Source organism: Diabrotica undecimpunctata, chromosome 4 (assembly GCF_040954645.1).
Source record: "Diabrotica undecimpunctata isolate CICGRU chromosome 4, icDiaUnde3, whole genome shotgun sequence".
Lineage (NCBI taxonomy): Eukaryota > Metazoa > Arthropoda > Insecta > Coleoptera > Chrysomelidae > Diabrotica > Diabrotica undecimpunctata.
In genome coordinates this window covers 63,985,830-64,117,444 of record NC_092806.1, presented here as the reverse complement: position 1 = coordinate 64,117,444, position 131,615 = coordinate 63,985,830, and the positions used below count along the sequence as shown (strand labels likewise).

Here is a 131,615-nt window from a genome sequence, read left to right as displayed (position 1 = left end):
ACGTCGAGAAAAAATATTGGGGCGCTGTTGTTGAAAGATTATCAATTGTAAAATTTTTATCTAAACAATGTTTAGCTTTAAGAGGATCATCCAATAAGTTATTTGAACCAAATAATGGAAATTATTTGCAGTTAGTTGAAATGATTTCTAAGTTTGACGCTGTATTATCAGAGCATCTTTGTCGTGTGGAATCCAAGAGTACAAATAAACCACATTATTTAGGATGGCAACATCAAAATGAATTGATTGTTTTATTGGCAAACTCTGTTCAGAGGACGTTATCCTAAAACAAATTTGGGAATCTAAATATTTTTCATCATATATTTATCATATTAGATTGTACCCCAGATATAACGCACGGAGAACAAATAACAATTGTAGTAAGATGTGTTTCAACTTCAACACCAGTTCAGATATTTGAATACTTCTTGGGCTTTTCTCCTGTAACTGACGTACCTGGACAAGGTCTGTTTGAAATTATAGAAAATAAACTGAATGAATTAAATATAATTGTTCCCTATTCTGCGCATAATTTAAATCTGGTGGTAAATGATGCAGTAAAAATAAGTTTTGAGTCAGTGGAATTTTTTAATACTGTACAGGAACTATATGTATTTTTTTCTTCTTCCAATATTAGATGGAACATTTTATTAAAGCACTTTCCTATTAAAATTGTCATACACGCGATGGGAGAATCGGATCGATGCAATCGTACCATTAAAAACCCAGATTAGTGAAATATATAATGGTTTAGAAGAATTGCAAAATGATAACACAAGAGATATGAATACTAGGACTTTAGCAAAATCCTTTAAAAATAAAATTTGGAAATTCAAATTCATGTGTTCTGTTGTAGTGTGGCAAAATATTTTAAGTAAAATAAACGTGGTTATCAAAATCCTTAAAAGTCCAAAATTTGACATAAAATCTTCACTTGATGCACTTGATAATTTAAAAAAATATTTCATAACCAAACATTCTGATGAACATTTTCAAAATTTTGTAACCGAATCCAAAGAGATATCTACAAAAGCTAACATAGAAGAAGATTTCCCTAGCTTCTCTACCGAACGAATTAGAAGAAGAAAAGTGCATTTTGAGTATGAAGGAGCTGATGAACCTATATTATCTTCGGAATTGTCATTTAAAATAAATTTTTATTTTAAGATTTTGGATGCTGCCATAACAGCAATTGAAGAACGGTTCCAATTACTTCAACAGCACACAGACATTTTTAGTGTAATATATGGCATAACCAAAAATAAAAACGATGATGAACTTAAAACCAATTGTGAGAAAGTGAATCAAGCCCTTACAGACACAAACAGCTTAGAGACTGACATTAGTGCAACCGATTTATATGAAAAAATTAAAGCTATTCGAACATTTTTTTCCGCAAAAAAAAGTCCTAGTGATATTCTTGAATATATTTACGAAAATAATCTTGTATCAACATTTCCCAACTTAACTATAATAGTACGTATATTCCTAACTCTACCTGTTACTGTAGCTACGGGTGAGCGGTCGTTTTCAAAACTTAAGATTATTAAAAACTATTTGCGATCCTCAATGAAGCAAGATAGAGTTTCTGCTTTAGCAATGTTTTCTATAGAACATGAAGTGTGTGCGACATTGGACATTAAAGATATTGTCAAAAAGTTTTCCGAGACGAAAGCCCGAAAAGTGCGTTTTTAGTTTTTTTATGGGTTTACATATGTTTCTATTCATGGTTTATTTTAATTAAATTAGGATATTAGGATATACATATTCTGGACGTTGGATTATGGTTATTAAATTAGGATAAAGGACGTTTAAATTAGGATATTAGGATGAGATATTAGGATATTAGGATATACATTACGATATACATTAGGATATACATTAGGATATACATTAGGATATACATTAGGATATACATTAGGATATACATTAGGATATACATTAGGATATACATTAGGATATACATTAGGATAATATATGGACGTTGGATCATGGAGATTAGTCTAAATGTACAAGTAAGTATTTATCTATTTACAAATTATTATTGTTATATTATGCATCTTCTGCACATTTCTTTAAATAATAGTATGTATGTCTAAAGTGTTGGAAGGGGGGCGGCAAATATTAAGTTGCACACGGGCGGCCAATACCTTAGCGGCGGCCCTGGATACGTACCTAGTACATATTGAAAGTATGTACCTAGTACATACTATATATACATATTATGTACATACTATACACATTTATGATGATTTATGTAAATAAAAGTAAATATAGGTGAATATATATTTATTATTCATATTTGAGGTACAAAAACAAGCAAAACTTATAAATCTTAAAGTTTACCAAATGGTTTTGTTTTAAATATACTTCCTCACCCACAAAATACATTTTTCAGTATGACTATATAAGTTAAAAAACACTCGACTGAATAAGATAACAGGAAACCACACTATAAGCACGAACACCAAAAATAAGTAAAACAAATCTAAATGAAACCGTTAATTGATGGATTATTCAATCAACGATGAAACTGTCTTGCAATGAATTATCACATCAAAACTGTACTCGAGGTGGAAAATTCCTAAGCAAACAAATTAGGTTAGGTTAACATAACCTAACATAATAAATATGTTTAGCTCTTCTTTCTCATGGTACATACTTAAGACGTAATAGTACGTACTCTTCTGTATGTACTGGTATGTACCGCAGTGTACGTACTTAAAACGTACATTTTACATCATGTACGTACAGTAGGTAGTATAGTAAGCTGATTTTAAATGGGTTCGAACCAAACTTTGTTTCTTGGTGGAGAAGCTCTTTCACTGGTCGCATTTAAAGAGTTAAAATATGCTAGAGTACTGGTCAGTCATATGGTCTCCTTATTTCCGGATACATTCTGGTTCTTTAGAGAGGGTTCAGCATAAATTCCTAAGGGTGTGCACCTTTCAAAGTGGGATTAGAATAGAAAGACTATGACTACACTATCATGGAGCTTGAATATGAATGAATGAGCTTGAATGCTTTATGTGTGAGGAGGGATCTGTTCGGTTTAGCTTTGATTTTTAAATTAAAAAATGGAAGAATTAATTGTCCCTCTCTTGTGAGTCAGATTGGCCTTAGAGTACTATATTACCATGGTTTGCGTCATGTAAGTACTTTTGATGTTCTATTTTGTAAAACAACATAAGTATGGTGCTAATAGCTCACTGAATAGATACTTATCTTTGTTAAACAACCTGAATGTAGATGTATTTATTATATATCTCTCAATAAATATATAAATATTTGTAGAAAAGCTTTGTAAGTAGGTATTACTTTATATATACATATATATATATATATATATATATATATATATATATATATATATATATATATATATATATTATTTTTAATGTTATTTTTCCATCTTTATGTACTGGATCTTAGAATCATATCACAGATCACCTACCTCTAGATGCTTCACGACAATACTTTAGTTAGATATGAAATTCAGCGCTCCAAGAGATTTGTATCGGAACTAATTCAAGCGAGAAATTACGCGGGAATTTCAAAATTTAATTTTGGTGGAAAAATGTATATAAAGCTTAAAATATTTAAATATAATTTGGTATTTAAAAAAAATTGCATTTGAAATTTTAAAATGTGCAAATTATTTTTAAATTAAAATATACACGATACCATTTACGAAAAAATAAGACAAAATCTAATTTATTTATTTATTTAATACATGTAAAACAACTTTGTACATACATAAATTTAGAATACAATAGAAATATGCTTTATTACTACTGAGAATTGTACAATTTTATGGACAAAGCTTACAAAAAGTCAGAAAAATAACAACAATTTAAAATGTACTGAAATTACATAAATCGTCAATATCACAAAACAAAAGATAATAAAATATACAATATATTGCAAAATTTAAATAAATTTCAAATTGCATAGTTTTAGTTGCTGCATGTGATACTGAAATATATATTTATACAAATACTTTAGTTACTTGTACATAAAGCTATTCGTTCAGAAACTCTTCTACTGAATAATGGTCTTTCAGATAGATAGGTTTTTGTCCTTTTACGGAACTTAAGGAAAGAAGTTGAAGATTTAAATTGCAAAGGGAGGTGGTTGTACAATTTTTTTGCTGAATATAATATAGATTTCTTTGAATTTCTAGTGGAGTAGTCATGATTAGGTCTTGCTGGAAAAACATGTAGGTGTTTACGAATTAAGAAACACTTTCTAAAATATATAAAAAGGGAAGAGTTAAAATCCCGTGATTTTTGAAGTACCTTTTTCAATATGTTTTTCTACTGAGGCCAAAAAGATACTGTATTGCTCTTTTCTGAAATTTAAAAACAACATTAGATTGGAGCAGCTGTTCTAGAACCCCAAAAAAGAAGACCATATCAAATATGAGACTCGAACAAAGAAAAATATGTTATTTTGCAAGATGCTAAATTGATTTCCTTCGAAACAGATCTTACTGCTTAGCAGGCTGAGGCTTCTAAAAAATAAGAAATGACTTCCACCAACACTTTTTTTATTTGAGGGGTTTTTACACCACCTCTGCTACAAAGCTGGTATGAAATAGATGATTTCCACTGTTTTCTTAGACCTCTTACCATAAGAACTAGAACATGATCTGCTACATATGAATCTCTGTTATCTCCTATGTCTTTAACGCCATCTATACACCTACTATGCTCATTGTAACGAAGACTTGGCATAATCGCAATTTCATCAAATATTATAGCTATATGCTATCAATTCCTTCTATTTTTGATATTGTTGCTTTTAGTGAATCAAATATTAACTTAATATTAATTCCTGGGCCCGCAATAGTTTAAGCCAGAAGTTTGTTTAATAATGACTTACTGGGTAAGATAAATAGATTGGAAAGAATACTATCTGAACGAGCACTTTGTTTTTATATAGACAAAGTTAAACATTTCTCATTAAGAGTATATCGTCTTAGCTTTTTTGCTTTACAGCTCTCTCTGTACTGAATTTGAATTAGCGTAGCTGCCATTCTATTAATGTTCCGAAGGTCAACCAATTTATTTTCTTTATAAAACTCTTTAGCTTGAAACAGTCTGCGTTTAACAGAGTTTTTACTATTTCTTTCCAAATAATATTTTATGGGGTAGTTGTTTTAATGCTTCATATAATTTTTTCTTTTTAGGGGTAATTTTACTTCTTGTAATCTTGCACTGCTGCAATATTTTCAGCGGTGTGATATTCTTAAGGGAAACACCTAAAAGTAAATGTGATTTTAATTTCTTTATTCAATACTTACAAGGCAAAACATATTCATTATATTAACCTTCGTGTAGTGGCATTACTGCGTGAGATACTTAGTAGACAGCTTTTTGATGGAGACTATTAACACAGGCAAGCTCCTATTTCTAGTTTTTAGCCCCAGCTGGTCTATGACACGGAAGCAACTAAATTTATAAAAAACTCTAGTATCACTATCCGAAGGTTAACCAAACTGTTAATTTTATATTTAATCATATTAGAGAATGTTTACAAATCTGCTGATGACAATACAAAATATAAAATTTTAACTACAATTACCTTTTAAATCCTTACTCCCACCAGTTTTTACAATTAAAATCTCTTCGTTTGGTAACTGTGCATAATTGTGTTCTGCAACTAAAAAGTTTCATGAAATAGTAACCAATTGGAAAATTATTAATTTGTTATCTTCCTAATAGTTACTACAATGGGGTATCTCAAATGATTGAAACATGTGTGTAGATTGTGCATCTCTATTTGTTGAAGAACTTTCAACTAAAATAAAAAGTTAATATAATAATTTATAGCATGATTCACTTCAAATAAAAAATTTTTTTATTAATTACATATCAGGGTTACTTACTTTCTTTTACATTTGCTTCCGCATAAAACATTGAAATACTTCTGGGATGTAAATTAGAACAGTAATCTAAAATCAATCAGCTATTTGTTCTCGGGAATTGCATTTTGGTACAAGCTATCACTCCATGTAGAAGCAAACTTATTTTCAAAGTGCATGTGGCATATTCGTTTTTTTTTAAAACCTATAGTGGAATTATGGAATTCATCATATCAAAATTAGGATTTTTTATAACAATAAGCCACTTCCTAAATCGTATAATGTTTTTATCAGAATTTGGAAAGGCATGTCTAATTGTTGACGACTTGGTACATTGTAGGATACAACATTTATTGTGAAAAACTATATTTAACTAATTATTATTAATCTGCAAAATACTATTTGAAGTCCAGGAACATTTAAAACACAAACTAATTTGAGGTTGATGCTAACAATAACCCAGAGATATTAAACCAAGTTAAGTTTGATTTTTTTGCAATAATAACCATTAAATCAAACAATTTAGACGAATAATAACCATCTGAAATCTGATTATATTGACGCTAATCAATAACTGACAAACTGACAATTTGCGATTGACAATTATAATTTTTAGTTTGGCTCTAAACCTAAACTGCAGAGTATAGACTATAGACAGAGTATAGCGACATCTTAAGATTTGTATCGGTACTACAAATGACATTTAGTTTAGTTTGACCTTGAGCTACCTACGTGAAATGTCTAGTTATTAATGGTCTGTGGAATCATATATAATTAACTGCTGGGTTTAAAGGTTTTTTTAAGATTTTATTATACATATATGTGTGTAAAGAAAATGAACTATAATCAACAAAGTGTAAGTAAACCGTATTTATCTTTATCTTATCATTTTAACATTATCATATGTTTTAAAAAAAGTGATGACAATATTCAATCAAGAATGATTAATACGAATTAATAAATATTTACATATATTATAATATCTTATGAATCTAAACTGATTAGGTAATTAAATAGCACTAAAAAATATCTACTTAAAAAAATAAACAAATTTACACAATAAATACAAATTTTATTGTAATAGAAAATGAAAAAAACTCAAAGTAAAAGTAAAATAAATGTAAAAATGTTTTATAACTATAACCACAGAATACTATAGTATTCTGTGCTATAACTATCTAACGTTGACGTCTGTATCTTTTTCAACATGTTTACACAAATTATATTATATTCAAAGTGTTTGCTATTCAATAAATAATATGTTTAAAAATCATAATTGTATTTAAGTATATGAAATTTTTTTATAACATAAAGTGTGTTAAAAATTTAAGCAAATGATTCAATATTATTATTATTTAGATGACATTTATGACGTTTAAATTTTAACAATCGTTGCGAATCGAATCTTTTATTGGCAAATATTCGTTTATTTTTTTAAGTGTCACTTATTGTCTATATTTTATCAGTTATCTTTAATGCAGTTTTTAATTTAAACCTGCTTAAAGTATACATATAGTATATATATGATGACTAGAAACGAATTGATCGATAGTGGTGAATCTATGTCAATAACCGCTTTTCTATGACGCTTCCCGTGACGACCCATCTTGTGGCGCTAGTTCCATGACGCTCACCTCAGCATTTTACTGTAGAGAAAAAAAGTAATACAACGCCAGTGTAGAAGCTTCGCTTGAAAAAATTATGTATTTATCTAAAATGTTTATACATATCTACAGGACGAATATCTCGCTGAGAATTTAATTCCTACCAGCTCTTCAGTGGATCTAATATTAACATAATTACTATTTAAATGGGAATAAGCCACAATTAAAGGTTAAAGTAAGTTTACTGACGTTTCAATTTCCACTTCGGAAATCTTTCTCAAAATACAAACATTAGTAAATTAAACAAATTTTGTTTTTTTGTTACTTGGTGAAAAATTCTTCTAATAATTTAATTTTATCTGACTCGTAAATGAGTAAATGAGACCAATTGTGTCACAAATTGCTCGACAGAATGTAGTAGGACCTGGTTACCCATATTAAAAGAGGAAGTTATTAAAAGGAAAATACCAGTATTAGTAAGACAGTAACATATAGAGAATACATCATTTATGTTTTTTTAATAACAAACATATAAAATCAGAATTTGGTGTTTATTGAAAGTAAACTAAATGCACGACCAAATACTTACCATGTCAGGATAGTATTATGAGGTTTTTTCTTCATAATTTACTATGCAATCACTAACAGGAGATTTTTGCTGGCAGCATGGCATGTGTTTGTCTTTTTAAATGCGGATATTCTCAAGTTAAAGTTGTTTTATGTAATCGAATGAACTATCCTACAAGTAAAGTCGTGCCAGGAACGCAACTCAACAATATTAGCAATATCATTTTAAAGTCGTCTACTTAAAAATGTATAATGGATTTCTGAATTGTCAATATAAATGAGTCAGATAAAATTAAATTATTAGAAGAATTTTTCACCAAGTAACAAAAAAACAATGGAAACAATGGAAAGGAAGACTTGAAGAGGCTTATGTTCAGATGTCGACGTGAATGGCTAGACGAAGAAGAAGAAGAAGAAGAACAAAAAAAACAAAATTTGTTTAATTTTCTAATGTTTGTACTTTGAGAACGATTTCCGAAGTGGAAATTGAAACGTCAATAACCTTACTTCAACCTTTAATTGTGGCTTATTCCCATTTAAATAGTAATTACTTTAAAATGCTTACTTTTAAAAAAGAAAATAGCTTCAAAACAATAATATTAACATATCTCTTAAAATACAACTGGTTACGGTGGCTAGACCATGTAGAAATAATGGAAGAAAATTGGATTTAGATGAATTATTTTTTCGCATTGCAGATCTATTTCTAAGTAATTACTGTATTAAGCTTTTCTGGAGAATGTCAACGTTTCACCCATATACGGGGTGTAAAAATGATTTTTCATCTTGGAATTGTGGAAGTTATTAAAAACAAACACTACATCTTATTATTATTTCGAAAATGTCACTAAAGACAGTGAATTGTGATACATTGGACACCATTTTCTCGATATTTGGCAGTGGATAGGCATCAAGTTGAGTGAATCGATTAATTGTTTGAGAATAATCAACAACAAGCCGCTTCTTGTGAGTTTCGTTTTTGGTGATAAGCACTTGCGCTCTCCAAGGGGACTGACTTTCTTCAATAATGCCATCACTTAAAAGCTTCTTTACCTCATTTTGAATAAAAATCTGATCTTCAGCACTATGCCTGCGCGATTTTACTGCGATAGGTTTACAATTTGAAGTCAAGTTACAAAATAAAGGAACTGCAGGTACTGAGGCGTCAACTACACTACATACCTTGAATACTTCTTTAGGTCCTCCAAATTCAAACTCTAGACTTGAGTGGTTAGATAGAACATCATGACCAATTATATTATCAGCACAGAGATTTTTAACTATAAGTAAATTAATGTTGTCGTACGAGGGTCACCAATTTTAATATTTTGAGTAGTCACATCTTTAACTTCAGAGGTGTGTGATAATGAGGCCATAGAAACAGTCTGAGTACAAGGCTTCTTAGGGAGTTTGCACAGGTTAGCAAAGTCTTCATTAATAAAACTGACAGAGCTACCAGTATCTATAAGGGCATGAGCACGAAGACCTTTTATAGATGCAGGCACTATAGCTTTCTCCAATGAAGCAGGGGTAGCAGCAATAATGCAGGCTGTGCAGTTATCATAGCCTTCAAATACGTTGGCAGATGCACTAGTGCTCTTGGAGCGGTAAACCTTTGCAAAGTGTCCCTTTTTATTACAGGATTTGCAGATGGATTACCGAGCAGGATAGTTCTTCCTTGAATGTATTGGCCCATCACAGAAAAAACATTTGTGTCCTGACCAAGAAGAGTTAGTAGAGTTGGTAGCAGCTGTCACAGTGATACATTCAGAATTTGTGACTCAAATTGATAGTTGTTACCAGGTTACCAGTAGTTCTGCCATTTCCATTGAAATAGCTATATTCTAAGTTTCTTCTAAAGTTAGTGTTAAACTCTCTAACAATATCGATCGTACCTTTGTGGATGTCATTCCAGCGATAACAGCTCCACGGATCGTATCATTTTTATTAGTAACAATACCTACAGCAGTAAAATTGCATTCTTTTGCTAACTGTTTTAAAGATTGCATGTAAGAATCGATAGACTCATCTGTCTGTTGTCGTCTAGTGGTTAGTATGTGACGAGCATGAATAATATTGTTTGGTTTAAATTAAACTTTAAATTTAAATTAAACTATTTGGTCAAGAGTTTGAATGGATTCGTTGTAAGTGTTACAATCGCTTATATATGTATATACTCGTAGCGAAATGTGATTTATTAACAGTTGTAGCTTAGTGTCATTAATATCTAGGGGTGGTACAGCAGCACCATCAGCAGAAACAGCGGGAGTGACAATATGAACAGCTAAAAAGTTCATAAAAGTTCTCTTCCAATGGTCCCATTCCTTTGCTGTTGATTTCACAGATGGATCCCCGTCGAACCTCTCGGGTCTTAGATACTTCTCCATTTATGTTGGTTAAATTGAAATGATAAAGCAAAACCTAAGATATAAGATTTTAATCAACATAAATTGTACACATAATGTTAACAAAAACAATAGAAATTAATATGGCCGTGACAGTGACTTCAGTCAAACACAGCATAAAGTTGCCTACAATATGCAAAGTCTACAGCCAAAGCAATACCATGAAGGTTAATATCAATTCGGTAAAATCGTATAAAAAGAAAATCTTTTACATCTGGTATTTTTTTAAACACGTCAACTGTTTCGTAAATTAATCTGATAATTGTGGCTGAGAGATGCTGTATTGAGCAGCTATAGACTACAAAATTAATAACTACCTAAATATTAACGTTTAAAAGTTAATCTAAATTTTTAGAATCAAATAAAAATTTGTAAAGATGATTTACCGTTCAGGAAAACACGATAAAATTAAATTAGAGGAAAGTACTTATAAATCGATATTTATTTTAAAGCTTCGTTTAAGTATTATTAGTGTTATAGTTACAAATATAAAGATGTTCTGGTTTTTGGACATAAAGTATAACATACTTTAGATTTAGATCATATAATAAAATTGATAAATGGTACCAGATACGAACCTGCAAAGCAGATAAAGGCAGAGGTTGTTCACTTTCAAATTTTCGCATGCGCAATTCTTTGTTTTCGAAACCCTGAGAATACTGAGTAGTTATGATTCATAGTTGTGATATCCAAAATTCGTTGTGCATTTGAAATTTTCAAATAATCAGAGATACTATCTCAAGTATAATATGATATAAATAATACAGAATATACTCGTATACCCAGCTACTAACAATTGGTGGAAGATTTATAGAACAGTTGCCCCATACAGAAATTGTAAGTACCCACATTCTTTCTTATAAATTTTGGTAATTATTATTGTGAAATCTACAAAATAAAAATAGTAGGAAACAATTACGTGGACTCTAGCCTTTTTCGTTATTTTCTATAATTTTAACATATTTATATCAGTTGTATGCTGTTTTTTTAATGATGCCTTTTTTCTCTCATTGTCAGCAGTCTGATTCCCGTACAATTAGTACTATTCGAATGTTCTGTCCATTAAGACCTGTCATTCAAAATAGCAATTAACTTATCGTGTTTAACCATGGTACAATGAATACACAAGGTATGATATTGCGCATGACATTTGACAGCTGGTCAAGGAGTGTGACGTAGCTAAGATCGCCTGAACCACCTCGAACCCATTATTACAGCTTAACGTACACATTAATTTTGAAATTATGGTTAAAAAGTGATCTAATTTTTTTTTAAATGTTTTGGTTATAATTGAATAAAAAATATATTTTCAGTAGCGTAAAACCTTTACTTCTCCTAGAGATTCAGGCGAAATATTTATTTTTGTTTTCATACATATACCTACTAATAATATAAGTACTCTTTTTGTATGCAAATCCCTTGAAATTTAAAAATTTTCTGCAGAGGAAATACTGTGAATAGGTAAATAGTAGTAGATTTGCTTATTCTGATTCACTGTCACTCACTTCCAAGCAGTTTTACTGAAATAAAAACAAAATATAGTACAATAGAGAAAAATCTGTTTTACAATTCAATATGGTATTTTAGATGAGTTATAATGAAATTTAGTAAAATAAAAAATATACACATTACTATAACCTACCGATTATTATATGCAAAATTTACTTATCAAACAATATAATAATATGAAAATAAGACACACACTAGTTCAAACGCAAAACACAATAAATATCGACTTCAGACGACTTTACACCGGCAAGACAGAAAGCTTGTACAAAAACAAAAGTTCAACAATATTATCGGTTATTAATGGTGACTATTGCAAATTGTAAGGTATAAGATAATAAATATATTTTAAAGTATCTCAACACTGACTGAGTCATCTATTTTATAATAGAAAAATAATTTAGATATATGCTTATATATGTGTCTTTATACAAATGGTGTTTAGTTACTATTTATTTATACTGTATAGTATTTTTTTGTAAAACTGAAAGTTTTTATTTGCCATTGTATATCTGGTTTTGTACCTTTTTCAAAGTATGCTGTGCAATTGCTTGTTGCAATAGTGACAATGAAGATAAAATCTTTAAGTTTCATACATTTCCTAAAGATAGCGTGACCAGAAAACTGTGGATTATATCTTGTTGTAGATAGGATAATTTTAATTGTAATACTGCAAGAATTTGTTATACACATTTTAAAACTGAAGATTACCAAAGAAATCTACAACAGGAACTTTTAAATTACGTTTCTAAAAAGGGTCTAAAACTCAAACCTGAGGCAGTACCTAGTCTTTATTTGCCTAAATCAACATCGGCTACCCTTTTAACCAACCAAAAGAAACGCGTACAAGGAGGCGAACACAGAGAGTCCAAAAAGTATGTTGAGCAGCTTCTTACTACTTCTAGGTCAACGACGTAAGTCTAAATCTTTATTTTTATTAATTATTAGTCATGAAACCTTAAATGGTTTTTTCATATCGATTTGTTAAGTAAGAAACTAGCCTCAGCCTGCTATGCAATTTGCAATAAGAACTGTTTCGGAGGAAATCAATTTAGCATCTTCCAAAATAACATATTTTTCTTTGTTAAATCATGTTATCATTGTTAAAATATACAATGTTATCATTATTATAAAAAATACCAAGATAATTTTATGTGTAAATATTACAAAAATGTCATTTTAAATGTTGTGCAATATTGTGTGCCCTCATTACACTCATATTCGATGGCCAGCTAGCTCATTCGATATAAATAAACAAATAAAGTTGACTTTGTTATTATTTATTTTGATTTTGTGTTTAGTTCAGTAGGTATATATACGTACAAATTTTGTATACCTTCATTACCACTTTTCTGTATCTTTTTAAACATCTGAAATATCGAACTCTGGAGTACCTATAAGTTAATTAACCTGTACCTACGTGTAATAAAAGATAATTAAAACTTGTCTTATAAAGGATATCTATGTTTTATAAAGGATAAATATTATAATAACATAATTTTATCATCTCTTTATAATTACTATAATTAAATTAGCCAAATTATATAAAAAAACTTAAAATTAAAAGTCTTTCCTATACAACTACATTCAAATGTTGCGGGAATAAGCGATCTTGACTACGTCATGCGCGAAAGCGAACCGATTTTGGAACATTATGTATCATACCTTGTGTATTCATTGTACCATGGTGTTTAACAGTGTCTAATGCTTTTACCAAAGAATATAGACGCTTATTTTACTTTATTACATGGCTGATTTAAAGATTTAATTGTTTTGTATTTTTTGCAATAATGTACTTGTTTTTCTTAGTTATCGCCACGAATGTTCATTTAAGCCAATGTTTAGGAATTATTCATGTCTTGTATACGCAGTGGAGCAGTTTAATAGTAGGCAGTTTTTTACTCGACACAACCGTATAGACGGGTTTGCCAGTTGAAATGTGTAGTATGAGATATTACAAAAAGAGATTACAACAGACGAATTTGGAAAAGAAAGATAGGGTAAACCACCCAGTTATTGGCACTTTAAGGAAAAGATTTGTTTAAATGAAACAATAGATTTAATAATATAGGTTATCATAGGGGGATATTTTGAATTTTTTTATAATTTACTATTATGACTGAATACAAATTAAATATCATTTTTTTATAAATATTGAGGAAAATAATTAAAAAATAGGTTATTTTAGACATTATACACATTCCCTAATTATTGGCAGTTATATTCTAGTTATTCATCAATCATCAAATCGCGTCCACTGCTGGACATAGGCCTCCCTCAGTTCTTTACAGTGTTCTCTACACTGGGCCACTTGTAGCCAGATTCCCGCTACACGTTTTATATCATCGGTCCTTCTAGTCGGTGGTCGTCCTCGGCTTCTTTTATAGTTTTTGGGCCTCCATTCCATAATACCTCTTGTCCTCCGTCCATCTTGTGTTCTGGCTAAGTGTCGTGCCCAGTTCCACTTAAGCGTCGTGGTTCTTTCGATGACGTCTTAGACTACTGATCTTTACCTGATTTGTTGGTTTGTTATGTGGTCTTGAAGGCTCACGTTCAGTATTGCACGTTTCATGGCTCGTTGTGTAACTCTGAGTTTATTCGCAGATTTTTGCGTGAGTGTTAAAGTCTCTGCTCCATAAGTTTGTACAGGCAAAACACATTGGTTATAAACCTTTCGCTTGAGACATATGGGAATTGAACTTCTTAGAACATGGCTTAATTTGCCAAATGCTGCCCATCTCAGGCCTATTAGCCTCTGTATTTCATGTGTTTGATTGTCTCTGATTTTGATCTCGTGTCCCAGATATTTGTAAGTGTCTGTTTGTTTTATGGTATTATTGTCTATAGTTATATTTCCACTCATTACAAGATTTGTAATAAGTTTAGTTTTCTCAAAGTTTATCTTTTCCGGCTCTTTCAGACAGACTTTTAAGCGAATGTATCATAGAAACTGTATCCTGTAAGTTATCTGCGATTAATACATCATCTGCAAATCTTAGATGATTTAATCTTTCTCTATCTATATTGATGCCCATATCTTGCCATTGAGTGTTCTTAAATATTGACTCTAGAGCTTCCGTGAACAATTTTGGTGAAATATTGTCTCCTTGTCTAACTCCTCGACCTAAGCTGAATTTTTCTGTATCTTCATCTTCTCGTAATCTTTATGCCATATGCCATTTTTGTGTAACAAGACTATCACTGCATTGTTCCAGTCTTTTGGAATCGTACCCACATGTAAGCATTTATTAAACAGTTCGCTTACTGATTTTAATAGAATTTCTTCTCCTGCTTTTATTGCCCCAATAACGAGTCCATCATCACCAGGCGATCGATGGTTCCTCATTTCCTTTAAAACTGCTCTTACTTCTGACACAGTGATGGGTAAAAGTATTTCCGATCCCTGATTTATGATTCAGGTACAGATTCTATATCGTAAGTTGAAGTCATCGCTGTTCTCTCTTCTACTACAGACATATCTTCCAAAAACATTTCATCTATACAATTTGTGAATTATCGCCTTCTTCATTATTTGGATGTAAAATGTTAAAATAGATCAAGTAGTACCCTGAAACTTTTGCTAGTGTTATCATAGTTTCCATTTTTTCTGGCTTCTTTTAAGAGCTGTAAAGTATCTTTATCGTATATGTTGCAAAAATCAGTCAAATTGATTGATTCTGTTGTGATTTCGCCAAATTTATCTACGGTATATTTTTCACCTAGGCATTTGCTGTAGTCAATACTATCCGCGTTCCAAGGGCATAGACCACACACTCTAAAACCACTTAAGATAGCCGATGGTTTAAGAGTATCTACCGCTTCTTTTAAAATTGGAACAAAGTTACTCTTACTTAGTTGTTCAAATGGATTTTGTCTCTTTCAATAAATTCAACAAAACTCTTTTCCACGCATTTTTAAGTAGCTTGAAACTAGAGACGTCGGCGGGTTGAAGAATTCTAGTGGTATTTGGATATTATGCCACTAAGATTATTTCCAGTTCTATACATAGTTGACTTAGTTGGTAGGTTAAATGTGTTTTGTGCACGTCTACAAACATTATAATTGGAAATGTAATGTTGTTTTACTAAATAAAGATATAATATATTAGATATATAATCATGAAAAACATCTGCTTGCATCCAACCTTTTTCACTAGTAGCAATACCCCACCTATCTGGAACATCTTCTGCGATGCTTTTGGGTAATCTTTTACAAGCATAAACGATCGTCGGTGGCGTTGTAACTCCCGCAGCAGAAAATGTCAACATGACGGTAAATTTGTTTTCGATGGGTCTTGCTCTATCTGATAAACATTTTTGGCACCTTTTGGTGCAAGAACCCTATCTTTTTTCGGACAAAGGGTAAAATAAGTTTCATCTCCGTTGTAAACTCTGCTAGGATCAGAAAGAATGTCAAAAAAGTTCTGTTCCATTAACTATTCTTGTATATTAATAAACCACTTTCTGATATCATTTTCTGACACGTTTCCACTGGCATTGTTTACAGCTTCAGGAATTCTATTTCTTAAATTAGGGAGTCTTCTTAAAAACGATTGATACTTATGATTCCCAGGAAGATTGTTTTTAAATGGATTTCGTTGGGGATTCCCTATCCAAAAATGACTTAACAGAAGCTTGGATGTCCTCTTTTCTTTTCAGAAACCCTTTTATGTGACAATCTACTTCCCATTTTTCTAATACAGTTTCTTCTGAAATACTTAAATAAGTATTTGAACCATTTGCTACTTTTTTAAATTTTTCTCTTAGTCTAAATTTCAGAGTAGCCTCTGGGTATCCCATTTATTTAACTGCTGCCGTCGCCTTTGGTATTCCAATAATTATTTCGTAAAGCTCCTTGAAGAATTTCTTCATTATATTTTTTTGTATATTTGCTTTTTTTTGAACTTTAGGCATTTTTTTCTTCCTGAAATTAAAGGTGCCAATCACTAAATGTAAATAAATACCTCGGCTACCTAATTATGTTGGCATTAACAAAAATAAATAATCTTATGTATAAGCATAAGTCTTGTAATTGCTTCCAACTTGAAGGACCACCCACTGGCATGGGAAATAAGAAAGACTAAACAATACGTAGTTTAATCATTGAATGTTACTATAATATAATTTAAAATTTATATCTAGCCAAAGTTTTAGCGTAAGTTCTTTTATTGAAAACAGCCGATCACTGTTCACACTAGTCCTCGACACACTACACTATAATAGCACTGATACAGATTAAAATGTTACTAATAATTATCACTTCAACTAAGGACGTTTTCTTCTATATGAATATACTTGATTAATAATGAGCGTTCAGCTTTTAACTATAAGCTATGTAACGATAACTAAAATGCGAGAGATAAAACTCTAAAACAAGATGTGGTAGTCATCCCCTGGCTTTCCACATCCCAATGCCGTTGATTAATTTAGTTATTCCGCCTTCGGAGTTAATTTCTATGCTCCAGGGCAATGAAGTGCCCTACCACGTGTCGGTTCTTCCACCCGTAGCTGTTGACCAACAGGTGGGGGATTACTTATACCGGTAATCGTTCGGTTAATATACCGAATATGTATTCATATGAAATAGTCTGATGAAAAGTTTTTATTTAGTTTACTTTATTGAAAGTAAACTAAATGCACGACTAAATACTTACCATGTTGGGATAGTATTATGAGGTTTTTTTCCTGGTTTTCCCTCATAAATTACTATGGAATCACTAACAGGAGATTTTTACTGTCATCATGGCATGTGTTTGTCTTTTTAAAGACGAATTACATGCTATGCTTTTTTCTGACGGATATTCTCAAGTTAAAGTTGATTTCATGTAATCAAATGAACTATCTTACAAGTAAAGTCGTCCCAGGAGCGTAACTCAACAATATTGGCAATATCATTTTAAAGTCGTTTACTTTAAAATGTATAATCTATGTCTGAATTGTCAATATAAATGAGTCAGATAAAATTAAATTATTAGAAGAATTTTTCACCAAGTAACAAAAAAACAAAATTTGTTTAATTTACTAATGTTTGTATTTTGAGAACGATTTCCGAAGTGGAAATTGAAACGACAATAAACTCACTTTAACCTTTAATTGTGGCTTATTCCCATTTAAATAGTAATTACTTCAACATTTCACAAGAAAATAGCTTCAGAACAATATTCATATGTATTCGTCGTATCTTTTCGCCCACTCTTTCTTCGCAATTGCTATAAAACAGACGTTAGCCATTCCTCAGTTATTTTAACCAGTAGTATATATGTTACGGTCAATGTGATAAGTCCGGTCTGTATTAATAATAACCGGTAAATATTAATAATAACCTTAGCAGTTGGTCAATGTGATTAATAATGACTTTATAATTAGATTAACCGGTTATTATTAATACTATCCTAACAGCTCTGGTAAATGTAATAAAAACACATTTTGGGCTTCGCTACTGTTTATTTATGAAACTTGGTAATAAAGTTAAACACTTAAACAAAACTTGTTAATCAAAAAACCTAACTAGACTTGTATTTGCTAACAAACAAGTAAAAATAGATTTGTATTTGGTAACAAAGTTGAAACACTTAAACAACATTTATCAATAAAAAAAACCTAACTAGACATGCAATAAGTAAAAACAGTTAAAACACTTAAGGGGAAAGGCGCAAAATGTCTCCTGTCAACATTTTCAATGTGTTTTAAATCTATTAATTTTTTTGGAATCCTGAGAAAACTAATAAGTATTTTTAAAAAAATTTAAACACAGAATGAAAGATTACGTTATTACCGACGGCCTCAAGTCCACCAGAATAAATAAAAAGTTTCTTTTGTGTTTTGTATAAAACTTAATGAGGTCGCTGGTTAAATGATAATAGATAAATAATTATAAAGATAAAAATGCAGTATTTTGTTTGTAAATCAATTAGCGAAAAATAGCAAATATAACTGTCAATAAATTAGGAAATTAACTGGTCTTACTCATTATTGATGTTTGTACAAAGAATATAGACTTACCCTTTGAAATATTGGAATCGTAGCCAAGGAAATCTCGTTGGTACCGCGTCGGGGCGCCGGCCGACGCTCGATGGCGAAAACCTATCACACTAGGTCCGTTTAGTTCGATGTCTTGAGATGAAGTGTCTTGAGTTGAGACTTAAGACGGTCAGAAAAGAACCTCATAACCGTTGCGTGTGGTGTGTATACCAAGAGGGTACACCAATAAATCACTCTATTGTGTTGCGATAATTGTTCTGGTAATACGAACCGTACACTTGTTTCTATATTGGCGACACAAAAGAAGTCAAATTCTTCGTACTTAAAACGCAATAGATGAGACAACCAGTTTTTACAGGAAGCAATATATTTTACCAAAGTCGTTAGAATAGTATTGAATTAGATAACATTACAGTACCGTAACAGAAAAATATTAAATGTAAAAATAAGAAAGAAATAGTACATACTTTCCCAAACATTTTGAATGAAATATTTGCAATTAAAAATAACTGTAACTTATTAAAATAAACATTATAGAAGTTTTCAGGGACTTTCGGCCCTCTGTAATCATGTAGTCTTTCATTTTGTCTTTTTTCAAAAAAATATTTATTAGTTTTCTTAAGATTCGAAAAAAATAAATACATTTAAAGCACATTGAACATTTTGTCAGGCGACATTTTGTTTGCGCCTATGCCCTTAAACAAAATTATCAATTTTGACCACCTAAATTCGAATCTTCACGGGCGCATTCCCTGAGACTTATTTCAGTAGCAGGCACATCATTGACTGAAATAAGTGTTTCCTTGCAGGTGGTAAATTCGTTTCTTGCATAAAGTTGGTTTAAAATACCATACTTGGTGCCTAGCTTATACAACCTTTCGACTTTAACAGAAATAATAATGGCAATAATATTTCGCCCATCGGCCTTAGCTCTATCAACTTCTGGAATTCGCATTCTAACACTTTCACCTACTTTTGCAACAGGGAATCTATCATTAGAATGCTTCTGTCAGAACATTGTGTCAGCTTGTTTTATAAGTGACTGTTCAGCAAGATCTCGATTCTCTTGAATTTTCATTGAAGTTTTCTCAACTTCAGTGCCATCTTCTTCGTGTCCCTCATTTTCTTTAACTCCAATTGTCTTGTCTTCCCCATTGTCATTGTCTTCCCCATTGACAGCAACTATTGAACATGCATTATATTCTATTGGGCTGTTAGCGTTACCGGGATATTCAACATTCGCTAATTGTGAATCATCGGTTGTACTGTTAACATTCAAAGTACCACAGTGTTTTGCTCCATCATCAACATCATCGGACTCATCTGCTAATATTGCTTCTAAATCTTCTTCGCTTCTAATTTTAGTTAAAGTATCAGCAGGTAACGTAAGGATATTTTTAATCCTACTTTAGCCTTACAACCGAATAGTGCTTCATATGGACTACAGCTAATTCCGGAATGGTAAGCTCTGTTTTTCATAAATTGGATGAACTTTATGCCTTCCGACCACTGACTCGTTTTGTTTGTTTCCAGTAATGTGGCCAACATTTTTTTCATATCTTGGTTCGCTCTCTTTACCGAACCTTGCGACTAGTTGTGTCTGGGTTTTCCGTGGACAATTTGCAGTTCGTTCCACATACTCCAGACTTCTTCAATAATCTTATTTGCCAATTCTCGACCATTATCACTGTGTAAAATGTGTGGAGCTCCAAATATGGTAAACACTTCCAACAAATGGTACGCAACTTCTTCGGCACGCTTGATTTTTAATGATCTGAGCTGGACAAATTTGGTAAGATGGTCTTGACAGACCATAATAAATTTATAGTCCGCTTGTGCCTGCATATCAATAAGATCGACTTGACATTTTTTTTGGAATACGCATTTTCTTTTGACATGGTACACAAAGATTTAAGTAAACCTTGACAAACTCCACAGTGATGTTCTTATATTTCGTCTTAAGTTCTTTCATCATCCTGTTGCGGCCCACATGTCCAATTGAAATATGAGTCTCGTGAATGATATCGAAAGTTTCCTCCATAAATACATAATAAACAATAGGATCTCTGTCGTTTTTACTGTCACAACGAGTTTCTCGACATTACCAATTTTTACAATATCATACCGTGATAACCGTTGATATTCATCAGATGTTTTTGTCATTTTTGGACTTTATATCTTAATTTTGCATAAACTATTCAAATTTAATCTAACATATCTCAAATTACAGTTTTTTATATGTACTTTCATAATATTGTACTCATTTTACACTAAAATGTTCATTTGATATAATATAAATGAAAATAATCAAAAAACACCGTTTTTTGCACCTTAAAAGTACCATAAAAAAATAACCAACAGTTTGGAGTTGCAAAAACTTGGAGGTTATTTCAGGCATTGCTCTTTATAACGCTGTTTCAAAAATTCATTATTATTTCACGTTTTTTTCTTTACAGCTTGAGCTAATTTGAAAACATACTAGGATTATATTGCAGGAGCAAATCCGATTGTGGAAGAAATATTGGACAAAGTTTGTTTTAGTGCAATAGTAGACCATTGCCTTTTAGAGTACCTATACAATGTTATTATTATTGTTTTTTCTTTTTTTTCAGAAGAAAACAAAATGGAAGGTGACCAATTAGCCAAAGTAACAACCCCCACAGTGGATGAAATTGAAGAAGACCCTCAAATAACAATTCAGAAGCTTAATAATAAAATCGAAAACTTCAAACTAAAAATGCAAGACTTCAGCGAATTTGTTAAAACCATGGAAAGCAACAAAATGGATCGTGTGAGGAAAAACTCTGAAACCATCAAGGTAATGGCTGATATGGTGTTGGAAGAAATGACTAAAATGTATGAACAACTGCTAGTTGATGTTTTGAAAGGAACTGCATCAGAGATTGATGTTAAGACTTCAGAAAAAATGTGTGAAACTGTTGAACGTACTGCGTTTGACATTATTCACAAAATGAAATTTCTTTATAATGAGGGAAACATCCTATTAAATTAATAGGTATTCACAGTTTTCGTCTATGAATTTTGTTTATAAAATTTTTAAATCTAATGTTAAAATACTTTTTTACTGAAATTTTAATTTAAGAAAAGAATTATCTGTATCTTTATCAAAACTTTACATCAATAAATAGTCTTACCTAAAGTCATCCCCAAGATTAAAAATACTCACTTGGCTAATGTCCTACCTGAAGTAACACACATATATTGGTAAATTGGTGATATAAAAATAAAAAACCGAAAATTCGGTTATTTGAATTTTTCGCCTAAATTTTGAGGTTATGTAAAAAAAGTGTAAGAACAAAAGTTATAGATTTTTTTATTACCTACAACTTTGCTATTTAACTTTTTTCCAGTGGACTTGTAGTTTTGATGTTTTTTTATGACAAAATTTTTTAATTTTATTTTTTTGTGACATAAAAAAATACAGAGAACCTTTAAATTTTATCCTTCCGTCACTAACCCCTATATTTTATTAGCCATATTAGTAATTTAATCATTTTAACCCTGCTCGATAACTAATCAATTGTCACTAGATCAGTTATCCCCGCCAGGCGTCCACCAGTCTCACTTCTCACTCAGTAAAAAGGACAAAGTAGGGATGAGAACGAAGGTCTCATATCTCTCTCACGCAATAAGCCATCTCTCATTCCGAAAACTTTACACAGTTTTTGGCCATTATTATTATTTATGCATGGATCGCATTAGTGACATTTAATTATCATTTTATCTTCTTAGTGTAATTCTCAAGTAAACTTATTACTAAATTGCTGGGCTGAGGTTATTCAGTGTGATTTTCCACACATAGCTCACCAGTTCACAAACTATAATTTGATGAGCAATATTGGCGGCAAAAAATACAGATATCGATGATCTGAACACGACCATTCTGAATTTTCTTCCAGGAAAGTTGTTTCCGTTGAAATCAGTTGAAACCGCTATAAATAGGATGACAAAGTCACCTATCCTACAGAGTATTTAAATTCATTGGAATTGCCCGGACTCCCACCTAACAATTTACAATTAAAAGTAGTATCAGTTGTCATTATGCCGAGTAACATTAATCAACTTCGACTGTGCAACGCAACGCTAATGCTGACTGTGAAAAGTCTAATAAATAATGTCATTGAGGCAACGATCATCAAAGAAAAATACAAAGTAGAAAATGTCTCGATCTCGCGTATAAAGATGATTCCAACGAACGTGCCATTTGATTTTAAACGTTTAAAATTCCTCATGCGTTTTGTTTTTGCAATGATAATAAACAAATCAGAAAGCCAACCGTTGTAAGTTTGCGGAATTAACTTAGAGTGTCCATGTTTCGCGCATGGACAATTATTCGCGCTTCGGAAAACCGCCATCGTTGTCTATTTATGCAACACAAAAAAAAATAAAAATGTTGTTTACCAGAAAGCAGTAAATTGATTTACCTTTTTTCATACGTGCTATGTTTGGATATTTTTCTTTGCTTTGTTTTCTGTTAATTTTTTAGACACATTATTTAATTCTAAGGCGGTACGAAGTTCGCCGAGTCAGCTATTTTTTTTATTTTTCAATAATCAAATTTGATAATTCAGAGAAATTAACATGAGCGAAGAATACCTGCCAGTGCTGGTACCTTCCTTATTAAATTTAACTAAAATTAATATTTTAGTTAAATCACGTTAACAAAAAAATTTAGCTATTTATTGTACAAAAATAATTCATACCACTATTTACATTAAAATTGTAGTGTAATATCTATACATTTAAAATAGTTGTAGCACAAAATATAATGTATTAGTTTTGTACAACTACATTATTACCTTTTACTGCCTTGTTTTGATCCATCAAACCAGCGCAGCATAAGTAACTATGGGTCTGAGAACCGTTATATACGACCAATAAATAATTTTAGGTTTTAGACTAAATCTATTGCCTAGATAAAGCCTACGGCACGTCCAAACAGCCATTGTTGCTCCTGACGACAGTTACGAAGTGAGCATTTTAAGTTGGTTTTCTATCAAGAATTATATCATATATGAATCAAAAAAGCATTGTTTTATTAGGATTTATTGAAACTTGATTTTTTGAATACTGGGTAGTTACCAGGTTTAAATCATCGTGCATGCGATCAGCAATAATACTGTTGTACTTACCTCTACAATACCGTCTACCAGCTTACCCCTCTAAGGGGGGGTACACGTAAACTCATCACCATTTACCATAAATACCCTCGTACATAGTACAAACTCATCACCGCCATAAAAGTAGGGTTTTCAAAATAGACCCTAAGAGATTGGTAAACTGATCACTCTCCTACCTGCACCCCGGATCAGGTATAGACCATAAAATCTCAGCAAACGGCTAGTTTTTGGCGATTTCACAGAATAATCCAAATCCAGATGTCCTCAATGTAACTGCAATTTATTGGTTTTTATTTGGGAATTCCACAAAATTCTATTGATAGCTACCTAAAATCATGCGAAAAGAAAAATTTCTCTTCATTTGCCCTTGTTTCTTTAACATGGATAGTGAACTGCTAATTGATTACGTCCTGAGCCAATGTAGACAAAAAATGATGGTTATCAATAATTTCAAATTTCAATTGCGAAAACTCTAAAAAAATCGAATTGCCTTTTGTGGACTTGTGCGACGGAAGGGTGTAAGGCTAAATGTCATACAACTGGTGAGTAGAAATTTTATACCGTTTTTGTTTAGTTGTTTCGCACTGGTTTTCGCGAATCATCCTGATCAAACAGAAAAAAATCAGCGTAATTAAGTTCTTTAAGTTAACTGTATAAGATGTTTCTTGTAGGCAAGGCATAATATTGCTTTGTTGCTGTAGATTACCTGTTTTGATATTACATTTTGAGATTTCTAATTAAATTGTTAAAGTCACATTGTTATGTGTATATATATATATATATATATATATATATATATATATACACACATATATGTATATATATATATATATATATATATATATATATATACAGGGACAGGGTATATACATATACATTAAGTCGGCACCATATGTGAAACCTTTTTATTTTTAGTTTTATGAATTTTGTTATATAAAATAATTATGTTACATAAAAAATTTTGAATGATCTAAAACCTAGAATACAATGATCAGATATTAAATTTTTTTTAGTTGTATACGCGGTTTGTCAAAAAAATGAATTTTGGATATTCTCTGGAAGTCTTAATAAAATTCATGTTGTTTAACGAACCGCGTAAATGACTGAAGAATACTAATATCTGATTCTGATGATTAAAATTCTAGATCATTCAGAACTAGAGAATAAATTTTTTTTCATAAAACTAAAAATAAAATTTTTTTTTTTTCATATGGTACCGACTTAATTGGACTTCTTATATACATATACTGAAAAAGCGATAAACGCTTGTAGTCAACGCTGATCAGTTTGACTACAAAACACGACTACATATTTGGGTGTGCAGCCGAAGGTAGGATAAAGAAGTACTCTTTTTTGTCTATCAATCTTTCGCAAATCTTTATTTGCATCATCAGGGTGCTACAATAAACAAAATTAGTACAAATTACAGAATAAAAATTATTTTGTATCTTACACTAATTGAGGTTAGTTGTCATGATGTTTATAAAATGAAATGAACAACTCATCTGACTCCTAAAAATAATGACGAAAACTAACCAAAAAATGTAAAAACATTGCTTTTAAAAGCACTCTAATTGCGGGATCTTTGTACAAGTCATTGAAAGATATAGTACAGGAAACTGTACTTAAGTATTTTGATGCATTCTGTCGTAATAAATGCATTGCTGATTACTTCAAATTTAAAAATTTCCGCCAATGAAGCCAAAAACTGTAAAGCTTTGCGCGTGTAAAAAATTAAGTTTCCTTCGACTTCAATGCACTAATAGCACACTCAAGTTTTTAGCTTTTCCTATTTTTCAGATATTTTATATTTACTAACTGTCCAAAATCGTCTATTATTTTCAAGATAGTCAAATAACGCCAAAACAGTAAGACTTAGACCGAATGTATGCTTAACAAATTATCTCGTGAATTCAATGAGAAATATAAAAATGCAATGAAAATCAAATAACGAAGTTGGGACTACTTCCGATATAAACAAAAATAGCAGATATTGACAAATATTTTCATTTTAAAGTTCACTATCGAAATCCTATGCAACTAAATTTTTAGATCTCAAAACCATTTAGATTGGCAGATACGTCTAATAGGCCACACCGTGAGATATATTAATATCTCAGTTAAATTTTAAAGCAACTTGCTTAAAATAATTTCTGAATTTATTAAATTATCACATAAACGAGAAGTATAACAGGTAAGAAGCAATCTTTCGCATTAGAAACCAGGCAAAAATCCCGGTGATGAGTTTACCTATCTGCGGTGATGAGTTTACCAATCTCAAAAGGATGCCGGTGATCAGTTTACTATATGTCCGAGGGTCTAATAATTTTATGGGGGTCTATATAGTGATGAGTTCGTACACGTCCCTAAGGGGCAGGCACTTTTAGGGTAAGACACTTTTCTACGATCCCGGTAGAGAATAGGCATACTTCAGGGAAGCGACCCTGTCCACGCGAGCCATGCTTTGCTCTCAATTCCTTACTGAGAGAAATTATTTATCTAAATAGTTAATTGATGGATTCGACCGTTACTTGATGGAAATTCATTTTATGTAACAATAAAACACTGAAAACTTTGTTTTCAAAACTTCCACAAAATTTATTTTAACTTCTTATCACTACAGCTGTTTCGGCTAATTGCCTTTCTCAAGTGATCTCTTTTTGGCATGGGTTTACACTTTATAGTCTCTAATGAAATAGGTTGAGGAGGGGAGAACTGTTTGTCTCAAGCTGGTCATTCAGAATTATATCTGTGTTTTTTAATTTGTTGATTTCCATAGATTCTAACAAAGATAGCTTAAGGCCTTTATTTTGAATGTGTAGAATTTTAAATTCGTCATTAAATAGAAATAGAAACAGAACAAAATCAATCCATAAATTTTTTAGATTTAAAAATTACCAAACTTAAAAACAAACATGACTTCTCCATATTTCATAAACCTACTCATACTGACACGACTATTCACAATTCATCATCCCATCCCACACAACATAAACTGGCAGCCTATCATAGTATGTTACATAGATTAACAGCAATTCCTATGTCAAAATACAATTTTGAGACAGAATTAAATATCATTAAGCAAATAGCATTAAACAATGGATACAACGAACAAACAATTAATAAAATTTTAAATCAAAAACTACACAAGAAAGCCCTGAACTTAGTATTTCCACCACCAGAGAAAAAACCCAGTACCTTCTGCTCGATTACATATACAGGCAAAATATCAACAAAAATAGCCAAACACATAAAAAAGAAAGGAATAACACCAGCTTTCAGAACAAATAACAACCTAGGAAAATATATTAAAAACAACAAGAGCCAACATAAAAAACACTTACACAGTGGTGTGTACAAACTTAAATGTGGCGACTGCCCAAAAACTTACATTGGTCAAACAGGTAGAAATTTTAATAAACGAATAGCAGAACATAAAAGGGCTTTCAATAATAAAAAAACAGATTCTACATACGCACTTCACCTTCTAGATCATAATCATTCTTTTAATGACGAATTTAAAATTCTACACATTCAAAATAAAGGCCTTAAGCTATCTTTGTTAGAATCTATGGAAATCAACAAATTAAAAAACACAGATATAATTCTGAATGACCAGCTTGAGACAAACAGTTCTCCCCTCCTCAACCTATTTCATTAGAGACTAGCCCATGCCAAAAAGAGATCACTTGAGAAAGGCAATTAGCCGAAACAGCTGTAGTGATAAGAAGTTAAAATAAATTTTGTAGAAGTTTTGAAAACAAAGTTTTCAGTGTTTTATTGTTACGTATCTAAATAGTTACCTATTTCCTATCCCTCCCTGGTGAAGGGCAGCAGCGATCATCAGAACCAGCTCAAGGCGCAGAGGAAATGTTCCTGGACCGGCTTGAAACTGGAATATATGAGCATGACTGGAGCAGTTTGAATGGTTGTGGTACTGCGATAGGGAAGGCAACGGAAAACCACCCCATTATATTTCCCACAATTCTAAATGGCAGATGGAAACAAGAAAACGGCCCTCAGTCTGGGACACCCCTTATATGGGGAGAGGGTGCAAAGAATCCCCCCGCCTACTACTATTGAGGTCCAAGGAAGTGGACAAAGAATCCAAATATATGGCAGGATAATACGCATTGCCACCTGGAACGTACGTAGCTTATTCATGTTTGGGAAACTTGCAAACACTGAAGCTAAGATGAGAAGAATAAAAATAGACATCTTGGGGATGAGTGAAGTAAGATGGTCTGGTTCAGGAAAACAAAAAACAAAATAAGGATATATTTATTGGTCAGGAGGAACCGACCCAGAACATCAATATGGAACGGCTATATTAGTATCGGACAAAATTGCACAGTCAGTCATAGACTTCATCCCTCTAAATGATTAGGAATAACCTATAGAAACCTAAATGTTATTCAGGTCTATGCTCCAACAAGTGACAAATCAGAAAAAGAAATTAAAAACTTTTATAATAATATAGATGAAATAATGCGACTGACAAAAAAAGGCGAGATAACGATGGTTATGGGTGACTTTAACGCCAAAATTGGTCGTGATGCCGAAGGAGACAACATAGGAGCATACGGTCTCGGCACCAGAAACAATAGGAGAGTTAGACTGGTACAATTCTGCGTAGAGAACAACCTGTTAGTAGCCAACACCTTCTTCAAACAACATCCTAGAAGGCTATACACTTGGAAATCACCTGCAGTCAGAAAAGATAAAATTGTTAGAAATCAAATTAACTTCATTTTGCTCGATAACAACTTCAAGAAGTACATAAAATCCACTAAAACATATCCTGGAGCTGAAATTAATAGCAATCACATATACATAAGCATCAAGAATAACGCTAAAGAAATTGATACAGACAGACGTTGAAGTAACATGGACTGCTCTAAAAACGACATCGGGTTCACGAAAAACAACAGAAAACAAGAATGGATAACGCAAGAGATCATGGACCTCATGGGCGTAAGACGAAAACATAAAACAAACCCAATAGAATATAAACGAGTCAATAAAATCATCAGAAAAAGTGTAGAGAAGCTAAAGAAAACTGGATGTCAACCAAATGCCTAGAAATTGAACAACTTCAGGAAAGATATGGCACCTTTAATGTCCATAAAAAAGTGAAAGAAATGACAGGTAGATACAGAAAGAGAAAAGAAACAACATTAAGAAATAATAATAACGAGATAATTATAGGTACAGAAGACAAACTAGAGAGATGGAAAGAATACATTTAGACACTTTTGACGATGATAGACTTTGTTCTCCACCATTCACAGATGATCGAATAAATGAAAAAGGTCCAAAAATAACAAAAGAAGAAGTTATTTATGTAGTAAAAGCACAGAAGACATTGCAGACAATGAAAGTAAAAGCCTTGACTTAATAACAGCACTGTTCAATAAGATATATGACATAGGTAAAATACCATCAGACTGGCTAAAATCAACATTCGTAACATTACCAATCCAAATCCAATGCCTCACACTGCGATGACTATTGAATATTAAGCATGATGTCTCATGTCCTTAAAACTTTTCTCGGAATCATTCATACACGAATTTACAAGAAGTGTGAGTTTCAGATGAGTGACACTTAATTCGGATTTCGAAATGAATTGGAAACACGAGAAGCTCTTTGTGCCTTAAATGTGTTAACACAACGATGCAGAGACATGAATGTAGATGTATATGCATGTTTTACTGATTATCGAAAAGCATTTGACTACGTTAACCATCAAAAGATGATCGAAATTCTGAGAACAACTAGAATTGACGAACAAGACTTGCGAATTATCTCAGAACTACATTGGCACCAAACGGCAACAATTGAAATAGAGCACACAACATCCGAATATATACGAATCCGACGAAGAGTGCCACAAGGTTGCGTCTTATCACCACTATTATTTAATCTGTATTCAGAATCTATATTCAGAAAATCATTAGACGAGGTTCAAGGTGGAATCAAGATTAACGGAACTAGCATAGACAACATCAGGTACGCTGATGATACCGTCCTAATAGCAAGCAACGCACAAGAACTACAAAATATAATAAATGTGGTAGTTCGTCATAGCGAAATGTTCGGTTTACATCTAAATGTTTCCAAATCTAAAATTCTAGTATTTTCAAAGATACCAACATACGTACATTTCTACGCCAAGGGACAAATAATAGAACAAGTAACTTCAATAAAATATTTGTGAGCAAATATCAACAGCCAGTGTAACCAAAAAAAAAAAAAAGAATTTGTGTCAAGAATCGAATAAGCGAGGAAAACACTCATGAACATGAAAACATTTTTTACAATTTTTTTACATGTTACTTTTTTACATGGACTCTGAAACAGAAAAAAAGATAGATACCTTTGGAATGTGTATATACAGACGGATGCTGAGAATTCCATGGATACAAAAAGTTACTAATGGTAAGGTACTTCGGCGCATAAGTAAACAAAAAGAATTACTCAGCATAATCAAAGATAGAAAAATACAATACTTGGGTCATGTGTTGAGAGGTAAAAGATATGAATTACTCCAAACCATATTGGAAGGTAAAGTGCAGGGCAAAAGATCATTTGGAAGACGCCAGAACTCGTGGCTGAAAGACCTGAGGAGATGGTTTGACCGCTCATCCACAGAAATCTTTCGTGCAGCAGTTTCCAAAGCTACAATTGCCATTTGGATCGCCAACCTTCGAAAGCAGACGGCGCAATAAGAAGAAGAAGACTTACTTCTAATCACTATAACTAGATCGTCTGTAAAACATAAATCTTCTACTTTTGAGCTGTCGGCCACAGTAAACTTGAGAAGACTCCTCCTTAAGAACAATCTTTTACTGCTCTCAAAGTGGTCGACCAATCTCATATATTATAATTAAAAAGTAATTATATTTCTAGCACTGAGCATATTGAATCTATTTGGTGATGGAATGCGGTATACCTTTTTCTGTAGTAGGATATTTAGGCAGTGTAATGTAGCAGAGCTGGAAAGATACCTTTCTAGGGCTTAAAATATTGATTCTATTCCGATTCAAATTTTTTAGAAAATCTTTCTCGCTAGACAGTTTAATGTTCTTGATATAATTTATAGGTAGATTCATCAAACTCAATCTTTGTTACATCTTCAATAAATGTTGCAGTAGCAAAGTAAGTATTTAAAATGTATCTCATGCTTCCCTCTTTGATTTCTTTTTTTTTCCTTAAACCCAACGTTTCGCTTTTTAAGTAAAATGCTGTTAAAGTGGTCTTTTGGCTAAATTGGTGATTTCTTCGCATAACTGTCTACATGTTCTCCTTTTAGACCTTCTAAGTTGTGTCATATTTTGTTGGAGCTTCTTTGTAGTCTCCAAATTACCTGAACCTTTGATTCTATGAAAGTTCTACGTTCACTCACTTTAACGCTTCAACATCTACATTAATTTGTTCTTTGTGAGAAACTAGTTAGTCTGATTCGGTATATGACAGGACTGGACTTGCTCACGCTCTGTCTCAAACTCAACCCATTATGACCAGAGTTATTTTTTTTGTAATTTTTTAAAGACACTTATAGTCGGTTCACAATTTGTTGATAGCTCACTACAAGTTTAACCCTAATTAGAAAACTGAAATACAGAGAGGATAGGTAATACGATATAATAGTAAAAACCAACCTAAAACTGACGGTTTAAGACGTTTTCGACTAACCCACCTTATATCTGAAGGAATACAATACCTTATAATCCTATTACGGGGGTATTTTGAATGGTTAGAGATGAACGACCAGTGTCGTAGAGTATATGATTGAAACATTTATTTGAACTAAATAAATATATTTTTTAAATTGTACTTATGTAAATTGTATTTTTTAATAAAACTTATTTATTTTATTCAAAAATAAAAAGTTTCTTGCCATTTGTAAAAGATACATTTATTTAATTAAGGAAAAAGGCGCCAAATGTCGCATGGCAAAATTTCCAATGTGTTTTAAATGTATCCATTATTTTCGAATCCGGAGAAAACTAATAAATATTTTTGAAAAATTTAAACGCAGAATGAAAGATTACATTATTACTCAGGGCAGAAAATCCCTGAAAACTTCTACAATGTTTATTTTAATATGTTATGTAACAGGGGTGAAAATAAAAGAGAAAATATAGTATAATTTTTAATTGAAAATATTGCATGCAAAAGAAACTTTTTATGTATTCTAAAAAATATTTCATTCTGCCTTTAAATTTTTCAAAAATGCTTTTTAGTTTTCTCAGGATTTGAAAAAAAAATGGATACATTTAAAACACATTGAACATTTTGACAGGCGACATTTTGCGCCTTTCCCCTTTAATACCTTACGATTACAATTACTATTACTTACCTTATATAATTACGATTAGAAAACTATTCAAATTCAAAATAAATAGGATCAACTTCGGAATCCGAGTCGTCTTGAGGGTTAATAATTAGGTTAATAATCTCTACGGTCGCATCAATTATGTTATCAAGATCCACATTTTTTGTTCTTCTTCTATTACATGTCTTACTGCATCTTTCCAGTTTTGTTTTGTAATATGTTATAAAGACTCGTATAACAATTTACGTACAGCTTGTATTTTATATGACGTATTTTTTCTAGCCACATAACTTTTCATTTGTGCCCAAATGAGTTCAATTGGATTTATTTCGCAGTGGTAGGGTGGAAGTCTAAAGACTGTGATGTTTCGCCTTTCCGCCATTTTGTCAACTACGTATTTCTTGAACTTAGATTTGTGTTGCCGGGCAATTTTTAAAAGTTCTGCTTTTACCATTCCATCTTCGTAAGGCAGATACTTATTTCGCAGTCAGTCAAGAATATCCTGTTTCTTCCACGCATTCGTTAGAAGTCTTTCTACTAGTCGTGAATGATAAGGTGCATTATCTAATACTATAATTGAATTTGGTGATATGTGTTCAATCATTTACTCAAAATACTCTTCGAAAACATCAGCTGTCATCTCCTCGTGATAGTCTTTTGTGCTTTTGGAATGAAATTCCAACAAACCATGCTTAACAAATCCTTTTTCACTGCCAATGTGAGAAATTATTATTCTACTGCCTTTAACAGAAGGTGGGGAGATACCAGTAGACCAACCTTCCATAAAGGCTTGCCTGGAGCTTAATATATTTTTATCTGACCAAATTTTTTTTAGAGTATGACCTGAGTTTACCCACGTTTCATCCTGGTAGAAGATGGGCCTTTCTTCAGCCCGGAATTTTCCTATGAATCTTAGATAATTTCTTCTCCAATATCATCTTCTCCTCCCGGTTAATCAAAAGTGATTTTCGGTCTGATTTCTCCCACCGGAAATTTAATTCTTTTAAAACTTGCCACAATTTAGTTCGTCCAATATAAGGCAAATCCGGATCGTCTCTAACTTCTTGTAAAATTTTGTTTAGGTTTGGTATTTCTTTTTTGAAAAAAAAATCCATGAATTTTCCTTCGAATACCATTTTTGGCAAATTCATCAATTTCAATAGGCTTTTTTCCTCTCTTTAAGTGTTCGTTTGTGTTTGGGTTAGCTATACCGTGTTTTTTTCTTTCTGATAGGAACCTCTATAAAGTTGACTCTCCTACGCCAGTCATGTTGGCACAACTTTCGACTATGTTGCGAACAGTGTTTGTGGGATTCTGAGAAACCAGAGCATCGTGAACATTCAGGACAATAGTCTTCTCTCTTGGTGAATAGACAGACTTACTGACTGTACGCAACAGTACCGGTGTAAAACTTGATGGTGAAGCCATTACAAACAATCCAACAAAACGAGCACGAGCGAAAGGTACGTATATGTTCGTAGGTATATGGAATAAAAAATCACTCACGCACTGCATATAATTCGCAAAAGAAATATTCGAGACGCTAATTACTGCCGTAGACGCGGAAACACCGACGAGCCGTAAATTACATGCGATCAAAAACGTACTAAACAAAAAAATTGTTTTCGTTCGTAATAACTTCACCCTTTCAAGTTAAGTTTCGAATATAATTATATTATTAAAAATCTGGGGAATTCCATCTTAATTATCTTGCAACGAATAGTACCTTCGGATATGAACTCCAGGTTTTCTAGTAAAGTGATTAAACGCAAAGATTAGTATTGAAATATCCAAAGAGATAAGGTATTCTTATTTACAAAATTGTTAATGGTTAAATTCTTATTTTTATTAATATAATATAATAACCAACATTAGTCGTGAAAGTTTTAATTGTTTTTTTGCTAAATATATTAGTATTAAAATATTATCAATATTATATATAACAGTATTAAAACATTATATTATTATTTAATGAAACACCTTAGGAACGCCTATGATTTACTACCGTTTTATGAGTTTGAGGCATATTTCGTGCTCTCAACAATTTGTGAACGAAGAATATATATTTTTATTAAAAATGTATAATAATAAAAAAATTAACATTTTTTAGTTCAAAAACCTATTAACTAACAAAAAACATGTTACATAAATGTAACGCTAGGTCATTACAGTATCGTAATGAAAATAAAATAAATTTTTAAGAAACACATTGAAATTTATATTACAGCTAGAATGTTTTCATATGAAAAGTATAATTGTAGTCAATACACATGCTGACATCACATTTGCTATGCATTGATCGAGTACCACTGCTACACCCTTCTCCTGCACAGTGACGTCTTTTGTTGTTAGATATAGATATTAAACGGTGATTGTTTTCATCGTACCTTGGATTGTCCATTATTCAATCTTAAGCTTAGCTTAAATTCTTAGTTTAATATTATATTAAGCAAGACACTAAATTTAGAAGAACTGGATCTTTTACCATGCTTTGGACCATTTGTATATTTTTTAAGATATGACTGAGCAATCATCATCAATTAGCCTATATTTGTCCACTGCTGAACGTAGGCCTCCCGTAAAATTTTCCACCTATTTCTATCTTGTGCTTCTTGCATCCAGTTTGTGGTGATGCGGTTGATATCATCCGTCCATCTAGTTGGTGGTCGTATAGGGTCGTCCTCTGCTTCGATATGTATCTTGCCTTGGTCGCCATTCCAGAATCTTTCTGGTCCATCTATCATTCGTTAATCTGGCAACATGTCCAGCTCAAGCCCATTTAGCCATGGCTATTTTTTCAACTGCATCTGTGACACTCTGTGACTCCTGTTCTTTTTCTTATTTCTAGGTTTGGTACTTTATCTCTGATGGTAATACCTAATATTGATCTTTCCGTAGCGCGTTGTGTAACTCTTATTTTATCTATTGTTCTTTTTGTCAGAGTCAGTGTTTCTGCACCATATGTAAGAACCGGTAAAACGCACTGGTTAAAAACCTTTCTTTTTAAACAAACTGGGATAACAGACTTGAAAATGTTATTCAATCTACCAAAGGCAGCCCCCATGTGAGACCTATCCTTCTTTGTATTTCAGTTGTCTAATTATCTTGGCCCAAGCGAATCTCATGCCCTAGATATTTGTAAGTATTACTTGATCGATGCTATGGCTCTCAATCAGAATTTTACCACTGACTACAAGGTTGGTCATACATTTTGTCTTTGAGGTGTTAATTTTAAGACCAATTGTTTTTGACACTTTATAGAGCTTGTGAATCATTTTTGTAGCTTTATCAACTCTATCAGATATTAAATTATTAGCAAATCTTAGGTGGTTCAGATCTTCCCCATTCATATTAATTCCCATGTTATACTCTCGTTCCATTTGCTTGAACATATATTCAAGAACAGCTGTAAACAATTTAGGGGAGATAGTATCACCCTGTCTAATTCCACGTTCTATTCGAAACTTCTTGGTATCTTCATGAAGGCGGACACAAGCTGTACCAGTTTCGTAAATACTTTTAATCAATGCGATAGATCGGTAGTCAATGCGGTAGTCAGCCAAAGCTCGAAGTCAGCAAAAAAAAAATGCTTCGAAAATAAAAATGCTTCGACTGAGCAATACATCTTCTGAAATCTAATTGGGAAATCTTGGGGTAGTAGAGCTTGTAAAGTATCCCGCCCTTATTAACACTTGCATCAATGAGCCATGTAAAGATACACCACCACCACTTCTTTGAACGAATTCCATTTCTATATGTAGATATGATTTGGTCCATCAAATCGGTTCCTCCCATATTTACTGTTAGATTTGGCAATGATTTGTGGCCTTGGAATTTGCGCATGTTTTTTTCTTTTTTACTATATCTGCGCAGAGTTCCCGCAGGCGCAGCACCATAAGCTGTAGATGCTGCAGCCACAACGTTATTGTCTACCCACTTTATGAAAAATACCATGATCGCTGTCGATACATAAAGCGAAACTATCATGATAAAAATTTTTCACTTCTTTTTTTTTCGGTAGTGAACAAGTTTTAGGAATTCTTTCATCCCTAAAGGTTTCCGTAATATTATATTATTTTATTTTCAAAAAATTAAATACGTTCATATTAGTGAAAAGATTATCCACGTAGAAATGATAACGATATTCTTTATGTGGCATCTGCTCCAACATTTTTATCAGCGGAGTAATAGGTTTTCCAAAAGTTTCCTCTACTGTGGTGTGTATTTCTTTTTGTTTACCTTGGCAAAATTTAAAATCTAGTATATCCATTGTAGGAATTTATAGCCCACATCTTGAAGTCAACACAAACAAAAATCAGAGTCGAAGGACTAAATACGGAATCCATGGAATACTTATATACAGAAAAAGAATCTTAGAGAAGATTGCTGGGAATGAAATATTAGAAAACTATAACATCGAGGAACGCTGGAAAAATTCAAACATAACATAATTAACGCAGCAACATCACTTGGAGAGAGGAAAATAACAAAACTTCTCAACAAAGAAAACTCCAGGGTTTAGAGAGGAAGTGAAGACAAAATGTAAACACAACAGATATACAACCACTATAAACGAGTCAGAAATGAAACGAATACTTTAGGTTAGACAAATAAAAAGGGAATATTGGCAGAGCTTCTCAAAACAGATGAAACACGACTTCTACGGAATACAGAAAGAAATATGCAGAATGATCAGAGGACAAAGAAAAGAGATGAACGAACTAATAAAAACGAAACACATTCAGAAGGAAATATGGGCATACTACTTTCGATCCCTACTTGCTAAAGGTGACGATAATGAACCACCAACAGCAAAGGTGACGGCAAACGAAGAAATAAATATTGAGGAGGAAGAGGTACAGGAAGCATTAAGGAAATTAAAAAACAGAAAATCAGTGGAAGAGGATAGAATACCGAACAAACTCCTAAATTATGGAGGACCAGATCTGGCCAAACAACTACTTAAAATAATGCAAAAAATAATAGAACATGATCGAATTCCTCAAGAATGGAGATCAAGCATCCTAATACCTCTCTCCAAAAAGGAGACAAATTGTATCCGGAAAATTACAGAGGAATTAATTTATTAAACACAACACTAAAATTAACAACCAAAGTAATAACAAATAAACAGAATGAAATTATAACACTAGTAGAAGAACAACAAGGGTTTAGATCGGGAAGATCATGCACCAACGGTATATTTATAACGACTTGCAAGTGCAAGAGTAATCATTAGAATACAACAAACCGGTATATCTATGTTTCGTGAACCTTAAGAAGGCATTTGACCGGGTCAAATTAAACGACGCTATCCACTTATTGTACGCAAGAGAGATACCTTTAGCAATAATGAAAATGATATAATATATCTACCAAAACAACACAATAAAAGTAAAAGTAGAATTGGAACTAACTGACCCTATTGAAGCTGACAATAATATAAGATAGGGAGATTCCCCGAGTCCTCTATTGTTCAACCTAATTATGGATGAAATTATAAAAAAAGTAAGAACTGAAAAAGGATACCAAATGGGGGAAAAACAACTGCAACAAATAATCTGCTATGCAGACGACACAATAGTGCTCTCTCAAAGTGAAGATGATTTACAACGTATGCTGCACCAATTCAATATAACCGCCAGAAAATTTAACATGTAAATTTCTCCAAAAAAGACAAAATGCATGGTTATAACAGCAAATTTACTAAAATGTTAATTGGAGCTGGAAGGTCAGATAATAGATCTGATCAAAGATCAAGTGAATAGAGCAAATAGAGCCGCAGGTTGCCTGAATGAAACCATATGGAGAAATAAAAACACTGTGGGAGCTAGAAGAACAGATATACTACATATATGCAAAGTGGAGAACATCAAGGACTGGTTAAGAAATAGAAGAGTAGAATGAAACGATCATATAAGCCGAATGACACCAAATAGAGTGGAAAACACAGCAACAGACGGTTCCCCAATAGGAAGACGATGAGTAGGAAGACCACGAAAATGATGGAACGACAACTTTCTGGAGGCACATTGAAAAACAGACACAGTCAAGTCTACATAAAAAGACGAACAAGAAGAAATTTGCAAGTGGTCGTAGTTTAAAGAGTTGTCATTAACATTTACTTTAGAGTTATTTGCGCATTGTACAAACCGCATTATCTGAGCGAATATTTCCTGTCTCATAGGATTATAAACTGCTTCATTTCGCATGTCAGTCTGACTGTCCCAAAAATATCGCTTGCTAGGTTTGCAGTCGTATCCACTTACGATGAGAGTGTCAATGAAACATCGAATTGCTTTCTCCGTTATTTGAGGATCTGGACAGTTGTTAAAATGGCATACCTTCTTATTTCTACTACTAACATCTGGATAATATTACCATCTAACATTCTTTTGAATATAGCAACAGAGTCTTCGATATCTTTTTTCTAACTTTGCGCAGCAAATAATAAATAACTTTCGGGAAATCGCTAACAGGATTAATAAGAATGTGACTACTGTAATGCGATGATGGAATAATTGAACACAGACAACAACGTCGAAGAGGTAGCGGATCAGGTCATAGAACTAGTGACTGTGAAGAATGCCTACTATGTACAAAGTAGTTATGTTTTGGGGTGCCATAACATATAAAAGTAGATCCGATGTAGCATTTCTAAAAGAAACAAATGCACAGGAATACATAAATAGTGTCTTGGAAACCGTTATAATGCTCTATCTGCGAGAACTAGATGATCCTATTTTACAGCAAGATATTGACAGATCCAACAGTGGAGCTATCAATTTAATGTCCCATAACCTTTGTCCCATTGAATATGTATATGATAGACAGATTTCCAGCTCCACCGAGGGATTAACGTTGGCTGCAATCGGACAATAAATTCTTAGAATGTAAAATCACAGAAGAGGGTCAAAAGACGAACACTGTGATGTTGTGATGGAAGTGGCAATTTTGCTTGACCTTTTATGATGTATAATTAGTTGTTATAAGAGGTCGTTTGCTCTGTACTCTCTATTTCATTGGCTAAGGATCTTAAATACTTGTCACAAAACATCTGGACTATGGCCATTTACATCGCATTATCATATATTTGAAGCTTTTCCCATGGATTCCAATAAACATGGACAGGTACAACTAGGAATTTTCCATTGGAATGGGAGAACAGAAATAAGCTTAATTGTACTTTCTATTTTTTATTTCCCTTGATCGAACTTTAAATTTAATTTGTCATTATCATCACACAGTATACAGTATATCTTAATATTATAAAACAAACTTTTATATTAGCTTACACCTTAGAGTAGGGAATTTTACTCGTCAAATTCCCTACTTTAAGGCTTACACATTTTAATTTAAATACGTCTGAGCTTAGAGGGAAATTTTTGTTTTTTTTTTTCAACATGTGAGTGTTAAAACACCCGTTATAGTAACAGTTAATAGTTCACCATATCTTAACTGTTACGCAATATTTCACATAACCAATTTAGCTAAAAATAACCAGTACCTGCTGATTTTATAATACATTCTAATTGATGAATCTGAGAATATACACACAACGCAAAAGTCTAAGGATATTTTAATAATTTGACAATACCAATGACAGAAATTTTATGACCATATAAATTTGCTTATACTATAATTGTTGATACAGACACTCACTTCTTATCAAAAAAAATGTAAAACTGATAGCGATACGTGTTTTAAAATGTTTTTTATAAGGGACAAAAAAATCGACATTTTTATGTTTTGTTTATTTTTAATTTTAGTCACTTTATACCATTTTTGCTTAATAGGTGAGTTAAAGATATTGTCTTTTTACCATGCAACGACAACATTTAACGTTGGACGAGATGAATAGAGCCGTGGGCCTCCTTCAAGCTGGTATGCGACAAACTCAAGTTGCTGACTAGCTGGGTGTCTCCCAAAGCGTCGTAAGTCGTTTGTGGCGTCGGTTTAGAGACACTGGGAGTCCAGCCGAGCAACATCCAGGACGTGGTCGCTCTACAACCGTCGCTCAAGACCGATATTTAATTTTAAATGCCAGAAGGGAGCCAACAATCACAGCACCCGAGCTGGTTAATGAATTACAGCTTGCACATAATGTAATAATTAGCAGCAGTACTGTGAGGAATCGTCTCCATGAAGCCAATCTTCGTAGTCGGCGACCACTGAGATGTCCACCTCTATCTAGAGGCAATCGCGCTGCAAGATTAACCTGGTATCTAGAGTTTTAGAATTGGACTGACAACGACTTGGCCATAGTTTTGTTTAGTGATGAGTCTAGATATGGATTTCATCCAGATTCTCGTCGGACAAGACGACCCGGAATTGGAGAAAAATTACATCTTCAAGAAGTGTATGCATATAGAGGTGGTACATTAATGGTATGGGGCGGAATCATGATTGACGGAAGAACTGACCTCATTTTCTCACGTGGCTTTCTCATAAGTCAGCAATATTTGGACACTATTCTTGAAAATGTTGTGCGCTCGTTTGCTGCTGCTGTTGGAGAAAGTTTTTACTTTATGCATGATAACGTCCGTTGCACATATTGTAACAAACTGGTTGGATAACAAGGGTATTGATGTATTGCCGTGGCCAGCACAATCACCGGACTTGAATCCCATTGAGCATGTATGGGACATGCTTCAACGAAGAATTACTTCAAATATGGGTAATATCTACAATGAGTTTCAATTAAAAGGGCTTCTGAGAGAACAATGGACACAACTACCTCAAGCAGACATTAACAATGTGATTCGGAGCATGAACAGTAGATGTAGAGCTGTGATAAACCAGCGTGGTGGCCAACTTTATTTTAAGTTTATATTTCTTATTTTTGACATTTTATGGTGGTATGTGAAACATGGGTGATTTGCAATATATTTTTTTGCTCCAATTTTCTGTTTTTTTGCAATTTATGGTTTTTGACATATTAAACAACAATTTAAACTAGACATTTTGCATTACTTTTTTTAAGTTTATTACAGATAAACAAAATACGTTTATTTATAAAAATATCCCTAGACTTTTGCGTTGTGTGTATATAAAGGAAGAATAGGCAACTGTTAACTGCTTTCTACACCCTATTTTAAGTATCAGGTAAGGTAAAAGTATATTTTAGTTTACCGGAGATTGTTATATTAAAACTCAGGTAAGAGGAAACTTTTACAGTAATATTTAAAAGTGCAATTAATCGCTAAATTTTTGACGATATTTCCGAAAATATGTAACGTGTTACTGTTACCCTGTATTTCAAATTATTGGAAAGAGGTAATTGTTAACAGTTAACTGTTACACCGCACTTTGTAAACGGTAATAGTTATACTGTATTTCAAATTTATAAACTAAAGTCTTGTGGTCTGTACCTCAGAGACGACATATTTAAAGTATTGCACATAGGATTAGACGATAAACTTCCATAATTAAAATGGGAATTTGATAAAAAACTACAAGTTTGACTCGGAAGGTTATTAAAATTATTCGTGTAGAGATCATGTTGGTTATATTGTGAGTAAGAGCACTTCCATGGCATTACATACTGAAGATCTGGGTGTGGATGTGTTGTAGAATGACTTGTTGTCGCTGGGTTTTGGTATGGAAATAATGTTTTTTCGGATAGGTCTGGTTTTAAAGAAACCGGAGACGCCTTGCTAGGTAGCTTTGTCGAAGTGGTTTGTTGGAAGTTGTGACTTCGTTCGTTTCTTCGAAATTTGGCGCGACGGTTTTGGAACCATACCTACAATAAAAAAAAATGATTTTTAGTTAAAGCTGTTTTTAGTTTTAATTTAATTTTGTCTAAAATTATTTTCTTTTATTAAATATTCTTGGCTTGGAGACTAGGATATATTAATCTGAAGTTCAACCAAGTCTTTCCTACTTATGCCTATGGGTGTGCCAAAATACATTAGAGATACTTAAAATTTTTGTTATCCCGGGATCACGCGTATAAAAATCCAATGCTCTTTTGCAAAAAGTCTTCCATACAGCGGTGATTTTCTCACGTCTGTCATGTTTATAAAACCGTATAAGAGCATGCTTAAAATATTTAGGCATAATGTTTGCAAGACCTTCAAGAGTTGACCATGTGAAAATTTGATTGTTAATTTGCTATTTATTAAAGATAAATAAGTAAACCTTATTTATCTTTACCTTGTCATTTAAACATTACGTTATGTTTAAAAAAAGTGATGACAATATTTGATCCAGTATGAATAATACATATTAATAAATATTTGTATTATTTCTACCCATTTTTTAAATATCGATCATTGATATTTGTAGCATCTTTCTCAATATGTGTTGTAAAAACAATCTATTTATAATATTGTAATTGTAATATAGTTATTTTATCAACTTGTGCGCTCAGATCGTCACCTCTCGTGTTAATGTGTTTGCGACCCTCTCCCTCATAATCTCTCTCCACCCCGCGTTATAGGACTTGGGACAATGACAGTGGCGAATTTGCCTCTCGGCAAGTAAAAACGGGCGGGGGTGGGGGTGTGTTGTCGATCCCGAAAAGTGCGTTCTGCGTGAGTGATAGATGCGTTTGTAAAACCGGTGTTTTGTGTTAAACCGTAAACAGTTTTGTTTCTCTCAATACTCTGCGTCTTTATTACTGCCTCCTAGCACTGTAAAGCTATTGATATTTGTATAACTCTTTTTAGTATAATCAGAATTGAGATAATTATCAATGTAGAATCAGCCTTTAAGTTCACTATAAATAAATCGAAGGAAAAATACGTCTTAAGTGTTTTATTGCTTCAATGGTCCTTAATAAATATGTTAAAGAAATTGGGTGTTCAACTACGTCTCTCTAAAATGTGGAAAGTTTGGCAATAAATTTATCCTCTCCATCAATATGTTTATACTGCTGTCGAAATTTCTTGTACTGATTTAAAGAGAGAGCAACACAATAAATATTCACTGTTTTTGATGCGACTTTATGTAGCTGGCACATATTTGTAAAAACTACCATACTGAGAATAAACTAAAATTACAAATAAACATGATTAAAAAATAAAATAAATTACTACGATTATCAAATAGTCGACTCAAATGTTCAACAGCTAACATATACACACACCCAAACTTACATGGAATCACCATGTATTTTAAACCAATATTTATTTCTTTAGAAAAATTTTGTTATTTTTGTGAGAAATAAATTTTTTTATTAAAAATCAACAAACCAATAAAAAATCCAGTTAACACAGCTCGGTACGTTATACATTATTTGCTTTCGTGGTAACTTGAACGAAAATAAATAAACTTTTGCGTTCAAAAATAGGCCTTATATGGGGTTATCGGAAGTGCAAAGGGGAAAAATTATTATTGGTCTTGTGGAGCAAGAAATGTCTCAGAGGGATATAGCTACAGTGGTATGCATAACACAGGGCGTTCTGTCAAAAAGCTATGCTAGGTATCAGGAATTAGGAATGCTTTGGAATAGACCAAGACAAAGCTGCCAAAACGTAATAACCGCTTGCCACGATTATTTCATTGTCTAAGTAGATAGAAGAGACCCAATAATTTCGCACCCGCAGCCCCAAATGCAACTTTGGAAAGCTGCAGGTATAAATGTCAGTTAAAACGACAAGAAAAAGACTTCGTGCTCAAGGACTATACAGCAGTAAACAGTTACGAGTTCTCAAGTTCTCCAAGCAGCACAAGATTGATCACCCAAATTGATGTTTTCAACACCAAAACTGGAACATTGGAAATTGGCAAAATGTGCTATTTTCAGACGAAACCAGGACTTGCGTAAAATCAAATGACTGACGAATTCGTGTCCTTAGAGGGCGAGGAAGATAAACAAGAACGGAAACTGCCAGATCTATTCACATATATAAAGAAGAAAGTGTCATGTTTCGGGGAGGAATTATGACCGGTGGAAAAACTCCTTTAATTATAATGCAACCAAATTTAACAGATCGCAGATATGTTGATTTGGTTCAAGAAACTGTAGTTAAGCTCTGAAGAGCTACAATGGGAGAAAATTTAATTTTCAGGCATTGTCATGTACCTCCACATATCAGCAGAGTGACTACAGACTTCCTTAAAGCAGAAGATATCACTATTCTGGAGTGGCCTACATGCCCACCCGAACTTAACCCTATAGAGCATTTGTGGAATATGTTTAACAGAATAATTATATCTCGCTGGGATAATCCACAAAACATCGCACAGCTAGTATAAGCTGCTCTTGAAGAATGGAACAACCTACCACAACAAAATGTTGACAATTAGTTTAGGAGTCGCATGAAGTGTAGTTAGCATGTCGCATGCCTACGCAAATTGAAGCTTGCATTAGGACTAGGTGTGGTAACATTGACTACAAACAAAAACATAAATAAATAAAAAACAATTTAAATATTATTGATTTTACATTGAAATTTTGCATATTATTGATTTTAAAACAAATTGTTTCAATTTGTTATTTCAATAATTTATCGTGTTCTTTAATTTTTATGTACTGGTAATTAAATTGATTTAAAATAAATATTATTTAACTTCGTATGTCGATTTATTTAAATTCTCTTGAATTAATACGAAATATCCGATGATTCTATATAAGTTGGTCGGGTGTACTGTAAGTTATATTGGGATCTTGGCTCGAGCCTCCCATCCAAGTCAGATAAACTGTTTAAGACATTAGTGCAAAGATACAAAAGTGGATAAAACTGTGTGCTAGAATGGACTACCTAACTCTGACGTCACAATGAGTGGGGTTTATACAACCTTTCCAAACATGTCTAATTTGTGTGTATTTGTCGCATAGGAAGTTGAATATATTGTTTTTTTAAAATTGTTTGAATAGTAAATAAGGACTTTGGTTATGAACATTCATTCTGTGCGATTGGTATTATTTGTTGTTAGTGAATATGTGAGGTAAGAATATCAAATTATTAATATTTAATAAGATATTTACTCTTAATGTTCATGCTTTAACATTATGTTATTGATTGATTAAAACTTTAATTATTTTTTCACTGTATTTCAAAGTATTTTGTCATTGTTTTTATCAGGGTTATTTCAAAATAAATAATTTAATTTATTTACAAAGTTGAAAAACATTTAAATTAAAGTTTTATTATTTTTTCGTTGTCAGTGATTTTATCCTGTAAAAGACTCAAAATATTCGTTTTCTCATAGTTCAAGTAGTGAATAAGGACTTTTAGTTGTAATATAACATTCTGTGGAAACCTTTCTATCAAATTGCCATAGTGAGTTTTAAAAAATGCTATTTGAGGGTTGTAATAGTATTTTTTAGATCTGGGCATATACTGACTAGTAAACGTGTTTATTAAAGATATCCAGTATTACTGAATTTTTCAGTAATAACAAAACTATTACTTACTACTTAAACTGCGAGAAAATGAATATATTTAGTCTTTTGCGGGATAAAATCACTAGCACCTAAAAAAGAATATTAATTTAATAATATTTTAACTTCGTAAATAAATTGAGTGATTTATTGATTAATTTTATTTATTTGATGTTATGACCATTTATTAATAAAAACAACAACAAAATATCTTAAAATACAGTAAAAAATAATTAAAGTTTTAATAAACAATAACATAACCTTAAAACATAAATATTGGGAGTAAATATCTTAATACTTTGATATTTTAACCTCATAAATGCACGAACAATAAATAATACCAATCGCACAGAATGAATGTTCTGTGCGATTGGTATTATTTGTTGGTCCATACCAAAAAGTCCTTATTTACTATTCAAACAATTAAAAAAAAACAATAGTTTTAAACTTGGAAATATGTTTAGATATGCTAAACTTTTGTGACCTTTGTCATATTCTTCCACTTTTGTATCAAAATAAAATCAATATTTAAAACAAGGTCCACTTACTTGTACTCTGGCTTCACTAAGACTAACTCTAGTTGCTAAATCTTCTCGGACGAAAGCATCTGGATAATGTGTTTTTTCAAAAACTTTTTCTAATGCTGCTAATTGTGCTGTTGTAAAAGTTGTTCTATTTCTTCTTGGTTTCTTTAGCTTTTCTTCGCATGATGTTTCTAAAAGATAATATTAAAAATTAGTTTGTATGAAAAATGTCCAAAAACAACAAAAAACATTAATATTTCTTGATATCATCTGATCAGATGGGTAAACGCTGTTATGTAATGAAATATGTTTGCTTTATCCGGGACGCTGAAGATCAGAGTGATATTGTGAATTGTCCTATAAATGATATAATCAACATTTGACATAACTACTAACAAATGTGTTGGTACTGGAACAACTGAAAATCAAGAAAAGGTTAAGAATAGAGCAAATTATAGCCTATTTTGTACACATTTTTCGGAGAAAGGAGTTGAAAAGCTGACAATACAGGGTAGCGTGCTGGGTAAAAGAGCCAGAGGTAGATTCCATACGAGATATACCGACCAAATAGTCTTAACTATGATGTTTCGCTATCAGAATGTGCAAGATTAACAGAAGATCATGAAAAATGGAGGAATATTGGCAATTCCAACTTATAATAATTCATGATAACACGATACCTATATTAGGTTAGCAAATAAAAGAAGAAGTATATTATATCACTGAAAGTAATAATCACTAATCGAAAGTCTATCAATATCTATATGGCTGTTGTTGTTAGGTCTCCTTTCTAGCCCTCCTTTGAAGGAGACTCATTTTGAATTTTATTTTTTACAACACCTTTCGTGATATAGAAGAGCTGTTTTGAGCTTTCAAGGTTACTCTCGAGCCTCGTTATGCCAGTGAGTCTGAACTCCTTTATGTGTTAGCACTCAGATTAGACATATTTTATCGCCAGTGGTGGTTTATTAAGGAGATGTTTGTAATTTTACTACTAGTTTATAATTATTTGGTAAATGGGCTCTCTTTAAGTGGCTAATATTACCGGCTGGTTGTAGAAATCATATTTATTCTCTTATTTTTGTAGCCTCCCTTATTAATTTTATCGGTACAGACTATTAGTGCAAGTACTTCTACTTGAAATACTGGCTATAAGATTCAAAATTTCCCAATCAGTCCTAGGACCCATGTATCGGTCCCGTGTACTTTTTTTAATTTACGTGGTCACGTGCTCTGTCCACGAAATCTTCAGCATCCTTCTAAAAACACACACTTCAAAGGCTTCTTCTATATGCCTCATACTTGTAATTCCGAGAGTCCATGTTTCCACTTCGTATAGCAATAAGGAATAAATGAATGTTTTTACCAATTGATATCAAATATGCAACGATAAGATAGAGTTTATTAGGAATGTTAAATACATTCATTAATGTTTACACTTAAATTGAGTTATTGCATTTAAATTATTTAACTTTGGTTTATAATTATTTATCGTTGGTTTGTTGTTGATTTTGTAGCCATAGGATAGGTGGGTTTTAAATTAATTGTCTTTGAAATAATAATAATAGTCTCCCGTTTTATACCGCTTCGTGGCTTTGATAGTATAGCAGGGTAGTCTGCTATATCTAGGGCCTACGGTATACAAGGAAGGTAACATGGCCAGTGCTACGCTTCAACCGCCTATTATTACCCCTGGTTTTACCCAAGGTACTCATATTATTCAGGCTGAGTCGACCTGGGGCCTATAGACATTTTTAAAAATGTCTAGTTGTTCTTGCCGGCGGTAGGATTCGAACTCCGGACCATCGGCGTGCGAGGCAAGCATCCTACCGCTTGCGCTACGCAGGCCCATTTGTCTTTGAAATACCTACTTTAAATTGACAGTCATTGATATTCCAGTATTTTTATTTTAATAACTTTCCTTTGGTTTAATAGTCTTGTACACTTGATTTTACTGTCATAGAGTATGTGGGTTTAAATATTTTTTTTTTGGTTTAAGTTTAAGACCCCATATTTTATATCCTTCTTTGCCCCCGTAGGGTATTTGGGTTTTAATAACTCCTTATTGGTTAAATATATCGCTTAAAATAATTATTGAGAAAATGGTTCCCTTACATGAGGCACAAATCATATCAATCGTAAAGGTGCAAAAATCTAAATCCTGTATCAAAATCACCCTCAAGACCCATGACCCCGGCCCCGACAAAAATTTCTGGGGATCAGCCACTGAAAGGTGCAAAAATCTAAATCCTATATCAAAATCACCCTCAGGACCCATGACCCCCCCCCCCCGACAAAAATTTCTGGATCCGCCACTGGTTTCGGTCGATCTAATCAAGAATTTTTTAAAATAATATTATGCAACATTAAAGCTTATAGGGTTTTTAGTTTATTCATTAAAAAATAATAAAATATCATTTGACATAACGGGAATTCCATAGTTAATAATCTATACATATATCCCATAATTAAATCTATATTTTGTCATACTAATTAATTAGAATAATAAAATTCAAATGGAGAAAAAATATTAGTTTGGCGTTATACTTAAGAGACTAACAATTTAGGCTTTTTAGACAAATGTTTTTCACATCACACCTTTTATAAGACTACTCCGGTTTCAGCTTTGTAACTAAGTCTAAGAAACTGAACACTTTAGCTTTATGGACTAAAACGTTTGAAAATTGTCTATAAAGATGGATTTTTTAGTTTTATAGAAAAGAGGACGGAGACATTGAATTTCATTAATCTAAGAAGCGCCACTTGGCTAAGTAACCGGTTTCTTAGCTAAAAGCTGATTCTTTAAGAAACTACGACGTATAAAATGGAAACCGATCTTTTGATACTCATAATAAAATTCAAAATAATTCAAGCAAACAGTCGAACTCTCCTGGAAGCATGTTATTTCTCCGAGTTATCTTCTTCTTCTTTAAGTTCCATCTTCTACCGAAGGTTGGAAATCGTCATGGCTATGCGGACTCTGTTGACTGCCGCTCTAAAAAGTTCTGCACTACTGCATTCAAACCATTCCCTTAAGTTCTTAAGCCAGGATATTCTTCGTCTTCCCACGTTTCGCTTTCCTCGGATTATCCCCCGAGTTATCTAGAGTTATCTAGAGATCTACTAAACCGTGGACTAATCTATACCGTCGGAGGAGCATACACCCTGAGTTCTCTAGAAGTCGTTACAGACCCTGTTTAGCCATAATACACATATAGTGCCTATTTTCTTAACAACAAACCTTTAAATAAATTTTTAGGTAACTACTTAACTACTGGTACCTCTTAAAACACATGAATACATTGCTTGAAACTCAGCGATTTCCGGCAAATTGGAAATCCTACTACTCCCAAAGGGGGAAGAAAAGTATCGACCTGTTTGCCTTCTGTCGTGCATAGGTAGATTATACGAGAGGCTTCTAAGAGGGCAAATAGACACAGTGATTGAAGAGTCAGGCGGACTGTCACCCAGGCAGTACGGTTTCAGAAAGAACAGGAGCACGGTGGATGCGCTGAAAGAAGTCTTCAGGGAGTTGCGCAGGGTGGAGGTTAACCCGAGGTGGGCAATCCTACTGTTGTTTGACGTCCGGAATGTTTTCAACGCATTAAAATGGAAAGAGGTAATGAAGTCTCTACGAGAGAGAAGGTGTCCGAGGTACTTGATGGATTTGGTCTCCTACTATCTGTCAGAGAGAAAAAAATGTAATAGAAAAAGAAGTAGTGGTTGACGTGACGGCTGGAGTGCCGTTGGACCCACGCTGTGGAATTTGGCGCGGGACAGGGAGGACCTTGGTGCACTCTTTGGTGCACAACGTACATGCGATCAAGTCAAGGTATGGATAAAAATGCATGAGATAGAACTGGTTGCGGGTAAGACCGAGGCTATAGTTTTCAAGAAACCAAGGAAAAGGCACAGGATAACATTTGAATGTTCAGGAAAGGAAGTGGTTCCAAAGAAACCCAAAAGGGGGAGTACGTAAAAGCGGTGATTCAAAGAGCTGCGGTAAGATTCGCGGCGTTGGGGGCGGCGCCTCTACCAAGGCGCTGGAAGTTATCACCTGGTGTATTCCGAAGAACGTGTTAGTGAGACGTTGAGAAGAAATGAAGACATATCAACAGAACGTTTAAAAAAAGAAGAAAGGGAGAGGTCCATAATGGTGTGGCAAGAGAAATGACACGTCGTTTCTATCTCGGCCACGTTATGAGATGGGATAAATATGTGTTGCTACAAACCATAATGCAGGGAAAAATACAGGGAAAACGAAGTATCAGAAGAAGATGCATCTCCTGGCTCAACAATCTGAGAAAGTGGTATAACTACAGTTCCGTCGACTTGCAATCTCAAAAGTGAAAATAGTTGTGATGATTACCAACCTCCTTAGAGGAGACGGTACCTGAAGAAGAAAAAGAAGATAAATAAGACGAGATGAGAAGCGTGGCGCAGTGGACGAAGTCGCTAATTCCTAATCTGAGAATATGGATGGACTGCGGACACCTGCGTTTGGATTACTGACGCAGATGCTCACAGGACATGGTTGCTTCAGGGCATACCTTTACAGATTTGGAAAGACAGAAAATAACAAATGCCTGTACTGTGAAATATCGGACACTGTCCCACACACTCTATTGGTATGCGATAGATGGACAGATGAGATGAGCCTGATCGTCCATGATCGCCAGATCGGTGGAGAGCAATTCAGCGATATGTGAGGAGAACGTTGGAGAGAAAGGAACAAGAAGAAAGGCGACCCGAAGCAAGCAAGAAGATAAGGCAGAATGAGAAGGGGCGAGATTGAACATGAACAGGGAGGAACAGAGGGAGAGGAGAATTCAGTCGTAGTGAGAAAGTGCTAGAATGCGTGAGAATTGTGAGTGAATGAGAGATCATCGAGTGAATGCCGTGCTGCTGTTGCATCCCAATCAGGGCGATCCAGCCGGTATTCACCGAGGAGGAGAGTGTTTTTTTAGCAGGTAGTTCTATGCCATTGACGGCGCTGGTGTCCGAACAACCCCTGCGCTTGCGGTCTCCTATATCATCGTGGCCACGCTGGAGGAATCCTGCATAATCGAGGCTGGAAGGCGGTTCTGCCTACCTTCTAGGACCGAAGTATGTTTCGAACATTTCCACCCCCCCCCTCTCATAAAAGACGAAAAAAAAGGTAACTGCTGGTAACTTAAAAGTGGAATAATATAAAAATAAAAACAAAATAAAGTATAGAAGGTACAAATATGGGTTACCGTTACATTTACTTAACATATTCCACGCATTTTTCAATTATATTTGTTCTTTGACTTATATCTCCACTAGCCGTTTTCTTATCAATATTCGAAGAGTTTTTTGATTATGTCAAAGTATTTTTTGATAAGAAGGTCATGAAAGCACCTTGGACAGCGTGACACAAATATAGGCTACTGGAATAAACAGATAGAAACTACTTATATAAGCTCTTTATTACGAAACAAAATTGAAAAAAATTTGGAAAAACCTCGAAAGTCAATAAAGAATATATATACAAAGAAAGACATATTAGTCATTGCGACAAAAGTTGCAAATATAACAATCTATATCCGCCCCTGCACAGTCAACATGGCACCAGAAGCAACACGTCAAACATTAAACCCAGAGTTCACCCTTGCGGTCATCAAAACATTGGCTTTCAAAGAAGATACATTTCGTATCTAAATTGTCTGGTTCTTTCTTACCGGGCATTTCATCTTTATCTAAATCTTCATCCTCCAAAGTTAGCTGTGATTCATTGTCTTCACTTTCAGAATCCCCTGCTAACTCAACTTTACTTTTCGAAATTTTTGCCGTAGTTGATCGAGGGAAAATCTTCTTTTTTATTGATTTAACATTTTGTTTATCTTTATTAGCAATGCTTAGCGATAATTCGTCTTTATAACGGGACGAGGTATTTATTTACAGCTGCTTCCGATGATTTTCTTCCTCTGTTAGTGGTTTTCTTTTTAGAAATCGGGATTGGTGAAATATCATAAGGCGTCAGAAATTTTCTTTGCATTCCAGTATAGTCCTGGTTGAACATCTAGATTTGGTGGCTAGCTTATATTTGTAACATAACACTAGAAGACCATATTGCAAATACCCTCAAAAATGTTTCGAACCTTATAAATATTTTAAGGTCTTAAGTTTCAAAATATTTATAACAAAATATGAAAATATAAACCATCTTTTTAATTTCTATAGTTAAAAATCAATAGATGAAAACAATCACTACTGAACATTTCCTCAAAACGGTAAAAGTAAAATTATAACTCATTCTATACAAGACTGCATGTCAGAAGAAGGAATCTGTAATTAGTGGTAAGTTTTATATACTAACATTCATAGAAATATCATGTTACTTAACAGATGGCGAGAGTTGTATCGAAAATATTGCCATACCTTCCCTATTATTTTATAACTTTTTTGATTACTTATTAGGTATTATAATATGTTTCTTTTGGACTCTCTAAAATATTTTTTTTATTATTGTATTTGCATTTCTCTCCTTTCTTGGTATATTCTATCATATGGCTTTATGATCGTTTATGACTAATATACCTATGTTTGTAAAGAAACCCTGAAATCTTGATACTCAAATTTCAAACCAGCGTCTTGGTTGTTTGAATGTTTCCGGTTGTTCAGATCTAACGATCTTCACTTCTTCACTTCTTCACTTCATCTTCTTGCTCTTTATCATGTCCATCTTATTCTATCCAATATATCAAAAATTTCGAATTACTATTTTGTCGGGTTGTTTTTCCTCTCTTAGGTCTGCGCACAAATTAGATGAGCGCGCCGATTCAGTACTAAAAATTAGAGCATGTTCTAATTTCTTGTACTAAAAATGATGGAATATTATGATATTAACTAAAAGTGAGGTTAGTCTCAACTATTGGTAACAATTTTTTAAACAAAATATTATTAGTCATTTGTAAAAGGTTTTTATATGCCAAATGGTCTTCTACTAATAATTTTTTATTCAACATATATAATATTCCTTGGCTTAAGCTTCTTCTTTCGATCCATTTTTTCTCTATATACGCTTTTTTTAAGAAGCGTATGATTTTTTTTCCTTATTGCTAGCATCATTATTACAATTAAAGATACTGTCTGTTTTGTTTACTCTAATCATATTTCAAACTCCATTATTAGGAGTAAGGAGTAGCCGGGAACAAATCATATATTAAAAAATATTTGAAATAGGCTGATGAAATAAATAATCCATGGAGTGACCCATAGATGGCATTACTATAAAGGGAATCAATATTTTATTGGGGCTGTACATTCAAATGTAACTGAAATAGTGCTTTTATATTATATACGTATATTTTGTGGCGAGGGGATTTACAAAATTCATAGTATTTCATATTTAAAGATAGTAACCCTAATTACAGATTATTTTACAAAAAATATTGACCAAAAAAGAATTCGCTTCTGCTATCTTTTGCGCTTCAATAAGGTGAAGATGATCAACATTGCAGCCCATCAGTATTGGATCTCAAAGGTTAAAATTCAATGTATCTCAATATAAATTTTCTAAAATCTATATAAAATGATAATTTACATTTTAACATTAACATTAATACTTCCGAGTTTTGAAGAAACTGAGACTTTACATATGAATGCTACTAAGTCCATATTTAGTGCTGAATCTACTGTGATTTAAAAACTTTTCATTTACGTAAGACAATATATCATTGATTCTAAATACTTGCATACAAATCTCATCATCATCACCTTTGGCTCGAAAAACATTTGTGGATTCTGGCCTGCTCCAAGATTCGTCGCCATTCTGTTCGGTTTGTGGCGACCTGTTGCCATCTTATGATTTTTAATATCCCTAAGTCAACTCCATCTAACCACTTAATTCGTGGTCGAATTAAGTGGTTAGGTTACAGCTATTCCTGTGGTTAGCTTTTAAGCTTAAAACTTAATTGCAAGAAGACAAAAATATTGATCATTAGCAAGAAGAGCAACATAAACGCTCAAATTATGTGGAGTGGAAAAAATATGCTTTTGGGCTGCAATATTAGGGATACTTGAGCTCACAGCTACGAAATAAAAACTCGTATTGGAAAAACCAGAAGCTCTTTTAACAACCTTAGGAGGATTCTTTGCAACCTATCTTTAAGTATCGATATACGCATAAGAATTCTTAGATATTACGTCTTTAGTATCCTCGTCTATGGAGTAGAAAGTTGGAGCCTTACAGAAGATGCCATAAAACGATTAGAGGCATTTGAAATGTGGTGCTACCGACATATGCTGAGGGTCTCATATATACGCCACACAAGTACTATAACTATTCTTTAGAGGCTAAGAAAAGACAACGAAATTATCAACACCGTAAAGAACAGAAAATTGGCTTACTTCGGCCACATCATGCGTAATAATAAATACCGAATTTTACAGTTGATTCTACAAGGCCAGATTGAGGGTAAGAGAGGCCCTGGACGTAGGCGTATATCCTGGCTGACTAATCTTAGGAAGTGGACTGTTCGTCAACTAATTTATTTCGAGCTGCTGTGAATAGAATAAGATGGGTCAATGTGCTCGCCAACATCTCTAGAAAATAGGCACATTTAGAAGAAGAAGCTTTTAAGCAATCGTGTTGCTGGAGTTCGTATTATGTGTCCAGCTCATCTAAGTCGCTGTGTTTTAATAAACTTCACGACGTCTGGCTCGTTAAAGAGTTGGTATTGGTGAAATTCCATTCCACTCGATATAAATTTTCAACCATTATTATATATTGCTATTCTTAAAAAGAATAAAGGAAGGTATTTAACGGTACTCCTTGGGATAAGAACCCTCCGTTACCTGCGTATATAATTTGAATATTATCAGTGAGTTGAGAAAAAGCTATTACCAAAGTCGGTCGCAAATCACGTAAGCTGAAATCGTTAGTTCGCAAAATACTCGCTCGCTTATTATTATATTTGTAACTAAGTAGTTCGCATCGCATTATTATTCATAAATATTATCAAGTCAATCGTTTATATTAATCAGTGTTTCCTAAAACCGCAGTTATAATTGTCATATAAACAGTTTTAAACATAGAAAGGACATTTCGCTAAGCAATTCTACTTGTAATAATAGGTAATAGTGAAAATAGCCTCAGTGAAAAGTGTAGCGAAATATTCCATATCACAGTGTTTTCGGACAGATATCAGAAATTGCTATTTAATCTTAGCATTAAATATAAGTTAGTGTTTAATCTGTTTTTCATTCCAGCCCCTGGGCTGGTGGTCCTTCGTCCTTCAATTCTTTAAATGAGCTATTGTTTTCCATTTCAGGTATAATTTAAAGTTATATCTTTTGTGCCGATGCCCTTGGTCGTTTATACCTGCAAATATTTTGCGGAGTATTTTACACTCGAATATTCGCAAAAGTCTTTCAGCCTTCTGCGTTAGATTCCATGTTTCTGCCCCATATGTGAGTACTGGCTCAGCGATGTTTTTCTGATATAGTAATTTTAGTTCTTCTTTGGAGGGTTCTTTAGTGGAATTGTTTTTGAAGTCCATAGTATGCCCTATTTGTAAGGTTTATTCGTATTTTACTTGTTTTGTTGGTAGTAGTCACTAGCGAGCCAAGGTATGTGATGCTGTGAATACGTTCAAAGATATAACCTCCAAAGACTGTTTTCTGTTCCACATTTGCTATAGGATCTTTAGTAACCAAGATGTACTTGGTTTTGTCTTCGTTGATGACTAGACTGACCTGTTTCGCCACCGCTTCCATGAATACTAATAAATAGTGCTCAAATGCTCGCTGGTACCACCCTATTATGTCAATGTAATCTCGTTTGCTAAAATTTTGATCGATCTATTGTAAATAGTACCGCCGTCTTTAATTCGCGATCTCAGACTACCTTTTCCAAGGCAATATTAAATAGGAGGCAAGCCAGACTTTTACATGGAGTCACTGATTATGTTCGTTCACGCAGTTTTTGACGTGTCATTATTCTTAAATTGAAAGGAAATTTGTTACAACGTTGAAATAGTCTTTAATATTTGTTGTTAGGAATTTGAAAAGATATTTTGAAATACACAAGGAAAGATAATAATTTTTTAAAATATAATAACACAAAAATGAAAAGATTAATTTATCGAGAGCCACAAATAATCCTTCAAAGAGCTGCACGTGGCTCGCGAGCCGCAGTTTGGCCACCCCTGGTATATGCAATTAAAAATCATTGAGGAATGTCTATGTCTAACAGTAAACGAGTGTCAATAAAAGATATGTATTTTCTTTGGATCTAATAAAATCAATTCAACTACAATCTGTTTTGCCCCCATCTGATATTTAATTTGGTAAATATGCGTTGTAAATATTATTTTCGGTAAAATTTATTCATAGATTATAAAATACATTTTTGTTTACCATACTCCGGATGCCAACAAGTCGAGGGCACATATTAAAACACCAGTACGAATTAACGACCATATAAATTTTCTTTTCACAGAATCCCATTAAAATTAAAAGGTACGACTATAAAATTCAAAATTAAACACAAGAACGTACATAAAAAAAATTGTAAAACGCCAATAAAAAGACTAAAATTAACACAGTTTAGTGGCGGCATCAATTTGGAAATTTAGACAGAGCCTGGGCGAGACGCAGTTGTTTTTGTATGTCACACTTCGCGAGATGACAGTCCATGATGCCGCTCTGCGCGTTTGAAATTCAAACATTTTTTATGGGGAAAATATATATCAATGAACCGTCGGAAACCAACTTTTCAAACATTTCGTCGAGATTGATGAGGTGAAATTATTAGGTTGTTTGTCAATAGTAGAAAGAGGGTTAAGTCTTTTGGTGTTTGATTACACATCTTAAAGGAAGGGTGAGACATCCCAATTTCATTTTTTAAAAGCGTTCGGAGATAATGATAACCCTTAACGCAGTAGCTGTCTTAATATTCGAACCTGTTTTAACAAATCGGAAGAAGTAAGTCACCAAAGAACTTTGTCAATAGAAGAAACATTAGTAACAGTTGTGTATGTTGTTGTTAATAGTGTTGTTAAGTATTAAAATATTTTGACGATGACGATATACATACTTTTTACGGATACAGACATGCGATATTCGACTAGCCCCGAATAGCAAATGTTTGCTATTTGGTACGTAGCGACTAGTGTGTATGGGTTGCCTCGTGACGAATGATCGCTATTCGGTGCTTCTCATCGTCAGTCGGTATGTTAACCCGAATCAAAAGAGACAATAATGTCGAGCAATCTTCGACAAAGGCGTATGTATGTATGCCGAATACCCCATGTATGTGCACGGCTTAAGGTATTGTCTTCTGTTATCTATAATATAAAAATGAATCGCAAAATGTGTTGGTAAGCGCATAACTCAAAAACGCATGGACCAATCTTAACAATACTTTTTTTAAAATGTTCCTTGAAGTCTAAGAATGGTTTTTACGGCGAGAAAAATTCGAATAATTTCCGGGAAAACCCTAAAACAGCCCTTTTCTTTTTCCCATACAAATATTTTCGGAGCGGTCGGTTCGGTTCGGTGAACACTTTGAAAGAATTAATTCAAACAAATCTTCCACTATTGAATGAACAACAGAAGTATGTAGGTATATTTGATACACTTATGAAAGTAACAAATGATAAAATAGGAATTCTTAGATGCACCTGGTGGTACAGGAAAAACTTTTTTGATTTCATTGATATTAGCAACAATTCGCTCACAAAATAAAATTGCAATTGCACTCGCTTCGTCGGGAATCGCAGCAACTTTGCTTGAAGGTGGTCGAACAGCCCATTCAGCACTAAAATTGCCATTACACATGCAAAGCAACGAAACTCTAACCTGCAATATTTCGGAGAACTCTGCAATGGCAAAGGTTTTGCAGCAATATGAATTGATTGTTTGGAATGAATGCACGATGGCACATAAAAATTTTTTGGAGGCTTTATTTAGATAGAACCTTACAAGATCTACAATAGATCTACATAGATTTTCAGTGATTCCACGATCAACGCCAGCTGATGAACTCAATGCATGTTTAAAGTCCTCCAATGTGTGAAAACATGTCAAGGTATTACACTTAAGCAAGAATATGCGTGTCGAGTTGCAAAATGACCAATCTGGAGACATATTCTCTAAACAACTCATTGACATTGGTAATGGCAAATTTCCTATAGACACCTTGACTGGCTGCATTAACTTTCCTCCAAGTTTTTGTCAGGTAACTCGATCAAAAGATGAACTTATTCAAAAGGTGTTTCCATAATTGGTTTAGCGAACGGGCTATATTGGCTGCAAAAATCATGGATGTAAAGGAATTAAATTTCAAAATTCAAGAACAAATTACAGGCGAATTGAGGATATGTACATCAGTTAATTTGGCTACTAACCAAGATGATGTCGTCAACTATCCCCTGAATTTTTAAACTCGCTGGATTTACCAAGAGTCTTCAATTAAAGGTTGGATCGGTAGTTATAATGTTGAGAAATATCAACCAACCGCGCTTTTTGCAACGGCACACGGTTAGCGATAAAAAAATTATTGAACAACGTGATAGAAGCAACTATACTGAAAGGAAAAATAAAGGAGAAGACGTTTTGATACCACGCATCCGACGATACCACGATGCTATGATTCCGACTGATGTACCATTTGAATTTAAACGACTACGACTAATAAGTCCCAGGGGCAATCATTAGGTGTTTTTGGTATTAATCTAGAAAACTCATGTTTCTCACATGGTCAATTGTATGTTGCCTGTTCCGTGCTGGAAAACCATCAGATTTGTTTGTATATTCACCAGGTAATCAATCAAAAAACATTGTATATCATAAAGCACTACAATAAAAATAAAACAGATTTTTGTTAATAATTATGATTCACTTGATTTACAATAAAGCGATTACTGAAAATACTTATATACGTTTTATTTCATTATTCTTTATTACATGTATCGGATATTAACCCTATGTTAATAATAATAATAAAGAATAATTAATTATCTCTATGTTTTCTCATTGAAGCACCCACTTTATAAATATTTGCCACCTTTAGGTTTCCACTATCCCTTTAGATTATTTTTCAATTAGGTTTGAACCTTAAGTTCCCCTCTTAGTTTGAAGCCCTCTGGCAGACATCCCAGTCGGGGTTTTTAGTGGGTCCAAAAGGGTGGCCAAAGTTCGTGGAAGCGAAGATACTTAGGTCACCCGAGCTGACCCTCACACACCGCCCTATCATCATGGTGACGGTTCTGTTCACGAGAATTAAAGAAATAAGCTGCCACATTCCAAATCTATTTGACAGAACGAAGTCTGTCGGGTCCGCTAGTTAATTTATAAAAATACAAACGAATCGCCGAAATGTTTGTACGCGCGTAACTTTAGAACGACTGCACCAAATTAGATAATACTTTTTTGTGTTTGTTATTATCAGGACACGGTTTGTGTAAAAGATAATGTTCAAAAAATTGTACGGAAAGACGTAAAAAACAGGTTTTCCGTAATTTTAAAACACAATATAACTAAAAGATGGCGCCACACCATGATTAACAAAATAAACGCCAGTATTAATATATTGACATAACTACATAGCTGTATTTGGCATTGCGGCTCCAAATAATAACGATGAAGTTAACATATCAGATGGTAAGATATGTTAATAGGGTGGTTTGGAGAATCACTTCATTTTCCATTCACAAACGTCATCTCAATGTTAATGAATAAAATAAAATTAAACAAAATAGAATAAACTAGAATAAAAGAGAATAAAATGGAATAAAATGAAATAAAATGGAATAAAATAGAATAAAATTTAATAAAACAGAATATAATAAAATAAAATAAAATAAGAATACATCAAATTAAAATAAATTAGAATAAAATAGAATGAAGTAGAATAAAATAGAATAAAATAAAGTCAAATAAAATAAAATTAAAATTAGATAAAATAGAATAAAATAAAATAAAAAGAAATAAAATTATATAAAATGAAATAAGATATAATAATATGCAATAAAATAGAATACAGTAACATAAAACTAAATAAAACAAAATATGAAATAAAATAGACTAAATAGAATAAAATAAAATGGAATAAACTGGAAAAAAATAAAATAAAATAAAATAAAATAGAATAAAATAAAATAAAAAACGAGATGTGGTGCTTTGGGAGTGATCGATGAGGGGAAGCACAGCTTTCTTATCGTCTACGGAAGGAGCGAGGGTTTGAATTCTATTTAAATTAATTTAATTTAATTTTAATTCAATTTTATTTAATTTTAATTCAATCAATCGATTCCATTCGATTCGATTTCATTGGATTCAATTTGATTTTATTCCATTAGATCCGAATCGATTTCATTCGATTTCATTCCATTTGATTCGATTTGAATCCATTCAATTCGATTTCATTCGATTCGATTCGATTAGATTCGATTCGATTCGATTCGATTTGAATATACTCCAGTCGATTCGAATCGATTTCATATAATATAATTCGATTCCATACGATTCCATTCGATTCCCTTCGATTCGATAAGATTCGATTTGCATCGAATTGATTCCATTCGATTCCATACGACTCAATGCGATACTATTCGATTCAAATCCTTTCTATTCGATTCGATTTGATTTATTCCGATTCTATTCGATTCAAATCGATTTCATTCGTTTCAATTTAAATTAAAACTAAATTGTATGAGGAAAATTAAACAATTACATGTTGAAAACAATTTTTTCGTAGATGAAACTACTACTTATTGTACAATAATAAATTCAAATATAGATGCTTGACCTCTATATCTAGAACGGATAGGATAATATAAAAAAGGAATTTGAAAAATAAATATATCATACTATGAAGAAATCATCAGCATCCAGTGTCAATCATTTACTGTTAACATGTATGTACCTCTTCTCCTGCTTCCAACCCATCTGTAAGGTGCCGCTCTTATCAGAAACGATGAAAAAATGCTTTCTCCAAATTTGTTTGGATTAAATTACATAAGCGTTGATTTTAATTGGTCGAGGGTTAAGAGTTGGAACAATGGACTCATATATATATATATATATATATATATATATATATATATATATATATATATATAATACAAATAGACTGAGTGCTATAATACAGTCGCGTTCCCTTACTGCGACAGAGAAAACTGACGCAAAACAGTCCCTGCATCTCTTTCTAATAGGCCGGGTTTATTGACCACGTGACCTAAATGATCAATGGAAAGGTCAAACGGGCAAACTTACTGCCTCGCCTTCTTACTGACTGCCTTCCCTCGCTCAACTGTTTCAATCTCTCTCTGTTGTCCTATTCCATCTTTAGGCCTCTCTTACTCATGGCGTCGTCTGATTAGTTCCTCCAGGATCTTCGGCGTCGTCATCTTTTCCTCCTTCCTATGGGGCTCCATTCGGTTATTCTCTTTATCCATCTGCTGTCGCCATTTTTGTTACTATGCAGCATCTTCGCAGGAATTCCATCTGTGTTCCTACTATCTTACTGCTGTTTTTCTTGTTGATAATCCAATTTTCAGCCCCATATTTAATAATACTTTCCACTAATGTTTTATAAATCTGTGTTTTTGTCTTCATATTTAGGTGTCTATCCCACCATACTGAAAGTTGTCGGATTGCTGTTCTTGTTGGTCCTAATCTTTGCTTAATTTCTTTCTTTGTTGTTGCCTTTTCGTGATTATGAACCACAAGTATTTGAATTTATCCTTTCCTTTGATTGTTACGTTGTCGTCAATCTGTAGATCTTCTATCTCTTCTTCACTTGTAGATAGGTACTCTGTTTTTACGAGGTTAATATCTAGGCCAGCCTTGGTATATTCTTCCTGTAGTTTCTTCATCATGTAACTGAGGTCTTTTTGATCTTGTGCAATCACGACTTATATGCAAAGCTTAACGTATATAGGCATTTGTTTCGTACCGGTACTCCCATGCCTCCGCATTTTATTTTCCATGTAGGCTTTCTCTAAGTAGGATATTTTGAATAGGGTTGGAGATGTGGAACAACCCTGCAGGAGCCCTTTTGTTGTGGTGAAGTCTAATATGATTCTTGTTCCCATTTTAATGGACACTTTATTTTCTTTATACAGAGCTTTTGTAGCTTCTATGAGTTCCGTCTGTATTTCTAATTTGTACATTGCCTCCCATAGTTCTGACCTTTGTACAGAGTCATACGTCTTTCTCAGGTCCACAAATGCCAAATGTATATCTCTATTTTTTGCTTTTTTCTTTTCCAACAGTTGTTCCAGTGTGTATATGTGGTCTATGCATGATCTTCCTGCCGTGAAGCCTGCCTGATCCTCCCCGATTTTACCATTTATCGCTTGCTCTATCTTTTCTCGCAGTATCTTGCCATATAATCTTCCTATTGATGATATTACGCTTATTCCTCTGTAGTTTTCGCATCGTTTTCTATCTCCCTTCTTAAATATAGATGTCATATATGCCTCCGTCCATTTCTTTGGGAGCTGTTCTCCATTTATGGCTTTCTGAAATATCCATTTGATCATCCGGTGTAATTTTTTTGAGCCATACTTTATAATCTCATTTGAGATGCTTCCAGTTCCCGATGCTTTCTTATTTTTGATTGCTTTTATGGCCGTTCTCATTTGCCTATCTGTTATTTCTATTTCTTGTTGTGGGGATCTGCTTCGTCTTGGCCTGTTTTCTTTTCCAATGAATTTTGGCCTTTGTTCAGTTAACAGTTCCTTGTAATAGTCGTTCCATTCTTTATCCTGTATATTTCCCAATTTAATTTTTTCTTTAGAGTTTTGTTTCAATCCTCTCAGTACTTTCCATGACTCCAAAGTTCTTGTACCTCCTATGTATGTTTCAATATCTAAGCAGGCTTTTTCCCATTCTTCATTATTTTGTTTTTTCACTTCTCTATCTTTGTCTCTATATTCTTTATAAACTTCATCGTTATTTGTAGTCAGCCATTTTCTGTTAAGTTGCTTTTTTTCTTACGCAAAATGGATAACTATTGGAACTACTGAGGATAGAAATACATATCAAGAGCAAAGAAGATTAATAACAAGTAAAGTAAAAAATAATTACTAGGAAAGAACATGTGAAGAGGTAAATAAAGGTGCCGGTAATACAAGAGCGCATAGAGCCTGGAGAGTTATTAGAGGACTACGAACACAGAATAAAGACGCTGCAAGGCTACATCTAATTGGCATTCAAGAGTGGAAAGAATATTATCATAAGCTCCTAATGGAAGATAGAATCGATCGAATTTCAGGAAGACACTTCACAAGAAATCTATGATTGGAATAGTGCATCACATTGCAATCAAAATGCAAGTTTGAATCAGTTATTCTTAGTGCTTTTTTTTCATTTTTGGCTAGGGGCCCTATGCATAACACAGTTAAATATTTAATTTATAAACGTCCGTTAACATTGATACAATTATTGTAGTTAGATAGTAAATAAGATTTATTAAAAGTTGGAAAACAGCAATAATCTGTAATTTATTATATAAAATTAATTTTAATCCAGTACCCATTGAACCTACCAATAATATATAGTTTTTTGTCCAATTTTTTGGTATTAATATTGCTCTGTGTCCTGGTTTTATTTATATAGTTCATATTAATTGCTACATGCTACAACTTAATATACCTACTTACATAAAAATTATTACTAATTTAGACTTTCATAGTGTTGACTCATATTATAGTTAGAAAGCCGCAAACATTACTCACGTCACTGAAAACATCCTTTGGTTTCGTTTGAACTGTGTTTTAAAATTACTTTGATCTGACAATTGAAAGATACAGATACAAATGGCAAGCGGTTGAAAGTAGCGAAACTCATTATTTTTCGGAGGTTTCTATACTTGGTTGATTTCAGGGATGGTTAAGACTAATATATCAGTAAGTTTTACATTATGGTATAATTTTAAATTGTATAAATATTTTAATATTGTCACCCTTTTTTAAAATCACTTTATTCAAACACCAACAATGTTACAATACTTGTTTACAACTTTTACACACCGACAACTATCCAAAATACTTCATCTTTTTCGTCAAGGGACTTTTTCTATATGGAATAAATATCACGGAATTGTCGTAGCACTGCTGCCTCCTTTATAGTAGTTATTCGCCTCGAATAAATGGTGTATCAGGAACCGCTTGAAGTCAACAGGATGGATCAGTTCCATGGTATGGAGCTAATCTCTCGATATGAACTACCTTTACGGTAGAATATATCGTTTATTTTCTACAGGACGGTGTACGTGCCCTCCTAGTTTTGTTGAAGTTTCGGAAAAAGTCATTTCTTATGTTTGGGATTGTATAACCATACTGGGTACACTTTCGAAGGTTGTTCCGGTAGCATGCATGTCGACTCTGGTCTTGGCTTTGTCACTTTAAAAGCTTAAAACTTTTACGAGCAAATTCGCAGACTTTTTCCAATTGTTTTTTTAAATTTTCGATGTACGTCAGGAAGACAATCTTCCAAAAATATGATATTGAGGAACCTTCATTTCTCTTCCGGTGATAATCATCGTTGGAAAATAACCGGTAGCTTCATGTTTGGAACTTTTATAGGCTAACAGAAATAGAGAAATTAAAGTATCCCAATCTTTTTGATTATCAGCAACAAACATTGAAAGGTATTGACAAAATAAGGTATGTCTTTCGACCATTTCGTCTGATTGCGGATGGAAAGGCGTAGTGCGAGTTTTCTTAATACCCAAATTAATTACTTAATTAATTAATAACCACTAATTCTTGCTATAATTAAGATTCAAATTTTTGTTCTTTTAATCTCTAAAGAAACTCCATGTCTTGCTATGACGTGCGTTATAAATGTTTCTGCTACTGTAGTTGATTTTTGATTAGGAAAAGGTGCAATTTCAGGCCCCTTCGAAAAAAATCCAGTGCGATCATTAAGTAATTATCTCCTCTCTCTGTCATTAGAAGTGAACCAAAAATATCCACCGCAAGTGGTTCAAAAGGCTCTCTATTTCTTACACCAATCTTCTACATCTCGGCAACAATTGATCCAGTAAAATCTGTCTCGAACTCTGGCAACTGTTCTTTTAACCTCAAAATATGTTCTAGAAAGGCGTTACAAAGTAAAGTATATTTTAAAGTATATTACAAGACGTTCGATTAACGTCTTGTAATATACTTTTATTGTGTAATTTTGGCAGTACCACTTGTTTAACTGTACGTACCCTATCGAAACTTTCCCACTTCCGATATAATAGAGCATCGGAAAGACAAAGATTTCCATTCTGCCCAGTACGCCTTTATAGTTTCCCTGCGATATTTCTTGCTAAATAGGCCTTACTTTCATTTTTAAGTCATTCTCGTATGACTTTTAAGTTATTATCTTTCTTTTGATTCTTTTTCAGGTTTCTAATTCTGATCACTATTTTCTTCCTAGTTAACTGGTAGTTACCTGAAGACTTACTTCTTCGATTAAGTTTTCTTTTTTTTAAGCTGACACTGGCTTTAAACCTGTAATTCATTCAAAGCGTCTTGAAATTTATGTAATTATATATTTAACACATTTTGCAAAATTAACACCTGTTCTCTTAACTTTTCTATTTTATTTATACTAATCGCTAGTTGCTCCTTTGAAAAAGTGACTTCAGACTCCAGTGTATCTTTTTACTTTCTGTCATCAGTTATAGGAAATCGATTTATTATGGACTAGTATTTCTGGTAGGTCTATGTGACGGACTTCTGGATGTCGATCTAGGCAACCTTCTGACCTCATTGTTTGATTTTTCTTTCCTTGCTTGGGATCGGCTTCTGCAATTGTTTTGCAAATGTACCATTCTCCCGCAATTAAAACATATTCTGTTTTCATTTTAAGTTTTTTTGCTGTATACCAATTTATTCCAGAAAATCTTTCGGTGCCTGGGGGTATGCCCAATGCAATAATCTTTTAATATCGGCTTCAAATTCTTGCATGATTTTGTTATATATTTGATATCGAACTTTTAGCTGACTTCTTAAAACCTGCTGTATATGCTGCTGGCCATATCTTGTCTCTAAAGCTTGAAAGAGAGGATTATAACTGGGTGCATCCTGGAAAAGAAATTGCAAGACTGTTGCTGCCTGTATTCAAATCGACACTACCAAGGAAGCTACCATTTTTTTCTTAGTCCAGACATTTGCTCTAGCTGCAGCTATGAATTGAAGACGATAAGTCTCTCATGCTATTTGACCATCGAATTTGAGTGGTTGAAGATGATGAAGCTGTTTGTTCAGATTTGATATTAGTTACTCAAACAATATTAGATAAAGAAGCAATTTTTAACTCAACTAACTCAAATATTTGTCTTTCTAAATTAGATTTAAAATCGTTTTGATGTATTATTTTATTTTCTAAATCGGTTTTTATTATCGCTGTTATTTTTCTAATTTATCTATTTTACTAATAATTTGAATTTTATCTTATTTAAAACTGGTATATTTTACAGGAACTAACAGACAACTTGACAAATTATTATCGTATATTAATTTACTGCATAGTCACATTGAATTTACAATAGTAACAGAACAGAATCAATCCATACACTTTCTAGATTAAAATATTATCAAACTTAAAAACAAACATAAGTTCTCCGTATTTCATAAACCTAACCATACTCACACAACTATACACAATTCATCATTCCATCCTACACAACATAAATTGGCAGCCTACCATAGCATGTTACATAGATTAACAGAAATTCCCATGTCAAAAAATAATTTCGAGATAGAATTAAATATTGTTAACAAATAGCAGTAAACAATGGGTGTACAATGAACAAAAAAAAAACAAAAACTACATAAGAAAGCCCTGAAATTAGTATTTTCAACTATCAGAGAAAAAACCCAGGACCTTCTTCTCGATTATATACAGGCTAGATATCAACAAAATAGCCAAATATATAAAAAAGAAAGGCAAGAAAAAAGGAAAGACTTAAGCAAATATATCATAAACAACAAGAGCCAAAAAAGCCCCTACACAGTGGTGTATACAAACTTAAATGTGGCGACTGCATAAAAAACTTACATCGGTCCAACTGGTAGAACTTTCAACAAATGTACAGCAGAACACAAAAGGGCTTTCAATAATAGAAAAATATACAGATATAATTCTGAATGACCAACTTGAGACAAACAGTTCTCCCCTCCTTAACTTATTTAGTTGAAGACTATAAAGTGTAAACGCAGACCTAAAGAAGGGAAGCCTAACAAAACCAAGATAAACATTAGGAAATGAAAGGATCCCAATATTAAACAACAAGTACAGGAATCCTTAAGAAGAAACATTGGAAACTTGAGTGAACCCGCACAAGACGCAGTTGCTAAATGGGAAGAAATAAAAAGAGCTGTTGAAATGACAAACAAGATACTTCTGTTACAGGAGCGCGTAAAGAAGAAAGAATGGATGACGGATGAAATCCTTGATATGATGGAAGAAAGAAGACAACATAAATGCAAAAATCAAGTGAAGTATCAAGAAACAAGTCACAATATAAAAACAAAGATAAAGGAAGCGAAGGAACGCTGGCTGAAGGAGAAATGCGATGAAATCGAAGAGTGCGACAGAAGATATGACTACCACAACATGCACAAAAAGATCAAAGAATTAACAACTAAAAAGAAAACCAATAATCCCCACCCGACACTAATAGACGCAGACGGTAACCTTATATCAGACGACTTGAAGCTCATTGACACATGGAAAGATTACGTAGAACGACTTTTTAACGATAAACGCAGAGCGACAGTGGACCAAGATGACGACATGACTGGACCCGAAATACTAAGGTCTGAAGTGGAAAACACCAGGTCCCGACAACATACAGAGCGGGATCATAAAACTCCTATGCGAAACGGATGACCACTTCCTCGATTTTCTGACAGGCCTTTTTAACACCTTTTACGACAAAGGGGAGATTCCGGAGGAATGGCTTCGATCGACCTTTGTAGCCATACCTAAAACACCAAGTGCAAAACACTGTGATCAACACCGCTTAATAAGCTTGATAAATCACATTACCAAAGTTTTCACCAAAATCATACACAATAGAATATATAACAAATGCGAAGCAAATATATCGGAGTCACAGTTCGGATTCCGAAGCGCATTGGGCACAAGAGAGGCGATCTTCAGTCTGCAAGTTTTAATTCAAAGATGCAGAGACATGCACAAGGACGTCCACTTGTGCTTCATCGACTTCTCCAAGGCGTTTGACAAGGTCAAACATGATAAACTCATGGAAATGCTCAGGAAGATGCATATTGATGGCAAGGATCTGCGCATAATAACCAGTCTCTATTGGAACCAAAGTGCTGAGATAAAGATGGGCAACTTACACAGTGGGAAGATAGATATTAAAAAGGGTGTACGACAGGGATGCGTCCTCTCGCCGCTCCTGTTCAATATATACTCTGAACAAATCTTCAGAGAAGCACTGGGAGAAGTTTCGGAGGGTATCAAAGTAAACGGAGAGGTAATCAATAATATTAGATATGCTGACGACACAGTTATTATCGCAAATGATTGCAACGAGCTTCAAAGACTCATGCAAAGCATACACACAGCAAGTCAAGAATATGGTTTAGAACTCAATACAACCAAAACTAAATGCATGCTCATCAGCAGAACACAACAACCTCCGATGCAATTGACATTAAACAACCGAAAAATAGAACAAGTGGAGACATACACATACCTTGGAACCACAGTCAACACAAAATGGGACCAGTCAACAGAAATAATATCACGAATTGAAAAAGCACGAAACGCGTTCAACAATATGAAAAAGTGGTTCACAAGCAAAATCTCATTGGAACTAAAATTAAGACTGGTCAAGTGTTATGTCTTCCCGGTCTTGTTTTATGGAGCAGAGGCATGGACCACAACGGAAGCCACCCTGAAGAAACTAGAATCCTTTGAGCTGTGGATATATCGCCGTATTCTTCGGATATCCTGGACAGACCACATCACTAACGTGGAAGTAATGCAGAGAATAGGCAAAAGCAAAGAAATAATCTTCACCGTAAAGAAACGGAAGCTTGAGTACTTCGGACATGTCATGAGGCATACTAAGTACCGGCTGCTACAGTTAATAGTCCAAGGAAGAATCGGCAGTAGGAGGGGACCGGGAAGAAGACGACACTCATGGATGCATAACCTGCGACAATGGTTCGGACTAACATCGACCGAACTGTTCAGAGGTGCCGTAAACAAAGTCAAAATAGCCTTGTTAATAGCCAACGTCCGAAACGGATAGGGCAAAGGAAGAAGAAGAAGAAGGAAAGGCACTTTGCCGAAACAGCTGTGCTGTAGTGATAATAAATTATAATCAATTTTGTGAAAGTTTTGAGAACAAAAGTTTTCAGTATTTTATTGTTAGATAAAATTAATTTTCATCAAGTAACGGTCGAATACATCCTTTATTATAATACACTTGGCCGGTTATTGCAATTCGAACGTCATTGTTTCTTGTTTAACCACGAATACTCTTTAACATAGCTTCATCATAGTTACAATCATCCCATTAAACTAGAATTTCTTTGGATCTTTATCTTCTCCTTCTTATAAGCATTCGTTTCATAATTTGTATTAGTATTCTATCATCTGTCATTCTTCTTATATAACCGTACAAGAAAATATTTGCCGCTAGATAATTTTTAAGTAATGTGTTTGGCTGTTGAAGTTGTGGACGAGTGTAATAAAATCAATAAATTCATTATAACAAACGTTATGAAAATTAACCCGAATGATGAACTACACAAATTCAAGAGTTTCTGTCAAGAACGTTAAGTCCAGAATGAACTAGGATGAAAGTGAATATCTTTATTTTGCAAAGAAACTAGCTCATCCACTACATATTAAATAATTCTACTTCTTATAGTCACAAAGAATTTAAATTTGCTTTGTGACAGTGGCTTCTAAAATTAAACTTATTAACTTGACCGAGCCATTAGAAATGTTAGAATAATTAAAATGCTGTAATTCAATAGTGGACTATACAGCACGTCTAAGGGACAATAACAAAAATTCTTAGTGCAACTTTGTTGATCATCGTCAAAACAGGTGATTTTACTTTTGCGCACATCCTCTGGCTTGTCTAGAAGAATTTTTGGAAGATTTTTAAAGAAGAAGAAGATCCATCGAAATACTTTATGGTTGAAAATTAAAAACAGGCATACGTAAAAACCTGGAAAGTAAAAAGTGTTTAGGTGAACAGGAGGAAAATGCGTTTGCAGTCCATGTAGCTACTGTATCAGCATTTGATTTTCCAGTAACCACTTTTGACCTTTGCCGTATTATTAAATCCTTTTTGAAACCGGCAAGGTAAATATATTAAACCCTTTAAAAATAAAATGCCAGGAGTGAAATGGGTAAAATTTCACTCCCAGGGAAAGTGACAATACTTCATGGGATGAACATATTTCTGGTGTTAAAAACGAACTTTCTTCAGAAAGTACCCAAAGAAGTGGATAAGTCAGTGGAAAAGCACATAATCGTACAATTTGAAGGAAAATATTTTCCTGGCCAAATCACCAATGCTTCCAAAACAAGAGCAATGGTTAATAGTCCTGTCATTAGAGATTTGACCTCTAAAAATCATACGAACAAGCTGAATTTTGCTAAGAATGTCAATTTTGGGACCACAAAAAAGATGCAAAAAACGTTACCCTTCTGCCCTCCCCCCCGGCTTCCCCCTAAAAATCCATCTCATTGGGGGAAAACAGAATAATCGATTTACCAAGTATCTGGTCGCCGTACAAAAAAATATTTCAAATAAAAAATGTAGCTGAGATAATTCTGAATAAAAATGTTTATTTATACATTTTATGTAGAATGAACCGTTCTCTCAGGAACAACGGTTGAAGCAACCGGTGATTTTGAATGTCAGTTACGCGAGCAATATCAATTTTAAATAAAATTTGTATCAACTCGACGGTAAAAATTTGATACTTTTGATACTACACTTTTGATCAGAGTGTCCTATTGACAAAAATCAATATGCGATTTAAAGATGAAGAGTATAGCTTTCGTATGCATTTTTTGTATTGTGCCGAAAATTAATTCAGTTTTTATAAAGGTGTTAAATAAATAAACATTGCGCAATTTTTGCCATTTTTTATGATTCTCATGAGATCAGTAAAAATTATCACTTTTATTGACTAGTCGTAGTAGAATTTCCGTTGTTACAGCCTGATCTTTAACACTTATAGCATACATTTTCTATTTGAAGTTTTGGCAACAAATATTAAGCTTTGAAATATGCCGAAAAAACTCAGAATTTAAACTTTTACATTACAAACGATCGTACGCAATGGAAAATTTCTCAACAAAGACGATATTGGGTGGAGTTTGTAGCTGAAGTTGTGTAGTTTTGAAAAAGGTACTTGTGTAGCTGAAAAGAGGCAGTTTTAAACGTTTTAGATTGTTTGTAATGTGAAAGTTTAAATTCAGCGTTTTTAGGCATATTTAAAATACCTCACATTTGTTGCCAAAACTCAAAACATAAATTTCATGTAGTAGGTTTTGAAGATTAGGCTCTAAAAATGGAAATTCCATAGTAACTGTTCATTAAACGTGATACATTTTATTGATCCAATGAGAATAATAAAAAATGGCAAAAATCGCACAACGTTTATTTATGTAACACATTCATAAAATCTTTTGCGGCAAAATATAAAAATTCCATACGAAAGCTAAACTTTTCACCTTTAAAACGAATTTTGATTTTTGTCGATAAGACACCTTGATCAAAAGATATCGAATTTTTACCGTCGAGTTGATACAAATTTTGTTTCAAATTAATTTCGAGCGCCTAACTGACATTCAAAATCAATCATTGTTTCTGAGAGAATGGTTAATTCTACACAAAAGTGCTAATTAACATTTTTATTCTAAATTATCTTAGCTACATTTCTTGTTTAAAATATTTTTTTCTACGGCGTACAGATTCTTGATAAATCGTAGAGTTCCGTTTCTCCTTCCTCCTACGAGAAGGATTTTTGGAGGAAGCCCGGACGTAGGAGTAGTAAACTTTTTTGCATCTTTTTTGGTGTGCCAAAATTGACATTTTCAGCAAAATTCAGCTTGTTCGTATGATTTTTGGAGGTTCAGTAGCATTTTCGTCTCTGACGACTGAAGTATAATGTAATGGAATGTGTTGGAAAACGATGGAGGTGGCCTGAAAAAAAAGATAAACTATTTTATAGAAACGATGAAATTATTATACCCACAAAGCCTCCAATGAAACATGGAAAGAGAGCTTTATTTAACATTCCAGAAATAAATGATACTATCCTTAAATAACTCTAGGGGTTTTAAAGTTTCGTAACCTCTTGTTAACCTTTTGTTAACCTTACAACTAAATTACCTACCAACATATTCTTGAATAGTTTGTTGTTACCATGGCGTTAAATTTATGGAAAATAAGAAGTTTTTTTTAATTTTTGTATTATATGCTTCAAACGTATGTATATATTTTTCTTATAAATATCACAGAAAAATTTACGTGTATCAAAGATATTTACATCTATGGAATGACTTTATGACAACCGTCTTCGACATTTCCTTGATTTTCATAATATATAACGAATTATAGTTTATACTAAACACAGAGGAAATATTGAGTTTTCAGGTTGTAATAAAATTATAATGAACCGAAAGTGTATGTTCTATATCATCATTTATCACAAACCCTAAAAAAGGATCACAAAGTAGCGTCAGGTACCTGTAACTGTATATTATGTAACGTAAAAATCGTTATGATGACTAAATACAGAAAATAAATAAAAAATATGGTTTTAAATAAATACAATTAGGATTTTTAAACTCTTTTGTGCCTATAACTTATGGGAATGTAATTTTTCAGGGTCATTATTTATACATAAAATGTTATGTATACTATATGTAATCGATACTGTTAAAACTTTACAATGCAAAATCAACTAACCTTAACCCCTGTCGACAATAGCCAACTCTTTCGTTCGTTATTTCTGAACCAGAACTTCCAAAAATCAACCTTCAACCTTGACATTCCACTACAGAATTCCACTTCCCGTTTCCCCATAACACCCAGCAAACAATATAACAATCAAAATAATAATAAAAAAATTATAAAGGAGCTCACCTTCAGCCGAATCAAGATCCTGGTCGGAACCGGAGGTCCGTCTTTTGTGGCCCAATCTTAAAAGACTGGTGACAGAAAACTGACGAGAGTTCGTCGAACAATGGCTCCGGCTATTGTAATCCTGATCTGTACTAAATTCTGTCACATGTCCGTCAAATGTGTACATTTTTAACTGAATTGTTCTCACAACTATATTTTGGCACCTTTATTTTTTTTTCCTTTTAAGACGCAGTCATTTTCAATGGGATCTCTAATCTGAAATAAATTGAATTCTTATTTTCAACATATTGATGTGATGCGGTTACATTAGACTATAATCCAGTGAATCTGATAGCGTAAATATAGGGAAAGTTTATTAATAAAACTAAAAATACTCCACAGAAATAAACGTACTTACTATACTTCCAGTTAAGTTCTTAAATATATTAAATTTTAAACTTTTGAACAATCAATGAAAGTAGACAACATTAGACAAAGAAAATTTAGGAACAAACAGAAAATATTTCTGAAGCTATTTTCTTGTGGCATGTTAAAGTAATTACTATTTAAATGGGAATAAGCCACAATTAAAGGTTAAAGTACGTTTATTGACGTTTCAATTTCCACTTCGGAAATCGTTCTCAAAATACAAACATTAGTAAATTAAACAAATTTTGTTTTTTGTTACTTAGTGAAAAATTCTTCTAAAAATTTAATTTTATGTGACTCATTTATATTGACAATTCAGACATACATTATACATTTTAAAGTAGATGACTTTAAAATGATATTGCCAATATTGTTGAGTTGCGTTCCTGGGACGACTTTACTTGTAAGATAGTTCATTCGATTACATGAAATCAACTTTAATTTGAGAATATCCGTCAGAAAAAATCATAGCATGTAATTCGTCTTTAAAAAGACAAACACATGCCGTGATGACAGTAAAAAATCTCCTATTAGTGATTCCATAGTAAATTATGAGGGAAAAACCAGGAAAAAAACCTCATAATACTATCCCGAAATGGTAAGTATTTGGTCGTGCATTTAATTTACTTTCAATAAACACCAAATTCTGATTTTATATGTTTGTTATTTAAAAAACATAAATGATGTATCCTCTATATGTTACCGACTTACTAATACTGGTATTTTCCTTTTAATATCTTCCTCTTTTAATATGGGTAACCAAATCCTACTACATTCTGCCGAAGAATTTGCGACACAATTGGTCTCATTTAGCTATACTAATAACTATACTATAGCTAACTATATTTGAATCATTCCATTGAACCCTATGTTCATTATCCCATGCGTGTTTACATATTTGAGATCTATCAAATACTCTATTTTTGATATAAGATTGATGTTCAGTTATTCTAACATTAAATGGCCTTGAGTTTCACCTAAATAAAACTGATCGCATTCACAAGGTATTTTATAAATGCAATTCTTTGTCCTTTCTTGTTCATTGTTAGGTTTGGTTTTAGACAAAATAGATCTCAATGTGTTTGTTGTTTTGAATGTTGTTGAAATGTTGAATTTATTTCCTATCCTTTTAAGTTTTTCTGATAATCCTTTTATGTATGGTATTGTTATTTCCCTCTTATTATTTCTTGTGTATGCTGTAGGATCTTGTTCTACGTTGTTCTGTTCTATTCGGTCGATTGTTGAAAATTGATTATTTATAAACGATAAAGGATTTTTTAATAAAATAGATGTTAACAAATATTTTTCCTCCAATAACGAATTTTCGTTAGAACAAGTAACTTTGGCTCTATCGTATAAGGATTTAATGATTCCCTTTTTAATATTAATATTGTAATTTGATTTGAGATTTAAATATCTGTTGGTATGTGTTGGTTTTCTATACACCTGAGTCTCATACCCAGTCTCGTTCTTAGAGATTAAAACATCCAGGAAAGGTAGTGTGTTATTATATTCCTTTTCCATGGTAAATGATAACGTCTCTTCTTTATCGTTTATATCATTAAGGAATGTGTCCAGCAACGCTGATTATCATCTATATATCTCCAGCATACTGTAGGTTTTAAATTTTTTTTCAAAATCTTCCATAAATATATCGGCTAATAATGGAGATAAACTAGAGCCCATTGCTAGACCAAAATTTTGTTTATAGAATTCATTATTTAGTTGAAAATATGAAAAAGACAGTCAAGATTTCATTTCAAGTACAAAGCGTCTATGTATCTGTTTATACGTATTTCGCTTTAATAAAGCTCATCAGAACAGCTATTCATAGGCGTTCTCAACGTGAAAAATAAATCTTTCCTGTCTTTAAGAAGCAACAATAAAATGGCTTCGAAACGGACGCAATAGCGACATCTGATATTAAATCCGTAAAATAGTTTCGAAACACAATTCAGATATTTTTATTCTAAAAATAGTTGGCGCTCAACCTTCTATATATTACATATTCTGCCTAAATTCCAATTTTAATTTGCACCTAGTTTCTGTTCTATACTCCGTGCCTATGCCATAGATATATGTAACATATCTATGATGTCTATGCCCCCATTCTAAGCGACAAAATATAGTTGTCAGTTGGCAACTTTTGACTTCTGTCATATCAGTTTTACTTTAGTGGAAAAGTAGGGAAAATGATTTTATACATATTCCTTCTCTATAAAAAGACATGTTTCGTTCCAAAATTCATTTATATTCAGTGTCTTTTTTGTAATTTTTCATATTACTCCAGTCGTTAGAGACGAAAATGCCACTGAACCTCTAAAAATCATACGAACAAGCTAAATTTTGCCGAGCATGTTAATTTTGGGATCACAATAAAGATGCAAAAAAGTTTACCACTTTATCCGTCTGGCTTCCCCCTAAAAACGCAAAAAAATTAATTTATCAAGAATCTGTACACCGTAGAAATAAATGTTTCAAATAAAAAATATAGCTGAGATCAATTTAAACAAAAATATTAATAATCATTTTTTGTGCATAATGAACCGTTCTCTTTGAAACAACGCTTGAAGCGACCGTCGATTCTGTATGTCAATTACGCGCGAAATCAATGTTCAATAAAATTTGTATCAGCTCGACGGGAAAAATTCGATATCTTTTGATTCAACTAACCTATCAACCAAAATCAAGATGCATTTTAAAGGTAAAGAGTGTTCAGCTTTCGTATGCAGTTTTTGTATTTTAGGTGTTAAATAAATAAACGGGGCGCGATTTTTGCCATTTTTTATGATTGTCACGAGATCAATACAATCTATTCCTTTCATTGACTGGTCACTATGAAGTTTCGATTACTAGAGCCTAACCTTTAAAACCTATAGCATGAAATTTTAGTTTTGAGTTTTTGCAACAAATGTGAGGCATTTGAAATATGTTTAAAAACGCTGAATTGAAACCTTCATACAAAAAACGATCTAAAACATTTAAAACTTTTTTTCAATTACACTAGTACGTTTTTCAAAAGAACAAAACTTCTGCAATACACTACACCCAAAACCGTCTTTTTAAATGTATTTTCCGTGACTTGTGATCGTTTGTAATTTAAAACATTAAATTCTGCGTTTTTTATTCTTATTTCAAATGACTCATATTTGTTACCACAACTCAACATGAAATTTTCATGTCATAAGTTTTAAAAATTGATCTCTAAAAATGGAAATTTTACCACAACTGGTCAATGAAAGTGATCAATTTTATTAATTTTACGAGAAACGTAAAAAATGGTAAAAATTGAGCCACTTTAGTTTATTTAACACATTTATAAAAACTGAGTTTATTATCGGCAAAATACAAAAACTGCATAAGAAAGCTGAGCTCTTTGCCTTTAAAATGCATCTCGATTTTTGTCTATAGGACACTTGGATCAAAAGATATTGAATTTTTACCGTCGAGCTGATACAAATTTTATTAAACATTGATTTCACGCAAGTAACTGACATGCAAAATCGACGGTCGCTTCCAGCGTTGTTTCTAAGAGAACAGTTCATTTTACACAAAAAATGCTTATAAACATTTTTTTAAAATTATCTCAGCTACATTTTTCATTTGAAACATTTTTTCTATAGTGTACAGATTCTTGGTAAATCGATTTTTTTTTGTGTGATTACCCCCCTGAGAGGGTGTTTTAGAAAGAAGCCCAGGGGTAAAAATGGTAAACTTTTTTGCATCTTATTTGAGGTCCCAAAATTAATATTCTCTTCAAAATTCAGCTTGTTCGTATGATTTTTTGGGGTCAAGTTTTTAGCGACTGGACTATATGTCTGATATTATTTTTTTCTTGACATAACCTATTCTTCAAACCACGTTTTATTTTTAAACTTATTAATCTTTTGTATATGCATGTAGTATCTTTATTTAAATGACTATAACTTATGACTATTTTAATAACTTATGACTTATAAATGACTATTTAAATACTAATTATATTCATTTAATTATCCTTGTTATTAGCTATGCTCTTTAAAAAATTGTTTTTTCTATGGCAGGGAAATTTAAAACGTATGCAGTTGCTAACATAAGGTTTCTTATTGGAGTTTTTTGATCTTATTGATTTTTCCTTGTCCATCTTTTGGTGGGACATATCCTAACCACATGGGTGGAACTTTTTGAGCTTCGTGGTCTTTCAAAGACTTTCTAAAACATATGTTCGACTATAGGATAACAACTGCAGCTGCTATTTAGAACTCAACGGCTACCAGTATAGCTCTCCACATTAGCGAGATACAGGGTGATTATCCATCTCTATCCTCTAAGGAGATATAATACGACCTTATGTTTTTCATATGGGACACCCTATATATTTTAATATTTTTCGTTTATATTTTTCATTTTCTTTTATTTAACATGACATAATATACATCTATATTTTCTGTCGTTGGAGCAACTCTGCAAGTGAATCGTTTAGTTTGCATCACGTAAAGCGATTTTACACAAAACACTTAGTAACAAATTCTAACATTTTATTATGCGGACACTAATACTTCACAGTTTTATTTGCCAGAAATAAGATCAATTAACTTATATAGCAAAAAATATGTTCAAAATGCCCTCGTTTTGTTATAATTATAATTACCACTTTTTTCTTACAGATCTTACACAACTGAGTATATGGACTGTGTTTACTTTATTAAATGTTTGATAAATGGTTTGTAATAATTCTTCCCAAATAAAAAAATCACAAAATAAAAAAATCAGAAGAATTAAGTTTTGATGAACGAGGATGATAACTTTCAATTCACCAATTATGAAATTTTTCATTTAAATAATTTTCATCGAATTCTGTATTCGCATCATGCAGATGGTCCATCTGGTTAAAACAAAATGTATCCGTTCTTTGGACTTGTGGGTGATTTTGACCCCGAAGTACAGTGTTATTTAGTTTTTGGTAATTTTCACCCCACGACACAGTTTCATTTTTAACAGGTAAGTTCTTATACTACGACAATTTATTTTGATTTTTTTAACAGAAACATAATTAAATTGGTAGGAATATTGAAAATTAATTGGATATTATTAATTTCGGACATATAGAAAAATGTGTAGTTGGGAGAAAGAACAAGAAGCCCTCTTCTTGCAGGATGAATTAACTGGATCAGAGTTAGGATCAGAAAGCGAATCTGAAAATGAAAGTCAGCAGGTTACCCTTCGTCCCAGTGAGGATGTTTTAGAAAACCAACTTCAATCAGTGGAAAATTGTCAGCTTGGAGCTTAATCTTAAGGCGCGTTTTCACGGGTCGATTTGGGTTGAACGATTTGGATCGTTCGACCATAATGCGATCTGTGCCGAAAGCAAAAAGGTTTACACGACAGTCGATGAATGTTGAATTATTTGTAGTACAAAATGGCTACACGTGAAATTCTTAATGTAGGTGTGGAATTAATTTGTTATGCAATTCGAGAAGAAATCTCCAAATCAAACAAAAAGAAAAATAAACGAAGGTGGTGGACACGACCGTGGATTTTAAGACGAAATACTCATGGTGCATCACAAAGCCTGCTCCAAGAAATGGTTGTGGGAGATCCAGAGGCTTATAGAAATCATTTAAGAATGGATAATGCATATTTTAAAGAACTTTTAGAAAAAACTGCTGGGAAAATTCAAAAAAACGATACAAATATGCGTTAAGCATTACCGGCAACATTTTTTTTATAAATTAATAATATAATTACTTCAATCCATCTATTCAACCCGTGTGATAAATTTAATAATGTTTAAATTATAAGAATAACTCTAAAATTAATAGTAAATAATAGCAAATCAAAATTAAAGGTCTTTTAAAATACATTTAAAAATTATTTAAAAAAATATTTTTCAGCATTTTTTCCAATAAAAATTTGGTATTTTATATACAGGAGGTTGACTGATGTTATATATTAATTAGGCATGAATGTCAAAAGTAGACAGTCTTTCTACTTCCGTCGAATCGCCTCACTCCGCCGAACGACCAAGTCGATTTACGGTTTACATATTCAATTTGCTTTCAATTTAATAATCGATCTAAATCGTTCAATGCAGATCGACCCGTGAAAACGCGCCTTTAGGATTAAGACTTAAGACTTAGACTTAGTAATCAGGAAAGTCAATCATTTATCAATTTTTTATCGGACACGATGGGAAAACAAAATGGGCAAAGAACTATTCTAGTAAATCTGTTCGAACACTACAAGAAAATTTTTTACTCTACTTTCCGGTATTCGAAATAATGCAAAACATTACAAGTTTCTCATTTCTTGCTGGGAATTATTCATGGATAATATTATTGTAGAAGATATTGTCCAATGCACTAATAAAAAAAATCGGTTTAATCGCTCAGAATTATCATGACCAACATAAGTATATCACCAAGCCTACGGATGCAGAAGAAATTCGTGCAGTTTTCGGATTATTATATTTATCAAGAGTTTATAAAGCTAATAGGTTAAATCTGGAGGTCTTTGGGTTAAAGATGGAACAGGAATTGACATTTTTAGGCTAACAATGTCCCAGCAAAGATTTATATTTCTTCTTCTTCTCTAAGTGCTACGATTCGATAATATCGATAATACAGAATAACAAAAAAGGGTAAATAAAGTGGCAGCTATACGAGCTGTTTTTGATCGATTTTTATCCAATTGTCAACAATATTTTATTCCTAGTCGATACTTGACGATCGACGAAAAATTAGAATCTTTTCAGGGACGTTATTCCTTTCGGCAATATATCCCCAATAAGCCGTCCAAATATGTCATTAAAATATTTACCTTAGTGGATACCAAAACATTCTACATTTTAAATTTAGAGGTATATGTTGGCTCACAGCCTGAAGGACCTTTTCAATTTAGTAATCGACCGTTTGATGTAGTAAACAGGCTTGTAAATTCAATACGTGGTACTAACCGCAACATTACATTCGACAACTGGTTTAGCAGCATACCGCTAATGGAACATTTGCTTAGTGAACATTAGTTAATATCTGTTGGAACTATTCATAAAAACAAAAGGGAAATACCGACAATCTTTTTAAATTCCAAAAACAGAGCTGAAAACCAAGCAATTTCGGATTAAAAAAGACATTTCTTTAGTGTCCTTTGTCCTAAAGAAAAATAAAATAGTGTTAGTAGCTTCTTTACTTCATCATGATACAGAGTTTGACCACAAATCAAATAAACATAAGATTATAGACTTTTATAATCACATAAAAGGTGGCGTAGATATGGTTGACGAAATGTTTGCTTTATATAATGTGTCTCGTAATAGCAAGCGAAACTAAAAAGAAATGACAGCGGAGAGGACACTCAAGGACCTCCCAACAAAATTTTTAAAATGATATAAATTTGCCAAGGATACATATACAACAATATAACCATAATTTAAAATCTTAAGTTGCATGTAAAAATACAATATTTTCTCAATTTTATAATTAAAAAAAATGGGATGATAATAAGCCCAACACACAGCTACTATCAGAAAATGTCAATACACAGCTACCAGGTTAAAGAATTATATCTGCAAAAGTTGATGTTTAAGTTGGAATATGTCGAAGAAGTCTCAGGTCCCATTTTTTTACCCAAGTTACAATATCTTACTACTGTAAGATATCGTAATAACATACGTTGTCCATTAATAAATCAACTGTAATTGTATTGTAAATTCAACAACATGCTGCAAAAATCACTTATAACCAGAGCAAAAATGAATAACTTACAGAACTGTTTTACGGTAGAATAAGAAACAGGAACCCTGATATTCCATTTTCAACTTGATCTTGCGATTTAAACACTAATGATATTTTTGTATTATTTTATACATAAAAAATTTAATTAACTAAACTGCAATTCATAACGTTGGGGAGCTAAGAAACCGCACTACAAAAAAATGTGAGCATATGAACAACTCACCACAAATGTGACACAATGTTTTTACTGGATTGCAAACAAATCTTATGTTTAAACCAAAACGGATATAATTTTCCAAGTATTTTAGTTTTATTAAAGTTTGATAAAGCTAAGTTTGATAATTAACAAATTATTTATTTCTTGTATAGTTTTTCGCATGAGTCTATCAACTAGTGATATCATTCCAAAGATCGTCGTAGAGTATATCAAACAGCTTGGTATTGGTAAACATCTTTATTTAGACCATGCAAAAAGCAGTAATTCTTGTGACGTCTAGATGTGTTTATTGAGATACTTCAGCATACCAGGTCTCATAGGACTCGATAACAAGGAAATAATCCCCACAAAGTTCAATAATTTTCACACCTTAGGTATCTAGAATAAATGAATTTTTTTCTAAGAGGGACTGAGACCCCATACTTTAAATCTGATAATAAAATATTTTATATTACCAAAAAAGCTGAAAAGTAATTTAAAATATATAGCTTTATGAGCAATTACTATATAAATACATAATAAAATACCATGATTTATGACATTTACAATATTTGCTAAGTACAATAATTATAAGATCATTTAATGTTTCCTTATTAGAAATCTATGATTTTTTAACAGCTGTCTTTGTTAATTTCCTTTTAAACGCCAACAACGTTCACATTTTGGAAACACGATAAAAAATATGTTGGATTCAGAAAATTTTAAATAATTTACAAATATTGTAATAAGTATTCAGTAAGTACCATTCTTATTTTCTGTTTGCTAATATGTTTTTTTTTACTTACGGGATTCATCTAAAAACCGCGTAAACTAACTTTCAAAATCATCCCACTTGTTTTTTTGTGTTATAGTTCTTGCTGGGAATCGATATGTCCCGAACTGTGGTATATACTTATACTGTGGTATTTAATAGAAACTTCAGTAGATGAATCATATAAATAAATATTTACAAAAAACACCTCTAGGTAACTTACTTCCAAAGATATTACGTTCAGTCGTTGATTCAAATGTTTCAATCAACGATTCAGTATTCACTGTTCCCAAAATGGGGACGTTGGCGAAACACTATTATTCAAAGTTCCCTACAAAATTCCCGCGCACAATTGTAACGGCTTGGATTACAATGGCTACAAGTTTGCTAGATGAAAACACGTGTTGTTTATAATTGTTATTTATAATAATTTTGAGTTTTAATTATATATATATATATATATATATATATATATATATATATATATATATATATATATATATATATTTATACACTTAGATCATCTATACGAAGGCACAGATTTCTGATAACTGCACTCGATGACGTGGAACCTTCCGCATCTGTAGAACTAGAGGATATTGTTATTTTTTTCCTCATTCAGTCGATTAAGGCACTGAAAGCAACGAGTATTCTATTGACGATCAGGTGTTCGATATTCCTGATGTACCAGACGAAGTACCCGGTGAAATCAAAATCCATGAGTACGAATCATCCGACGAGGATAAGGAAGAAAATATATAGATTCAACGTAAATGAAAAAAGAGTGAAAAGGTTGGAATTCAAGCTCAAGCTTCCACACTACCAAGAGTAGGTGATGAACATTTGGAGAAATCTAAATTCAACCTTTCTTTATTATTTTTTACACCTGATGTAATTCAATCCACGACACGCAGATGGATGGATAAAAATATTGACAATTTTACTGTTTTTGAGGAAGAACTTCCCTAGTTTCTGGGGTTACTTTTGACAAGTAGTTACCACTATTGTTATATAGTGGTGATCTATAGATACCAACGTTCCCTTTTTAGGAATATGTTTTTTCTCCCAAAAGAGAGTATTAATTATATTAACTTTAAAATGCATTTTAAAGGTGAAGAGTGTGTCTTCGTTAGTCATTTTTTTATTTTGCCGTAAATAAACTCAGATTTTATACAGGTGTTAAATAAACAAACGTGGCGCGATTTTTGCCATTTTTTATTATTCTTACGGGATTAATACAATCTATACCTTTTATTGACTGACCACTATGAAGTTACAATTACTAGAGTAGAGTAGAGTAGTTTGAGTTTTGGCAACAAATGTAAGACATTTGATATATGCTTAAAAAATGTTATATGTAATATAAAATTTGACAAACACTCTAAAACGTTTAAAACTTTTTTTTTCAATGACACTAGTTCATTTTTTAAAAGAATCAAACTTCTGCTATAAACTACACCTCAAACCGTCTTCTGGAGGCATTTCCCGTCACTTGCGATGGTTTTGAAATGTAAAGCATTAAATTCTACGTTTTTTTATTCGCATTTCAAATGCCTCATCTTTGTTGCCACAAATCAAAATTTAAATTTCATGTCATATGTTTTAAAGATTGATCTCTAAAAATGGAAATTTTACTACGACTAGTCAATGAAAGTGACCAATTTTATTGATCTTATGAGAATCATAAAAAATGGTAAAAACGTCACGTTTACTTAAATAAAAACCTTTATAAAAAATGGGTTTATTCGTGGCCAAATACAAAAATTACATACGAAGGCTGCACTTTTTACCTTTAAAACGCATCTTGACTTTTGTCGATAGGACACTTGAATGAAAAGATATCGGATTTTTACCGTCTAGCTGCTGCAAATTTTATTGAACATTGATTTCGCGGACGTTACTGGCAGTTCAAAATCGACAGTCGGTTCAAGCGCTGTTTCTGCAAGAACGGTTTATTCTACACAAAAAGTGCTAATCAACATTTTTGTTCAAAATTATCTTTTTTGCGTTTTACCCCCCTACGAGGACGGTTTTAGGGGGAAGCCCGGGGGTAAAGGTGGTAAACTTTTTTGCATCTTTTTTGGGGCCCCAAAATTAACATTCTCGGCAAAATTCAGATTGAAATAATATCAAACTGCAGACCAATGAGACCACAAGGCAGAGCAAGGCCAATGAGGATATAGGGAGAAGTTGTAGAGGAAGATAAAACATTAGCTGGAATATTGGATGCAGAAAAAATTCAGAGGAGTAATCCATATTCTAAAATAAATAAAAGACGCTGATATATTCTTTCGGAATTGAAAGGTGTTGAAGACGATGATGATGTATGACGATATTGTTTATTCATTGTTATAAGATCCACTTTCCTAAAATTTTTCTAGCACATCATACACACAAATGTTTGCTAAATTTAAGACATTGATAATACAGCACATTCTACAATCATATTCCTGAAGAGCTACTATGTTTATAATTTCTTAAGACTTCTTTTTACACAAGCAAACATTATAACGCCGCTGAGCAATTTATGAAAGTCATTACTACTATTGTAACTATGAAATAATTAAAAAAAGGAATATAAATTTTAAGAATAAAATAAAAACTGTCATAATTAATTTTGTAAATTTCAGACGAAGGCAATGAACAATTATAAAGAAATAATCAGCAATTAATATTTCTTGGTATTTTCTGGCAGTGCGGACAAAAGGCAATAAAAAAAAAACAATATAGATATTGCGGCATTTTCCGCAATAATAGAATAAAATAGAAAGTTTATTACCCATTCGAAATATTAGGCAGTCACTTCACGTTCTCAGGATCATCTGTCATCTGCCGCCGCAATAATTAATATAAATATTCACGGAAACACAGAACGACAACAACGAATGGTACAAATCCCGAATACAACTGTCAAAACCGATTCAAATTTGATATTATTTCAATTATAATCTTCGCGCTCGACACTCAAGATTAAAATTAATGTCTTGTTTACTGATTTTCTATAATTCGATGACGAATATTCACTGAAAACTGGCAGAGCTTTCAGAAGATTTCAGGGAAGGTCCTGAAATATCTCAAAAGGCGGCGCGAGATTCTCCCCACTTCTTTGAAATGACTTAATTTAAGTGATCTGGAGGCGGGATTTAAATTAACTTGTCGCCAGAGCGAACTTTATGCATTTTCTTGGCAATTATCGTTTGAGAAATATTAATGTCATATCTTAGAGAATAATAAATGTATCAAGCCATGTTTTCAGTTAATCTTATATATAGACATGCGTTAATCTTAATGCATACCAACAAAACCAAACTTTTTTTGTTTTAAACCTAACAAGACAATTTAGGACGTTCAATTAAATTATAACTTCATTTTGTGATTTAGTTTATAGCCAAGAAGATGTTTGAGAACTGATTATTTCCTATCCTTTTGCTTTTATTTGTTTAATTTTAGTATTTTGTTATCCTGTGTAATCTTTTTCGTTTTATTTTATTTGGTAAATGTCAATTTTATCCTATATTTGTCTATTTTATGTCCCGCCCAGTTTATTTTTCTTTTTCGATACTTTCATCATCATACTAGCTTTACAACACTGCCTAGTCTTCTCAAGAATTTCTATCCAGTCGTTCCTATCCATCGCCTTCCTCCACTAAGCACGTATTCGCATATTTCTCCTGTCTTCATCAATGTTATCAAGAAACCTTATTCTGGATCTTTCTCGTCTTTTCTGACCAATAGGTCTATCAAGGAGCTTTTTTTCTAGCTGCGTCAGTTTATTCCATCTACATTACATGCCCTACCTACCTTAGACGTCCTATCTTAACATATTTTATGATATCTGGTTCCTAGTAAATTATATAAAGTTAAAAGTTATATTCTCTTCACACTTTATTTTCATTCACTATTCCATAGGCTTAGTAAGTTTCTTTCGGAACATCCTAACATGTTTTTATTACTTTTTGTTAAAACTCAGTCTGAACCATATGTTAGGAACCCAAAATAGTGCCTGGTGCCCGCGCAAATTCTTCGAGTTGTGTCTGCGGTAGTGTTTTTTTTTAGTGTTGACGAGAGCTACCAGGTATACACATTTAATAACTGCTTCAATGACGTCGTTGTCTATAACAAGTGGCCATAGGTTTTTGGTTGCGTGCTTATTTTCATATACTTTGTTTTATTGGTATTTATTATTGAATACATTTTTTTAGCCAACCTTCTAGTGCTACATACGCCCCTCGTACAACATTTTCTTTTCTCCCATCAATATTGATATAATCAGCATAGACAAGGATAGGATGGTATTTTTTTAGATCTGTTATGTCTCCTTGCTTGTGTAATAAAACAATGACTGCATTGTTCCATTGAGAAGAAGTTTTTCCTTGGTAGATGGATTCGGTGAAAAGCTTGGCCAAAGCCTGGCTAATTTTATTTCCACCAAGTTTTCATTTCTAAAAGTGCGTTTTGGTTTAAAATTGAGTTATTTCTGGCATTTATAATTCTGATCCCTGGTTTGTTATTTTGGGCAGGGGCTGATCTTGCCCTTCGTCGGTGCTCTCATACATTTCACGATAAATGGATTCGACAACCTCAAGTATTCTGGTTCTATCCGTAGTAATGTTACTATCTTTCTGTGTCTTATTTTGTGCATATTTTTTTTGCCTATGTTGTTCGCATTTAGCCTCAAAACTTTTAATCTTTTGTTTTCTTGAATTATTTTGGTTATTTCTTTTGTATTTTTTTACTCTTACGTCTTTTCGAATGGACCGGTGGATATCTTTATTTAATTTCTTTATTGTTGTGTAGTTAAATCCATATTTTTCCGTCAGCTGTCTTCTTTTAGCTCTTTGGTATTTTGGCTTATGGTTTATGGTATGGTTTTTCTTTAAGGGCCAGAACGGTTGGCAGTACTCCCTTTCCATTTCTTTTAGTGCCTTCGTTATACCATCATTTGCTTGATCTACATCTTCTATTTCATCTTGCAAGTCTTGTATATAGCTGGATAGTGTATCTTCATATAGGTCGTTGTTTTCTGGGGAATCCATTTCTTTTTTCCTGTTTTTATAATCATCTTTGTTCTTTCCAATTTGACAATTCCTTCCTATTGAAAATTTATTGAGTACTTCAATGTCTGATTATTTTTTTTTTCTATTTGTTATGATATAATCTATTTAATTTTTGACACTGCCATCTGGGCTGATCCATGTCCATTTACGCTGAGGCTTTTTATCGAAAAAAGAGTGCATCTTGTTTAAATCCCATTTTCGCATTAAAGTAGCCCAAACTTATTGTGTAATATGCTGGTGTGGCATGTAACGCTGTTTCTAGGTCCTCATAAAATTGTTTAATTTCTTCATCCGAGTGGGTAGTTAGTTGTTGGAACATATTTCTGGATTATCTTGCATTTAGTTTGAACATGAGGTATACAATCCACGGTCTTCTATATTATGAGTACTTTCTATGTATAATAAATCCTACTCCACCATTTGAAGTGTCTTCTCCTCTAAAATTAAATACGTGTTCTGATGTAAGAGTACTTTGGTCTTCTCCTGTTCGTGTTATTTCGCTGAGGTCTATGATGTTCCATTTTATTATTTTCAGCTCTTCCTCCATTTCCATCATCTTCTGGTCTGATATAAGAGTTGTAACACTGTATGAAGTAATATGCATTTGAGGAGAGAACAAATACAATAATTGAAATAGAACAAAACAGAAATTATTAATGTGTAAAAATAAATATTGAAGAGAAGAGAAAGAAAGCAATAGAGATCACAAATAGAATACACATAATTAGAGATCTCTTTCATGCAATGAACAATAAATCTATAGGTAGGAATGAAATCACAATGGAAATGAAAAAAATATTTTGGCTAAAATGAGCAATTTAGTTTCTTTTTTTGGAAACCGTCTGTTATCAATCGGTTGTGCTGCAGCCAATGCGCTCATTGTATAATTGTACTTTAGCCTAGAAGGATTAGGCACGGTGCACACTAACGAGATATGATATGCAATATAACATAATACAATAAATCAAGCGATGTGACTTCTTATCTCTTCAACATTTCTTGTTCACATCAGAGCGATACAATAAGAAAAGGGACATGAGAGTAACTTTCTTGGTTTATTTCGAATTATGAGCTCCCCCGAGGAGGATGTTGTTGCAGTATAATACTGGTAGTTGTAGCAAAACGAAGTATAAATAATATATCGAATAAGTTATACTCATTTACTAGAGCAAATTTTGTCAGCTACTTTGCAGAAGCTGGACACGATATTTATGAGAAAGTTACTCGTCACAATTACGTAAGTGACATCTTGTAAGAGTTTAACACAGTCTTCTTTTAATAAAAATGTAGTAAAATATAAGCTGACCACTTTAGCGCAAATTAGGAAATAAAATAGAAGTGTAGTTGTATGGAAACGGATATAGGAAAATGTGTATTCGAAAAAGTAGAAGAATTCCATGAAAATAATACTCTAACATTTCTTTAGACTTCACCTAACTGCTCGTTAATAAAATACATGTTCTTCATTTTGACAACTCTTCTGCGCTCATGGTCGACTTTTTCTTGACATCATTTTTCCTTGTTCCAATTGCTGCTGTTATTAATCCTTTTTTGGCAGAAGTGGTACAACGATTTCCGATTTCGTATTTGCCAAAGGCAATTTGTTACTAACTTTATCATCCTCCTGGAGACTCTGTTCCACGAAAGTCACCTGATCCGCCATTTGATGTTTCTAAATTTCTCTGTAAGTCATTTACCTCTTCTTTGCTATCACTAGTTTCTGCACCTTATTTCTCAGAAAACGAATATACGTTTATCTATAAAAGAAGAAACTAAAGATGAGCTTCCATCTAAAATGGCTATTTTATTTTCCGATCCTAATTTCCCTGGTTTAGCGATCTTTCAAACGTCTGTATATTTTCCTAACGATCATGACAGTGTTATTCTGAAAAGAAAGAGATACTAAGTGCAGTTTTATATAACAATATAAAATATAGTAGATACGAAATTATGGGACTACATTTTTAAACAATTCCTCTTTATTTTAGGTATTTGACCAGAGGGAGCAGTTTTTAAGACTTAGCTCTACAATTATACATCGGAAAATCGACTATTGCTAAAATTGTACGACTTACTTGCAAAGCTATGCAGACTTTGTATATGTCAGGGGAGATGAAGCTACTTAAAAAGAAATTTTAAAGAGTTATTTTGATTTATGGATCCTACCCAACTACATACGTGCAATTGACGACAAGTAAACCCGCATGAAGTCCTTTTAAAACACTGGATCTCGAAACATATATTATAAAGGTAGACACTGAAAAATTTTGTTTACAACTCTTTCACAAAATTTATTATAATTTATTATCACCACAGCTGTTTCGGTAAAGTGCCTTTAAGGATGGGAGAGAATTTTGTCTCAAGTTGGCTATTCAGAAATATATCCGTATTTTATAATTTGTTAATTTCCATAGATTCTAATAACGATAGCTTAAGGCCTTTATTTTGAATATGGAGAATTTGAAATTGGTGGCTTTCTTATCCCTGAGTTAGTATGCCTAGATAAATTAGCACGAAAGGTGTATGTCATACCCCAAACTAAACTAATGCAGGAAGTTAAAATTTTTAAATCTAATCATTTAAAATGGTTGATCTTGGTTGTTTACTTATTTATGATTTAAATTAATTAAATATGGTACTGTAAAAGTCTTATATTTAAATGGTAAACATCATTTATCCAACATATTGCAATTATGCTAGTCAAAAAACACGAGTGAACAATAATACACTCAGATATTATGAAAAATTTTATTAATCACACAACTCTAAATAAACCTATAGCCTAAGATTCTACAAAATAAAGAAAAAAATGTTCGCCAAAATACATTGAAAAATAAAAAAGTTACGACTCCTCAAAACTGTCGCAATTTGAACACGTCATTATTGCGTGTTCCAAGCAAATTGGAGTATCACATCGCATGCATATGTAAAAAGTCTTCTTGTCTTTATTTCTTGGACAAACAGAACATCTACTGCTTGTCCTACGTCCCTTAGGTTCCAACTGATGTACCTCTGGTTGCTGGTTATGTTTGCATAACGCAAGGAAGTGTTTGGTCTTCGTTTGTTTCGAAACTCAGAAATCAGCTGTACACCCAGTTCTTTCAAAAAAATTATTCTTTTTAATGTATCGTTGTTTGTATTTGTCTTATATATAACTTGAGCTTTCTCTCCAAATGTATTCAAAAACGAAAAAAATAGTATCAAAGTCTAACGACGACTATTTCTTGATACGCTGTAATTAGCAGATAGCTCGTCCAATGTGTCTACACCGCCTTTGGCTGAATTGTAAAAGTCGATAATTTCAGGTAATTTCTTTTCACCAGTTCCTTCCATTATAGTATCATCATGATGCGATGTAGAAAAGAGGATTACATTTTTTTACTTTTTTGACACATATGAGACAGCCGTTATATCTTCTTTGAAGACAAATTTTGATGATGACTTCATCATCTTTTTTAATGAAATTTTGTTGTAGAATGTAGAACATTAAACTTAAAAATCGACGTGTTTTAGATTTTTTTAAGGCTTTTCATTTAGGAAATATCGAATTTATTTCATACTTTACGGACACACTGTATATTTGATTATTATATTCAAAGTAGTCTTGATTAATGCAAATTTCAAGAAGAAAAATTCATAAAAAAATTCATAAAATTCAACCAGCTTTCAGAAAAAAAAACAACTTAAGCAAATATATTAAGAACAACAAGAGCCAAAAAAAAGCACTAACACAGTGGTGTATACAAATTTAAATGTGGCGACTGCCCAAAAAGTTACATCGGTCAAACTGATAGAAATTTTAATAAACGAATAGCAGAACATAAATAGGGCTTGGCAAAAACTGAAAAACAGATTCTACGTACGCACTTCACCTTCTACATCATAATCATTCTTTTAATGATTAATTTCAAATCCTTCATATTCAAAGGTAGCTTTCGTTAAGCTATCTGTATTATAATATATGAAAATTAATAAAATGAAAAATACAGATATAATTCTGAATTTGAGACAAACAGGTTTTTTTCAATTGTCCTCTTGGCTCTGGCCGATGCGTACATTGGAAGGAACACTGATGAAGCTATATTCCGTAGTTGTTCAATGGGTAAAGGTAGGCAAACCAAATATTTCGAGTCCCACTTGTTTTCTTGGGGAATTCTAATCATGAGCTGTTCTCATACTGCTTGATTGGTGATGAAGCTTTTCCTTTGTTATCGTACCTTATGAGCCTTCCCCAAAAAGAGTGTTAAATAATGCTAAAAGATAAAAGAAATAATAAGTTAGACTTACTCACAATCAATTTAATTTAACTAATCGGACGACCGGTTTCGCTTTCTATAATATGCAAAGCATCTTCAGGTCACGATACAAAGTTAAAATGCTGAAAATAATAATCCCATATTAGGGTGTTGTCTAATAAAGATAAAACATAGGTAGATGATATAAATTATATAAATTACAGTAATTATGCCAATATTACATGTCTGTGGTTTTATAAATGAATAAAATGTTTAAGCAGACAAGGTAAGACCCACAAATTGGTAACATAGTCTATTAAACTGTAATGAATTAATAAATAAACAAATAAATAAACATTACTTACATGCCGGTACTCTATTAATTGGTGGTTGAAAGAACATGGTTCAAACTATCTTGGATTGTTGATTGGAGAACTCAGGTCAACTATTGTAATTGTTTAACAGTAAACGGGGAAGTTCTTACTGTTAAACAATTACAATAGTTGACCTGAGTTCTCCAATCAACAATCCAAGATAGTTTGAACCATGTTCTTTCAACCACCAATTAATAGAGTACCGGCATGTAAGTAATGTTTATTTATTTGTTTATTTATTAATTCATTACAGTTTAATAGACTATGTTACCAATTTGTGGGTCTTACCTTGTCTGCTTAAACATTTTATTCATTTATAAAACCACAGACATGTAATATTGGCGTAATTACTGTAATTTATATAATTTATATCATCTACCTATGTTTTATCTTTATTAGACAACACCCTAATATGGGATTATTATTTTCAGCATTTTAACTTTGTATCGTGACCTGAAGATGCTTTGCATATTATAAAAAGCGAAACCGGTCGTCCGATTAGTTAAATTAAATTGATTGTGAGTAAGTCTAACTTATTATTTCTTTTACCTTTTGAAATGGACTCACACAAGCAACACATTCATGAAATGCTAAAAGAATTTTTAATTTTTGTCTTTCCAGAGGCCATATGTCGTGGGTTTGAAGGAGCAATTGCATTTAAGGAGGAATTAGCCATTTCAATAGTAAAATTTGCATGTGTGTTGCCTAATTTTATTCGCATATGCGAGGGGAAATTTTAAGAAATTTTTCATTTTGTAACAGTTCAAATTGTACTAGTAACACCGGATGGAAGTACAATGCATGAAACCGTACCAAGTCACAAGCTATTCGCCTACAAAGTTGGTCGGAAAAAAATAAATCTTAACGATAAAAGATGTTCTGTTACGTTCTTATCTGTGTCCTTGGTTTCAGTTGCTATTTTCTTTCAAGCTAGACGGGTCAATTGTGATCTAACTGAATAACTTCTGAATAACTCTTCAAAGTATAATTCACAAGCATGGATTGTTTGCAACTAATATTATGAAAGAAATGGAAGCATGTGCTTCTCCTTGTGAGACAGACATGATGATATTAGACAGTATCGCAATTGTACAAGTGTCAACGATGTAATATACTAAGGATGAAACATGTTTTTACATGTAGCTGATAAACGACGGAACTTACGTCACATTATCAGCTACAATTTCCGACGTAAATTTGACAGGTGAATAATATGAATATAGTTATCCCCGATATTTTAATATTAAACAGGTAACATTATGTGTTAAGTCAATAATTTAATATATTATTTTTGGTAAATCAATAAATTCGTTAAATTTTTAATATTTTCTATCCAGTCACATCAGTGACGTGCGATGCGCAACTATGTACCTGTAAAATATGTATGTTTTATATAATTTTATGTTATATTTTTTAATTTTAAAATGTTGCACGTCATTATATCTTTCATTCAAATGTAAATAACAACGAATATAAACAATTATTGTACATACAGGGTGAGTCATGAGGAACTTTACATACTTCTACCATATGTAGAGTCCCTCAGGGAGCATATCATGTGGCCACTAAAAAATGTCAACTCCTCTTCTTTATTAATTAACACGGTGATTTGCGTAATTGACCATTTATTTTATTTTACCGTAGTGTTTATACGGCTCATTTGATTTTTTTAATTTTTGCATGGTACAGTACACTACTATCAAGCATTCGACTGGTATTAGCTAAACTAAAAAATTCCAGGACTGGTTTTGGAAAAATTAATTTAGGGATTCGTATTAAATATTACACCCTGTATATATATTTTTTAAAATGCAATAAGTGATTTTCAAACTACATAAATAGCCAATGAAAACGACATATGCGACAATGTTGTCGCACTTTTATTAAATTTTTAGTGAAATATCAAATCTTACCAAAAATAGAACAACCATAATGAAGTATCAAATTATAAGGTAATTAATTTAAACAAATGTTATAAATTTCAAACATTTTAATTGAAATGATAAACTGAGTCACTGCACAACAAAAAACAGTAACTACTAACAATAACGACGAACAATTAAAAAAAAAAAACTAAAAATATGTACATAGTTATGATAAACCCATAAATTAGAACTGGAAAAGAAACAATAATGGTAACAAAATAAAAATAATTCAAAATAGATTTTCGAAATGGAACCCTGCAGCCTGTACACATTTTTGTTGCCGAATTGTTAATTGACGTATTGAATTACGGATACTCTGGGGATCGTTTCTAATAGTATTACAACAATGTATAATTCTATCAATTAATTGTTGTCGGTTATTAATATTCACTGCGTAAACTAGTTGCTTCAATCGTCCCCAAATATGGTAATCAACGGGATTGAAATCAGGGGATCTTGAAGGCCACGAAATAGGACCTGCACGTCCTATCTACCTGTTGCCATAAACATTATTGAGATGTTGTCTCACTGCCAGTAAAAAGTGTGGGGGTGCCCCATCATGCTGAAAATACATCCCTCGGATAGCAACGTTCGCGTTGGCAAGCAAATTCAGCAAAATATTTTGTAGAAAGTTCAAATAGACCTGCCCTGTTAAAGGACCATCAAAAAAGTGAGGACCTAATAATTGGTTATTTATGACACCAATCCACACGTTAACCGAAAACCTTAACTGAGAACGACGCTCTCGAATTGCATGGGGATTTTCTTCTGCCCACACATGTGAATTTCGTGAATTATTTATCCCGTCTCTGGTAAAATAGTGTTCTGTATAGCGTTGGTCGATTATTGTTAATCCATCTACAAAATTCCAACCTATCGATCTCATCTCCAGCATGTAGTCGCTGAACCATTTGAATGTGATATGGGTATAGATTATTTTTTTGTAAGACTCTACTTACTTTTGATTGAGTAACATTGAGTTCTCGACTTACTTGTCTAGTGCTTATTGTAGGGTTCATAGTAACGGCGTCCATAATGTCATCTTCCTGCGCTTCATCTACATGTCGCTCTGTTGATCCACTAGGAAAAGTGCCATTTTCTCGCAAATAATTAAAAACTGACCCAAATGTTGGATGACTGGGAGTTCGACGATTAGGAAATCTCCTGCGATATTCTCTACTAGCAGCCCTACCATTCCCATTACAGAATCCATAAACAAATATTATGTCTGCATATTCTGTGGTCGAAAACTGATGTGGCATTTTGAACGAAAGTAACAAAAGCTCTACCAAAACTAACACAATGTACTTAACGTAGATATGACAGAAGAAATATGTATTCTTGTACACATAAATAACAATTGATAATGACAATAATGACAATGGGTATAAAATATCAAGAAACGTCAAACGGTCAACGCCAACCTTCATTTTAAACTTTTTTAGATTTATTTTTATTGAGTACAGTTGATGCAATGTATTATTATTTGACATAAAATTTTAATCATTTACAATCAACAAAAACTAACACATACAAGAGGTTTGACTTTTTAATCTATTTAATTTATTATTTATTGAAAATAATGCCCCAATACGATCTATGAGTAAAAATTTAAAATTAAAAAACAATTGATTCTATCCTAGAGATAATACAAAGTGACAGTAAAGATGTTAATTTTCTACGTATTAGATTATGTTGTAGGAACTCATTTTAATTAAAATGTTTGAAATTTATAACATTTGTTTAAATTAATACCTTATAATTTGATACTTCATTATGGTTGTTCTATTTTTGGTAAGATTTGATCGTTCACTAAAAATTTAATAAAAGTGTGACAACATTGTCACATATGTCGTTTTCATTGGCTATTTATGTAGTTTGAAAATCACTTATTGCATTTTAAAAAAAAATTATACAGGGTGTAATATTTAATACGAATCCCCAAATTAATTTTTCCAAAGCCAGTCCTGGAATTTTTTAGTTTAGCTAATACCAGTCGAATGCTTGATAGTAGTGTACTGTATCATGCAAAAATTAAAAAATCAAATGAGCCGTATGAACACTACAGTAAAATGAAATAAATGGTCAATTACACAAATCACCCTGTTAATTAATAAAGAAGAGGAGTTGACATTTTTTAGTGGCCACATGATATGCTCCCTGAGGGACTCTACATATGGTAGAAGTATGTAAAGTTCCTCATGACTCACCCTGTATATATGTATATGTATATGTACCAAATGATTTTTTTCATACACCACTGACATTCCGAAAACAGGAGTCGGCCCTTGTTATTAGCTATTTTGGACGCAAATATTTATTCATAGGTTCCATCCTTAGTATATTACATCGTTGGTTCATTTTATATCATTTCGTTATCATTTTATATCATTTCACGATGGTCTATTTTATATCATTTCGTATATCGTTTGTTGTTACATCGCATATCGTTTCTTCTTAGTGTGCACCGCATCTTAGACCTTAGAAGATCATTTTGAGGGGCCGCTTTGGATGAAGCATGAAAGATACATAACTAAATATGGAAACAGTAAAACAAAATGTGACTAAAAATATAATAAAAGAAGGAGAAATCATGATGAAATCAATAAGAGATCCAATATTTTGAATTGTGTTGGAAAAAAGAATTTTATTAAGAAATAAGAGAAAATTTTTACATAGTTAACATAATATAACATGATTTACTTTTATAATATAACACTATTATTCCATTGGTATGTGAGGATTCTAGATTAGGCCTTCATGTACGTATATGCGGGTGCATAGAGTTTTCCACACGTTCAAAGATTAATTAACATCGATCAAACTAGAAAAATCACTTCATTTAAAAATCCACGTTCCGAGACGTTTTTACATCCCCTAAATTTCTTGAAATTATTGCCTTCTTAATTGGAAATAATAGTGTTGGTCGATGTGTTGACATTTTTAGTAGCTTCCGTATGTTTGTGTGTGGCACAGTTAATAAGCTCATTTATATCCATTTCTGGTGTTTTCGTGTTTATAGCCGGTTGTTATTTTTTTAATGCGTTACAGCCTGTATTTCTGTCATCGGTTAATTGATTTATTTGAAGGAAATTGACGAAGAGAGTTCCGCTTACCTTAATAACGTTTTAGTTTAAGTAATAAAATTTAAAAGTATACTTATCTTAGAAAACTGTAAATTAAAAGAAAATTAACAAATTTTAAATACATATGGATTAAATTTACCGAATTTACTAATAGTTCGGTTGATACTATAACATGTTGATGTTATATCCAACAGTCAAAAGTACAAACTACAATATATCCGCTGAATCTTTGCATATTGTAATCCGCTTGTAATACAAGCATACGCTTGTATTATAGGAAATAAACCAAAACAGGATGATGAAGGAACTACCAGATAAAGGAATCATACTGATTACTCTCATCTTCAATGCTATTCTACGATTAAACTACTGGCTAAAGCTCTTTAAAACAGCTGAAATAATACTAATCCCAAAAGCAGGAAAAAATCTAAACCAGATTTTATCATATAGTCTAATAAGCCTACTACCAGTCGTATCCAAAATACTTGAAAGGTTACTGTTACAAAAAATTAACTCTGACCCCAACACAGCAGGTTCATAGAATAGTACACACCATAAATTCTGCAATGGAAAGCAAACAATACCGCACAGCTGCTGATAAGGTTTAGCACACAGGCCTGATTTTCAAAATCAAAAAATATTTACCCATCACGTACCTGAAACGTTAAAATCCTATCTGAGCGGGAGAGAATTCCGAACTAGAGTGAATGAAAGTAATTCCAATAAATTTCTTATAAAATCTGGTGTTCCACAGGGTAACGTTCTTGGACCAATATTATATGTGCTATACACAGCAGATCTACCTTCCACTAATGAAACCATCACTGGCACGTTTGCAGATGATGCTGTCATCCCTGCAGTCGACTAAAATCCAATTATAGCATCTAACATTCTACAGGTACAAGTGAATGAAATCGAGACATGGTCTTAGAAGTGGAGAATTAAAATGAATGAAACAAAATCAGTTTAAGTGACTTTTACCTTGAGAAGAGACCCGTGTCCCCAAGTTTCACTTAACAATATCCAACCTTCCCAGTCTTCTAGCACTAAATACCTAGGAATACATCTTGACTCAAAACTCACCTGGAAAGAATATATTCTTAAGAAGCGGAAACAAATTGACCTAAGAATGAAAGATCTAAACTGGTTAGTAGGCAGGAGATCGAAACTAAGCCTTGAAAACAAAATCCTTGTATACAAAACTGTCATAAAACCTATCTGGACGTATGGAATCCAACTCTGGGGATGTACGAGAAAGTCAAACACAGCCATAATTCAAAGATGCCAATCAAAAATACTCCGAACAATAGCTGATGCAACTTGGTATGTATCAAACCTAACACTTCATGAAGACCTAAGAATCCTGTTCGTACAGGATGTAATCACTATAGCACGAAGCACCATGAAGCACTGGAATCACATAGTAACCCCTTACTACAACTGCTAGAACACCAAGCCAATAGGAAACTAAAAATGAACTGGCCAGCCGACCTGAAAAACGGTTAAAGTGGTCTTGTCACTGAAGAAGATCTCACCACGCCAATAGGATCCCCTTGCTCCGCACCCAGAGAATTAGCTGATAGAACTTTATTTGTGTTGTGATTGCTAAAGATTGTGTCATAATAAAAAAAAAATTGAAAACTTCATATAAGTACATTAATTTATGAAGGTGATTTTTCAATTTTTGAAAACCTACACATTGTCCAATAACATCTGCAGTAAATAAATATTTACACCGTAGTAATAAGAAATAAAAGTGTTTTCATTGCATATAAGCAAATATATGTTACGGTCTAAAAAAACTGAATAGAAATCTACCTCATGGCTTCATCATCTTGATCATATTGTTCACTTAGTGTTAAACATGGTTTTCAGCATTAATTAATGACTTTGTTTTTACTACTGTTGAGGAGATTGATGAATTCAAGATCGAAGAGCTTTGAGCCTCCTAATGAGTATTATTCATACAAAATGACTAAAACTAGAAAAGAAGACTAGGTTACTCATGTTATCAAACTAAATTGAAAAAAATTGTACATACAAAAATTAACACAACAAAATTCAAATAAAGAATCCTATGTATAATAAATTAGAAAAATAGAAAACTTTTGAGCAGGATAAACAATTTATTTTAAATATTTATTTAAGCATTGTACACAATCATTATTCGTGGACATCGCATACCTCAAACGAAGAAGTGCTGCATAGAATAGGCAAAGAACGATAACTTTTCAACACAGTGAAAGTTAGGAAAACATTATAACTGGGCCACATTCTGAGAAATAATAAGTACCAATATGCTCAACTAATAGTAAAAGGAAAGACTAAGGAAAAGAGAGGAGTAGAAAGAAAAAGAGTATCAAGGCTAAGAAACATTCGACAATGGACAAAGCTAAATTTTAGAGAAACAAGAATAGCTGTTTCAACGTCATTTCTAAACAGGGTCGTATGCTTTACTGTTTTGAAAGAAGAATCGCTCAGCTTACACAAGTATGTAAGTTTTGAAATAGCTAGCAAAAGACAGACACGGATGGGGATATCAATCTAAAGATATGTTTAAATGAGAAGGTTTTAGTTGATGCTTTTGGCTTGATTTGTCCGGGATGCGAGGATGTGCGTGAGTTGATTGAGGGTCTAAGTGCTGTACAGGAGTTGGCTTGTGTAAGATCAAATGGGAGGTATGAAAGAAAACAACCATATTGGTGGAACAAGCATCTTGAAAATCTGAGGACAAATTGCATGAGAGTATGAAGGGAGAGTAAGAGGTTAAGAAGAGTGCAAGAAGGAGATTTGGAAGAGAGAATAAATTAATTAAAGCGAATGCAGAATGAGTACAGCAATGAGATAAGAAGATCTAAGAGAGAAACGTGGAGTAACCTGCTTCAGGATCTCGAAAGGGATATTTGGGGGCAGGACATCAATATGCGGGAACTCTTTCGTCAGGTAGAGGATAGGCATGAAAGGGTTACTGGTTTCGTAGAGGCGGAACCCCTTACTGAATTTGAACTCGGCAAGGCTGTTGGACAGATGAAGATCCGAAAGGCACCTGGAATAGATGGAGTCATGCCGGAGACAGTAAGACAACGCACTAATATCATCATCATCATTGGCTCCACAACCCATGGTGGGTCTTGGCCTACTCAAGGATAAGTCTCCATTCTCTCCTATTCTTCGCTTTGGATTTCCAGTTTCGTACTCCCAACATTCTCAAGTCCGACGCATTAAGATACTCGAAGGTTTTCCTGAGATTGCTGAACAAACTGCTTGAACAACAGCAGTTTCTAAGATTTCGGCCAATTTATCTTCTTAGTTCGGTAATTAAATTGTATGGGCAGCTTGTGAAAGGCCGCCTTGAGCGAAAACTGGAAGAAAAGCATGCGCTGAGTAACCAATCAATATGGTTTTAGTGCCAAAAGGTCCACCATAGATGCGGTCAAACAAGTAACCTACTGACAGGTCCATAAGAGAAAAATATACCAGCATCAGTTTGTCGCAAGGTGTTCCGCATGGTTCAGTACTAGGTCCTATCCTGTGGAATGTCCTATACTACGGGGTGTTGAGGCTACAGGTGCGAAGGGGATGCACTCTTGTAGCTTATGCAGATGATCTCGCACTGGTTGCGAGGTGTCCGAAAACGGACATGGCTAATGCGGCTAACACAGCCCTGCGTCGTATTAGTAGGTGGATCAGAGAAAACGATCTACATCTAGTACCTCAGAAAAATGAGGTGTTAGTTCACAAAGGAAGCCGGGACAAATCCTCTCTTTACTTTATAGTGAAAGGTGTGGCGGTTGCATCGGTTAAATCGGTTAAGTATATCGAAGTCTGGTTGTCGGAAGGACTGAGATTCAGAGTACACATTTAAAAAACTGTAGAGAAGACGAACTGAAATCTGGAGACGTTGATACGGCTGATGCCAAACATTGGAGGCCCAGGTAGCACCAAAAGAAGGGTGCTCAATGGAGTTTTCCAGTCGGTGGTAACCTACGCTACCCCCGTGTGGTGTAGCGCACTGAACCCTGCGAAATTCACCAAGCTGATGGAGACTTCGCAAAGTCGAATGCTCCTCAGGGTATCTAGCGCATACAGGACGGTTTCAAATGAGGTTCTGTATGTCATTGGTGTGTTGATACCGATCGTTTTGTAGTGCAAAGAGCGAGCGAGGGTGTATGCGAGGAGGAAAAATGGAAATATAGATGAGAAGAGAAGAGAGAGAACGATAGTGTAGTGGCAGAGAGAATAAGCAAATGATAGCAAGATGAACGAAGGAGCTTATTCCCGATCTGAGGCCGTGGTGGGAATGTAAAAGAGGCTGGAACGGTGGTTAACGTTTTAGCCAGAACACGGTTAATCCGGCACTACCCTGGGTTCTTCTGGCCTAGTATCCTATTCGGCCGAAAGATGCCAGGGTGTCTTGCTCCGTGATATTAGATGTCTAAAAAAGATTTCGCCCACCGTTGCCTGCCAGAATTCAATGGATACCTTCATAGGCTGTTACTCAAATCTGGCAATACGGCAATTAAAAAGAAAATAAGAACAGCTGAAGACAGAGAAGAGTTTGCAATTGAAGTAGCCAACCTTCATTAAGAAGAAGGCACTTTTGGAAGATGAAGAAGATACAATCGTAAAGTTAAGATTTCTTCATTCTATTCTTCAGAATATGTATATATAAAATGTTTACAATCATACCCTTCTGGTTTACTTACACTTTTAATATTATTGTCTTGCCAGGAAATTGTTTTATTTCACTGTCAATAAGCCCACGTTCCGCTCAAAAAACAAAGTCTCTGGAATACATACTATAACATTTTCCATGTATATATGAAGGAATTTGGCTCTTAAATCAGCATACTGGTGTGCTCAATTATTGCTCTTCGATTGTTGTCCTTTTCGTATTTAAATCCCAATTATTTTAACAAAATGCTAACACACGTTCTGCTATAAAATAAAAAATTTTTATCCCTTATTTCATTATTTATACTTTGCAGAGTAACATGTTTATCAGAAAAAAAAAACAGATAAGTACAGAATAAATCGCAATGTTATAACTAGTTCAATGTACAGAAAATAAATACTTTTTTTTATAAAACCGTACATTATTTCAAATTAAAAACTCACAAGAAAATCAATCAATGCATTCAGCACAGATTTCCGTAATTTCCTTAAACCACTTTTTTTAGAACATACATTTATACAAAGTATTGGTTAAAATGTACTTTCTGGTTTATTATGAAATTCAGATTTGAGAAATTGGTACTTAATTTGTTGGTACATATCGTATACCGTATTCTTCTTCTTCTTCTTCTTTAAGTGCCATCTCCGCGACGAAGGTTGGCAATCATCATGGCTATTTTGACCTTCGAGGCAGCTGCTCTGAACAATTGCCTTGAGCTGCAACCAAACCACTCTCTCAAGTTCTTCAACCAGGAAACGCGGCTTCTTCCTACGCTTCTGCTACCCTCTACTTTTCCTTGAATTATGAGTCTCAAGATGTTGTATCTTTCGCCTTTCATCACATGTCCCTCTCTCTGCCTATTCTCCTTAACATTTCTGTATTCGTGACTCTATCTACTATTCCTCAAAGTAGGAATCTAGCCTATACAGAAAAATGTAAGCGGATAGTTCTGGACGTAATGCTAATAAAGGACATTCAGCATCAAATGTCACAAATTGTTTTTAAGACAATATTATTAAGTCTCTAAAGGAGTAGAATATATTTTGCTTACACCCAAGAGATGAACTGGAAAGGATAAAAAATAAAACGAAAGTGAAAGACTCAAATTGTAACATTCCTTGGGGAAAATTGTTTCAAACTTAGACAGACAAAAACAGAATATGTAGAATGTTGACTTGACCATGAATTTACTACCATCTACAAATAGGATGTTAAAATGATTATTGAGATCTGGTTAATATTCTGATATATATTTTGATATTAAACAAAAGGAAAGAAACACGCCTAATAACAGGCTCCAGCTATCACAAATGACAATCTCCTGCTAAGCCGACTAAGGCTCTTGCAAAAAAGAAGAAGTCCAACGAAGAATTCTGTTCTCTGTCCTGAAACAAGAGCTATTTTTAAAGTAGCTAAAGAACAAAAAATTTACAAGTTAAACAAGATATCAAGAAACTATTTTTCTTGTATGATTTGATTTAAAACAAGAGCGTTCTTTAGGTTAATACTCTTAGTATCTAACTAGCGGACCAACTCGACATCGAGTTTTGATGTACTATTTCCCACCCCCACCCCCTAGGGGTGAAATGGGGTGCAACTTCGAAATTTTAAATAGCAACCCCTATTTTTTATTGCATATTTTAATTCCTCATCAAAAAATAATTGACTTTTGTACGAAACTTTTTTTCAAATTGTTAATAAATAACGTCTCAATTACAAAAACATCGAATTGGAAATAATCTGATATAAAAAATTAGTTTTTAAAACCGGTATTTGCTGCATGTGGTCGGCATTGAACTTTAAAAATTATGAATAGGGTTTGATATCTCGAGAAATACACTTCCAAATGAAAAAACCGATTACACACTTGTGTAATAATTTTTAAAGCTCTATCGAAAGACACCAAAGACTACCACCCACCATCACCCCCTGGGGGTGAGAGAGGGTGCAACTTTGAAATTTTAAATGGCCCTATTTTTTGTTACAGATTATATCTCCTCATAAAAAATAAGTAACTTCACACAAAAAATTTTTTCAAACAGTTGATAAACGGCGCTACAATCAGAAATAAAAGATTTATCCTGTTACCATAGGAAAATTTGGAATAGGGTTTAAAATATGGAGAAATACACTTCACAATAATAATCCAAAAAACACACATTTAATATTGTTTAAAAATCTATCGAATGCCATAAAAAACTATTTTCCACCCCCACCCCCTAGGGGTGAAATGGGGTGCAACTTTGGAATTTTAAATGACAACCCCTATTTTTTATTGCACAAATACATTGAAAATTAAGACTTTAAATTTTGAAGAATGAAACCTGTAAAATTCCTATACTTTACTATAGAAAAAATTCATTTTATGGCCGTCATTTTTAAACCGGTTCGAATTTTTTAAATTTTAAACCTTAGGGGGAATCTACTCAACAATCTGTTTAATTATTTGAAAAAAATATTCTCCTATCTATCACCGTTTAGGAGGAGTATTGCGCACAAGAAAAGGGCTTAGCCCTTTAGTATATAAGATAATACATTCTCCTTACTACCAATATACATACATGCTGTTACTAATTTTATATTAAATCATAAAAACCAAGAAAAACTCATATAATTTAGAAATATTAAGTATTTGGTTTATATTATATTTTCTTTCAATGCCGGTATAAGACGATGTAGAAAAAACAAGATTATGGACATTTTGGCTAACGATGCGTAACAATAATTTAACCGAAAAACAGATCTGAAAAAAATGTTTTTCAACTCATTAGAAAATCATAAATCTTTTACAAGTTTACATAGATTTTCTTACAAATAAAAAAATGCAAAAATTGGCGGCACGGAATTTACCTGATACTGAAACTTGTGATGAATATTGTTCATTTCTTTACAATTCGGTAACGAATGGGAGCAAATTCAGTAAACAATTGAAAGCTGCAGGGAACTTTTGTAAGAAGGAACCGTAGCAGCTGATCATAACGTCTTTTATATATAAAATCTCACAAATCTTTATTTGAATTAGTCCACTATGTACTTTCGATGGTCTACTTATATGGGGTGAATAGATACCTATTATTCCCGAAATGTAGGAGAAGAGACAGTTGATGTTCTTACCTGAAAGGAAAGTAAAAGAATTGAAACTAGTTAAAATTGAAGGTGTTGCGAACAAAACAATGAAACATTTTTATTAACTTTATGCGCAAACTTTATTTGTTTATGAATAGTTGTTTTAAGGATACATTTACTCATATGTCGTAAGAGCTACGAAAAAAAAAATAATAATTTAGATAAAAGTTGAGCATAGATGAGACTACACTTTAAAAATATTTTGAAATAAACAGGGCCACCCATTTTAACAAGACAAACTTATCTTTTTTTAATGCATATTTTTACATTTTTGGACTCTTTCCGATGTTCTTTTTTTCCTTCCGAAACCTTTTTTCAATGTAAGGTTTGGTAATGTTATACGAGGTAGATAACTACGTTTTTTCATTAATTCTGTAGCAACATTAACACCCTGTAGAATTGTAGAGATTTGACATCAAACAATATATTTATATTCAAAAGATTTTTAATATGTAATAACTTACTGTTTTCTAAAATTATTAGTGTAGCGATTTGTTTAATTCTTTTATACAGAGTTGGTCAAAACTTTTAATGAATATTTTTTAATGGGTTTACTTAAATAGAACAACCTGTTTTTAGTATTGTAATGAAATGATATTTTCTGATACTTTATTATTATTATTATTAAGCATTCCCTACACCTAACTGCTTTAATTTGTTATTATTATGTAATTAAGTTATTCGTAATTTTTTGAGCCAAACATTAATTGTAACAAAAATTAGGTAAAATTTTATTAAGTTGGCCGTTAAAAAATATATAACAGTTTAGACTGATTCTTAATTTGTTAATATTTAATAAGAAATCAAATTACCTAAGTAGTTAAAAGTGAAGAACGTTTAATATAAAAATAAAATAAAATGTAAAACAAAATATTTACTTAACAAAAATAACAAAAAATCTTTAAATTGTCTTCATCGATGTTATCAAGGAACGTTGTTCTGGGTCTTCCTCTTCTTCTCTGACCAATGGGTCTATCAAGGAACGTTTTTCTAGCTGGATCATTTGGTTCCATCCTCATTACATGCTCTATCCACCTCAGATGTCCTGTCTTAATATGTTTTACGATATCATTTTTCTGGTATATTCTATAAAGTTCAAAGTTGTATCGTCTTTTCCACACTCCCTTGTCATTCATTGCTCCATAAATTTGCCTTAGTACTTTTCTTTCGAAACATTCTAACATGTTTTCATTATTGTTTGTTTGAGTCCAGGTCCAGTGTTTTATTTTTGTATTTCTCGATATAATTGTGAATTTAAGGAGGAGATTGAGCTTAAAATAGCATCTGTTGGCCATGCAAATTCTGCGGTTTATCTCTGCGTTAGTATTATTTTCAGTGTTAAGGCTCTCAGGTATACAAATTCGTTCACTGCTTCGATGGCGTCGTTTTCTATAACAAGTGGCCGTAGGATTTGTGGTTGCGTACTTATTTTCATATACTTCGTTTTGTTGGTGTTTATTATTAAACCCATTTTTGTAGCTGATTCTTTTAATGCTACATACGCCTCTCGTACAACGTTTTCCGTTCTCCCAACAATATTAATATTATCAGCATAGGCCAGGATTTGCACTGATTTATTATATATCGAACTAGTGGTTGTGATTTGTGACATACGTATTACTTTTTCCAGAGCCAGATTGAACAGTATACAGGAGAGAGAGTTTAACTGTCGCAGCTCGTTATTTGTTTTAAAAGGTTTAGACAATTCGTACTCTACCTTAAACTTTTTCAAAAGTTTTTTCATAAATTTGTTTCAGGGTTGCAATCTGATGAATTGTCGGTTTACCACTTCTGAAACCAGCCTGGTATTTTCCTACTATCCGTTCTGCATATGGTGCCATACGGTGACATATTAATGTGGAAAATATTTTATACGCTGCATTTAGAAGCGTAATTCCTCTGTGGTTAGAGCATTCAAAGATAGTGTATCCTTTTTTGTGTATGGTGCAAAGTATTTCAATATTCCAATCATTGGGGAGTGATTTCTGTATCCATATTTCTTTTATAAGCTGCTGTAATGCCATTATGGTATCATGGCCACCTTCTTTATATAGTTCAGCTGGGAGATTATCTATTCCGGGTGATTTGTTTTTGGCTAGTTTTTTAACTGCATTTTTAACTTCAAGAAAAGCTGGTGGTTCCTCTCCCTCTCGTTTGTTCCCCTTACCTCATCTGTTTCGTCTTCCAGGTTTTCTTCTTCTTCCTCTATATTAAGCGCCTGGTTAAAGTATCCCGCCCATATATTCAATACATCTTTCTTTGTTGTTAATAGGTCGCCATTCTAACTTCTACATTGTCTTGTGGTTGCCTTGAATTCTTTTCTATTTCTCTCTGTTGAGGTTTTCTATATATTTAAGTTCCTTATTTAGGTGGTTTCATTTTTTCTTTTGTGTGTCCTCTTTTCTCTTCTTCTGTTTGTCTGGTAATTCTCTACAGTTGTTCTAGTTAGTCGGGTAAGCATCTTTCTGTATGCTTCATTTTTTTATTTTGTGGCATTCTTGCATTCATCCACAAACCAATGATTTTTACGGGCACAAATTTCAGTTCCTATTTTAGAACAGAATGTTTATTAAATTTATGTGTTCCAAATTGCCTCCATCGACGTTAATACATAATTGCAAACGATATTCAAAAAAGCGACTTACACTAGTTAATACGTTTCTGTTTAATCTCATACATTCATTTTCAATTCTCTTATATACATCTTCTTTAATTGTAGCTGGTATTTTATAAACCTTATATTTTATTTAGCCCCAGAAAATAAAATCTAGCTTATTTAACTCTGTAGATTGTGTAGGCAACCTTCTCACTCCTTTCCTTCTATATCCATATTCTCTCATTATCTGTTCAACGGTACTGCTTAAAATAATTCCGGCAATTCGTTGTCTAAAAAGATAGATTTTATCGTAAAGAACGGTCCTATGACATAATTTGCAGTAATTCCAGATTAACATTTAACGATCATGTTGTTTGACTGTGGGTGAAAATGTGGTGTAACATAGAAATTGAATAATAGTAGAAAATATGTCTGCTTACAATACCATTCTTGTGGAAAGTACCTTCATCTCCAAATAAAACATATAAGAAATATGCATCATTCTGAATTTGTTCCTACGCCCACTGACAAAATTTTACTCTTTTATTATAGTTATCCTTATTAAATTCTTGGTGCAACTGTGCATACTATGGATGCGTCTTGTTTTTTTTTTTTTTAAATTCCTCCTACACTGCGACTACTAATGTTAAAAGCATGTGCAATTTTCCACGGATTCTCAGTGATATTGAGGATTACATTTAATTCATTTTCTTCATTTACAGTAGGTTTTATTCGAATAAATTTTTTGTAATTTACGTGTAAAGTCCATTGGAATTATTCTAGTAAACTTTGAAAAGCTTCTCATCTTTCTTGTCGTTTATTTGGGAGTTGCTGATGGTAAATTATTGTTGCTAGTAGCACATTTTTGTTACAACCTGGTGGTACAAAAGACCTATCAATACATTTCTCAAAAAAATTATATTAGTAATAGCACAGATGATCATAACCATGATCATCTGTGGTAATAGTAATAAAGCAACAAGCACGATAGTGCAAAATAGTCTAATGTTACTTTTAAGCAAGTTTAACTTTGTTTTTATTAATATTTTACACACCAACAATTTAAACTACTTAGTTATACTTTATCCAATACTAACAAATTAAGGATCAGTCTAGATTATTATGTATTTTTTTCAAAAAATTATTTTTGATTGAATATTTTCACGACCACCTTATAAAATTTCACCTAAGTTTTGTTACAATTATTTTTTGGCGCAAAAAATCACAAATAACTTAAAAATTAAAGCACTTAGGGAATGTTTAATAAATAATAAAATATTATGAAATAACATTTAATTATAATACTAAAGTACAGGGTGTTCCATTTAAGAAAACTCAGAAATACTCATTCCAAGTTTCGACCAACACTCTATATCAAAATTAAATATTTAGATAAGTTAGTAATTTTAGAAATTAATAATAAAAAAAACTTGATTATCTTATAAACTACCTTGTATAACACTAAAACATTGTTGAAAAAAATGAGAACATTGAGAAGAGTCCAAAAATGTAAAAATATACACGGTGTTTCGTTAAAAAAAGATAAGTTTTTTCACGACGTCAATATGATTGGCCCAGTACCTATATTTAAAAATATGGTCCTATCTATGCTCCAACTTTTACCTTATTTTTTTTTGTATTTCTTAGGACAAATGAGTAATTGGACTTCCTCGCAGTAATGCCGCACCCTGTATATTAATGTAACATTGACTTAAAAGTAGTGAACTGCTTTAGTTCTTCTTTCTGCCAGTGTATTTGTTTTTTGTACTTGATCTCTCACTTCATTGTCCAAGTCTCCATTGCTGGCCAGTCTAATTCCTAGTTATTTTATTTCCATTACTTGTTCAATACTGATGCCATCAATTTTACATCTGGTTGGTTCTTTGCTGACTACTATTGTTTTAGTTTTCTAGGATGAGATTGTCATATTAAATTCTTTTGCTCTTATGTTAAATCTATGGACTTATCTTTGCAAATTATCTTCATCTGGGGCTATCAATATTCGATTCACCGATACGGAGTTGGACGCATCATCTCAAAAAAATGGAAAGATGCTGTAGTAAACTTTACTCCATTCTCACAGCGTGTGATGTTAATTCAATTGAAAGATAAGAAGAACATAATAAACATTATACAAGTGTACTCTCCTCCAGCAAACAAAGACGAAGAGGAAATAGAACAATTCTATAATACTTTAAACGAGGTGATGAGAACAACAAACAGACAACACATTAACATAGTAATGGGCGATCTGAACGCCAAGGTAGTTCATGGTAAAGTTGGAAAACATATCGGTGAATATGGCTTAGGTAACAGAAATGAAAGGGGTGACCGTTTAGTTCAGTTTTGTCAAAGTGAAGATTCAATAATAACTAATACATTCTTTAAATTATCCCCAAGGCGACTGTATACGTGGACGTCACCTCAACACACTCAAGAAAACGTAATCAGAAAGAAAATAGATTACATAATGGTGACAAAAAGATACCGTAATGCCGTGAAATCTACTAAAACTTATCCTGGAGCTGGTATCGGTTCGGATCATAATCCAGTAGTATCTGTGATAGAAGCTAGACCAAAGAAAATAAGAAAAACCATCATTCCAGCGTTAGACGTAAGCCAGCTAAAAAGTGAACACCTTCTATAAACAGCGCAAAAAGAAATAAACACCAGACTCAGAATAGCAGAAAGTCAAATCCGCAGAACAGACAACATAGATGAAAAACTTAAGTATATAAACACTACAATAAGAACTACGGGAAAGAAACACCTAACCAGATCTGCAAAGAAACACAAGGTATGGATGACACCAGACATACTAGAACTAATAGATAAAAGACGTAAAATGAAGAATAATGCACAAAAATACAGAGAGGTTAATAAGAACATAAAGCAAAGAATAAAGAAGGCCAAAGAATTATAGATTGAAGAACAATGTGTAGAAATAGAAAACTATGAAAGAAAATATGACACATTGAATGTACATAAAAAAGTAAAAGAAATTACAGGAACTCAAAGAAGACATCAAATAAGTTTGCTTAAGGACAAAGACGGAAACATTATTATAGATTTAACAGAGAAAATTAATAGATGGAGTGAATAATAAGAGAATTGTTTGAGGATAACAGAAATAACATTATTCAGGTAAATGGTGAAACAGGACCTGAAATCCTAAAATGTGAAGTAGAAGTGGCACTTAGAAATTCCAAAACTGGAAAGGCAAATGGACCTGATGAGGTTCCTACTGAATTGCTAAAGCTCTTGAATGATGACTCAATAGGTATAATATTGCACTTATTTAACACAATATACAAAACTAGTATTATACCTCAAGAGTGGCTGTTGTCTACATTCGTTACACTGCCAAAGAAATCCAATGCAAAAGAATGTTCAGAACATCGAACAATATCTTTAATGAGCCATCTACTAAAGATATTTCTAAAAGTCATCCACAACCGAGTTTATCAAACGTTGGATTCAGATATTAGTGATACACAGATAGGGTTCAGAAAGGGATTAGGTACTCGAGAAGCTCTCTTCGGTTTGAATGTTCTTCATGAAGCCCTGATAAGCTAAGAGACATTCTGGAAAGAAAGGACATAGATAATAAAGATCTGCGAATAATTCTCAATCTATATTGGAATTAGAAAGCTAATATCAAAATAGAAAGTGAGATATCACAAGTAATAGAAATACGTAGAGGAGTACGACAGGGATGCATTTTATCACCGCTGCTATTTAATGTTTATAGTAAAAGCATCTGCCAGGAAATCCTTTTGCAAGCAAACGAAGGAATCGTAATTAATGGAGAGGTTGTAAATAATATTCGATACGCAGATGACACTGTACTAGTTGCAAGAACAGTAGAAGAATTACAGCAATTACTTACAAATATAAATATTACCTACAACAATTATGGCATGAGTATCAATATCAATTGGTAATGATATTTTTGAAAACGAAATATATGGTCATTAGCAGAAACCCTTGAGAAAACCCGATAATATGCATAGGTGACGATCGCATAAAACGCGTGAAAACTTTTAAATACCTTGGCACCACAATCAATGACCAATCGGATCCACAACAAGAGATAAAAACCCGAATACAAATGGCAAGACAAGCTTTTGTGAAATTCAGACCGCTCCTATGTAATCAAAACCTAAATTTCGAAATACGCTACAGAATGGTCAAGTGTTACATATGGTCCATCTTGCTTTATGGCATGGAAATGTGGACTTTGAAAAAAACATCTTGGGTGGATAGAGTTCGAAACGATGACGTCCTTAAGAGAGCCGGCGTGGAAAGAGAACTCTTTGAATTAATTAAAAAACGCAAGATTGGTTACCTTGGGCACATATTGAGAGGAGCAAAATATGAAATACCACAGTTAATCCTACAAGGGAAGATCGAAGGTAGGAGAGGAGCCGGCCGCAAACAATTATCCTGGTTAAGGAATATTAAAGAATGGACAGGAATACACAATAGAGGCGAGCTGTGTCACGCCGCCAAGAACAGAATTCTAGTAATGAGATAGTCGCCTACGCACTTCGGTGTATGGCATGTTAAGAAGAAGATCAATATCAAAAAAACCAAGTATATGGTCTTCAGTAAGAACATGACACAACCAGCACATATTTGTTTAAATGGCATTCAAATTGAAAAAGTATCGAGTTACAAATACTTGGATACTTCAATAAATGAAACTGGAGAACAAAACAATGAAATAAAAAGACGTATCGAAATTGCCAGGGCCACCTTCATAAAGATGAGAAAATTCTTCTGCAACAGAGATATAAGCATCCCTCTACGATTAAGAATGCTAAGAGGCTACGTATTTAACACGCTATTATACGGTGTAGACGCCTGGACTCTCAAACAGAACAACATAAAAAATATTGAAAGTTTCGAGATGTGGTACTACCGTCGAATGCTGAAGATAAGTTGGGTTGAAAGAGTCACAAACTTTGAAGTAATGCGAAGGATAGGAAATGGCCCAGAAATTTTGTCAACGATCAAACGAAGAAAACTCGAATATTTGCGTCACCTGATGAGAGCACAAAATATAATGCAAGGAAAAATAGAAGGAAAACGGAATCCAGGCCGTAGAAAAATGTCATAGTTGCTTAATTTGAGTGGTTTGGCTGTACCACTAATGAACTCTTTAAGTCAGCTGTAAAAAAGGTCAGGATAGCCTTGATGATTTCCAATCTCCGATAGGAGTGGCACAACAAGAAGAAGAAGTTCCTTTACCTCCGTTCTTTGACCTCTTATGAAGCGCCACATTTTCTTTTGTAGACCGTAAAAATTATGTTCCATTTCTTTCGAAAAGCGTTTCCAGTGATAATTTTTTATTTTTCTTACAAGTGCATGTGTTTCGTTTTTAATTGTCTTGTAATTATGGTATGCCTCTTGTGTTTTGGTTGACATGTATTTCAGGTAAGCTTTTTTCTTTTCTTTACATTTTTCCTTCACTTTTCTACAAAACCATGGAGGTCTTCGCCTTGGGAACGATTTATTTTTATTTATATTTCTTTCACCAAGAACTTCCTTGGTCGAGGCTAAGATATTAGACTTAATCTTTGCCCAGCTTTCTTCGACTCCATCACTTTCTGTGATATATGTGTTTCTGCTTTTACGGGTATTCTTGTTTGGAATAGGTATCTTGTGAAGTCATCCTGTAAGCTTTCGACTTTGATCTTTGTGGCGTATTTTGGTGTTTTGTTATCACATATATGTGTTCTCATTCTTAATAATACATAATGAACATAATCACTTCAGTTAAAGGCATTATTAAGAATTTATGTTATAGCTTTTCTTTAAACGTTTAATATGGCGTTTATTATTCTGATAAGTAGACAGTTTGGAATTTGTTTATATTTATTTTTCGAGTTAACTTCTTTTTAAGTCTAAAATCAGAATCTGATCAATTTTACTACATTGTTAATCAATTATATATTGGACTTACTGATAACAGATTAGTTAAAAAAATTAATTTAATATCAGCGTTTTTTCATGGGCAAAGTTTTAAGTTGTATTCAATATTTGCTATCAGCAACTCCTAGTTTGCAAATTTAATTCAATTTTTTAACATTGCGTTTATTGATTCGACAATCTGAACGAAATTCAACAATGGCTTAAAACATAAAAAATCAAAGCAAATAAAGCAAAATCATGCCATGCGAAATAATGCGACGTGAAACTTGTGGCTGTTTACTTATAGTCAAATAACACAAGCAGACTCTACAAAATATCTAGATATAGTTGCCTCCATATTTATATCGCTAGTCGAAAAAAATTGCGGTATAATTGTTTAAGAAATTCAAGTAGCCGCAGTCCAAGGACGTAACGCGTTATTTGTTGTATCACCTACACAAATTTATTGATGTAAGTATGAAATCATAAAATAACAATCTGTAATATGTATATAGTCAAAGAGCAGAAAAATCTGATCTTGAAAAAAAAAAACAAAACGTTATATTTCTTTATTAAATGGTTAAAAGTGAAATGTCAAAAAATTATTAATCTGCCACTGTTTCCAAAAAAATACTAGGTGATACATCGGCATTTTCTATTAGCGTTTAACGATAACGTCACATAAATAAAACTACAGAAAAGTATTTTACATTTAAGAAAATAATATTGTTTAAAACAAAAGTTAACAACAGTTTACAACGAAAAACTGAATGGTTTTAACTGAAATAGTCACCACATTAGCGTACCTTGTCTAAAATCTTTCTTCTGCAGACGAGCTTTCATCATCGTCACCATCAAACAGATCAACAATAAACTGTACATTTTTTGAAGTTAATTGTCCTAGTCTTCGGTATTCATTTTTTACATTAAAAACATGGTTTACTGCTTTTTTCTATTCGGCACTTGTGATCTCTAATATTTCATATCGAATTAAATCAATCACTTTCGTGTCAGGATTATGGAAAAATATTTTTCCTCTGAATTCGTTTTTTTTGCTTGTCCCCAAATTAGTTCTATGGTACTAAAAGTACAAAAATAAGGTGATAACCTCAAAATAGTGTGGTCATGTTCTGTTGCAATCGTGTCCAGTCTCATAAGTTTTAGGACGAAGCACTTCAAATAGTTGTTTCTCATTATAGTTCTCTTCAAAATAAAAATCATTATCTGAGCGGAAATCTGGTAATTCCTTTTTGAAGACGAACTGTTCGGAATTTTTTAGAAGTCTTGAGTGATAGCTGGCATTGTCCATAATTATCACACTGCTTATCACCATAACCCACACTACATTTTTCTATTTTTTTCCGCAAAGCTTTAACCCATTTGGCACCCAACCATTTGATTAAATGGTTGGGTGTCAAAATGGCTAAATGACTAAATGGCTAAAAATGCTTTTAGTCGTTTGCGTAAAGTGGTTTATGGCAGGTTCTTCCCATCGCAACAAGCTTGGTGTATTATATAATATTAATTATAGGTATTACATTTTTTCGTATTCCTAGTAAACCATATTCCGTAAACATTTAGCAGTCACGATATAAGATTTTTCAGCATCCGATCTCGTTTTTCTCTTTTTACCATTACTCTTCACAATGTCGCACATGGTAGAATACGGAATTCCTGTTAGAAAGGCCGCTTTTCTTATGATACCGCCTTTACAACTATTTTCAGATCATACATCATTCTGCAGATTTTTGTAAACGTTTATAACAAATTTTCTTGGATTGTTTGTAACGATAAGACTACTAAAGAGAATTGAAATACTATTATAAAGATAATACTTCAATCAACAATGGGAGCTTATCGTCTATGCTTCGCCTAGCTCAGTATCTCAAATGTGAGTCCATATAAGAAATGTATGCAGAGAACGGTTGTTTAAAAGACTTTTGTAGAACGTACTTGTTCCCACAAATTTTTTCATAATTATAAGGTAAATAAGTTTCATTTAAGGAATCAACTAATTCAGACCATGAATTAAAAGATTTTTTTGTGAAATGATTATGCCATCAAGTAAAAGCAGCACGTTCAAATAAATACCCCGCAGAGATGAATATATCTTCATCAGTGCAGTTCCTAGAAAACTTTAAAGTTTCAATCTGTTCCAGAAATGGAATTAGAGGTTCTTTATCAGAAATTGTTTAATACCCAAATTATAAACAGGAACAGACTTAACAGGTGAGGCGGAAGATTGAGAATAATTACGGTTTACTCTATCAGGAGTAGAAGCAAGGGGTTGGTCTACAATATCAGGTTGGTCTACAATATCACCCAAAATACCCTCTAATTTTAACAAATCATAGCGGATAGCTTTCTTCAATTTTTCTTCATCTACAGAAGTTGGCTGTAGACGAAAGATTCTATCAGAAAAATAAGTTAAACGAGAACTAAAAGCTTTAAATCTGCTATCACATTTTGTACCTGAATAATCAGATATAAGACTGTAACGATGCTCTGATCGTTTAACAGTTCGAACCGTGGGAGTGTCAATATTTGCGCATCCACTTCTACAACGTGACGGCCAAGTGGGATTCAGAACGGCTATTTAAGGCGTGTGAACCTGCGAGCCATCCCGGACAGAGAGATTTCCGTATTGAGGATCATACTATGTCCCTAACCAAGCGGAACCCATCGGTATTGCGTATTGAGCATTACCGTGGATCTGCACAGAACCAACTGGGACAGAGAGATTTCCGTATTGAGGATCATACTCTGTCCTTAGCCAAGCGGAACCCGTCGGTATTGCGTATTGAGCATTACCGTGGATCTGCACAGAACCAACCGGGACAGAGAGATTTCCGTATTGAGGATCATACTCTGTCCTTAGCCAAGCGGAACCCGTCGGTATTGTGTATTGAACATTGCCATGGGTCTGCACAGCTAAATATTTTGTTGCGAGTGTATTCGGAGCTTTCGCTGAATTGAAGCGAAAGCGAGTATAAATCTGCGTGCGATCGATTTCCACCATTTCGTTTCTTATTAGTACTAATTAATTTCTTTTCTTTTATAGACGTTCGCCGGGGACTTCGTTCATCGCGGGATCCAGACGGGGACGTAGAATTCGTTTTAGTTTTATTCATTGTATAAGTATACAACGTAGAATTCCTTTTTATTTTTATTTATTGTATATATACTAAATTAATAGATTTATTTTTATTTCAAACCTGTGTTTTACTGAGTCTGTCGCCCCGAAAGAGCTACCCATCACAAGACCCAACAGAATAATCAGAATAGGAAGCTAAAGCTTGTTGGTAATCAACACCAAAAGATAAATTGACCGAAACATCAGAAAAACTACGGTTACTGGCTTCCTGAGAAAGAAGTCCAGTAAGAATTTTTCGTTTTTCCTCTACTGTATTTAGGACAGAGACATTCCTAATAAGAATTTCATATGATAATTCATCTGTCTTTAGATGTTTAGGTAGCATCTTGAAAAAATAATTAAAAAAAAAATTAGGAAAGTAATTAAAGTACGCTATCCACAAAAACTGGTTACGTAAAAAAAAAACAGACCACTTAAATCAATATAAAAGTACCTACCATCATAAAAAAATATGTAAAAATAACTGAGTATAAAATATAAATCAAGTATGCTGAAATATATAAAATGGTAATACTTTTTAACCCAACATGTGAAAATTAATGTATATAAAATAGTCAAAAGTATGGAAATATTAAAATTAACTACAAACAATGAAAATTTGGACACATATAAAAATAAATAAAAAAAATATTTATTAAAGTTTGTATATTTGGTACCAAACCAAAAATTCCGAGCTCAATTCTTCTAATAAAACAAGTAACGTCAATGTGTAACGATAAGATTACCAAAGAGAATTAAAATACTATAATAAAAATGATACCTTAATCAAACATGGGGGCTTATTGTCTATGCTTCGCCTAGCTCAGTATCTCCAGTGTGAGTTCGTCTTGTCTTAAACTAGGAATCAAACCTGAACCCCCAGCTGATAGCAAATAAAACAAATTTTAACTAATCATATTTATTAAAAACAGGAAACAATCAACCCTGCAATGCTTAACAATAAATATAGTGAGGGTGATACTTACGGGGGCAACCGTAACCGTTTGCCCCTTACGGGGCAACGATGGCATCAATGGACTGCTGGTGTGTCCTCCCAATTAGACGTTTAGGTCCTCCTGTAAGCTGCAGTTATACTATGTGAGTGACTTGAAATTAAGTGGTTAGGTCCTCCAATGGTGAATAAATTTTCATCCTATGTGACCAATAAACTGTTAATATGGTTAATTAATTCAGCCAATAAACCCAAGAGAATGTGGCAGACCATAAAATGAAGCTTATTACAATTCCAACCTTCTTTTATAAATTTCAATTATAAACAAAAAATAATCCCACCATTAAAGGTGATTGACAGAAATAGGAAGGGACTGCATGAAGTTAGCACAGATGTCATAGGATGTTCTTATATGATGGAATTAGCTTTTCTGTCAACATAGAACATAATACTTACTCCACCGGACAGAAAGAGAGAGAGAAGGCAAATATTTATTCTACCGGAGAGAAAGAGAAAGAAAAGAAAGACTGGCGAAAAGAAAAGAGCGCCAACTACTTTTTGAAGACAAAATAGTAGTAATAGTAGTAGTTTTGAAGATGAAAAATATCCTTATTATTTAGGTAGGGATTCCAAAACAAAATGGAGAAAACACCATAGTAATAAAGCAGTTAAATCGAGGGCAGAGAACATGATTTCGAACTTACCAGGATCCAAACCACATGCTAAAAACGCTAAGACTCTTTTAGATTGCTGGCTTCTTTTTTATGATGAAGAAATGCTTTAAGGTATCATGGTCTAAACCAATGTATCGATAGATAAAAAGGCGTTAGCCTACAAAGATAAAGCATATTGTAGCAGGACCAATATAGTTAAAATAAAGGCATTATTTGGCCTCCTCTACTTAGCGGGTGTATATAGAAATGGTCATCGTTATCTAAAAGATCTTTGGCGAACAAATGGTACAGGAATCGATATATTTCGTTCAGTGATGGCACTCAATAGATTTACATTTTTATTGCAGTGCTTACGTTTCGAAAATGTAGACAATTGACAAGAAAGGCAACAGTATGATAAGTTGTCAAGAAGCTTACTCACCAGGACATAACTTGACTATTGACGGGAAGTTAGAGATTTTTCGTGGGCGTTGCTCATTCTGACAGTATATTCTGAACCAGCCCGCGAAATACGGAATAAAAATTCAGGCCATAATAGACTTCCGTACTTTTGATGTTTTTAGTATGGAAATTTATGCAGGAACCCAGCCAGATGGGCCGTACCAAATAAGCAATAAACCTATTAATATTGTCCAAAGACTGATAGCACCAATTTCTGGTAAAAATCGAAATATCACTTTCGATAATTGGTATACATCTTACGAACTTGTGAAAATTTTGCGTGAACGACATAGTTTAACTTCAGTAGGAAATCTGAGGAAAAACAAGCCAGATATTCCCCCAGAATTTATACAGATTAAGAACAGACAACCACAGTACTCGGTATTTGGATTTCAGGAACATATAACTATGGTATCCTTTGTACCAAAAAAAGGGAAAAACGTGATTTTATTATCCATCACGATGATGAAATAGAAAAATATACCGGCGAGAAACTTTTACCAGATATAATAAGTTTCTATAACTTTACAAAAGGAGGGATTAATACGGTGGATGAGTTGACAGGAAGTTACAGTGTAGCTCGTGATTGTAGAAGGTGGCCACTAAGAATATTTTTTTCACTAATGGACACTGTTGGAATCAGCAGGCAGGTAATTTACAGAACAAACACTAGTGACTATTCAAAGAAACGTCGTATATTCCTGGAAGATCTGGGATTAGCATTAGTTACGCCAATTATAAAAGAACGAAAAAGTAATTTTTTTTTGGAATGATGTGTAAAGGTTCGAAACCGACTAGGGAAGGTGTCCCTAGTACTGTTGGATTCAACCAGAAAGGCAGGACCACACGAGAACGGCACAGAGTTCACACGAAAACCGGGCCCCCATCGTGCGCCCCTGTCAGGTCGCCTACCAACTAAAACCACCCCCTCTTCGACGCTGAATATCCCCGGACGAGTTCATTAGAGAACGAAGCGGGGGGACATCCCGCACAGTCTGGAAGGGTGTTGTTGCAGAAAGTCTTAAGGCTTGTTCTACGATGTATACCTAATAACGGCACACACCTAGGGAAGGGGCTGATTCCTTTTCGGAAGAAAAAGGGATAAAGGGGTTCAAAAAACTGATGTTATTGTAGAATTAAGAAGAAGAGGAAGATGAAACAAAGAGAAAAGTCTGCACCTTTAGTGTCTTTGGTTACCTGTCGATATGGAAGCTGGTTCCTACCGGAAAAAAATTAGGACAGATTAGTTTTCCACTGTAGTTTTCGCACTAAAGGAGTTCTTGTCGCTGAGTACCAAGAATGGGGGGAAAGTAAATTAAAAGTTGTATGGACTAGATATGCGTAAGTAATTTTTTACTATTGTTGTCTATTTAATTATTATTCTAATATGTATGATGTATATATCCGGTGCAGCTGCTCTGTGTATATTAATTCAAAGAGAATTAGGAGAAACGGTTGTTTGTAGGTAACAGGTGTACCTGCTATAGATATATTCAAAGCAGAAAAAAGTGAGGTAAAGATAAATTTATTTATAAGTATCCCCTTGTGTAGTCCAAGAAAAAAACCTCTCTCACCTGGCTTGTTCAGCCCTTTCAAATATGGTCTTTCTTTTCATGATCTCCGTTATGTGGTCTATTATGAATTCGAAGTTCTCCTTGTTGATCATAGCTACCTGTAAAATGTTGTTGGGCGTTGTCAACCCTATCCTGTTACGAAGCCTATTTTGTTCGGGGGCGAAAACATTACACCAGAAGATACAATGCTCAGCGTCGTCCCTTTCGCCGCATGTAGAACGTATGTCATCGTTGGTTTTCTTGATAGCGTATGTGTAAGACCTAAAAGATCCATGTCCGGTCAGAAATTATGTAAAACAATAATTCACTCGTTTAAACTTACAGTTGTACCAAGCCACTACATCAGAGATGAGAGTTTTGGTCCATTGAGCTTTTGTAGTCTGTGCCTCCCATTCCCTCTGCCATTCTGCTAGTAGTTGCTCTTGTACGGCTGCTCTTACCTGGGGTAAGTGACCGTTTCAGTTATCATATTATAACATATGCCGTTCTTTGGCTAAGAGGTGTATGGGGAGCGTACCAGCGATTGTCTGTAGGGCCACGGTAGAAGTGGTTCGATACGCACTCGTAACTTTAAGAAGGGGTTTTCTCTGTGCTCTATTGATCATGTCTTTGTACTTTTGATATCTCAGTACATCTATCCAGACGGGGGTTCCATATAGGAGGGTCGATTGTACAACGTGTAGGTACAATCTTCTCTTGTTGCTGCTAGGCCCACCTATATTGGGTATTATTCTCTGGATGGCTGCTGTCTGTTCGTAAGCCTTCTTAACCACTCTCGAAAGATGTTTCGTGAAGAAATCAACCTCTGTCTAAATCAATGCCTAGATATTTAGCACAGTTTTTTGATTTTAGCTCATTACTACCTAGTTGGAATATCAAATCTGGCCCGGCTCTCGGGGCTTTCAGAGTGACCGCTTCGGTCTTGTTGCCTGCAAGTTCCAGGTCGTTATTCGTCATCCACCTATTTACTTTACGAAAGCAGTCGTTTACAGTGTACGATTTCTAGATACATGTCACTTGTTACTAATTAAGCTAGGTCGTCGGCATAGGCTATTGTCATGCTATTTCTACCGTAATCGATGTCTAGTACCCCAATATATAGTAGATTCCATAACGTCGGGCCTAATACGGAGCCTTGCGGTATGCCGGCTGTTAATCTGATTTTTGTGTTTCTAGCCACTGAGAGATATCTATTACTTAAGTATCTCTTTATGATGTTTATTAAATATCCCGACACTTTGACAGATTCTAATTTGCTTGTGATGTGCTCCCAGTTGGCAGAGTTAAAGGCATTCTTCACATCAAACATTACTAAAACAGCCCATCTTTTCCTTGTACTCCTGACAGTATCTGTGATATGTTTATCCGCATCTACAGCTGATTTTTCTTTTCCGAATCCGTATTGTCTAGTTGAGATGATATCTTTTTCCCCCATCTCGTCTAAGGCATTTTTGACAAGATTCTCGTATAGTTTCCCTAAACAGTCAAGTAGACAAATCGGCCGATATGCGCTGACTTCGTCCAGATTTTTGCCGGGTTTAGGTATAAGTGTAAGTCTCGCGAGCTTGAGCTGATCGGGGAATTCTTGTTTTGTCAGCAGCTGATTAAGGATTTCTCTTACTGGTTCTGGTTGTAATAGTTAATAGTTTTATCGCCTCTGGTGGCACACGATCTGGTCCAGGAGATTTACTTACTTTAATGGAATCTGCGGCTCTCATGAGCTCCGCAAGGCTAACCTCGTCTTAACAGATGTGTTCATTTATAACGAAGTTTGTAGTGGGATTATTGGGAAAGAGGGTATTCACAATTTCCATTTTTTTTATCATCCCACAGATTATACGGGATCACTAACTTCAGCGTTTTGGTGACTATTCTGTAAGCTTCGCCCCATACGTCATTCTCTAGTGCCTTGCACAAGTTCTGCTAATATGTGCGCTTAGCTCTCTTGATTAGCTTATTTAGCTCTTGTTTGGCGCGTTTGTATTTGTCCTTTGTCTGCTGTGTCCTATTCCTCTGTGCGGTTCGCCTGATTCTAAGGCATTCTATCCGTTTTTGTTAGATTTCATCATTCCACCAGTATGGTACGGTATATGCGACATCTGCTTTTATTTCCAAGGCTTTCGAATGTATCAGGTCGTGTGCCACCTTGGCCCTTCCAATGTTTACCTGCAGTATCTTAAGACTTTTTAACGCGTTCTAAGCCATTGTAAGTCTATACCACCAGCTATTTGGTCACATGGTGAGGGGGGTTTCTTAATCTAAAGGGTCAATGTTGACACTACCCTGAGGGGATAGTGCCTGAGAGGTAGACTTACAAAACATTTACGATCCAAAATAGTTCAAGTTTTGGGAGAAAGTGACCAAGCTCCACCGAAAAAGCAGCGTACGGGACGTGGACGGTGTCAAAAGTGTTCCAGAAAATCTGACCGGAAAACTAAACAAACGTGCGATCAATGCCAAAATTTTTATTGGTTAGATCACCTTCATCGCATTTGCGACGAATGTATTCAGTTCCGGGACTCTTAACTTTTTTTAAGCTTGGATATCCAATGTTCTGCTTTTTTATATTTTTATTTGAACCTTTTGAAAAAACTTTTTTTAAAAATCTCTTATTTTGAATCATTATCTTTTGTTTGTAAATTTTTTATGTATCTAGGGTATTTTGTTTGTAGGAATTTTATTATTTTGTAAATTTTATCTAATACGCGGTCAAATTTAATCCAGTGGTAAAAACTGCTGTTATCTATGAAAACTTAGATAGTCAAATAAGACATTTAAAAAAATAAATTGGTGTTAGAAATGTTTGTTGAGTTTTTCCAAATCAATTTGTCACGTGGGTGACAACGGTGTCACCTGGGTGACACCGTTTAAGCCCTTCTTGAGGTAGAAAAAATGGATGTAGGTCTCATAGCTGAAATGCTCTTCACTAAGTAGATACACATACGATTATTTATAATTTCTTTATTACTTAATACACTTGGTCAATTTATTATTTTTTCATAAGTAGGCGAAGTGAAATAAAGTAAAATAAATCGATAATTCGATAAATCTATTATCTACATATTTGGCTAACGTCTATGTCTATTATAATTATCGTAGTAAAGCAAACCTTTTTATAACATGCGAAGATATAAATTTCTTGTTATTTAGGAGGCGTCATCCAGTTGTCACTATCAGTTCAACCCACTGTCTCTGTTTACGTACCGGCGGTCTCGTGACGCCACCCATCAAGATTCGTATGCCCTGACAACAGTTGCAGACTTCATAGAAATCGAACCTTCATTCCCGACGTTTAAGAATTTTAGAAATGGTTGAGCGACCTCCTGTCTGGACCCAGTCTCGTTTCTGCATCTCGGTCTTGCCTTTTCCTCAGTTTAGTTCTCGACATATGTTTGTAGTGGACCATGTAAAACAGGAAGTCTTGGCCAATTATCAAATATGTTAATTACTTAAAGAGTATGACTTATGGCTAATCTTTCGTATTTATGCATGATATCTGTAATATAAGATATCATGAAGGTAAATTCGTCTACCAATGAACGTTTTTCTCTTAAAGTATTTTTTAAGAAATTAAATGCCAAACTAAAGCAAAATAAATAAATCAAGTATACATAAATTACCTACAATATGTGATAGTGATGATATGATAGAGAAGCACAAATGAATCGCCTTGCGATTAACTATCAGAAAACAGAAACGACGTGCAATCGTAGGACAATTACAATAGATACATAATATAAAATAATAAAATAATAAATAGCGTCAGAATGCACGTATTTAGCATGAATCGTAACATTTCCAAATTGCGGGAATAAAACGCTAAACACAAAAGGCGTCTTTTACATTCATCACCATCATACTCCAACTTATTTATGAACGACTGCTAAACATATGAAAAATTTTTTTTATTTTTTCTCATTCGTTTCTATTTAGTAGGTGTTCATTAGCAACAGGCAATGATTGAAACCTTGATTTTTCATAATATTCGGTTTCCTTGTCTTCTAATTGCACCTTCATAATGCGTCTCTTTTGAAACGTTGGCGATACAAATAACTATAACAATTGTTGCTTTGGAAAGCACGGAATGCACGAAAGATTTCTTCGAATGATTTCTGATTTTTTGCTCTGTACTTTACATTTTCAAATGATTCGGAGCGATTGATATCTTTCACTTCTCAACACATAACTTAAGTATTGTATTTTTATGGACTCTGCGACGAAAGGACGTTTTAAAGTACCTCTTGAACTACCGCCGGGACTACGAAGAATTAATTCTGTACTAAGGTCAGTCAGGCGGCATCCTGGACTGAGATATCTTTTGAACATTTCTGACTTCCCCTCTATATATAAAGACGAAAAAAGTCAGAAATGGATAGATGTTGCACAAAAGAGAGAATAACGGAAAAAATTAAGGGCTAATGAACTAGACATATAAAATTATATTTTCGTTTAATCTATTGATAATACCATTTGCTAGTGTGTTTTATTCGAAATTTAAAGTGATTTATATCTCCTTGAAATTGGTCAACATTTGTTGAAGGTGTTCAGATTTAAATGTTTCTTTACGTCAAAAAAAATATTTTTCTTTAAAATTAGTTTTTTTGTTTAGTTATTGCTGTACATTCTTCTCGATAAATACATATAATAATTACGGTCCACTATACAGTTTGGAAACCACTTATGGAATAAAATTGTCTGTGTCCTTATTTTAGAAAATAATAAAAAAAACGGGTGAGGCAGTCCAGTGGGACTGCCGGTAGAAGTTATACTTCTATACACGCGTTCGCCGTTACAAATTTTTATGGGAGTCAATCTGCACAATCATTACATATGTAATGCTATAGGTAAGAGAGAGCAGAAAGAGAAAAATAATTAGGTATACAGGTATATGGTGCATCGTTTGCTGTATATAAACAACATTTGACTTGTAATAGGAGGATTTCATCAAAATATAATAATATTATAATACAATACAAATTAAGATGCAATAGTCATAAGTATTTAAAAATGACAATATACATAACTTACTTACGCATATGTTTAATATATGCATATAACTTCAAAAACTGAGCAATGAATCGCTGTTGTAAAATTGTTATTCTAAACTCCATTAAAAATTTGTAAAATCGTTATTTTTATATAGATAAACAAAAGTATCATTTTTAATCCAACCCTATTATCGAATTTTTCGTTTCCAACAATAATTTTTTCAAAACAAATTTTTTGGAGCGTGTTAAAGTATTTTTTATGTTTAATTTACCATGATAATAATATTAATACAAATTTAATTAAAATGAAATATTTATAAGTATTTAAAAATGACAATATACGTAACTTACTTACGCATATGTTTAATTTACCATGATAACAATATTAATAAAAAAAAATATTGCTTGGTGATACAACTGTCAATTTATCTGACATTGATAAATACAATAAGTATTTAATTGTTGTTTGTTGTGTATATAAGTACACATTTGAACTTTCTTGAGATATTTACAAGTTTTAATTTATAATTTAACATGCTTAACGTGGCTGGTTACACTCGTGCAAATTTCCGATTCACTCCCGTGCAAATTTCCAAAGTCGAACGCCGGTCTAGAAGTATAACTTCAAAACCCAACAACTCGGATTATGTTGTAAATTTTCATTTTATTTTAAAATTTAGCATTTTTGCGTATATTACATATATTTAATAAAATTAACGTGGGGTTTTTAAATATTTCAAAAATAACAAAAAAATTCATATTGGGATTCACAGCTCGATTCACGAACTCACATACACCAGCGTATGAACGAAACACTTAAAATATTTGCCAATTAGACATGACACAAGCGTATTTCAAAATTGACAGTTGTCGGTCATACAGTGATTTATTGAGATTATTATTTTGAAATACAAAAGTCTAAAATAATTATGAACATTTAATAAATAATACAAAACATATCACATAAATAATAATATTAATAAATATTATATATATATATATATATATATATATATATATATATATATATATATATATATAACATTATATATAATATATATAATATTAAATATATATACAAAACAAACATTTTTATTCTCGAGAGAGGAAGAGAGAGAAAATACATCTGCTGTCTCTCTCTTACTTATTATCTTACATATGTAATAATTTCACCGATTCACTTCTGTACAAATTTCATATTATCAGTTTTCAGTTATAACTTCAAAAACGTTGAGATATCTTAACTTTTAAATTTAAATGTGCCCTTTTTACACATAAATTTGAATGTACAGGGTGATCCACGCAAGTCTGGCATAGTCCATAATCTGTATTTTAAATGAAACACCCTGTATATTCTTATGTTTTTAAAAGCTCCTTAACAACCTGATCTCAACGAACTATATTAGGTAGGGTCTATTATGAATAATACAAGGTTAAGTATAATTTTCTTCAAGACAATTAATTCATAGAATACCCAAGGTAATTGATTGGAGTACATTCAAATAAATGCTCAAAATGTTCTCCACTTTGTTGTTGGCAATAACACAGTCCCTATAAAACTCGTCTCGAACTTTGTTTAAAGTTTGAGGTGAAATATTCCGTACTTCTGTAGTTATCCTTTCTTTGAGGTCTTCAATGCTAGTTGGTTGTGTTGCATATACTTTGTTCTTGAGATAACCCCACAGAAAAAAATCCAAAGGCGTAAGATCTGGCGATCTAGCTGGCCACTCAATAGTACCCCTTCGTCCAATCCATTTATTGAAGAAGATTTCATTCAAGTAATTTCTCACCATTAAAGCATAATGGGGTGTTGCACCGTCCTGCTGGAACCAGACAGTTTCATGCGGTAGGGTCAGATCTATTGGATTGGAATATAAGTTAGCCAACTGAGGAAGAACATCGTCTCTCAGCATGCTTAAATATTTTTCGGCTGTCAAATTACCATCTACAAATATAGGACCAATAATATGATCTCTTATAATAACTGCCCAAACATTCAACTTTTGAGGATACTGAGTGTGTGTCTCACGCATCCAATGAGGATTCTCTGCTGACCAATATCTACAGTTTTGTTGGTTTACCTATCCATTTAATGTAAATGTTGATTCATCAGAAAAAAGAATCGTGCCAAGAGCTATTTCATTTGTGTTAATTTTATCCATCATTCTTTCGCAGAAATACATTCTACGATCTGGATAGATTAGAAATATTAAAATTAGAAACATCGCAGAAATACATTCTGTTAGCTCCTGCACAAAAGTCAATTTACATGGATGAAGTGTTTCTTCATGGAGACACCTTAGGACAGTTGTGTCACTCACATTATTTTGACGTGCAATTTGACGTGAACTTGACGTTGGATTCTCTGCGACACTTACAAAATATACAGTTTCACCTCATCTTCAATGAAGTTCGGTTTTCTTTTTAATGGTTTCACATGTCCAAGTTCTCTGAATTGTGCATAAATTTTAGACACAGTACCTTGTGCAATATTAGGCAACTGAGGATACCTCTGATTAAATAAGTTTGTTACTTCAACTTGACTTCTACAATTCTCCCCGTAACCGATCATCATTAAACTCCCAATTCGGCGAATCTCAGTTAAATATTTCATTTTTATTTCTACAAGAAATTAGCTTTTAATTAGGAATTTATTATTTTAATGTAAAATGTCAACACACCAACAACTGATTGATAACAATCCGCATTATTTACCGATTTAGTTTAATTAGCAGCCTATCTAGACAGTTTTATAACACCTGATAAATTATTAATTTCAAAATTTCACCTTGTATTATTTATATAGACTCTACATGATATAGTTCGTTGAAATCAGGTTGTTAAGAATCTTTTAAAAACATAAAAATATACAAGGTGGTTAATTAAAAATAAGGATTATGGTCTATGCCAGACTTGCGTGGATCACCCTGTACATTTAAATTTATGTTTAAAAAGCGCACATTTAAATTTAAAAGTTAACGTGCCCAGAGTTTTTTATTATTTTCTATAATAGGGACACAAACAATTTTATTCCCTAAGTGGTTTCCACACTGTATAATAAATCTTATGGTCATAGTGTTTAAGTCTTATTTCTACTCATTGGTTGAATAGCTCTCTTATTACTGATTTTTGGCGTAATGTGCAATGAGGTGACGATATTTATTTAAATCCTTTAGAATAGCAATATCATAACCGAACAGCACATAGTAAAAAACGATCCAAGAGACATAAAAATATGATGTAATAATTATGGACAGTGAACAGGAGGATTTAAGGAAACTCGAAACTAGAAACTTTAGTTTTTTTTATTCCATAGTAAATTATGAGGAATTTACTATGGAATCACTAACAGGACAATTTTACTGTCATCATGGCATGTATTTGTCTTTTTAAAGACGAATTACGTGATTTTTTCTGACGGATATTCTCAAATTAAAGTTGATTTTATGTAATCGAATGAACTATCTTACAAGTAAGTCGTCCCACGAACGCAACTCAACAATATTGGTAATATTATTTAAAAGTCTTCTACTTTAAAATGTATAACTGATGGCTCTGAATTGTCAATATAAATGAGTTAGATAAAACTAGCGGACCAACTCGACATCGAGTTTTTTAAATGAAATTTTTATTTTGCGAGAAAAATATACAATATATACAATGACCGGAAGTAAAAATATTTTTATCAATAACTCAAAAACTATAAATGATAATTTCGTGAACTTACATTTTTTAACTCTACGTTGAATTCTCTATTGATTTGACTAATAAAGACGAAACCGGAAGTCGACCTCAAAACCGGAATGCAGTTTTTAGTTCATCAAATGTCGACATGGATATCATTTAGCAGTTAATTTTGCGTGATGATCACGAATCCGGTGTCAGATTTGCTCTATCTCCTCCTCCACTTCCGGTGTCGGATCGCAACCGGAAGTACATATTTAGATTCGTCTCGACGAGACCTTTCGATCCATATATACATTGTGGGGTCTAAAACTTAAAGTAAATTTTAACTTCCGGTCATCTCAAGACCGGAAGTGAATTTTTGTACCAAAAGTATATCTTGACAATCTCATACGTAATACTAATAATATTCCGAAAAAATATTTTAATTATCTAATATGGTTTTTGAGTAAAGTGGTGGACAAGAAAAGGGCTTAGCGTTTTAGTATATAAGATTAAATTATTAGAAGAATTTTTCACCAAGTAACAAAAAAACAAAATTTGTTTAATTTACTAATGTTTGTATTTTGAGAACGATTTCCGAAGTGGAAATTGAAACGCCAATAAAGTTAGTTTAACCTTAAAAAAAAAAAAATAGAAACTTTAGAACGAAATCGTAGAAATAAGAATTAATGGTTCATTCCTATGTGATTAATTCACCAGGCTAAGATCTAACCAGGACTGTGGGGCCAATGGTGATTCATCAAAAGAATTTTTAATTCTAATATTAATGAATGATCAATATGCTTTACACTATTATCTAAAAACCTAATATTTCCAATAATTTGTTAAGCAAATAATTATATAAAAATCTCAAGATATATAATCCTTTTATTTAAATTTAATTAATAAAAATTTCCAAACAGTATTTGTTTCGATATTATATTACAGTATTTCTGTCCTTTTCTACGGTATAATATTTCACACTTTACTCGCGATGTAAACTCATGTCTCATCTATTATATAACAATAACATTTCGTTTGCATACTGTACTATATAACTTATCTAACAAACAACTCATTAAAAGAACAATTAGTTTATCCAGCCCAGCCATTCTCAAGATCAAACAGATCTCATGCCTAAAAAACTATTCCTCCTCTCTACCTGTATACCTTGTTCCTAGTTTTATAAATTAAATGAATAGATATAGGCCCTCCTTTTATGATTCAATGATTGTAAACTAAAGAATACATTATCTATGGGCTGAGAAACAAAAAAAATCTCAGGGGAGAGCCGAAAATGTGAGGGTATCATCTTCATTTGCACAACAAAGACTAAACCGTTTCTTGAATTTTTTTATTAGAGTTACGTGTACTTGTGTACTTAGAAATATTTTTCCTATTATAAGAACTAGTCATTCGCACAAATGTTAGCGAATTTCAAATAATATAATGGACTATTAGATTATACTTTTAGCCGACAACAAATTAGTAAATAAAAATAATGATTTATTGTTTGAATTTCTAACATTATGATGTAATAGTCTTGTAATACCATAATACAAATTGTTCTGAGAGTCAACTTTTTAATGACAAGAGAAAGGCAATAGTATTAAAAAGTTTAGACACCACAAATTATTTAATAGGTACTACTATCACGAGAAATTTTTCGATAACGCAAAGCATCGAGAAGAAACTTAGTTTATTCGTTCGTAAGATACTGAAAAAAGTTTATTAGAGTAACATTTTTGTATTCAAAATAATTAAAGAGAGCAAATAACATATAATTGTCTAAATAGATGCTCCTAAACGTTCAATATATATATATATATATATATATATATATATATATATATATATATATATATATATATATATATATATATATATATATATATACTTGTGAATGAAAAATAATCCATTGAAGACTGTTTAATGTCAAATCCATCACTAAATATATATACTGAAAAAGCGATAAACGTTTGTAATCAACGCTGATCAGTTAGACTACAAACACAACTATTTGTTCCCAACTAGGACAAAGAAATACTCTTTTTAGTCTACCAAGCTTTCGCAAATCTTTATTTGCATCATCAGGGTGCTACAATAAACAAAATTAGTACAAATTACAGAATAAAAATTATTTTGTATCTTACACTAATTGAGGTTAGTTGTCATGGTGTTTATAAAATGAAATGGACAACTCATCTGACTCCTACAAATGATGGCGAAAACTATTCAAAAAATTTTGTTTTAAAACAATTACAGAACATGTAGTCATAATATAAAATTTAGGTTATAAATATTCTTATCAGAAACAAAGAATTGGTTGTGAATTAATAACTACCAACTTAAAACGACAGAACGTTAGATCTTAAATGATAACAATGTAAAGGTAATAGTATACGTAATAGACGCTGAATTTTCTGAAAAATAAGAGGCAAAAAGACTTATTTTGAAGTAGAAGAGATATTATATATCTCATATACAGTGATGAGTGTCTTACCACCCGGCTTTTTAACGTAAGAGATAGAAAACACAGTTACCTTGTGAAATAAAAAGAGATGAAACTCGTAGAGGTGAGAAATAATCGGAAAAACCTATAATTTATATTACATTACATTACCACTTACGATAGTCTCACACCTTTAGACGTTAGATTCGAGCTAAATCACCTCGGTCATAATTATTATGAGTAACGTCGAATGTGTGACGTATTTC

At 33.0% G+C, this 131,615-nt stretch overlaps 2 protein-coding genes across 4 annotated transcripts; one reads left to right on the top strand and one right to left on the bottom strand.

Annotated features, from left to right (window-relative positions):
* Positions 1-6,584: 6,584 nt before the first annotated feature.
* LOC140439595 (uncharacterized) lies at positions 6,585-22,090 on the top strand. Of its 3 annotated transcripts, none has more exons than XR_011950658.1 (2): positions 6,585-6,722; positions 21,541-22,090. XR_011950658.1 is itself a non-coding variant. In XM_072529610.1 (2 exons), the coding sequence occupies exons 1-2, from the start codon at positions 12,826-12,828 to the stop codon at positions 21,939-21,941; spliced, it is 438 nt and encodes a 145-aa protein (XP_072385711.1). In that variant the 5' UTR covers positions 12,728-12,825; the 3' UTR covers positions 21,942-22,090. The 3 variants fall into 3 exon arrangements, 1 of the variants encoding a protein (XP_072385711.1); XR_011950657.1 differs by lacking the exon at positions 6,585-6,722 and adding an exon at positions 10,930-11,279; XM_072529610.1 differs by lacking the exon at positions 6,585-6,722 and adding an exon at positions 12,728-12,862.
* A 17,512-nt stretch (positions 22,091-39,602) lies between these two features.
* Positions 39,603-85,497, bottom strand: LOC140439594 (paired mesoderm homeobox protein 2-like). The gene is made up of 4 exons (XM_072529609.1): positions 85,259-85,497; positions 73,392-73,646; positions 46,289-46,455; positions 39,603-42,152 (listed from the first exon to the last, which is right to left on the bottom strand). The coding sequence occupies exons 2-4, from the start codon at positions 73,555-73,557 to the stop codon at positions 41,754-41,756; spliced, it is 732 nt and encodes a 243-aa protein (XP_072385710.1). The 5' UTR covers positions 73,558-73,646; positions 85,259-85,497; the 3' UTR covers positions 39,603-41,753.
* Between the last annotated feature and the right edge of the window lie 46,118 nt (positions 85,498-131,615).

Excerpts from the sequence above, each read along its gene's own strand:
- LOC140439595 (XM_072529610.1), top strand. The coding sequence starts at position 12,826 with ATGTTGAGCAGCTTCTTACTACTTCTAGGTCAACGAC. Across the intron at positions 12,863-21,540 it reads ACTACTTCTAGGTCAACGAC|AAGAAAACAAAATGGAAGGT; the intron begins GTAAGTCTAAAT and ends CTTTTTTTTCAG.
- LOC140439594 (XM_072529609.1), bottom strand. The coding sequence starts at position 73,557 with ATGTACACATTTGACGGACATGTGACAGAATTTAGTACAGATCAGGAT. Across the intron at positions 46,456-73,391 it reads GGATCTTGATTCGGCTGAAG|AAACATCATGCGAAGAAAAG; the intron begins GTGAGCTCCTTT and ends ATTATCTTTTAG. Across the intron at positions 42,153-46,288 it reads TTAGTGAAGCCAGAGTACAA|GTATGGTTCCAAAACCGTCG; the intron begins GTAAGTGGACCT and ends TTTTTATTGTAG.